General features: G+C 40.0%; 1 protein-coding gene across 7 annotated transcripts; it reads right to left on the bottom strand.

The window, feature by feature from the left end:
* Positions 1 to 38062: 38062 nt before the first annotated feature.
* Positions 38063 to 112841, bottom strand: ntng2b (netrin g2b). Of its 7 annotated transcripts, XM_055019370.1 has the most exons (24): positions 112397 to 112841; positions 110455 to 111206; positions 97298 to 97941; positions 74813 to 74985; positions 72238 to 72267; positions 71081 to 71284; positions 66354 to 66431; positions 64300 to 64578; positions 61397 to 61498; positions 60282 to 60377; positions 59991 to 60104; positions 59769 to 59888; positions 59480 to 59575; positions 59035 to 59136; positions 55677 to 55775; positions 53119 to 55170; positions 52885 to 52959; positions 51791 to 51889; positions 51605 to 51694; positions 50806 to 50919; positions 48687 to 48761; positions 45126 to 45293; positions 40639 to 40773; positions 38063 to 39518 (listed from the first exon to the last, which is right to left on the bottom strand). In XM_055019370.1, the coding sequence occupies exons 2-24, from the start codon at positions 110671 to 110673 to the stop codon at positions 39295 to 39297; spliced, it is 5388 nt and encodes a 1795-aa protein (XP_054875345.1). In that variant the 5' UTR covers positions 110674 to 111206; positions 112397 to 112841; the 3' UTR covers positions 38063 to 39294. The 7 variants fall into 7 exon arrangements, with proteins under 7 accessions (XP_054875345.1, XP_054875342.1, XP_035800929.2 ...); XM_055019367.1 differs by having other exon boundaries at positions 59991 to 60377; XM_035945036.2 differs by lacking the exon at positions 60282 to 60377.
* Between the last annotated feature and the right edge of the window lie 31338 nt (positions 112842 to 144179).

The following is a 144179-nucleotide window of genomic DNA, read 5'->3' as shown; positions in this document are numbered from 1 at the left end:
TATAGTATAGTATTGTAAGTTATTATGATATTTCCTCTAAGGACGATGAGTTTTTATACAAAATTTCAATGCAATCCATGCTATAGAAGTAGAAATATTTCCATAAGTAGTGACAGATAGGCTTTACTACGCAGTGCTTTCCTGCTACAAGCTACTGAATATAGTGTAGCATGATGTCCTTTGTTTGCAACAATTAGCACTACAATGCAAGTGTATATCTCTTCTAAGAGAGATGATAGAAATAGTTTTCTTTTTTAAATATTTGAATATTTTGGCCCATTTGCCAGCAATAGAAGCATTAAATGATGTATATGGAAGCTAATACAGGACTAGAGCAGGAGACAAATGTAACATAACCTTGTGTTCAGTTCAAACAACGAACAAGCTCTTTGTCTTGTTAAAGAGCTTCATGTACTCCTCTCCCTGCACTGTATTCCCCGATGTGACTGCTGCACGCTGCTTGAGAAAATACTTGAGGCCTATCCTTCTAACTCGCACGGCACAAAGGAAACGTCTGCCCTATATAAACGACCCATTCCATTTTTGATTCACTTTTCAGGTCTTACCTGAGGCTATCCCCAAAAACCCGCCGGGAACGGGCATAGCCTAGATAGAAATTATCAAGTTCTCAATCTATTTCTGTTTCTTTAAGCTGTTTGCTCTGACCTGAACTGTTTGGATGAACACTGTTCATTCCTGTGTGTAAGTGGTTCAGAATAGAAGATCATTTTCCCTTCACATATGTCAGATGTTTAATCCTGCTCTGCTATAGTAAGAAGGTTAAGGCCATCATCTACACATTTACTAAATGACACACTTTGATTCAGAGCTGCCCTGGGCTCACAGAAATGTAAAACAAAGGAGGACTGACATCCACTGGATAAAGTCTGTTATTGCAATGTTGGGATTGAGAAAGCTGGACCAGTCTTAAAATAAGTGTGACAATACTTTGGTTTGTTAAACTCTTTAATACGTTTCTGTATGCTTTTCTCAAATAATGTCGAATATTGAAGAAGAAAGCAGTGATTGTAGAGGTAGATGGAGACATAAATTAATGCTTCACATTCAATGTTCAGCATAGTTTTGGCTAAACCTGTGCTTAAGTCTGGACTAAATTTGCTGTGATGCGTGCGCCATTAGCATTAAGTCTAAGTAAAGGGTTGGCGGTCTAGTCAGAGGAAGCGATTAGATTTTTCTCTACTGTGGCAGTTAGTTTGTGCTATAAAATCACACATGGTAACACTGTACAGTCATTCATGGTGTAGTGGTTTACTTTCTTAGGTGCTGTAACAGTTTCGCTATTTTGTGATAAATCTCAAGGCCTATATTTCAGAGAGAATTTTGTATTTTTTTTTTTATCCTGTTAGATTTGTCAGAAGCTTTTGCAGTCACAAGCTACTTGAGAGTGTCTAAAACCTCTGATAAACTCATTATTATGTGGAACTATTGTATTTTAAATGACCACTTTGTTGACCTTGTTGTTTATTAATAAATAGGTCAGATGGTATTTGTAGCATTAAAATGCAGGCTATACATTATTGTACCAGTAGCATAAAGGCACAATACAAAATGTACATAAGGGTAGTTCGACCCACCAACAACAAATGAATTGAGACATTATAGGGTACCAGTAAGTCCTAAATAGGTTCTTTAGTACGTGGAATAAAAGTAGACACTGTTTGTTATAGTTATTAAAGGAAAACTTTGGAATTTTGTGACTTACTTTCTAACCCACAGGATGCCTATGTGCTGCATTTTCCTCCAAGTATTGGGCAGTATACAACTGGTAAACTTCTGACACTATGACAAATGTATGTATTTTAGATGTAAATACATACATTTTATTTCTTTGTGAGTTCAATGAGTAACAATCTGTTTAAAGTGTTTTAGTCAAGATTATTTGATTTAGCTGGACTGTTTTCTATAACGTCATTATAATAACTTTATTTATGTAGCACTAAAAACTGATTTTTACAAAGTGCTTTGCCGCACAAAGCAAAGGTAGACTATCTACAACAGGAGGACCAAGCAAAGCAGGGCTTTAAAAAATGGAAACTGTGGAAAAGTCATTAAACCAGCATATGTTATTCTAGAGCTTTTCACTTACAAGTGTCTTGTATTTGCTTAGAAGTCACGTCTCTTCTAAGACTTAGAAGATAACCAGACAGGCTGTTTCATAATGTTCAGCTGGGTTGAGATATGATGACTGTGACTATCCAAATATATGATTACCAAACATCATTTGTTAGTCATCAGGTCATTCAATGACCCTTATCATCCTGTTAGAAACCAGTGCCATCAGGACAGAAATGTTCTTGGACCAAAATCAGGTTTAGTTCTTCCTACTCAGAATTACAGAGAATAATGGTACGCCACTCATACTGAATGAAAGCATGTACATTTGTAACAATGTGTTTTGCCTCATTTAGTCGGGTTTTGTTTGTTGAATATTAAAAACTAGTTTTAAGGAACCTTAAAGGATTAGGCTGCTGATATTCTAATTCTTTTTTATTGTCAACAATTCCTTTGACAAGACCAAAATCAACAGTGAAAATGTTATGTGCGTAGCCAGAGTCTGAAAAAGTCTTTGTGCCATAGAGCTCCAAAACCAAACTTAACCACACTGTTTGATTGGTTAGAAGGTTTGTTCATTACCCTGATCATAGTTTATTTTGAGTCCATCCCACATACTCCGTCCTGCTGCTACAACCCCAAAAATGTATCAATCCACAATTGCAAATAGTTCCCAGCAAATGCACTGCTTGCTCCTTTTTAACTGCTAAAAACTACAACTCCCAACATATTCAGCAGTACCAGGGCATCGGTAGTTGCCAGCCTTTCCTCATTTGAAATGAATGCTGTTCACCGACTGACGTTCACTTTAATTAGTTCCCAGGGGAACAAATTAAATCGCTAATCAAACACCAGCCCCAGTTTGATTAACAAGCAGCTGTGCAATTCAACTCCTCCACAGTGGACTTGTTTGTCGGTATCCTGTGCGCCATGTTAATCGCTTAATGCTTGGCTGAGATATATAAATGATACAGACCAAGCTTTCTGTTAAGTGCACATTTTATCATGCCAGGTGTGCATTTTGCTTTCTAATGACAGCTAATGACAAATGTGCGTCTTGGTATCCCAGGGCTCTGTGCTTCAAATTTAAGATTTAAGATAAAGCAAAAAAGGCTATAAACATACAAAACGATTTTGATTTTCTTTCAAACTCCTAATTATTGTGGAAATTATGTCGTTGTTATAATGGCAGTTTAAATGGTGTTGAATGGAGCTCAGATGTGTAAAATTATGTTGCTGGTACTATCTGAACACAATATTAAATGTGAGTACACATATCAAGTAAATGGTCTAAATTGGATTTCTTAGATGACCTGTGATTTGCATGTGTTGAGTCCCAAACCTACTTCTTGGGAATCAAGTCCTCTAAGTGGGTTTTTCAAGGCACTACCGCAACATTTATTACCACAAACATCGAATTTGTCCTTCTAATTTGGAGTTTTTGTAGGATTTTACGGACAGGAAAGTTGCTTTTCTGCCAGCAGACACTGGCAAAAATTTCAGAGTATAATCTCGTAGGACATTGGCAGTGATTTTGAGTGTGTTCAGTCTTAGAAATGGAGGCTGTTCAGAATCTCTGCACAGATCTGAGGAAATTCTGATGCTTGGAAATCCCTATTTTTCTTTTACTGTACTTATATGCGAGTGGTACCACACACAGATCCAACAGTGGCTCCAAAATGTATTTCGACACTCAGCAAATTTCCATGAGGTTTATATGGTTATGTCATAAAATGTTTGATGAACTAGTATTCATTGACAACCACATTCAGCACTACCAAAAGCAAAAATGTTCCTCCACAATAAATAAATCAGGTTGTCATTTAAGACAGCATGAACATACCTCATTAAATTGCATCAAAATAGCATTTGGATAAGTTGTGATTGTCATATTTAGTGGAAAATGTCCCTCATTAATGTAATGAACTACACCTGTAATTACTCTGCAAATGACTTCATACGCTTGCTACACAACAATCAGCCTCAGCAGTAAAACCACCGACTGCTGAAGTGAATAACATTGATTATTTCAATACAATGGACCCCGTGAAGTGATGCAATATATAAGGCAACAAGTGAGCAGTCACTTCTGGAGGCAGGAAACATGAGCAGTGTACGGATCTGTGTGATTTTGACAAAGACCAAGCTGTGGTGTCTAGAGGGCTGGGTCAGAGCAAGTCCAGAACAGCAAGTCTTGTGGGGAGTTTCCAGTATGTAGTGTTTAGTACCTATGCTCTCCAAGGAGGGACAACTGGTAAAGTGGGTAACAGGGTCATTGTCACCCAAGTCTCAATATATCCCATAGAAGAGCTACTGTAGCATGAATTGCTAAAAACCTTAATGCTGCTATGAAAGAAAGCTTGTTCTGTGAGGGTCAGAGTGTCCATGCTGACCACTGAAGGCACCATCAGAACTGGACCATGGAGCAATGGAATGAGGTCTGATGAATCACATCATCCTCTACATGATGTGGAGGACCAGGTGCATGTGTGTCTTTTACTTGGGAACAAGACAGTAGCAGGTTGCACAATGGGAAGACGGAAAGTCATGCAGACAAAGGGAAACCTTGGGTTCTGGCATTTATGTGGGGGTTGTCTCAACAAGTATCAACTATGTCAACATTGTTACAGGACATATACACCCCTTGATTGCAATGATATTTCCTTTTGACAAAAAAGAAGTTCAAGGTGTTGACTTGGCCTTCAAATTCCCCAGATTTCAGTCCAGTCAAGCGTCTGCTGGATGTGCTGGAAGTCCAATCCATGGAGGGCCCACCTCACAACTTCAAGGACTTAAAGAAACTGCTGCTAATGTCTTTGTGCCAGATACCACACAAGTTAGTGATTCTATTTGTCAGGTCAGCAAAACTCAATCCTCCATCTGGTACAGTTGGGTCTTTACTTTACCTTTATCATCATATGGTTAAAAATATGGAGGACTTGTGACTGAGAACAAGTGTCAGAAAGACCACAGCAGACTTGACCATATAATAGTGAGTAAAATAAGAAAAAGGACAGAAATAGGAGTAAAGATAGCTTCAGAGATCACCGAGAATTACCTGATACAACTCAACCCTCTGACCATTTGAAACAGGATCAGCAAATACAAATACAGAGGGAGAGTGATGCACTGGAAACCATTCACAAGCTCAAAGATAACACAGCTTGGACTAAATTTACATGAGATCATGCACAGAAAGACAGCAGCTTTTGGAGACTTTATTTTTGGACGAGTCCAAATTCATCCCACATGGATCCGATGGCAGAAAGTTTGTGCGGAGAAAGCCAGGGGAAGAATTCCAACCAGACCGCACTTATCATGGAGGTGGGAAAGTCTGGAGCTGTTTTTCTTGGAGGGGAGTAGATGAAGTTGCGTTTATTGATGGAATCATAATCTCTCAAGTGCACAGAGGAATTTTGGTTGCAAAGAAAATCAGCCAAAAAAGACAGAAGTGACAGAAGTGGATCTTTCAGGAGGATAATGATCCCAAACATATAAGCTGCCTGTTCAGAGGATATTTTGCACAGGAGAAAGTCAAAGTCTTAGAATAACCCCCCCAGAGCTCTGACCTAAATCCCATAGTGCACCTATCTGGCCATCGCAGTCATGGTAGTGCACCTGTCAGGATGTCAGCGCTCTGGTGTGGATGAAGTGAAGGCTTCACTGGCTGAGACATGGCAGAAATTTTCACCACGAAAACTGGTTGATTCCATGCCAAGATGTTGTCAGGCAGTCCTGCAAGCAAAAGGATGGCAGAATAAAAGATTTTCTCTGCAGTGAAACCAGATACTTTGTGTTTATTTTGAAATGCACACCATTAAAAACCCAACAAACTTCTTTTTTTTCTGGAACATTTCCGCATTACAACTGAGCTTTTGCTGTTCCTTCAAAATAAATGTCAGTTGTTTTTGACACTGACTAGATACAGTTGCTGTATGAACAATGCAAATATCATAAGAGTAACTGAGTAATGACCATTAAGAATATCGGAATTAAAATTTTTCCACAGTAAAGTAATATGTGCTCTAACTATTAATAAATACTGAACTTCTACAGATTAATAAACACGTTAACAGACAGTCCAAACAAATGTAACACTGTAAAGGTGCGTATATTTTACAGTCAGTGAATCTACTATTAAACTGGTACCACTAGATGGCACCCAACTTACATCTGCAGTAATGCCTGAACTGAGATTAACACAGATTTGTTTAATAATTGTCACACGCTAATACAGTACAGACTTACTGTAATTCATAGCACCAAGCAAAACACATGAATATCATCAAACTGCATGCAAATCTCTGTGGGCTACATTAAACTGCTTTTGATTGTCCTCTCAATTAATCGCTTGGAGCACATTTTTAAAAATAAGTTGTACTTAAACTGACCACATCGTCTCTTGCCTAATGAATAGAAGAACAGATTTTTATCAAAATTGACAAAGTAATAAGTAAAAGTTTAAACTGAACAGAGTTATAATAGTTTTTTATATAACATGCCTAACCTTTTACAGCTGAAATCTTCCATTATTTCACATCACACTTGTTTAAATGACATATTGGACCCGAGTTGGCTTCCAAATAACTTGTGATATTACAAAACCCTGCTTGCAGATAGATGTCTTAAACTCTTGAAGCTCTTAAAAGTTAACATGAGCTCAGAGAGTTTTGCAGTGTCAAATGTCATCTCTCACTCTGCACAGTGAACTACGACCAACCAATGTGCAAAAAAGAAGAAAAAAAAGAAAGTGATTATGTTGTCTTGTATTTCAATTGCAATATGAGTCATGACTTTAGTGGCAATGATCATTTCTGCATTTTTTTCCACTGAAAAATTGTTCAAATTGATGATGAGGTCTGTATCAAACAAGCATGTCCCTTAAGTCCAGATTATACGACTTATATACCGATGCATCTCTGTAGCAGCTCAGTGCTTCACTAGAAATGATTGGTTTTAACCCATTTACCTTTTATCAAAAAATTGCAACTACTGGGATTTGGATATTTTATTCTTGTTGTGATTTTGATAATCTTTCACTTGACTGCTCAGCCCTACCATGAAGGTCAAACCTCCAAATGAAGCAACAGTAAGAAAAACATTTTTTTTTCTTTTCAAATTGAAGGATATTTTAAAATATCAAAAAGTATAATTTATGCATAAATCCACCGTTTGGGATTAAACTAAACGCCAGGAGAATCAAGACAAGTATGTTTCTGGATCAGTGGAAGTGGGTTTAATGAAGACATTCATTTTGTCCCTCTGCCAACATATCTTGAAGAATCTGTGATAATTAGTGGGTGAAGATCCACCGTCTCTGCTGCCGAAATATGTAAACAAAGCGTTTGTACAAATTGTACTACTGCTTCAGCAAATGTACGAGCAGTGACATGAGATGCATGCAAACTGCCGCCCTCAGATTTTCTTTTTTTGTCTCTTGGAAGGACAACATGTATACCACCAATAACAACCTGCCTTATCTTGAATGTAATTACAACTGTGTTTTCAAAACTATTTTAGCTATGGTGGCACGCTTATTCATCTCCTTGCTCTCTGATTTCTCCTTCCTCCTTCTCTTTTTTTTGATAGATTTGTGGACAAAGTGTTTAATATTTTTGGACTGCATGGACAATTTACTGAAATTTATGAGAACTCTGAAAGGAAATGTGAAAAAATATCTTTATTTCACCCTTACATTGATTTGTATTTTGACATTGAATTTGCATATCAGTAGCTCAGAGGTGTCCCAGCAGGAGGAATCTTTCTTTCCAGTCTGTGGCCCCCTACATAGATGTCTATATCAAGTTATACTTTTTGAAGGAAAGCTTTTGGACATAATTCCTGCTGTACTCAACAGATTCAGGAGCTGCTGGCTTGCAGGCTGATGGAGCAGATGATATAAACAAGCAAAAACAAAATGGCCTATTTTAGGTTATTTTGATTGAGAAAAGCCAGTTTGATGATATCAAATCACATAAAGTGTCCTCTACCATTACAGGCAAGCAGGAATTTACTCAAGCTGGGTTTTTATTTCATATCCTATTTAGCAAAAGCCTTTATCAAGAGAACAGTCTATCAAGTGACAGTGTGAAAGGGTGCTTGTAGCTTTAAACCAAAGTTCAGTTCATTGTTTAGTTGTTGATCCCGCAACTTTGCTGTTTAGTTTTACTCTCTCTGCTCCCACGGCGTCATTTTCAGCTTGGAATTGCATTATATATCGTCTTAACATGAACAGATTTTGGTGTCAACCGTACTCCTGTCTATTATCAAGGCTCATGAGAAATGTCATAATCAATTTCTGTCCATTTCACCTGAGCAAGCATATCTGATTCTCACTGCCACAATTGCTTTCCTTGGATCCCCTTTCCTGCATGCATCACATGTTAAGTGTGATTTATGTGACAGTGCCGGAGTTAAACGAGCTGTAAACATCTTCGTTTCGTGAAAGGCTTTATGTTGACTACGTCTTACTCACATTTCCACTGTAAATCATTTAATAAACTGTGCACTTTATGTAGAACGCGTTGAGGGAGTTCGTGTTACTTATGAGAAAATGCAAGCAAATTTCCTCTCACTTCACAGGTATATTGCAGGTCAGTTATGTTTATCCTTTGTTTATACTGTACAGACGTTGCCTTAGCCTAGAAATGTGGTGGGGGGAAAAAGCAACATGAATGGAAACCAAAGTGGAAACAGAACAGAGCAGAATATTAACTCCTAGTTCCACATAATATCATACTTCATGAATGGAAATGTTAGTCTTTTGTTTATTCGTCACATCTTTCTGCAAAACTGAATTTCATATAAATTCTTGCTCTTACTGTTTTGATTTCACAGCAGCTGTTGATATTATCAGTTTTACAAAGATGCCAGAAAACTGCTGCAAAACATTACACCTGAAATTGGCAATGTAACTGATAGATGTATTAATTATTCTTACAAATGGTGACTGGAAATTAGAATGTCAGTGGGTCTATAGTTTCACCCAGTTCATTTCACATTATATAGTTACCCAAGCCGGATAGAAGTTTACAGATTGTTACTTAAGTAAAAGTAACAAAGCTACAAAAATGATGCAAGTAAAAGTCCTGCATTCGAAACTTGATTTTCAGTAAACGTACAGATGTATAGAGTTTTAGTGTTACAAATGAAAGTATTGTAGGATGCCCCATTTTATAGATTTATACATGAATATATTATCATTATTAGTGCTATTAATACATAGTTGTTTAGGTAGTTTGCTGCCATTGTAGCTGATTGAGGTGGAGTTAATTTTAACTTTTTGTGCAGTTTAGTCTCTAACTGTGGCAATGCCCTCATTTAATAAAGAATAGTCTACCTTCTTGTATAATTGACTTTTAGAGAGTAGATTAGATTTTCTTAAAACGAGTCAAATCTGTTACTATCCACTGAGAGCATTTTCTGTTTTTAGTTAAAGAATTGTCTGTATGATAAACTAGATGGACCATGATCAATGAAGAATTAAATTTGTTTTTGATCTCGGAAAATACTTAAAACAAACTAATCTGCAAGGAAAACTGTTTTCTTTTTTTTTATAGTACTGGTGGATATTTTTACATGTACTACGAATATGAGATTTTAGAGCTTGTTTATAGACAAACAAACTTCTTTAGAATGTGATTAAATGTTTGTTTTGCATGAATAATCAGTGAAGTAAGTAGTAGTTGAAGTTCTTTTAATAAAGGAAGAAGAGCAAATAGAGTAAATATTAGCTATTCATCCTTAGATGCACAAAAGTAATCGGATAACGTAAGAAACATTCAAGTTCTTAAGCACTTGAGTAAATATGCTTAATTTCCACAACTGAAAGTACCAAAAGAAAGTATCACATTTAACAAACTGAAGACTTACAGATGTGATTATATTCACTTTAACTGGTAGATGTCTTTAATATCTCGTTTCTTTGTCTTTTCACAGTTTTTCCACTTGGGGGCAACACACACTGACCTGTAGCAGAAGGTAACATGGGCTGGTTCAAGGACAAAACTGCTATTTAAAGGTCAAAATTCTGTGGGAGCCAAAATGTGATCATATTTTTTATTTGTATGTGTATTTATTTTGTGGTACTAGCTAGTTCCTGCATATTTTCCTGCTATTTTTTTAAAGGCTCTTTTCTTACACTTGTATTATGTTGAGTTTAAAACTAATTATATTATTGTGTAATCATATTCACTGCTGTACTCCAAATCAGGCACATGGCTGATACACTTCTCCTAAAATTGTGATTTTAAAAGCTTTGATTATTGGGATTTTTTTTAGTGCTGTCCTCTCACCTCCAGTAGTTTTAGTCTTTATTTAGACATAGACAGAACAGTGAGTGAAACAGAAGAGAGCTCTGTCAGGTCCTGATCCTGGACCAGCTGGTGAACATGTGGTTCTATTTTTACAGAATATGGAGCTCATGTTGCACTAATTTTAATATTGCAGACAATAGAACAAACAGAGCCCCGATACAGTTCTCAAGCTGTGGCCTGCTACTATTTATACCAAATACTGTGTGTGAACTGCAACATCTGCTTCCCTGCACCTGCCTTTGTAAAATCCCTGTTGTACAGCATCAGAGTGGATCTAATTGCCACAAGTTGTGCACTAATTTATGAGTCACTTTCACGTCTCTGAATGTCATCCCAGAGACCAGTTGGAATCTCAAGCTGTAGATGAAATCTGCATTGCAGCACATGGTTGAAACAATATTGGACTCTTCCTGAGCTCAGTCTCTATGGAAGAAAATATCTGCAATATCATGAATCTTTCAAGAAACACTATTTGTATTTGTTAAATAGACTGAAAACTTTTGATGTGATAAAAACTTTTTGTTAAGCGTAACTACGTGTGACTCCATCATTGACACGTCACTTTTTAAAGCTGACATGGTAAACTTGTGAGCAAACAGTTGCTTTCTTACATAGTAGTTATGTGACAACATCATCATTCCTTTAGAGTCATGTTTCTGGACAGCTGATGAATATAAGCCCATTTTCACATTTTCGTAGATCTGTTTTAGACAGCTGCCAGCAGGTAGAACCGCTGTGTTGTCTATGCTTTCATGCAGTAAAACAGCGATTGAAATTTTGCTGCGTCACATTGGTCTGTGCAGCTGCACTTGGATGCCTCTTACTGAGGTAGTACAAATATATTCTAGGCTGTTTTCTTATAATCAAGATATCATTAGGCTATACATGGCTAATCTAAAATGGTTGGGCAACAACACCGGCAGCAGCACAGCCTCCACACCTGCAGAGACCTGGCAGATCATGGAGACAACAGCAATGGTACTAGCAGAAAAGTCATGACAAAGAGTCCAGCAAAGTTAGTCTTGCATTCTCCACTTTAGCACCTACTACAGCAATCGGCCCGTCTCGCCCCACCACTCGGCTTGCAACAAGTGCCAGATGACCTCGGTAAGAAAGAGCCTGTGCAGGAGGCCTAATATACCAAACACAAATGAACACTGGAAACAAACAGGACTATATTGCTTATGATCAGTGGATATTGTTCCCAAGTATGCTATGAACTGCAAATGCTTCTTTGGGTTTGATTATTAAAAGTAGTATTCAAGTTTCACACACTTTTCCTATCATCGCAGATATACATGAGTTTATATGTACTGGCACATTATGACCAGATAAAAGCAGCTGTAGACATTTATAGACTGAGCAACCATCACTTTATGACATTTGACATCACATTTAGGTGTCCTCACTAGTGCACTCCTACTAATATACACTAAGTCCTTTTGTTGTGGAACAGTGCATGTCTACCAGTTTCTGGGGGAAATATCTGCCTCTATAAACCCTCAACTATGTTTACGGATTAGCTGCTACCAGTATCTGCTTGCTGTTTGGTGCTTAGCATGTAGAACAAACTGGACTGTTTTGATGGGAATAGCGGCCGAAAGCAAAGCTACGAGAAGCAAAACAGTAAAGTTGTGGGTCAGACAGCAAAAATATGAGCTGAAATGCACCATAAAACTGCATAAATGGGAGTGGAGCTGTACATTTTCATGTTAATTTTTTGCACATTTGTCATTTTTGCTGTTTTACTCTTTACTAAGAAATATGACTGAATTTATAGCTTTAATACTGACTGAATTTATGTGGTTTGAAATTTTTTCAAACACAGCCGATGCTTGGGTAATTCTAAGTTAACTTTGGTGTATTTTATTGTCTTAATTTCACCAATTCAATTTAACATGCTGATATGTTGACTTTTAAGCAGCTGGATAGCTCAGTGACTAACACCCATAGACTATCCAGTCGATGCTAACACCCTTGACTTTAGTACGGGAGATCAGCGGTTCAAATCCTGGTCAGGGTTTAGCTGATCCTTAGACAAGGGCCTTAGTCCTATGTTGGGTTGTATCTACTCCCAGATGTTTGTCACTTTGCATAAAAGTGTCTAAATGAAATTGTAAATAACACAGATTTATGTTGAAACTGAAATTTTGAGCCTGGTTTTTGTTCTTACTGTTTTCCCCACTTTTTCCTCTGATACTGCGTCCATCTCTTGTTCTTCTTCAGGTTTTTGCCTCCGTGTCCTCTCCCTGCCCCCTCCCCTCCCCCTCCACTACCCTTCTCACCCTTCTCACCTGTTTTCTTTAACCACACATTTGCCTCCTTTGCAGCCCTGGGCCGTGACTTTTCCTCACCTATAGCCTTTTATTTTTTCACAGTTCTTCGTGTGTCCCTCTCCCCTCTTCCCATTGATGCCTTTCGATTTCAAGACCAAACCTTTTGTCTGCCGCTTTCTCTGCTGCCCTGAACTGTCCCCCTGGTTACCACAGCAGCCAGTAACTGTTTCAGGTGATGGCCATTTTCCTGTAAGGAGGCTTTTGCTTACTTACAGGGAATAAATAAGGTGTTAACAGCTGTGCACAAAATGTCTCGACTGAAATAGTATATTGCATCCCTTTAAGGGCCAGACATTTACACGTTAAAAGACAGATTGTAAAAAGCATATGACCTATATGTTATTAAATGCATGCTTGACATAAGGATAAAATGATGACGATAGAATGAAAGATGATACTGGCTCATACTGCTAAAACTGCATTTCTCTGCTTTTTCTTGTGCTGCTTATGTTTCTTTGGATCGTGTTCATAAATGGAAAGATAATAACATCCACCCTCCCATTTCCTGCAGCAGCTACTCCTTATCAATTTTCTATCAGGTCAAGGATCACATTTGCAGAATTATTACATTCAATCTCCAAAAGAATCGAAATCCCACCATAAATATAAATACAGACTTAAGACCTGACTGCTGTGATGAACAAAGCAGGCTGAATGCTCCCACATACAAACACATTAATGCACATATTTTTAGCCAGGATAGCATGTGGCTCAGTGGATGGCAGTGTTTGGTCCATTGTGAAAGAGTTTAATAATTAATCGACCTTAAAAACGTAGGTGATCCCCTGATTTTTCATTTGGCATCACCGACACATAGGAAGCTTTATATATCAGTCCATACCAAGGATTGACATTAAGGACATTTTGCTATAGTAGGTTCCCCAGTGGATGAATCCAGTTTTCCCACAGTGCCACCTGCACTGTAACTCTGTTTTTAATGCACATTTTGAAGTGTTGCATTATAGATAATGTTAATGGAAATTGTTGACACGAAAGAATATTTACAACCTCTGTGATTAAAAAAACAATTTCTAAACACTTGTATCCAGTTTTCTACTGTAGTTGGCCAAAGTTTAGCTTGTTTCTTCTTCCAGATTTTTAGGCAGTTGGCAGTTGGTTTTCTGCTTCTTGTAATTCCATTTATTGTAGCCAACTTTTAATGACACTATGCAACCTAGTTTATACACTCCATCACAGTTAATGGAAATAATTCCCAGCTTGTTTGTTTTTTAATGACATTTCAAAACTTGACTTCAAATTTCCAATCATAAGGAAACACTGCTGACACTTCAGTTATTTCACTGAAATGTGCTGACAACTATTGAATGAACTTCCATGAAATTCACTTCAGACTTTGAATTAAAATAATGTAAATTAACTTTTATTCAGGTTGACATTTGAATTTGTCCACTATTTTGGTTTATGACCAAATATCTAGAAAGCTGTGCTCAGCTGTGCTTTGTGTTTAACTCGAATTAGTAAATATTACCGTGCTAACAGGCTAAACTAAAATGTTGACTATGGCAAACACCAGTAGACATTAGCATATTAGCAGTGCTATTGTAATATATTGCCATGATGACATTAGCATTTAGCTCAAAGTACTGTAGTGTACAATGTAGCTACTGTGTGTGTGTTGTTTGCTTGCTAATATTCTAAGCTAAAATTGTGACAATAGTAAACATTATACAAAGTAAATTTTAGCATTTCAGCATTGCCATTGTCACATTAGCATGCTGCTATTAGGATTTAGCTTAGAGGCCTCCACACAGAATTATTGCTTTGTTTTTTGAAAGACATTCTAGTCTTGCCTAACCCTTTTTCATACTTTGAATGTACATATTTTAAATTTGAACTTTTGTTCTATTTTTGAGCCTGTTGGTTGCATGTTTTCTTTGAGCTAGCGGCAAAAGTCAACTCGACTAAACTCCTTGTTCTCTAGCATGTTGCTGCCAGGGACTCCTTCCTCCCTGAATCAGGAGGACATCAGGCTCAGGATTACAGCGAGGATCTGCTGGTGTTCCTCAGCCTCCCTCAGCCCTATAATCCTCACAGCCTCAATGAGTAGCATGTGAGCCTCCTTAATGTTTTTTGTGTGTTGTCACCTGTTCATGCTTCTGTTATGTCTTAACAGGGATGTTGGTGCCTCCCACATAGCTTCTGATTATTGTACCAAAGGAGAGCTTCTGCAGTTGTCAGGTTCTGATGCAGAAGCAATCTTCTTCTTGGGAGTGTAAAAATAAAAATAAATGGACAGGCAGACTCTTCTGTCACCTCGCTACTCCTCAGATTTGTCCAGTAACCCCATATGGGAATCCTGCCCTGCAGCTTATCAACCACTGTAGGTGGCTCTGAGGTATAAAGGAATGGTGCCCAAACAATGTATACCAGTTTATTTACTCAGATCTATCTACTTAGTATGTTTTCCTTTGTTTACACGGATCCTTCAGACAGCCTGTGTTATTTCAAAGTGATTGAACATCCCAATCAACCAGACATGGTTGGGAAGACAAAATGGGCCACTTTTGAGTATTGTAGAAAATGCTTTGCGGTGAAGTGATCACTGATGATAATCTATAGGTGCGCATCATCATTGATCTTGACAAGATGGTGAACAAACATGGTTCAAATGATATATAAAGAGTCCCAAGCATCTGTGGAGTCCATCACCTGCATTTTGACGTGTGCAGACTAAATGACTTGATCAGTCGCTTTGCATTTATTTGCTTATTTGTTGCAGTATGTGTTAAAGCAGTTCTTATCACAGTATTCGAAACTCTTCAGCTGACTGATGCATTCTGTTCTATGCTTTATGAAAGGAAAGCAGATAATACGGTTCAACAGTTCCTTGCGAAAGCACAACCATGTCAACATTTCGAGGTGTTTACTGAGTTGTGTGATTGTTCTTAAGCTTATAATCCGATCAAAATCAGCATATTAACAATAACACAGAAGTCTGCCTTTCCAGCAAAAGGCATGTGAGATGCTTAAAGCCAGATTTTTAATTCAACATGGCTGAAACTTAATAATTATATGTACAGTAGCAAAATTGTAAGCCTAACACGTTATGCCTATTTTACACAAATTTAACAATTACTTTCCAACAATTATACTAAATGGGATTCATGATGAGTGGAGAGTGAGTTTGAGCAAAAAATCTCAATGTGATAGCTACGTTGTTTCACTTTTGTGACTCAGCTTTTTTTCTTTTTAATATTTAAATTCCAACCTTGGTAGTGAAGTAACAGTTTTCACTGGGTTGCCAACATTTTTCAGCATGTAGAAAGACACTTTGGTGAAGTTAAGATATGCTTTTATTAGTCCATCTTTAGACCGTGTTGTTTCACCACAGCAAACAAACATCAACAATATTTGCTGTTTGCAGTACAAACACAGTAATTCTCTTGTTTTGTCCTTCGACATTATCCTTCATAAAATCACCTCATGACATTTTCTATTGAGGACATGGAAGTGTGTAATTTTTTGGCTATTTAACCAGAGCACAAACGCAACCCACTGAGGCTAGCTTTTTGTGAGAACTTGGCCAATATTTTTGCTTCTTTCTTGGTCTCCAACATCCTTTGCAAGTTAACCAGTTCCCACTACTGAAAAGGACGATGCCACCTTAATGCGTCACTTCAGGAGTGATGCTGCGATGGTCTAAGAATACACCAAAAAATATCAGTTTGCATTTGCAAGTCTTCAGCGTTCATTTTATCAGACCACAGTCTTTTGCGTCATGCTCTTAGAATCTTTCACTGCCTTTTTGCAAACTCCAGGCTGCTGTCTCTTGCCATCTGGCCACTCTCCCACACAGTCCAGATTTGTGAAGTGCAGCACTGACTGTTGTCTTTCCAGAAAAATCTCTTGTAGCAGCCAAGGAATGCTATAGTTCAGTCAGACAGGTCCTCGGATCTCTGTCACCTCCGCAACAAGGGTCCATTCTTGCCTGTCGCTTGATTTGTAGTCGGATGTCCAGTTTTGGGAATGAAGCTGAACTCTGGCCCTCCCCAAATTCCCCTTGTTCTCATAAATCAACAGCACGTCTCCAAGTGTTAACTTTTCAATTCAGCAAAGTATCATGACAAAAATATAGTACTGCACAATACAGACAGCATGTACCTTGTGCTGTACACTGAGAATATGTAACTGGCGGCACAGTTTTCTGTCATTCCGTGCAGTACTTCTGAATACTGCACCGAGGTAAACAGTAAGTTATTCCTGAGCAGCTCCTTGTCATGCTTTGTGTTTAACTGATGGAACGTGTCACAAAGTGTGCGGTGATGGACAGCAGTGATCCATCTGAGAGCTGCGGGGAGCTTAGTCCACATGCTTTTCTGATTTCCTGAGCTTTCTGACAGCATCATGAATATTTGCCCAAACCGACACCCTTCACTACTGCGACATTTTTTTTTCTTCCATTTTTGAATGTTTTCTGACATTGCTGTAACTCCACAGGGTGTGTTCCTTTTAACCAAGATGTGTTACCAACAGTAGGACAGCAATTAATTATTTCCAGACAGTATTCAGGACAGCAGTTCATCCTCATGGTCTCATCTCTGTTCATCAAATCATCTGTTGTACCAGCACATGAGATTCCACAGTGTGAGGTTTACAGCAGGATTCAATGCAAACTGCGAGTGCTTGACAGAAATAGATTGTCTGAAGCACCTGGAAAAACATAAATATGGTAGTTCATTTTGTTGCAAAAACTTTGTGAAATGTTTCTCTGTTATAGCACTGCCTTTACTCAACTATCCCAAATTATACATCTAAAAAACTTCATATAATAAAGCTGGAAAAATATTTGCTGTAATAGTGCACCTTTCTCACAGACGCTAGAGAAGCACAGGTGGAACAAATAACATTAAATCCGTAGTGCATAAACACTGACACAAACACTATTGTGGCATGCTTATGACAAAATTATAATAGCCACATGGCCTATTCTAAATATTTTCCAAATGCCAACCGGTCTAAAAGCAGTAAGGTGACATCTGTGTCTGGTCCCAGGTCTGTCTTTCCTTTCACTGCTCTTCTTTTTTCATAGTAACTTAAAAATGTTAAAGTCTGGAACACAAAAATACACAGAAATTTATTTGGATTTGACGGGCTTAATCAGTATTGTGCTTGAATATAACAGACATTCATTTATATGCAAAAGTCGCTGCAGTCCAGCTTTAGCAATGGCTCTGTTCCATTTAGGTCTGTGAGTGAGTAAGAACTGGCACAGCTAAACTAAATGCAACCATTAAATGCACAACTAAAGGATGATTGGTCTCATCGATGTCTTACAAGTCACTTTATACAATGTAAAAACATTATACTATGATTTAACACAATTCAGCAGCACTTTTATGGAACATAAATGCAATTGCACAACCATACACACACCCCCACTTCCCTTTCTCTGGGAAATGCTGCAGGGATCCAGTAATGTGGGGGAGTAATTTTGGGGTTCAGCACCTTTAAAACCATTTTAGTGTCTAACACACGCATCTAAACAATGGTACACTTGTATACAAGTTTAGATATCAGTGTTTCTTGCAGTGGCTCAGATGACGTCTTTATTTCCTTGTTGTGTTGCCTTTGTCAGAGTGAGCCATTAAGAGGATGGATGCAAAAGACTTGGCAAGTCTGCAAGGTCCACTGTGTGGCCTGTACATGCTGAGCTGTGCAGTTAATGTCAAGATTTTTGAAGTATTTTTTGAAGCAAAGCCATGACCTGAGCTTGAGATAAAATCCAAACCAAAATGACTGTAAAACTGGCCTGCATTACACACAGAGAAAAAATATTTAAATATTATTAAACCATGAGAAGATTGACAAATGTTTAATATCAGCACTGTCAATTTGGAGATGTACTTTGTTTTAAATAAAATCTGCCATCAAGTAGGGTCTGTTAGCTTTATTCCGTATAACTTCTGTCCATAACAAGCTGAACTATGTAAAGAAAGAAAAACAAATGACGTTGCTTCCTGTTGGCTCCTATCTGCTGCGCTCTGGCAGCGAAAAACATAAGTCATGTGCTCCACCATGTCCTCATCATCAGTGGCAGTGGTACAGGGTATGATGGCATGGCAGACCTGGTCACAGATGGTACACTTAGGCACCCCAGAGGCTGCCTGCTGGCAGGACACACACATTACACAAGAAACACTGTTATCCTCTGCTTCCGCTTTAGACACGCTGACCAAACACCTCCATCAGGTCCTGGCCTGTAGAAATATTACTGATACGCTTTTTGGGTATCTGGCAGACATGTTTGAATTTTTTATTTTTTATTTTTTTTACTCAACAAATGAGCTGTGAATGAAACTTTACAGCAGTTATAAAAAGAAGTAAACCAGCATTGTTTTGTATGTGATGATGTCAGATTTGCAAAGCCCTGGATAGAACATATGCCGAAGCATTTGCTCACTGACAAAAGAGAACAAGACATCTTAAATAGTGGCAAAAGAAGGAATTCTTTAGTTTTTCTTTATTTGCTGGAGACCAAAAACCCTTACGTAGATTTCTGAACTGTATTTGTTTTCATCCACATTATAACCACTGACAATTCTAACGAATGAACGTGTTACAGTGCAATGTTATGTTGGCATTCATGTTAATGGTACTCTGATATGTACTACCTACCTGAACCTTTCCAGACCACGAGTACCTCATGAGGGCAATGAAGGCAGTAGCCTCTATGAACAGTAAAATGCTGCTGAAACACTACAAAAACTGCTCAGGAGTGGCCCAGCCTCCAAACTTCCACGCCCAAACTAGATCAAGCATCTGTGGGATGTTTCAGAACAAGCCCAATCCAAAAAGACCCCACCTGGAAACATCCAGGACACAACAAACCAACAGAAACCCCCAGAGTTCATGTGTCCACGTCGCAACAGATCTGTTTTGGTGACACAAAATGGACCTACACAATGTTAGACATAGTTTTAATGTTTTGGTTGATCGTTGTACATACAATAAAGAAAACCAGATTTGTGTGAAATCTAAAGATGTCGATAACCTTTAGCGCGACAGATAATTGCACTCTGGTGTTAGTTCTGAGTTCCTGTTCGGGGGTCTGCAGGGAAATACTGAACTGACTCACTTTCTTGCTCTTTCCAAATTGACCTTATTGACTCAATCTCTATCTCTTTCTTGTGATAAAGTGCTTTTGGCAGATCTCATTAAAGCTAGACATTACATCTAAAAGAGGCTTATAGCAGATCTCCCCAAGGGCTTGCATCTCTTTAGCAACATCGGAAAGTTCTTGAATCAATCAGAAATTTTAAAGCCCCCGCTGTTCCATGCCCTGACAGTCTGAGGGCGTCTTCAGTCTTGATATTTGGAGAGTACAAAGATGATATGAGCTCCAAGGAGTCAACTATAAAACTGTAAGTGAAAAAATAAATCCGACTGAGCACTGAAATATAACTCATTAGCACAGGAAAATTATATTTTTTAAATTTTTGGATTGGCTCTATGAATCGTAATAGCTGTTATTCAGTTCACCACTTTGGTTTAGACTGAGGAATGTGAACTAAAAAGCTTTGGTGATCCTCTGACTTGTGCCACCATGAAGCTAACCTTTGTAGTATTGAGCAAAGTGTTTGGAGAACTACTGAAAACACTGCAGTGACGTCTGGTACAGATATCAATGTCCCTGTCAGAAAGGATCGTGGTAACTTTACTTTGATGTCTAATTTGAATGCAAATCATAGGTCTTCCTGGGTAGTGGAAAGGACTTTGATAGCTGTCAACTACTGTTTCCTTCTTTCAGAGAACTGCTTCTTTTCTTCCATGAGTATACAGTAAATACACAACTGACGCTTTCATTTGAACGTTTAGACGTGTGACAGTAGCTGACACACTGCTCTGCCATCCATGAAGAAACTGCAGGATGACTGCGAGAGGAGTGTTTGAGAGAGGCAAGAGCAGAGACCGCAGAAGAGATGGAAATACACTTCTTCACAGAGTGTACAAAAGCAAAACAACTTGGGCAGGTTTTTCAAAGCTATAACAACTAAATAAATAAATAAAATCACTAGATTTTGAAGTTATCACGAAGAGAAAATTTTTTAATCATTTCTAAGAGAAATGCTGCCAAATATAGTACTTACCCCAATAATGGAAACTTAGAGAAACAGCAAGGGAACTTTTAAATTTAAATTTTACTGGCTTTTTGTATCTCTTCCCCCCCAAAAAAGAGGGCTGCTTCTCAGTTGGTGCTGTCAGTTTCTTTTGACGAGCATGTTGAGACTGAGCTGAACCATCTTCTAAGCAAAACTCTCCGTCTTCAGGTGACTTAAACTACAGGTATGCCACTGCTGGAGACGGTGTTTACTCTTCAGAGTCACGTCTGTACTTCTTTCTCGGTGAACCAGACTCCCCTCCCTTGTGTCACTTAGCTGCCAGGTGTTCTTTTGTGTCTAAAATGATTTATAGAATATTTCCTGCTCCAATTTGCCTTGACCTCCATAGTGGTGTGTTTCTCTCAGATCTCATTTTTAATCGGCTCAGTCGGACAGGCTGAAATCAGAGAAGTGGATTTGTGAATTCCCTCCTACTGCTTGAATTGAATAACTGTCTGTGTTTACCCAAATGCCCATTTATAAGCTCCCATGTAAACTCAGGCAAATTTGTGTACTAACTACAGAATATTTACTATTTATTGAGGCTCTTTTTTAATAAAATCTTCATCCTCTTCTCCAACAGAAAACTGTTTTCTTTCCGTCTCTCTGTGACAGTCAGTACTTTACAGTCAAATTTGTTTTTAGGCAAAGCCATCTGGAGGTCCGAGGACTCTGCTGTTTTCTATGACTGTGAAGAATGACCATCAGGTCCCTGGTGTCCTTAATGGCTAAAGTTCCTTCACATGAATAAAAGTGTCCAGACTGCAGATGGATACTCCTAGCACCTGCGGTTTTGGCATATCATTGCCAAAAAACACACCAGATGTATCAATGTTAAGAATGCAAAAATATTCATGCCCAACTTTTCATGTAGAGATGAATATCACACAGTAGAGGTCCAAACAACATCCTCCTTTCTTTCCATTCATTACAATTTTAGGCATTCATACTGATTAACAAATTCATTTAGATTTGGGTTACTTGTATTAATCATTAGGCTATAAAACTTTAAGAAAAGAGGTCTGTTTTGTGATTTTCCTTTTCCAATTTTGTGGTTTAAGATTGTCCCAGGTTTTCTTTTTGTACACTTTGTACATTTTCATTGGTCCAGCTTAGAAACCATGAAAAATAAACTTCTTTAATGAAGTTACACTTCTGAGTGAAATAAACAGCTCATTACTCAGTAGCAAAATATCTTCAAAAGACGCCATGAAACCAACTGACTGATATGAACACAATACATTAGAGACATTCCAGTGGAAGAAAAAAAAAACATGATATGAATGGAAATACAGTACATAAGAGAGGATTATTGACATTGTATCCTGCTCTCTCTGGCTCGCCGACCACTTGTTACTAAGAAATGAACAGTTCGATGTCTAGGGCCCTAGAGGCTAATGAAAAGGAGCTTGGCCAATATCTTAATTGGGAGTCCGGTGCATTTGAAAGTAACAAGAAGAACAAGGATCTGTCCAGGCACACAGCTGGTAAGGGTATATACCTACTTGATTTGTTAGTGGCGACTGCTTCAAAACAGCTCATCCATTGTAGTCAGTGGTCTTTGACATCAATCTGTTTGATGTTCAGACGTGGCCACTGAGGCTTTGGCAACAACCCTGGACCCGCTTGTTAACCTGATGAGATTCAGTGACATTTCCTCTTAAGAAATAAGGCAAGACTGGACTCATCTCACTAATCAAAGGACTTCATTGTCATATTAATAAAATGATCTCAAAATTGTCTTTACAATACAACAGACCAGGGTACAGGGTGAGCAGGAAGGAGGCTCTGGATTTAACCTGTTGTTCGACTGAGGGCTTTTTGAGTGGAGCTTGAAAGTTCTCCTGTGTCTGCATGGCTTTTTTCCAGCTGTTTTGTCTTTTTTCTGTGATCCAGACGCCTACTTGTTCGGGCGATTGCTTATTATAAATTGGTTGTAGGTGTGAATGTGAGCCTGAATGGTTGAAAGGACTGATGAACTGCTCAGTGTGTATCTCAGCTCTCACTCTCAGTGCCAGCTACGTCAGCAATCAGTCCTTCAGTGGACTTCTTTTAGTCCAGTGTGTCCTTGGTCCCCTACCTGTCCAGGGTTGTTTCAAATTTCTTCAAAGTCACAATTATTAACCCCTTGCAGACATGCAGTCCTCTTCGTTAATCCGTCAGATCTGGTAACATTTAGGTATCAGTTTCAAGTGGCACAAGTCTGAACTTCAGTTAGTCACGTTACTGGGCAGGCACGCACAATAATATGACATACTGATGCAGGTGACACGACTGAGCACCGCTGAGAAATCTTGCATGTATGGCGTGTATCAATCCTGTCGCCTCAAAATTATGTTCCTATACAGCTAACCTACATTCTCAGTTACATTTTGAAGTGGACATTTTGAACCCAAGAAAAAGTCACGACATACCATCTGATTATATGTTGTTTATCAGGGAGAAGACCCACTATTATTCATTCACATCCATTTGAAACATAACGGAAATGAAACTGCATTTCAAACTGTTCAGGATCCCCTGAACAAAAACAATTTTACAGAAGAAATGCACGCTTTTCTTCCAGTGAAGATCTCCTTTATTCTGCTTCAAGAAATCTGTGCTATAAACTGGAAGCCACAATTTCATGTGCAGTAGTTTATTTTTTTGTCCACTTTTTCTGTAGCTTATAACTAAGCCAAACAATGAGAAAATATTCTTTAGTGTTACTTGTAAAAAAACAACGAAAAAAACAAAGAAGCAAACAAACAAAACACTAATTGTGTTCTGATTAAAGAGGACTATTCCCAGAATGTCTCACATTTAATTTGTTTTTCAAACCACCAAAACAAGTTACGTCCAACATAATGCCAGTCTTGACAGCAAATTTCCAGGCTGCGCTTTGTTGCCAATCTTTTCCTGCTCCTGAAGATTACAAAGAGTTCCTTGGACTTCATGGCTCATTATTTTTGATATATCTGATCACAAGCTTAAGTAAATACTTTAATAAATCAAACTTTTTTGTTGTTGATTTTTATTAAATCACAAAAAAACATGTTTCAGTTTATCATTAAGGGGTATTAAGTGTAGATTGATGGGTAAAATTCCAGTTTTATCCATTCAAATGGGATCTGCAAGTATTCAAGAAGTGAAAAGTCTCAATAGCCTTTACAAACCTCTCCTGATTGGAAGTAAATTGCGCAGTGGGCGGGATCTTGGCTCTGATTGGTCAATGTCGTATCAGTCAAAATTTTGACACTGCGGGCGCATGGACTTTATTAACGCCCAGCCAGGTGAAGTTAATTATGTTTGATTAAAGAGCCGCCATTATGTAAAGAGACCACGGACAGAGTGGGTTTCATCTCCAGCAGACAACTCTAAAATTATACTGACAACCAGTGATAAAAAAAAAAAAACCCCAGCACAATTTCAAATTAAACGGCAACGTTTTCTGTGTTTTAAGTTACCTGCTGCGGTGTTTATATTAGGTAGCTGCGTGAACAACTCTCATGGAACAACTGCAACAAACAAAATGGATAATATAAGGACCGCTTCATCTCCACACACAAGCCCGGACTTCTTCAAAAAGTGAGTCAAAGACACCCTCTGTTTCCTTTACTTTCCTTCTTAGTGGTTAAACGTCCTACCATGGCTGTGTATTTTAAAGTAGCTGGTGTAGAGTTATATTATGAAGCTATCCACACACACAATAACATAGAAAGAGGCGACTGAGGCTTTGGATAAATTGGAAATACCTTAAAGTTATAGTCAGTGGCCTCTCAGTCACCTGTTTACCCTTTGTGATGATTTGTACTTTGATATGTGTGTTTGAGTTATATTTTCTATATGTATATATGCAATGTATTGGATGTATGTGTTGATGCTTTTCTGGATCCAGTGTTTTGGCTTGTTTTTTTTGGGTGCATAGCAGTAAACCCTGACAGGCTTGAAATTTAAAGAAGGATAAAAGATTGTCAGAAAGCAAGTGTGGCACGTCGAATTACCAGTAAGTGCTACAACACAAATAAGAGGCAATAAGAGGAACTTTGTAGTTTGTGTGTGTTTTTAGAGACCCATTTAGTATTCAAAACCTTTATTAGTGAAGCTTTGTGGTATGATAAGAAGAGGCATAATAAATTACTAGTCATGCGTTTATATGTGCACTGTTTGCTTTTGATGTGAGCATAATTGGAGTTGAATAACTTTGGTAAAAATGAGACATTGTCCTACTTCATTTACATAACTAGTCTGACTTCTGGAACACTGGCAAAAATTAGTTTCCTGTTTGGCCCCTTTCTAGCTCCCCTCAGCTATTCAAAGACGCCAGGCATTATGACCTCTCTTATAATGAATTCTGTAATATAAGGCAGCTAGTCTGCCAACATGAAGGACTCGGATAAAAAAAAAGTCTGAAGTCTGCATCATACTAAAAAAAATGTTGACTGTTACCCAACTGCAGTGTAACCTGGTAAGTGGCCTGGCCAGTATGAGCAATATTTTTGTTGCAAAGTGAAACCTAAAATTCTTCTGCTAGTCTTACAGTCATGGCAAGGAAAGATAAATTGCAACCATTAGTTTGAAAAATCCTGTCTGGATGTATGATGAACAGCTTTGCCTTGTTTTGTTATCTGAAAAGCCTTCAAACTAATTAATCTGTTACTCAGATTGGACTTCTGTATTGTAGAAGGTGAATGTGCCTCAAGTAAAGAACACAACCCCGTTGTGTTAACGCAGAGCTGTTTATACACTGTGTGCACAATTAGGCAACTGATTACTCTGACCTTGTCATTATTTCTACGTACATTTTCCAGCTCCAAACCATGCAAAATTGAATGGTTATTGGATTTGTTTAGGATTTACCTAAAATGACTTACTCCTTATATCAAAGAGTGCATGGTTATTCGGCAGCTTCACTATCTCAGGTAAAATGGGCCAAAACAGAGATTTCAGGTAGATGTGACACTCTTCAAATAGCTGCATGACTGTGACGTGATGACCGGACAATCAAAAATTTAGTTTCACTTCATCAACAGGGTTGCAAATGAAAGAATAAAGGTGCAATTTAACTGCAAAAGATGTGAGAAAAATTAAATGTGTTGCTACCAAGAAGCCATGACCCTCCAGTACCAGGCTGAGACATGACCAGCACTGAGTAAGATTGATTAAATCAAAACGTAAAATTTGAGCCAATAATTACCAGAAGGCTGGTTTTCAAAGGTTTTATGGACAGAAGACATGAGATGGATCACTGATGGACGCAGGGCACCGTTTAGAGTCAGGAACCTGCAGGGTACTGGTATGGACTGCTGTCATTAAGGATTCGTGAATGGGATCTTTTCATATTGAAGGTGGACCAAAAACATGCTACTGCTGGCTTCTGGAAGATAGTCCACAAAAGGCCATGATCTTGATGCAGGACAATGCTCCATTAGATACGTCCAAGTGCGTCATAGCACAGCTTATAGCCAGCATTCGCCTCAGACATGACCCAACAGTGACCTTAAATTCATTAAGAACTTGAGGGCCCTTTTCAAACTTGAGATTTACAGTGAGGGAAGAAAGCACAATTCTTTGAAGAGCAGATCGGAGGCTGTGGTTGCTGCTTGAGCACAAGTTGATCATGAACGGATAAAGATTCCATAGATGGCAGGCTCATGGCAGTAACTGAAAAGAGCATTTACATGGTCACAGAATATTTCTGCAAGGTCCACAATGTTATTCGTGATTTCTATCCTCTGGCCTTCATGAGTTCTGTTTGTCTGACTAATGTACATTTATACTGCCTGTTTGTGTTCTTTTCTGTATGACTTTATAGTTTGTCACTAGTCATGTTTGTTACTCACGTTTGTTATTGTATTGCTGTTTTTGATTGTTCTTGACCTGCCATGGCAGAACAAATGCAAATTAGCTTGAACCTATAATCTGGTATGGTAATACTGTTTGACTTTACATGGTCCTTAAATAAATCTCATATTCAATTTATTTGTTAGAATTGAGAATTTGAATAAAAGTCTTTTTAATATAGTTAATAAATAATCCTGCACTTAATAATGGTGCACACTTACATATTCCCCGGAGAAAGACAAAACTCGCTATTCCTTTGTTAATCATTCAAGTTTGATCTTCAGGAACATTTTAAAGAGCACTAGGTTGTTCAGTAATAAAATTCATCCTCATGAAAGTAATATACCTAATTGTTGACATACTGTAGCAAGGATGGGAAAGACTATCCTAATTTAACCTCTTCCATTTAAGTTCAGGACGCTGAGTCTGAATCATAGCCCACTTCACTCATTTTCTAACCTGGATACTTGGTTTCTGTAAATGTGGGAAGGTTATAGATCTTAAAGAAAAAAAATACAAATATCACATCATCAGTTTCAATAGTAACAACATAATTTTGTGCTCATGAATGGGCATCTTTGCTCATCTTAATAGCACATGGGGCTTATCAGAAATCATCCCCAGAATTTATTTACATTCACAGTTTGACACTAATGAAACCTCTCATTCGATGAAACTTTGATCAGGCCAGCCGTTCCAGACTGTCCTGCCAAATGACTGTGGAAGGAAGTGCTGCTGTGCATTTACTCAAGATCCCAAAAAAGAGCCTTCAGCGGTGTAAATACTCTGCTGTCATATTAAAATGCATAAATACAATCATTTCTAATATAGAGTCGTGCTGCTGTCTTTATATCCACTCATCTCTGGGAAGCTTGGTCTGTTGAAATTTTCAGACAGATTAGATGGCGGAGGTAGTACTCCAAAACAAACTTAATTTGCCACCTGAGAGCATTCTGACATCCCTAAAAGCACAGCAGAATTTACCAAAACACAAGTAAGACAGAAACAGCATCCTTCTCACGACACACCAACTATGTTTGTGACAGTAGCCTTTAAAAATGCAAAGAAATATGAGTGAGACTCCAAGTGTATCACAGAAAATTCCATTAAAATCATTGCAGATGTTTCAAACAAATGTTTACACATTAATTGAAGTGGCATGCACAAGCTCCACAGTCATCCTCCTTCTGCACACTGCTTTATGTGTGCAGGAGCAGCAGAGAGGGCAGACATCCCAGACCTTAAGTTTTACAGCTGGCATTTGGAGCTCTGATGTCAGCCCCCCTGCTACACTGAGCCTGACAGCTTAGTGAATTGACAAAGATTTCATTTTCTTGCCTGAAGCACAGGCATTTTGAGGGTTACATACTGCACAGTGGCAACCGTTTCTCAAACATATGCCAACATGTTTGAAAAATGGGACACTGACGCTTCAGAAGTGTATGTAAAGGACAGTGTGAGAAACAAGGCAAAGGCAGTGGATGATAGCCAAACGAAGTCCCATTGTAAGCACTTCCCACTTGCTTATTCATCGAACAACCTACAAACATTGCAAAACTGTCACCTTGAATGCTCCAGCAAGGTGTGACAACAAGGTGGAACAGTGCGTATTATATGTTCCAAGCATTGTAGAGCAAATACAGTCTGTGGCTTCAAATGTAGCACAGTGTAATGTGTCATTTAGTGGCTACCCATGAATATTTATCCAGATTTATTCTCTTCTGCGAATTTGCATCTTTTGTAGATGTTAACTCTTGCATAAATAAATTCTGAGAGGTTCAGGGTTACATTCAGAGTTTGTTGAACCTGCCTTGTGAAATGGACCCCTGGAGTTTCAGCTCTAGAGCAAACAGTGAGAGCAGCAGTGAAGGCCAATTGGCCAATAAGAGTAAGAGATGCTACTGAAAGGATGCAGGATATAAGCTACATCATGAAAGTTATGCGATTTCCTTTCTCATGTCTGCTTTTGGTAATTTTCATTTCTCATCTGAATAGCTATTTATTAACATCAGCACTTAAAGAAGGACAGTGTTTTAATAGAGACTGTATTTTCTTGTGAACTGCGTTGATCTCCAACATGAGGCAGAGTGGGCGGAGCGCTCCACCTCCAATTCCTTGCAAGCATAGTTGGTGGGCCAATTGTTTTATTCTTTTATCACAAATATGGTGCAGTTTTCATGGTGATAAGATGGGGAGAATAGCTGGCCAGGTCTGAGAGTCCAGAGATTGTCCATAAAATAGATACACAATGCCAGCTATTGAATAATACTTAACCTGTGTCTAAAAGATATTTTACCTACACAGACTGAGTGAACCAACACGTCCATCTTAGCAATGTGTTTCACTGACAGACATGCTGATTTGTTCCAAGGACTGAAAGAGTCATAAGTTGGGGAATGTAATAACTTAATTACAACAGGTCCTCACATAATTAACATGCATACATTTATGTTAAACAAGGGATTTATTTTGTGACAACCAAACTTTTTTTTTTTTTACCACCTAAGCTGGATATGGCAGTGATAAGTGTTTTATCATTTTAGCTAACCTACTAATGTGGCAAGCATCTCTATATTTATATGCAACATTCATGATGGTAGTGTTAACTCAACAGTAGTATGTAGATCAAAAACATAATTTATAAATGATCAAATTAATTCCCACAGAGTGAAAGTGGGTGATAAAAATGAGCTCAAAAGTTCACACTTTTCTCTGCAAGGATTTATCCTTTTATAAGCAGCAGTGTGACGTGTAAAGGTGGAGAGATGTGAACGTGTAAATAGCTGATCAAAATGAATTCCTCCACCTCTAGCTGGATATGAAAATGTACAGACGCTATGTGCTACAGGGATTCAATCCCATTGTTTTATTGCTTCTTTTTACACCTTCCACTACCTTGCATTGGCATTATTGAAATATTTTCTGTATTTCGTTTTAAGTTCTGTTGTATATTGACACATTACTTTTTATGGTTTATTTATTTTTTTTGCTGTTCTATTATTTCACCATCAGTATATTTAGGCGAGTGTCATATTGAGGTCAGAATTTTGGTATTGTGACAACACTACATGTAAGGCCTTTCCACAGATGACGCGTTGAATCACTGCCCTCTCAGCAGCACTGTTGAACTCTGCAGTCTGCTTTTTCTGTGTGAAACTCTGGATATTTGTTTCTTTAGCCCAATTTTTTTTTTACTGAGTTTATGTTGGTAAAACTACCATGGTGATGCAATTTTTTGGCAATATTCTTTTTGTGGAACCTTTTCCACAAAGCTGTGGAATATAAATATAGCTAGATTGGTTTTCTCAACCTGGCTTTTAGCAATCATGACTGTCTATACCCACATTTCCTATGGATTCAAATTTGTTCTTTAGGGAAATGCAACACAGCTCTTCTTTAAGGCTAGCAATGCTTCTAGGTGTTTTTACGGATTTTCTTAGCTCACCCTCTGGCTAGATGTCTCAGGTATGCGCCTCATCAAGGTGAGTGACAGAAACTCGATCACCGAACAGGGAGGAGAGTAGAGCTAAAATTCCTTAATGTGTCATTAAATTGATCAAAATATGAATTCAGTTTCCATTTGTAAATGCTTTTTATTGCGGGTGTGAGTCCTTGGGAGAAGCACCTCTGTATCATGTGTTGAGAATCCTGGCTAAGGAAAATGTGACGTGCACTGTACACCAATCAGTGTCAAACCTTTAATGCCACCTGTTGCTTTTGAATACAAGATAGTGGTCTTGAGAGACACAGGTTATTAATGTAGTTTCACTAGCAGATTGTCATGGGTTCATCATTCCCACTGTACCATGTAGTGGTAGTCAGCGTAGTTTTTGAAGTTAACAGTTTCAGTTCTTTAAGTCATACAAACTTCACTTATCATACCTTTGCATCTAATTTGCTTCTTCCTGATTACAATTTGCATACCAATGAATATTTCAGATAATGGTAATGAGAAGCATTGCATGATGTGTTAAATTAAGTTATGTAGAAAACAGTGCCAAGATACTGATTATGAAGTATATAAACAAGGAGTAGACAAGAGAGAAAACATCCACTCAGCCCAAATGCAGATTTTGACATGTCAAATGTCGAGGGTTGTCGTGAAGCACTTTAAAAATATAGTGCGTTATTGGTGGACCTTTAATCTTTCCATTATTTTTAGGTAGCTAAAAGATTGTTTTTAAAAGAAATCTGCAATTGATCTTATAAAAAGCCTTCAACATTTTTTATTAATGCATATTTAGTTAATTTGATGTCTGACAAGATGTTAAATATTTTGATCTACACACACAATCGTCTATTTTGCCTCCACTGTTTCTTTGTTTTGCTTTTAATGACTTTTTCAAAGGGCAGCGAAATTAAACTGCAGTCAGGTGTCAGTGGATCAGGAGCACATCAGTGGCATGCAGCCTTTTAACAGCACAGTAGACACAGTAATATTCTGCCTAACCAGCCGGTGTCGAGTGTTTTTCAGACCCTTGAGCCACGGGAGACTAGATTTAAGACTCAAATTAAATATTTACATTGTCACTGCACATGGTGTTGCGTTGGTTTAGCTGCGCGCTGTATGGATGTATTGAGGTTCTAAACACAGACAGTCATTTTATTGCCTCAAAAACATTTCTAATTCATCAGTAATGTTGTTTATACTCGTTGGCAGTGATGCTGGCTCTGGAGTGGAGGTTTGAAGTGGTACAGTGCAGGAGGGACAGCATCATTATGTCTTGTGTCTAAGAGGGAGGTAGTGAATGAGGTGTATGGAGGTCAGCTGTAAACAAAAACCTGCTTGTCTGTAATTAATGTAAAACACTGTCAATTTAAATAGAAATGTGAGTCAACACATTTCCCACAGACTCATTTAGTCGGAGACAAAACCTGTCTAATGTAACACAAATAAGCTTAGAGAGTTTAACCCTTGATGTAGAGTAGGACGGTGCAATATATACCAATGAGCCACAACATGAAAACAGCTTGCCTACTGCTCTACATTCCAAGGTGGATTATGTTTTCATATTCTGTGTGGCAGGTGTTGCTTTTGGGTGGGAAGAGGGTCCCACACTTAAGTTTGTATGTATATGAAGGTAGTCTGTTTTTGATTGCAGTAGGAAGTTGTAGTAGGGAATTTACTGGACAATTCTTGTTGAGGAGGGGGAAAAGATGGAGAGAGTAATTGTTTGGTCATGTCATGTAGATATCCAGTAGCTGTAACATCCACATTGGGTTTCCCACCAATATTAGACAGCCTTTTATTTATTTATTATTTTTCTGTGGTTCAACTTATTCTGAGACCTGACTGCAAGGTGATATTACCGCTCAAAGCAGTGAAGCTACATGCAAGTTTTCAACAATTATTGTAGATTCCTCTTGTAGCAGCTTTGACTCAGCAGGCCATGGACATCACACCTCTGATGATATTCTGTGCTCTTTCGGTCCTTGTAAGGTTGAGTCTTCTTGATTTGGGCTTGTTCCAGTGTGTCCTGCGGATGCCCTATGACATTGTGATTTGGTAAATTTAGAGGCCAGGTCAACGTCATAGGTCTTGGTCTCGCGCCTGCAATGGCTCCTCAGCAGTTTCTGTGCTGTGACAGGACATATTGTCTTGCTGGGTGAGGCCACTGATGTTGGGGAGTGCCATTCACATGTGCAGGGTGTGCAGCAATGTTTATGTTGGTGGTGCATGTCAAAGTAGTCTCATGAGTGCTACTATCTAAGGTTTCCTAGCAGACCGTTGCATTTTAATGGAATGATCACTGCTATACATTCCACCTGTCAATGGTTTTAATGTGTCTGATCTGTGTATGTGCTCCAAAACTGACACTGAGTGGATCAAGTAGCAGCCAAGCCTGACAATCCAATGGAATGCATACATATTTTCTGTTTGACTGCGTTAATGTGCTCAGCTGCTGTAACTTATGAATTCCTGTATTTTCTTCACAAAAAAAACCCCTTTTTAATATGGTTGTTCTTTACTGTAAAACTGGGAGTTGCTTTATGTTAGCCAGTTTATCTGGCTGAGATGCTAAGCTAAAATGACAGCGGCTAACCATAGCCTTGTAGCCGACCACATGTTTGAAAGAGCGACGAGTGACAAACCTGTTCGTGACACTGAAGTGAATGAAAGTAAAGTGAAAATAGAAACTGACTCTGTGACTGAAAGAAATGAGATCTGAGCATTCTAATCCCTATCTCAATGAAGAGGAGCTAGCTAAAGTGAGGCAAGGAGTGACTGAAATGCCACAAGAACCTGCTCAGTCCCTGTTGTCAAGCACAAACTCCTTCATAGCTGTTACTGAGAACAGTTACTGCTTTCCAAGTGGTGAGAACAGCATACAAAGCCAAGACCCACATTTTCATGAGCATAACCACCAGGCTGCTCCTCAGCCATTAACGTTGCATGATGTGGTTATGCCACCAGTTGCTCCCATTGTAACATACCCTCTAAACCCCTTTGTCTCTGCCCACCAGTGGAGAACAAAACCAGGAGTTCTCTCCTGCCTAAAAATGTAGATATGCTCATCTTCCCGGCACAAAACATGAAGAGAGTGTAGGTAGGCTACTGAAATGTCTGTTCTTGTAAATATATGCCACTGTTTCATAGAAATTTTGCTGTAAATATATTTTTTTTTCTTCTAGAAGAAAATATTTATATCTATGCACTGTGTGCATTGTGTGCTGCTCTCTTTTTTTATTCAAACTGTTCTATTTGCTGCTGTTACAATGTAAATTTCCCCACTGTGGGATCAATAAAGGTTTAATCCATCCATCCATCCTAATTAATTGTACAGTGACCAAGGCCAGGACTTGATCACCGTTTCAGAAAATGTGCATGCTGTTTGGTATCGAGAAGACACGCACCACACCCTTCTGATGTCAGTCTGGTGGGCAGGTCAAAAGGTTTAATTCTGCTCTGGAAAAGATTCTGGCTACAACAACTGAGCATTGCCACTGGCACTGGGACTTCATGATCCGGTATGCTGTTATGGCGTACCGAGTTACAAAGCATAGGATCACTGGTTTCACTCCCAACTTCATGATGTTTGGACAGGAAAGAAGTGAGCTTCTGGATCTGGTAGCTGGTTTACCCCTGGATCGTGACCTGGCCCTTCAGATCCTGAATATATTCAAACCCTATACGAAAGGCTGCAGCTGGCACACCAAATCACCAGTAATTCCCTTGGTGAGTCTGTAAAATGTGCAGAGACAATACAACAAGAACTGCTGCCACACACAGTAACAGACTGGTGAGACTGTGGTTCCTCACCAAAGGCACCCGGAAAGTCAAAGACAAGGTCCAAAACTTTCTCCCATCATACAAGGAACCATACTTCATCCTTGGACAGCTGGATAATCTGGTGTATCGCATCCAGAAAGGCCCCAGGGCCAAAGTGAAAGTGGTTCACCATGTTCAACTGAAGCCCTGAAGTTAGAAACTGCTTCAGCCCAAGAGAGAACAGTTCTCCCAGCTACTGGACCATGGTCCAGAGGATAAAGCAGGAAAAGGATAACATTGGGTAAGGAGAGCTGTCTGAAAATGAGGACTAATGTTATTGTATGCGTCTTGTTATGTAATCAACATTTTTCCAACTAAAGCAAGAAAAGCTTAAGAAGGAGCTATGTTAAAGGCTTTTTAGCATGCATGGAGGAATCGGTTGGTTGGAACTGGTTGAAAAGCTGCAGCAGTGTGTAATGAAGCTGGACTCATTGCACTGTTGGCTCACTTTAACATGGCTCAGTGCTATTTGCAAGTGCAATATCAGTTATCCTATCGCACAAACTTGTCACTTGTACTAGATGAGATGACCTGTGTCTGCTTAGTTTATCCATTATAATTAACAGGAATTGTCTACAATAATATGATTAAGTGCATGTGAACATTTCCACTTGTAGTTTTCTGGTATGCAGTTAAACAGGGTTGTGCAGGTTTTAAATTTGGAGGAGAAATAAGTGCTGATATTGGATGGATACTTAGTATACTGAGTTTAGGTATTAGAATATGTATTGAAAAGAAAAAGTTTAATCTGTGCATTACTCATTTTATATTCAGGCATCAGTCAGGAGCTGAGTTTGCCTAATTCTAGTTGATTTAGTAATTAATATGGGAGGTGTTGCTGTACAAACAGTGCAGAACTTGACATGTGAAACACACAGCATGGTGCTCCACAGATCAAGTCCATGCTCATCTCTTAGAAAACAGGAGGTGCTCTGTCAGGCTTCTTCCAGAGGGATTGTCTAGCAAAGGTTTGCTGTACCACTAACCCTACATGTTTTTGCAAAAGATGATGAAACATGAGATCAGCTCCAGTAAAACCCCAGAGAAACACATGACCCAAGAAGAGAAATCAGGTCATGTACAAGAGATGGTAAGCTGTACAAGGATGACTGGCAGAGACTTCTGGGCACAACATGGGGAAGGTAACTGGCATGTGTATGCTCATAACAAAGGATATCTGGAAAAGGAAATTTTAGGGCTATCAGATGTAGAGGCCTCAAGGAAACTGTGTGAAAGCTGAAAATAATCTAAACAGGAGGCGGTGGTGCAGCTGGGAAAACAGTACAGAGATGACATGTACAAATAGAGACATTTTCACTAAACTCTGAGTGACATTCAGGAGACGGCAGGAGGACAAAGACAAACTTCAGCTGCTGTTTTCCTACATCTCTAATCTCACTCACGCTTTCTCTCGGTCTCTCACTATCTCTCACTTGCTCTGTCACTCAATCTCTCTTACTCTCACTCTCTCTGTCTCCCTCACTCACTCTGTCACTCACTCACTCTCTCTCACTCTGTCACCCACTCTGTCTCTCACACTCACTCTCTTCCTCACTCACTCTCTCTACCTCTCATTCACACATACTCACTCTGTCACTCACTCTCTCACTCTGTCACTCACTCACTCATTTCTGTACATGCCTTACTAAAGCATACATATGAACTGAAAGATGATTTAGTTTCTTGTACTCTATTTTTTCAGCTCTTCAGAGGTGAAATAAGAAGAGAAGCTGTCTGCTGATTACTGTTTACTCATTGATTTTTTTTTTTTATATATCTCCGGGTTCATCTCAATGCGACAAAACATAGTGTTGCTCCATTTAATTGGGGAGGCTGATCTGAATATTCATTAATTACTATAATAAACCCTAATGATAAAACTCTTCAGTTTTCCCTTGAAAACTGAAGAGTAATTTGGCAGTTTCAATCTCATTTGTCAGTTTCCATTCACATAAAATAGGAATAAATGCATTGTTTCATCTTGATTAACAATGTATTAATAGAAAGAGCAATTTGCTGAATGCCAGTGCAGTTGCATGAAGCCACTAAATGGATGAGTGACTGTCCTACCCTCTTGTAAATTGTATTACAACAGTAGTTTCCTGGAATTTCTATTTTTAAACATAAAAAATTGTAGAGCAGCTGTGAGAGCTCATTGCACTGCGATATACGAAACTGATCCCAATAGAGAAAACACAAGCAACTGATGTATGGTAAACTTTATGAAAAGGGTATGCAGAGAGTCATGGGGACTGAAGGTGGCCAATCAATTGCAGGGCTCACACAGACAGACAATGTTGCACGCTGACACTCACACCTACAGCTAACCAATTTAGAATCACCAATTAACCTGCCACGCATGTGTCTGGACTGTAAGAAAAAGTTGGACAAAACTCGTGCAGGTAGAGAAGATGCAATCTCTACACAGAAACCTCCTAGCTGACCGTCAGTTTCAAACCCTGAATCTTTTTGCTGTGAGACAACACTGCTAACCACTGTGTAGTCCTAAGCCTCAAGGAAACCTCCTCCTGACTGTTTTATTATTATATTTACCATGTCGGGGAGCTATCAGTGTTCTTGTCAGTGTAACAACAAGAAAGCAAACAAGTGCATTTCCAAAAATGTGAAATAATTTTTGAAGACCCCCTCCAATGAAAATCTTGTTTTTGATCCAGTTAACATGTCCATATGGTGTTTTTTTTAATGCTGAAAGTCACAGCATGAGCTCTCTAAGTAGAAAACACAATGTCTGATGGACCCCACCTTGAATTTTCAGTATACTGTCGATCTCAAAAACACGGATTCAGACTTCTGGTGTTTTGCACATAACTAGGGCTTTCCACTGTTCTCCATTGTTAAGTGGTCGTCCGGTTTGAACATACATGTTTGAATTTCTCCACTACTATAACTTGTGGATTGTGGAGCATAGCATAGTTTTACAATGTGTAAACAAAACTGTGTTTGAGCTGCAGAGGGCTGGGTGGGACTTCACATACCTGCGCATTTCTAATTCTGACAGATGAGTTTTTTTGGGGTGTAAGAAATGTTGAACTCTCGACCATAGTAAACTTAATAATGATCTTAATATTACTTTAGTAATTTATATTTTCAGAACACAGAACATCGTCTGAATGAAGTAGCTTACTTCAGGCCATGTGCTACTTTGACTTGTCACATGATTGATCTTCTATTCATCCAAACTTAATCACGTTCCCCTTGTTCACAAGTGTCATATTTGCACCGTCTTTAAGCATCAGTCTACAATCAGTCAATAATGTATTTTTTCCTGGCTACAAGTATTACCTGCTCTTTGATCCACAATGGAAATGTGTTCCTTTACAACATTTCTCAGTGTTCGACATTCATAAACTATTCCTTCCCAAGTCTCAGTGCTTGACACCACTCAGGCTCAGAGGGGATGAGGCCTACACACAGAATAGCTAATACAACTACCACCAGCTCAGAAATGGAGTAATACCACAATCCCTGTCTTGTCATTTCTCGCAGGCTTAGTCTCGCTTTTATCCTTGATGTACACTGTATCCTGATGTAATGCAGCATTCATGTCTCTTTATCCACCGTGTGCCTCGGCTGACTCGGCAATAGAACTTTTCTCAATGGAATTATGTTCCCGAAAAATCTTGAAGGACATTTTAGCTAAACACAACATGTCTGGACTAGCCTTTCAAGCAGTGATCGGCAATCTCTAGAAGAGTGAAAGATGAGAAAATGTGGCTTCAGGGTCGGTCGCTCCATCTCTGAGGGTCATCATCTCAATTGTTTATATTGTGCAAAATATTTTTAAATAGCCTACTATTTGTGCTGCAAGTGACATTTCCAAATATAAAAGCTCGTTGCAACTTTTATAGGAATAAAATTATTTATATTCTCTTGACAGGAAAGCAGTTCTTTGTGATTGTCAGACAGTCTGTTAGATTTTAAAATGGAATTATCCGTTTGCAATAACAGGCATCCAATACCATGTCCATAATGAATGAAATGGATCAAATTAATGACTTGGTGCGATGACTCTTCTTGACAAACTTGTTTTCTCTCTCTGAAAATATGGAGATTAGCATGTAGTTGTGGCCACTTGATTAAATGGAAAAAAATACAAGCAAGAAGGCAAATAACAGTCATATTTACTGCAAGGTTTACACTCAGTGTAATAAAATGCTCATCTGGAATAGTTGTAAATGTCATTTTTTATAATTTATTGTAACTCCAAACAAAAATAATTTCTACAAAAAATATTCAAATAATGTCATATAATATTGATACGTGGTTCATATCTTTTCTCTCTTTTTAGACTTTTGATTAGTTAGATTCTGTTAAATTCTGCTTCCTGAATACTGTGTGAAGATTAAATCTCGCTAAGTGTGGCAACAATCACTCATTCCTATAACAACCATAATAGTGACTATTTTTTTTAAATAATTCATAACCCCCTGGATATTATATAATATGTATAATCTCAGCAACTGCTAGTGGGCACATTAGATACAATGACTGAAGATATAATTTTTAAAAAAAAAAATGCAGCAGAAATAGAATAAATGTAAAATCAAGTCTCATCTTTTGAGAAGAAATGAAACCTGGTTAATATACTATGTAGGCCTCAGCAGCAGGATCAAATGAGCATCTCGCCTCCCGACCCGTCCGTCGTGTCCACATGTCTTGTCCTCGCATAGAGTCTGACCACAAATGTGTTGGACATCAGTCTAACGGAGGTGAGATCCCCAACTCAACCAAGAAAAAATAAGAGAAAAGAAAAAGTCCTTGTGGTTAAAACAGCCATTCCCTTTGAAGTGAAACAGTGGTGATTTAAGTGTTTATGCTTTTTTGGTTTGATGCACATTGCTCCAGCTCAGGAATAAAGGGAACAGTGGTTGGTATGATTATTTTTTTCCCCTTTTGACTGCATCTCTTTTCTCTGAGGTTGCTCCCCTTTTTTACTCTGTTTGTCCTTCTTGCACCTGAGCACACACTCACAATCACAATAGTCCTGTGAGGTGGGTGTGTGTGTGTGTGTGTGTGTGTGTGTGTGTGTGTGTGTGTGTGTGTGTGTGTGTGTGTGTGTGTGTGTGTGTGTGTGTGTGTGTGTGTGTGTGTGTGTGTGTGTGTGTGTGTGTGTGTGTGTGTGTGTGTGTGTGTGTGTGTGTGTGTGTGTGTGTATATGTGTTTGAAAGGAGAATGGGGTTAGGTAGTGTTCTGTGGGTGTGTGCGCTTTTAAGAGTGCTGCAGTGTGCGTTTGCCAGGTCCATGACTGCCACGGCCCTCCCGCTCTGGGTCACCCTTTGCCTCACGTAGACACACATATACACACACTCCTTGGTCTGAGGGGTTCTTCTCGTGTCTCAGTGGGGTGTTAACGTGGCCTGTAGGTAGGTTAGCAGAGTGCAGAGCAGCAGGGTGGCCGTGGAAAGTTGCGGCAAAGAAGCGCTGTTGCAGTCCTTGCCCGCCTCGCAGCGGGAGTGTTGGCACAGTACTCCCTTGAACTCTGGAGGACAGATGCACTTCTGGTTCTGGTAACACGTTCCTCCGTTCTGGCACAGGAGCATCTCCTCGTCGCAAACGTTAGCTGTGAGTAGAGACAAAAGCAAGACGGAAAGAGCAGCCGAGGGAGAAAGAATGGAGAGTGAAGGAATTGCAGAGGTAAGGAGAACGAGAGAGGAGTTGGGAATAAAGACGGTGCAGCAAAGTGACAGAATGACAGGTGGTTAAAGGATAGTGGGGGAGTAAAGAGCACAAAGACAAAGGAAAGATGTATGGCAAAGAGGAAGATGGGGAGGAAGATAAGGAGGGGCAACGTTAGAAAAAACATGATAGGAAACAGATACGGGCGAATGAGAAGAATTCAGGACAGAAAGAACAAAGTAGAAAAGAAAGCAGAAGGAAGGAAAGAGGCAAGATAAATTCTCCAGTCTTTGCCTCAGGGACTACAACGGGTAACACCTGCCTTTTTTTGTTTTTGCAGCCATTTTTCTGTCTGTTTTTCGTGAGCCTGCACTTTCTCAGGGTCAAGTCAAAATCATTGTATCAAACCCAGCAGAAAATACACTGCACGTGTGATATTTGTTAAGTAATGATTGGAAGAGCGAGAAGCATCATTAAAATGCCATAAAAGGCATTAGGAAGAGCACAGAGGTAGTTGCGCAGCACAAGGTACTTGACCTAAAAATGTTCTGAGAGATAACAGAGAATCAGGTTTCCATGACAAGGAATAATTACATGTGCTAACATTTTTTATTACACCAAAGATAATTAGCTCTGTTGCACTGGAGTATTTAGAATAAGATGTCAAAAATAAAACAAACTGTACTGCAATTTATTACAGTATGTCCCATATCGTTAAAAAAAAAAAAAAAAAACCTACAGTCAAGATGCATACCTGCCTTCTTTTTTTTTTTTAATGTGTGTAGGTGGGGAGGGTCTATCTGAGACTGAGGCCCCTGACTAGATGGTAGAGGAAGGCGATTCCCTGTAATGGGGTTAAGGTGTGACAGGGTCATCAATTAAAGGAGCAGCTGATGCTGCTAATGAGCTACATGATCTATTCCCCTGTGAGTAAAGAGAGCATCAGAAGCTACACAAGCTAAGTGGATGTTGCACTCACAAGGTGCTGTGAAAGCCTGCAACATTTCGTTAACACTCAAATCTTTAGACCTAAACCAACAACAAATCGGTGTCCCTATACTCACAGTAACAGCCTTGTTTCCAGTAGTATCCTGGCAGACAGTCATCACATTTGGCCCCCGTGGCGCCGTCTTTGCACTGACAAAAGCCTGTGCCGTTACACCGGTCATGAACAGAGCCCATCTGGTTGCAGTTGCACTCTAAAGAAGGGAATGGTGGAGAAAAAAAGAGGAGACATTTAGAAATCCCTGCCTCCTGTAAATTTTGTGAATTTAATCTAGAGTTGAATTGAGTTCAGCCAAAAATGTTCACATTTGTATTCAGACCACACAGTTGTTTGATATTCAATTGCTTCAGAGCTACAATCCTTTGCCTGTGAGGTGGAGCTTCTCCAAAGTACAGAGATGTCCCAAGATGGTGCAGAAATTCAGACCTGAAATTTTGGCTCTTTTCAGCCAGAAATATTTTCGTGCTTTCCCCACCATGCACCACCCTGATGAAATTTCTGATGCAAAAGGCCTGCTTAGAGCTTTTTTTATGTGGCACTTGCAGATAATGTGAAAAATAAGATGTTGTCTGGACTTAAAAGACATTTCACTTTTCATTGTAGATCCCGCAGGTCTAAATTTTTCACTAGAGAGCTACTACACAAACTGTTTGAAGGTCTGCTAGAGGTTATGTCAACAAATTCACTGCCATGGGTTTCCTAAGAACAACACCTCACATACAGCCTTGAAGAGAATGACTTCTCTCCCATCTTACCTTTAAAAATACATTGACAGATGTCATTTATGTCAAAATGATATCTGAGAAACTAATTCCACTAAGTAGAACTTCAAGTTCTTTCAATCACACAATATCTGAATTTAAAGGAAGCTATAATAAGTGTTAGGAATATTTAATGGTTGACTGAGTTGACAAGTCTTTTGTAAACTCTTGCTACGGAGCTTAATTAAACTTAAGTTCAACATGTTGAGATTCAGATTCAAGTGAACTATCAAACACTACAAACAATGCTCTCAGAAAACCCTTGACTTTCCATCTCTACCTACCAGTCATTATAATTGGTTGATGTTGTACTGAGTGGCAGAACTTTTTACATTGGTTGTATTGGTTAATCATGGAGAAACGGCGCAAATGAATATTTTGTACATTTAAATTGTTATTTTTTCATTAGGATGATCTGGATTCTCCTTTTTTGTTTTATTTTAAGAAGCTGCCGAAATGTTGTGAGGACGAGGGTTGCTGTCAAATGCCTGTCCTCATACGGGACAAATTTCTTCCTCTTTAACATTTCAATTTGGAACGTTGACGCACCGACAGGAAAAGCGCTGTCCTAGCCTTGCTTTGGCTGCAGTGATAAATGCAATGTACATTTCATTAGAGCTCAGAGTTTCACACAATTTGGGAATTTACTTGTGTTGGTTGGTGGTGACTGATATGAAGGCAGAGACTCATGCAGTTTTAAGGGGTTGTTTTTTAAAGTTACAGTTTACAGATGTCCTCAAAATGCACACTCTTGGTAGATGTTCTAATTTAACTTCTCAGATGCATAAGAATAAACTAGATAGGTAGCTGTACACAGAGACACTTTTAGTCTCCACTCAATTACTGCAGCAACTTAGACAGGTGTGTGGCTAGAAAATTGTTTGAAAAGGGTGAAAGAAGGCATTCTAATGTAAGATCACCTAAACCGTCTTACTTGATTAACTTAACATGCTGTCCTTAAACACAGACAGACCTGCTTAATGTCATGTGCAAGGGTGTAACAATGAAAATGTTTTAGTCATATTTGACAGATTTTTGGTTGTACTGTGGAGCCCTGCTAAGACCATCAAATCAATCTCTGACAGATTAATCCACTGTGTTCACCTCTACATCACAGAGTAACATTAAATTTAGATTATTTTTTGAAATAAACTGCTCCATGTCTGCCTGTAATTCTTATACCAAATACAAATATTAAGACTCTAGAAACCCCAGTCAACCAGACCCAGCCTGCTCTGAGTGCTTAGAATACTGTGTGGCTCACAAAGAGTTTTTCCTCCCCTCAGGCGGTTTGTGTGCTAAACTAGAATGAGCAGTGACTGAGCCCCCAAATCACCTCAAACACTTGATAGACAATCAGATTCTATTTTACAGTTGTATAGACAGAACAGAGGGGTACAGATCTCCTCATAATACCATTTGTTCATCAGTTTCGTATTACATTTCTTATTTATGATACATTCACTCAGATCTGCACTACTGTACGTATGTACAGTAAACTTCAACTTTTTGCATTATGCTTGTAATTTGCATAAAGGGGTGGCACAGCAGGAAAACAATTTACTGCCTTTGTAATTACCTTTGTGTATGTGATTAATTAAACTGCAACTTGAAACTGATATTCAAATCAGTTGGCAGAAGTTTAGAGATGGTAAAAAAAAACTGCAGAGCTGCATATTTGCACTGCATTTGTCAGTCAGCTGATGCTGAATTAAAGTTTCTCTCATGGTTTGTGTTTTGCCCAAGATCTGCTTAACTAATTTTCATTATAAAATATTCATAAAAGCAAAAAAAAAAAAAAACAAGCCAGATTAAAACCACAGCAATGCGGTTGGTAGTCCTGTGTTTGTGGGTCATTGCAATGATATTGGGATTCTGTGTGAGCCGCTGTGAGACAATGTGTGTGGAGGATGTGAAGCTGTGCAAAATTTGTGTGCAAATGCGTTTGTGTTTGAGAGTGTTTGGTTTCTTGCTGTAGAGATGCTGGTGTGAACTTATTTCTGTTGCCATGCTTGGTGTGCTGGCAGATGAGCTAATGGGGCCTTATTTGTGCTGACTCCAAGGCCTGGCCCTGTGTGTGCCCTGACCATAGCGAGTTTACCCTCCAACCCCCTGCAGTCTACCTACAGATGGATCCAAAGCAACACCAGATTTTATCTCCACAGCATTGCAAACACAGTGACCTCTTATCAGGACATGCCCTTAATGAGTGAGTGTACGAGTAAATACTGTGAAAGCAAACAACCAGAGTTTAGCACTGTACATAAAGATGAACCATGTTTATCACAGTGACTTGTATGTTTCTCATTGTTTTGGTTCTGCACTCTAGCACATCGGTTAGAATATAAGTTTAAAGAGGTGGCTTTAAGCTTTAAGGGTGCCTGAGGGTGTTTGCATCAGTATTGAGTGAACAGTGTAGGCCTTCTTTAATTCATGCTGTTCCACCTCGTTTCAGGACAGCAGAGCAATAGCTGTAAAAACTCGGAAAGTTTTCATGTTCACACAATTAGCAGCTGTTGACTGGCTATGTCGGTCATCTGAGCACTCTGAACCTCAAAACCTACAGTCTGGTTTGGAAAACATGTGTTATCTTTTAACAACAGGAAGAAAAGTTTGATGGTAATCTGTCAGATGTTCCTTGAACTACGCATCCATGCCATGCCATTCCATTGGAAAATTAGTAAAATCTCAGCTTAAAATTTTTAGATTTAATCAAAATCACTTTATTTAATATGCCCTATTAAAAAGATCAAGAAAGATTTTGGAAAAAAATAATTTCTGCAGTAAGAAGCCTTCAGTTACTCATGTGCAAACTGTCATGCCACAAAAATTCATGGAGTTTTTGGCAGAGCTGGACTCAACTGAAGGTTGTGCTTACACAGAGCAGACAGGAGACAAGCATGGGAACAAATTAAACACGTATGTAGTGAAGTATGTACAGAATGGAGAGTATCCACTTTTTCTACCATTAGCACAATTTAGTGCACTTGGTAAAAGACCCAGGTTTTTAAATGTAGTTTTTTTTCTTATTAAAAAAATAAATAAAATATCTAAATTCTACTTTCTTTATTCTTTATGATTTATGGCATTATGACTATGTTATACTACATAAAAGACATTTTTGAGTTACTTCTAGCCATGATTGAGCTGTTTTCTTAGATATACAGGGACTTTATATTGCAATGAGCAAAAACACCCTGAACCACTTGGAGCTTAGAGGGTCAAGAGCTTTGGTAATATAGAATATTATATGGAATATCAATACCAATTAGAGTAGCTTTAAGTTTGTTACTATTACCCAATGACTTTCTGTTCCCAATGGCTTGGAAACCATGTTTAAAAAAGAGCTACCGTTTCCTCCTTGTTCCTCTGACATGGATGTAAACACACTCAGCTTGAATCTGACAGCACTTTAATCTCATAGTCATTGTCTCTTTTCAAATCCTGTGTTCTACAGTACAGAGCCAACACAACAAAAATGTGTTTTTATAAAAGTGTCCAAAAAAACAGCAATATAGTTAAAAAAAATAGATTATGTATCAAAATTTCACCAGTACACTACCTAGATGTGATAATTTTCTGTTTCAAAACACTAAATCTAAGTAGTTATTTGAATTATGAAGCAACTACAGCATCTCATTGTCCATTTCTCTGTCAATCACACACACACACACACACACACACACACACACACACACACACACACACACACACACACACACACACACACACACACACACACTATCCCCCTCCACACACTCTCACTGTCTCCCAGCAGACTGACCGATGCAAACGCTCTCATCATCCAGTTCGGCAGAGGCGTTGCGGAAGTATCCGAGTCTGCAATGTTGGCAGTTCTGGCCCCTGGTGTTGTGCTTGCAGCTGACGCATGTGACGATGTTCAGGTAGTCGATGTAGCTGCAGCGGTTGGAGTGGCCGTAGCACTCACAGTCTAAGCGGAAAGAGATTAAACAGATTTAAAATTTCATTCTTATTTGAGGATAATTACAATTTTATGCTGAATGCAAAATGAACAACTAATGGAAGATGAGAATATTGCTTTCTTTTGGGATTATTAGAAGACAGCAAGAAATGATAAATGATCTGCGACAACAGATATGTCTGAAAGTTTGAGGTGTCAGTTAACAAATGAATGACCCTGTGTGTATTTTATGACTTGCCTTTCTCACTCTATATTGGTTCAATAAAGACAGACCACTCCCTCTCCATTACTACACTCACAGGTTTGCTGAGTCTGCTTCACTGTGCTGCACTGATTACTGATGGGAATTCCACTATCCTTTGTGGTTGTGTGTGTGTACAGTGTATGTGTATACATATTTTCTTGTGTGTATGTGTGCAGGCGCACGAGTACAACCATGATAATTGTGTCTGGGAATTTAATTGTATTACCAGACGAGTAGATTATGAGCTACAGAATCGTAACCAAGGGAGTTTGAGGTGAGCGATACAGTGGGTGTTCCCAGACTGTACCCGGCACTATGGAATCAGTCTGACCCTGGTTAACGTGATAGAAAGCAGCCTCTCTTCTAAAACTGCGGGATCTTGATAGCTGTCATTACAAAATCCAACAATGATGAGAACAAAGTGGTTACTAATTTGCAATAAATGCTTCACTTGTACATTTTGGTCAGCCATGAGCTCTACAATCACCCTACCAGGCTACAGTAATTTGGTTATGTAGCCATAGGATCCATTCTGCTCTGGTTTTATTAGATGACATTGGTCCAGCTGTTCTTGCTGGTTTAGAACATCTGGCCATTAAAGCCAATCCATGTTTTTTTTTTTTTTTTTTATCATGAGAGATGCAGAGTTTGAACGCAAATGGTGGACACACACACTCGTGGTTCTGTTCATACCACAATAGGTATGTGTCAGAGATGTCTGCATTTCCCCCTTTTCAAACATGGAAAAACACACAAGGTTCCCGTAAAGGCTGGCTGTGACTTTGCACTTTATACAAGACATAACAGCTAGTGACAGCCCCATGAGCCTTTTTCTGAGGGGTGCCGAGCCCAGTGGGCAGAAATGGCACGGGATTGCTGGAGAATTTAGAACTTCCCACTGTGTTTGGGCTCTGTCGATGGGAAAACATTTCCAAATCAAGGCACCTCCAAAGTCTGGCAGCACTACCTCAATTACAACACGCTTGATGAATTATAAAGATGTGGATGATGGAGAATCCCTTGATGTGGGCTTTTGCTGCGTGGACAGTGTGTTGGGTTACAAATTTTTATTTGCACAAAGAGGTCTGTGTGGGTCCTCACAGTTTTATGTTGATGCTGAAATTTATGTCACATGCAGATGAGGACAGCATGAATTGGCGTTTCGTGTGTTACCACTAACTTTCACCAATTTTGCAAAGGTTTGTCTGTTACCGGGTAGGAAAAATCCTGTGAAAAGGAAGACTCAATTTATGGCACAGAGAGCAAACACAGTAACTGTAGAAAGTCTACCCAGAAAAAAAAGAAAAGCCCCATTCTTGGAGAAGGGAAAAAAAAAATCGAAGAGGGAGAATGACAGAAAATAAGATAAAACAAGAGTGAACTTCGAGTGGACTTTTACTAGAAGGAGAGACTTGAGACTCTGGGAGTTGAGGAGCTTCAAAACTGATATTCACTTGGCATTATTTCTGTTGGATCAGTAACAAAACCTGACAACTTACCAATACTACGAAAGTGGGCGTTTTACTCTCCCTTTGTCATGGAACTAAAATTGGGGTTTCTGTTTCAAACTGATATTCTTCCAGTTGTTTTATGCTTTTGACAGTAGTCAGGATGTTAGCTATTGTGAGGAGCCAGAAAATTAACCAGAAGCTTCTCTATTCTGTCTTATTTTGTAGGTGTTTATGATTGTTTTGCAGTGTTGTTGTTAGTTGCTAGAGTCTGAGGAGAGCAATCCTGTCTTTGTGGCAGTAAAACCACTGAAGGTAGCTTTTGGAGCTGCCTTGTTAACAAGTTATATTTACATATAGGGTTTTATGCCTAAACAAACTGTGTGAGTCTTTCCAGCTAATTTGTTGAATGCATTTCCTTCTTTAGTGTTGGCATTAAATTTGTATTATCAATCTCGATCAATTAAAATAAAAGGCATCATAACAGTATTTTGTGCACAGCCTTACTCTCTTCTCTTTTCACTGCTGGTTTTTCAGTTCCACAGTTTTAAATTTTCTTTTATAAAGTGCTGCACAATCAGTGCTCTTAATTAAACTTTCTCTTTGTAATTCATGAATTATCTGAGAGGATCTGATTGCAGGTTTTACTCTACACACTTGTGCGCTTGATAAATTAAGACTTGTTCCAAATTTCACACCCTGAAACCAAAACTAAAAAAATGATGGTGTGGAGAAGCCCTCTGTATAATTTTTCCACACAGAAAGAAATAAATCCTGATATCACCTACTGTAGGCTGTGCATTGTGCAGACAGAAGTGGAGAGGTTTTTCTCTACAGTCTCTCCACGATTATCTTGGCTGAGGCTGGTACCTAATTAAGGTTTTATTAAGCGTTAGAAGTTGGCTGCAATAGTGTGCTGCAAGGCACCACTGTCCTCTAAAGAGGCGTTTACCAGGCATGTTTATGCAAATACACATTTAAATGCACATTAAAAAGTTGGAGTTTAGCTGTTTAATCAGCCGTCACATTATTATTTTATTATTGTTTGGTTGATGATGCCAGCTGAAATATTAATGAGCTGTTTTAAAGGAAGCCAGCAGAGGAGCACCATAAAGTGTCTCTCTCAGCACTGAGGGAACCATGCTAGCAGTGGGGGAAGAACTGCCTGATTAAATATAAATGGCCAATTACTCCACAGACTAGAGCGGCAATGAGACATTGTTCCACAAATTAATATTATGAGTCAAGATGCTGCTTTATTGGTATTTATCAATTGTGAACTGTAAAAGACAGTTATATTGAGAGACAGACAGAACTGTCTGGATCAAAGAATCTGAGAGGTTGAAGGAATAATGGCATATTTTGCAAACCTTTTTGAAAAATCAGTAAACACAAATGTCAATGCAGATAATTTTGATGATTTAATATGAATTTAAAATCCAGATACTTACCTTGATCATGCACATAGAGCAAACACAATGACGAGGGAGATGCATAAGGAAAGAATGAGCAAAATGAAAAACATAAAACATGCAATGGAAGGAATTTTTCCACAGGTTTTTGACTTGAACAACACCATCCACAGTTTAGAGAAATGACAGAAAGACTTTAAAACCCACTGATCTGAGCCAAAGGATCTAAAGCATTTCATCAAGCTCGGGTCTCCTATGTGGATCTTCAGACCATGTGCTGCTTTTGTTGGTGTCTTACCTTTGAAATCATCGTATATGATCCCAAACAACTGTTTGGCCTGAGGCTCTCCTGAGCTCAAGAGTTTCAGAAGCCCTTGAGGGATGAAGGGATCTTTGTTTAGGATTCATCTCTGCATCATTTTCTGTGCTACAGTGATCTACAGCACACAGCTGGAGCCAGTACAGCCTAGAGGTCAGTGTCACTACTATAGAGGGGCCTTAGGGATGAGGTAGAGGGGATTCCCACTAGATTGTACCTTGAAGACGGGGGCTGCTTTGACCTATAAAGCTGAAAAGCCTTCACCTACTGTAGTGTTTCTTAACTGGTTGAACAAAAGTGAAAAATCACTCATAAGATGTTATAAGAGTCCGTTTAAGGAAAGAACAGCTGATGTGCTGCACTGAGTCCAGAGTTTTCAAGTAGCATCTGATTTGACTGTTAAAGATTGAACTGTTTGTAACTCGCTCGACTGGTAGCTTGGTGAGCTTGTACTAATCTTCTGAACACTGAGATAATTTTAGGTGTTTTTTTATTTTTATTTTTTTTATATTTGTTCCTGTCACATTTGTACTCTCTTTGGGCTCATTTTTTTTTTTTTTTTTACTGCTGTCCTTGCACCTCTATGCAAACAGCACAATCAGGGCCAGAGGAAGAAAAAAATAAATGTCCTCAGTATTACAGTTATGTCAAAAAATTCATAAAAAAGGAAGAAAAAACGAAGCCTGTAGTTCAGCCCAGTTCAACCGAAAACTATGAATTTTGTCATGTAAATGTTGTTCATAGCTGATTCACTAATGGCTTCTTCATGATTTTAAGCTTAGATTTGTCTAATTGTTCAAACAGAATGGCACATCACACATGATTAGTTCCAGAACCATCAGAACATTGATATTTTAACCGTTATTTCTGTTTTTACGGCTCCTGGCTTTGATAAATAATATAATTTTGATGGAGTTTAAAAGATAACATGTCTTTTGGACCTGCTGATGGGTTTTGGGGTTCAAAGTTAAAGCGTATCCTAATCGCTTAAGATGAATGGATTAAATCGTTTTGAAAAGGTCTATAAAGATTTTTTTTGAAACAGCAGCTGGCAAATCAATCAAGCCACAAATGATGATGTCCCACAATGTTCTTGTTGGAGGGTTTTGTGGTATGATCTGAAGTTCAAGAAGAGCCAAGAGTCTCACTACAGTGGAATCTCTAGTGAGTGTTTTTAAAAACGCCTGTTTCCATGCAGGGTGAGAGCTTTTGCTAATGCTTAGAAAAATGAAATTTAGATCAGTCGTCATGGTTGAGCATTGTGATTGATTGATTGATTGACTGACTGACTGACTGATTGATTGAAAGGATTTTTATATATACGTTATAATTAATATTTCTTGAACATGATGGTTTGAAAAGTTAATGCACATTTTCAGATGTTTTATAAGAAAGTAAGGGCAGTAATTCAGATTAAAAAGTAGACATTTTCACATTGTGGCATATTGTGTGACACTGGGGAGTCATTGCTTTCTGACTGCACTGAGTAATTGTAGGTGGTAGTGAGTAAGAGCAGCTTTGATTTAGAATGTTAGTCTTTTCTTCCAGTTTCACAATTTTGCATCATGGTAAATTATTGTTTGTCTTGACAGGCTGAAATTTTTACAACCTGAACAGAGTTCACACTTTTATAAAGGGAAGCTAGGCTTTTTTCCTCAGTCAATTTTGTGCAAGTGAAGAGTTGACTTGAAAAATGTGATTGTATGCAATAGAGGACTATGTTGTTACAATGGCGTTCCATGTCCAAATGATTATTTATTTTCAGTGTCAAAACTGTTTTTAGATCCTATATGTCTTATTAACTTGACCAGGTTTGGCCACTCTCCCTTTTGTGATGTTATTACCAAGTTCCATTTTTTGAGGAAGGCATACAGACTAATCATACATGGAAGCCAAACAAATGTCATGTGAGGATTCAACTATGAAAATGAGTCAACTAGGTGCTCAGGTGGTTCAGATCAGGTTTAATGGAGCAGCTTTGCAGAGCGGGACAGTTCAGATAAAATGTAGTGCTGTGTCACCTATTAACCTCATTGTGATAAATTTGTGCAACCAGTTATGAATCACTATGTAATTCTATTACATGCTAAAATTCTACCTTTTCTTTTTGTCTTTGCATGCTCCTCTCCGTCTTCATCCTCTCTCCCGAAACTGTATTTTGTGGTCCCATGACCCCCTCTTTCCCACTCAGGTTGTTCGATGACATAGTGCACTACAAATGAGCAGCAACTCAAAAATCAATCTGTATTGATGCAGCACAGATTATCTCAAGCAGTTTTACCAAACTAAATACCACAAAGACTACAGACAAGTCAACAATATCCAAAGGTTTGTGAGAACCCTTTGCTAATATAGATCATTCACATATTCCAATGTAAGATCTTTTCTTTTTCTTCTTTTTTTATCAGACAAGTATCATCAAGCACAAGTTCACACACGATCTATAATCTGCAGATCAGACTAGACGTGGGGGTAGTTAAAATTCCATACAACAATGTCCATGTAATTCTGAACAGAAACAACACAGCTGACTTCAACTTCAGTGTCAAACTTATCTTTCTTTTCTAGTCTACCCAGCTTGCCTCCTTTATGCTCTATTCTTTTTTCTTGCCTTTCAGCATCACTCATTGTCTTAGATAAAAATACGGTGCCAAGTGATTAATATTTAGCCTTGTGGCTCATGTTGACTGACAGGTTATCATGTAGTTGAAGAGATAAATATAGATGCATTTTCCTGTTTCCATATTTCACTGTAAGCTGACAAGCCTAACTCACTGCGAATGTTTACCTCCTCCAGATTTACTGCATCACAAATGATATACTTTTCAAATCTACAAGGACACAGAAACTACTAAATATAAACAAAATACTATTTTCGTTGGTTTTTTTTTTGGTACCTCTTTCTTGATGTTCCTCCCCCTCACCATGCTCCGAGGAGCCTCTGTGGCCATGAGTCTCATGTGCGTGTCCCTCAGAATTGTGTGAGACTGAAATACCACAATCATCAATGACATAACAAGCAAATATGCAGCATAAGGAATATTTTTTGAGATTATTGCCACCTCAGCATTAAAAATAGATACCTGTCCTCTCAGGTTTTCTTTGTGGATGATGATGATGAGATGAGGTTGGGGCTTTGTGGCCATGAATCTCATGTACATGTTCTTCAGAGTTATGGACGACTGACACAACACATGTAAAAACATTATACAGGGGACATTTTTTATGTTCTACTGTCCATTGTCAAAAACAGCCCAACCTCACACTAAAATGTGTAAAAGCTACAATGGTCCACAGCACAAAATATACTATTTTCACAAAGAAAGCTGTAAAGTTGTGAGATGCTTACATTTAATAGGGGCTATTCTTGTAGCTGGATTCGCTCTAGCAAGCTAAAACCCAAACAATGATCTTATGCGAAATATTAGTCTTTGTCGTGCCTCACCTAAACCAAATTATTTTGTAGCCTAAACAAAAGAAAATGCCAACTGAAAATGATGGAAAACAGCTACTGAAAATGCATCAAGCTCTAAAGGTATCTCACAACTTTACAGCCTGTACTGTCAAACTTGCATGTTTTTGTATTGTCGATAAAGGTAGCAACTATGCATTTTTGTGTCAGACTCTGTTGCAGCTATCTAAATAAAAATTTAAAAAACCTCAGTCCTCCTGTCCATTTTCATTACAGTTAAATTACAATCAGTGTCTCAGATAGTGATTTAAACTTTGGTGCTAAATTAAGCTTTTCCTCTACAGTCTAAATTTACTGACTGGGTTTATATGTTGCTGAGCACATACAGACATGCAAATGTAGCTGCAGCTCTGCTGTTTACAGTTTAATACTTTGAGTTGCCAAGTTATGCTCATGAGAAAAGTTTCTGTGCAGGATGTTTCACTATGTAAATCAACCAATCAAATGATGCCACCTCCAGGCAAATGCCATTTCTTTCTGTGTGCCTTTCTTCTCCATGCTCAGAGGAGATTGTTGTTTTATGGCCATGAATTTTGTGTACATGTCCATGAGATTTGTGGGGGTCTGAAATAACCATTATCAGTAAATTATATGCAAACATTTAGATAAGTATCTAGTACAGTGCAGCTAGATTAGATTGTGATGAAAGTTTATCTGCTACACATTTCCATCAGTACTTGTTCTAGGAACATCTCAAAGATATACCTTCTCTTCCTGCATGCTTCTCCCCGTGTTCAGATAAGGTTGTTGCATGGCCATCTACGTGTCCCCCATGGTGAACTGACACAGTAATTGTCAACATTTAGATACATTTCTGCTTTCTCCACTTTGTGCTAGAAGCTGCCTAGTTGAATTTATAGGCAAAACCTGACACTACAGGTACTGTACAGCATGTAAAACTGCTAAAAGCACTGCCAGCAATACATATACAAGAGATACCTTTCCTTTCAGTTCTTTCCTCTCCATGTGCAGATGATGTTTTGTGGCTGTGACTTTCAGATATGTGGCCATGGCTATTAGATGATGATGTGTGTCCATGACTATTCGATATGTGTCCATGGCTTTCAGATTTGTGTCCATGACTATTAGATGATATGTGGCCATGGCTTTCAGATATGTGTCCATGACTATTTGATATGTGTCCATGGCTTTCAGATTTGTGTCCATGACTATTAGATGATATGTAGCCATGAGTTTCAGATGTTGCTTTGTGTCCATGAGCTTCAGATATGTGCCTGTGACTTTCAGATTTGTGTCCATGACTGTCAGATGTGTGTCCATGACTTCCAAATGCTGTTTTGTGGCCATGACTTTCAGATAATATATGGCCATGAGCTGAAGATGCTGCTTTGTGTCCATGACCTTCAGATATGTGTCCGTGATTTTCAGACGTGTGTCCATGACTTTCAGATGTGTGTCCATGACTTTCAGATGCTGTTTTGTGGCCATGACCTTCAGATATGTGTCCATGACTTTCAGATTTGTGTCCATGACTTTCAGAAGTTGTTTTGTGTCCGTGACTTTCAGATGTGTGTCCATGACTTCCAAATGCTGTGTTATGGCCATGGCTTTCAGATATGTGACCTTGACTATTAGATGAAGTTGTGTGTCCATGACTTTGAGACACGGTTTTGTGTCCATGACTTTCAGATACTGTTTTGTGTCCATGACTTTCAGATACTGTTTTGTGTCCATGACTTTCAGATCCTGCTTTGTGTCCATGATTTTCCGATATGTGTCCATGGCTTTCAGATGCTGTTTTGTGGCCATGACTTTCCGATATGTCACCATGAGTTTCAGATGATGATGTGTATCCATGGGTTTCAGATAGTGATGTGTGTCCATGAGTTGCAGATGATGATGTGTGTCCATGAGTTTCAGATAGTGATGTGTGTCCATGAGTTTCCGATGGTGATGTGTGTCCATGAGTTTCAGATGATGTGTGTCCATGAGTTTCCGATGGTGATGTGTGTCCATGAGTTTCAGATGATGTGTGTCCATGAGTTTCAGATGTTGTGTGTCCATGAGTTTCAGATGATGATGTGTGTCCATGACTTTCAGATGATGATGTGTGTCCATGACTTTCAGATGATGATGTGTGTCCATGACTTTCAGATGATGATGTGTGTCCATGAGTTTCAGATGATGATGTGTGTCCATGAGTTTCAGATGATGATGCGTGTCCATGAGTTTCAGATGATATGTGTCCCTGAGTTTCAGATGATGTGTGTCCATGAGTTTCAGATGATGATGCATGTCCATGAGTTTCAGATGATGATGTGTGTCCATGAGTTTCAGATGATGTGTGTCCATGAGTTTCCGATGGTGATGTGTGTCCATGAGTTTCAGATGATGTGTGTCCATGAGTTTCAGATGATGTGTGTCCATGAGTTTCAGATGGTGTTGTGTGTCCATGACTTTCAGATGATGATGTGTGTCCATGAGTTTCAGATGATGATATGTGTACATGAGTTTCAGATGATGATGTGTGTCCATGAGTTTCAGATGATGATGTGTGTCCATGAGTTTCAGATGATGATGTGTGTCCATGAGTTTCAGATGGTGATGTGTGTCCATGAGTTTCAGGTGGTGATGTGTGTCCATGAGTTTCAGATGATGATGTGTGTCCATGAGTTTCAGATGATGATGTGTGTCCATGAGTTTCAGATGATGATGTGTGTCCATGAGTTTCAGATGATGATGTGTGTCCATGAGTTTCAGATGATGATGTGTGTCCATGAGTTTCAGATGGTGATGTGTGTCCATGAGTTTCAGGTGGTGATGTGTGTCCATGAGTTTCAGATGGCGTTGTGTGTCCTTGAATTTCAGATGGTGATGTGTGTCCATGAGTTTCAGATGGTGATGTGTGTCCATGAGTTGCAGATGGTGATGTGAGTCCATGAGTTGCAGATGGCGATGTGTGTCCATGAGTTTCTGATTGTGTTTTGTGGCCGTGAATTTCATGTACATGTTCCTCAGGCTTGTGGTGGCCTGTCAAACCACAGTTGTCATTATCACAAAAAACAAGTAAACAAGCAACAAACAACAATTTAGATATTATACATATTGTGTTTTTGCTTCTTTTAGCTTTTGGGAGCCTATTTTTTGCTGTGAACTTGTAGTGTAAGTTTATCTACTGAATATTTGTGTCGCTAAACCTACACTGCAATGAAATAAATCATTGCTACCATTACATATAGAAATAGATACCTTTCCTATCTTTATATCTGTCTGTATGCTCTCCCCAATTCTCCATTATTAGGGGACTGTGTTTCACTGTGAGTTGCCACATTTAATTAGTGTATAAAACTACAGCAACTTTGCTACCACTCCATATGAAATGGATACCTTTCCTTTCACTTCCTTTCCGGGGAGCATTTTTTGTTGTAAACTGCCAAATTGTGAAAGTTTATCTGCTGTATATTTCTACCACTACAGTATAACTACAGTGTATAAACCTGACAGATCTGTCCCACCACTACATACAAAAGATGTACCTTGACGTGTCTCCTCCTGCCTTTTTTCTCCAAGCTCAGATGAGGTTGTTGTTTTGTGGCCATGAGTCTCATGTGCATGCCCCTCAAACATGTGGGAAACTGTCACACCACAGCCGTCATTGCCATAAGCAAAGCCAGAAACGTATCTTGTTAGTTGCCAAGTTTAACTTGTGGTTAAAGTTAATCTTCTGCATATTTCTACCACTACAGGTAACTACAAGGGATGCACGATATTGGATTTTAATTTTGCTACTCATTTTAGTCAAAACTTGCAGCGCCCACTGTCAGAATCATATCACCACGCACATTCATTCACATTTGTCCACCCACAATAATCCAATAATCCAATCCAATCTTTCCACATAGCCCACGCAGTTTGAAATCAACCTCCAGGAAAACATGGTAATGTACATCTCAGAGACAGCATTGTGTGGGTCAGTGGAGCAAAAGAATGGCCACTTACCTTGGCATCCAATTGAATGTAAAAATCTATGTTTTTGAAGTCATTTGGTATCAAAAGGGCACCTCTTTAGCCATCAGTGTCAGCAGTCTGAATGGATGAGGATTTGACATTAACTTGGAATTTCCCAGTAATTTCCGGCGTCAGTGGAGTCAGGGCCAACATGGCAATCCTGACCTTTTGCTGACAAACTGACTGCCTGGTCCATTCTATCGGGAGTACCCGGTGTAATTACTGTAAATATTATCACTGTTAAGTTGTTGCATTGCACTGAGACGCTATGTGAGTGATTCAATACTATTTTTATTATTTCCAGCTTCAGTTTGGACTGTGCTGAACTGTGTGAGCAACTTAAAACTGACTGGATTGAACTCAGTTACAATTGCAATGCACACATTCATCCGTTCATACTGACTGATGGTTTGTGTTTGTTAATTTACTTGTACATGCTGAATGAATATGTGGTGTAGAGGTCATCCTAGACTGAATACTCTTTCACTGGACCCAAAGTTTAGGGGCGGAGTGCCAAAAATCTCAGCCAGCTACTACAAAAACTACCACTTATTCTTTTTTGGACATGGACTTGTGTGGGGTCTCCGATTTTTCAAAGTTTCTCATTCCACTGAATAACACATCTCAGGATGGAGCAGCTAATCACCAATGCCTACCTCATTCCCACAATCCTGGAGATACTGGATAGTCTTGCAGTTCCTGCTGTCTTCCTCTTGCTTGACTTAAATAGCAGGTGTTGGCAGGTGGAAATGGATCCAGACGTGCAAGAAATTACAGCATTTATCTGTCCTCTGCATCTGTTCCAATTTAAAGTCATGCCATTTGGATTGAAGAAAGCACCTGCTATGTTCCACAGGCTCATGGAGAAGGCACTCGGAGAGCTGAAATGTGTCATCTTTTTTTGTGTATCTGGACAACATAATTTTCTCCCCGTCCTGAGACTAACATTTCTATGATTCCCAAGCTATGCGAACTCCAGTGCTGGCCCATCTGTCAACATGAAAAAAGCAAGTTGTTTCGGACTTCTCTCAAATTTCTTGCCCATGGTGTTTCTTCCACCGGAGCTCATGCTGATCCAAACAAGACCGAAGCTGTATGCAACTTTCCGGTACCCAACAATCTGAAGGCCTTGCAGAAGTTCCTAGGCATGGCAGCGTGGTATCATCAATTTGTCCCCAACTTTTCTCAGATTGCTTAGCCACTCAATGCCTTGAAGAAAAAAGGAGCAAGGCTTCTCTGGTCACCGGCATGCCAAACACCTTTCGATACCCTTAAATAGCATCGGAAAGATTTGATGAGTCTCTTCCCCAAGAGCTCCAAACAAAATGTCTACCTACTGATTTTCGTGGACTACTACTCTTGGTGGGTGGAACTGTTCCCGATACGAAGCGCCCCTGTAAAAACCATCTTTCAAGTTCTAGTCAAAGATATCTGGCCCCAGTGGGGCATACCTGACTTCATCCTCTCTGACCAGGGATCACAGTTTGTCTCATCTGTTTTCCAAACTCTGTGTCGAACCTGGAATGTGGGACACAAGTTAACATCTGAATATCACCCCAAACAATCCTCACAGAGAGTGAATCGTACTCTTAAGTCAGTAATTGCCTCCTATGTTGGAGATCAGCCAAGTTGCAAACCCGGCACCTGTTAATCTTGTATGAATGTACTTCTGAAAAACCAGACACCTTCGGATCAACTACAGCGCCTTACCCATGATCTGCTTCTGCTAAGGGGGGAGGAGTGTAGCGACCCCTGTTAGAATTATATCACTGCCCACATTCATTCACGTTTGTCTCAGTTGCCACCCACAATGATCCAATAATCCAATCTACATTTTCCACATAACCTGCACAGTTTGAAGTCAACCTCCAGGAAAACAGTGCGCATCTCAGACACGGGTGTGTGGGTCAGTGGAGCAAAAGAACGTCAACTTATCTCGGCATCCAATCGTGTGTAAAAGTCTGCGTTTTTGAAGCTGTTTGGTATCAAATGCGATCCTCTTTAGCCGTCAGTGTCAGCAGCCGGGATAGATGAGGATTAAATATTTCCTTGGAGTTTCCCGAGAGTTTCCAGCTTCAGTGGAGCCAAGGCCGATGTGGCAGTCTTTTTACTGATGAACTGACTGACTTAATGGAGTTTTGAACTGAATTTGAGTTGTGTTGAAATTTAATGGATTGGACTGAACTGCTTTTGAAAAACCGAGGCAGAAGGTGCCTGACTGGATTGAACTCGATTTGAATTGCAACACACACACATTCATCCATTCACATTGCTTGTTTTTGGTAATACACTTCTAAATGCTGGTTTGAGTTGTGGCCTGTCTGCTTGTATGAGTACTGCTATTTTGTTTTTTTTTGTGCTTAAATTCATTCACTGTCTGGGTGCTTACTCAATGTTGTATAGTTTAACAATTGACTCTTTTTGTTCTAGTTTTATTTGTCAGACTGGTCTCTGACCGGCACCCCTCGTTAATCAGATCAAACCAGCTACAAGCTGATACAGATTGATGCATATAAATTTTCCACCTAATTCCAGAGAACATCAGGGTTCTTATTCAGAAGCTACTTTAACTTTTATGTGAAACCTGACTTATTTTTCTTTAACATTATAAAACAAAACGGTAAACTTAAAAATAGGCTTGGATGATGCTATTTGACCTATTTAAAGCGCTGCAAAGCAAGTAAAAGTAATCTTAGTCCATGCTCCCGCCCTTCACACCAGGGACACAGCGTTGAGCATTAGTCAGCATAATCTTATCTGCTTGTCGGTGTTCATTTTGGGCTGGTGTCGCTATTTCATTTTAAGGCAATACTGATGATGTGCCGATATTATAGTGCATCCCATGTTGGCTACAAAGCTGCTACTACAGTGCACATAAAACAATACCTTTCTTCTCTTCTTCCTCTGAATGCTCGTTGTGTTCGTGCTCAGAAGAGGTTGTTTTGTGGCCATGGTTCTCGTGTACATGTTCCTCAGACAAGTGGGAAACTGTCACACCACATTTGTCATTTACATATCAAGCAAAAACATCGGAGGGAAATTTCAGATGCTCTTTCAGCAGCTAGTAGCCAACAACCGGCAAATGATACCAATTTTGACCTTTTCTGGCAGCCTCTACTAAATTTGGATTTAGCGGTGTAGTTATGATGTTCATTGACAAGCTATGATGTCACTGAAAACAGAAATTCTGCATTTCTGCTGTTTTGAATATCCACTAGCCAAGTTAACTAAAGGTAAAGGTTTATCAACTACATGTTACACTACACACCAAACTAGCCTCTAAATATAAAACTACTAGAAAATTGCTACTACTATGCACAAATTGGCATACCTTTCCTTTCTGTGTGCTCCTCTCCCCCGTGATGAGATGAGATTGTTGATTTGTGGCCATGAACCTCATGTACATGCTCCTCAGATGTGTGGGAGACTGACACAACAAAAATTTCAGCAACTTAACAAGCAAAAAAATGTAAATACATTCCTGCTGTTTTGTTTGGTGGGATACTTTATTTTCTTTTTCTATTGTGAGTTTGCTAGTTTACTGCATGGTGAATGTTTATTATTATTATCCACTGCATATTTCTGCTACTACAGAGTGACAGAGCATAGAAAGGAGATACCTTCCCTCTCTGCTTGTCTTTCCTCCTGCTCCTTCTCCTCACTTTTTCCTCTGGGCTCTGATGAAGTTGTTGTTTTATGACCATGACTCTCATGTACGTGTCCCTCGGATGCGTGGGGGTCTGACACACCACAATCATTATTAACAAGGGAAAACTTGGATGCATTTCTGCTGTTTCAGGTTTTCAAGGGAATTCTGTCACTACAACATAAAGATGAGATACCTTTCCTATCAACATGTCTTCCATCATGCTCCTCCTCCCCTTTCTCTTCGTGAACAGATGAGGTTGTTCTGTGGCTGTGAGTCTCATGTACGTGTTCTCGAGATGTGTGTGTGTCTGAAAAAACACAATTTGAATTGAAAGAAGGAAAATTTAAGATAGATTTTAGTTGTTTCCAATTCTTCAGGCGAGATGTAAGACATTTTGATCTAAAGCATATCTGCTCAGTAAACAGACTAATGTATAAATATACATATTCTACATGCACTGGATGACTACACATAAAAGAGATACCTTTTTTCTGATGATCTTCCCTTTCTTCCCCATGTTCAGATAAGGTAGTTTTATGGCCATGACTCTCATGTACATGTTCTCCAGTGCCATGGAAGACTTGTACATAGCAATTGTAATTAACATAAGAAACTAAAATTTAGATGTACATCATCTGAAAACAGGTTTTAGGTTTCAGACACATTTTTTTTTTAATCCTCTGAACCCCAGAACCCACCAATGGGTTTGAAAGGCATGGTATTTACATTTTTTTTTTCACAAAAATTACACTTTCAGTCGGAGCTATAAACTGTTCCATTGGGGAAATTTGCCAAATTTAATAGTAAGACTGTGATATTTTGTCAAAAGCACTTGTCTCTACATGTCTCATTAAAAAAACTGCACAAATAAATCCAATTCTGAAAAAGAAAAAAGTTTTAAATTAAAAATTCTGCACTCCTCAGTTGGAGACCTTAAATGACTGAGCTGTGACCAACAGTCATGTGAAAAAAGTCAGGAACTATTCAGATGAACTGCAGGCTATGTTTACACAAAGCCAGGGATCAAGTGTGGGGAAAAAAAAATCAGATTTAGAGAAAAATACTTTACCAAATAAATAAATGCAGCATTGCTCAGAAACGGTATACAATGAAACAAATTATCAGCAAGTTGTGGAAGATAAATTCAGTATGGTGAAATTTATTTGTGTAGAGTAGAATGTAAAATGCCCAGTTTGTAGATGTTGTAAAAATGTCAGAAGTAAAACATCTTTTCCCCTCATTATTTGTATTACTTCTAGGCCAAAAATGGACATTGATTTATGCGTTTATTTTTAATCTTGTAAAATAAATAATTTCATGAGGTCTGGCATTATAATGTTTTATACAGCAACAAACACATTTTTTCCTTAGTTCTCTTTACTTTTTGCCCTTGTTGCGCTGCTTCCATAGAGACACTGTACTTTTTATTGCAGTGAAAATGAGAGTGCAGTGAGTAAAAATGGAGCAAAAAATGCCCAGAAAATGCTAGGGGGTTTAGAGGCTTAAACTGTTACGTTTAAGTGATTCTATTATAAAATGTAAAACACAACAACTAACTACAATTAGTTACAATTACTACAGTACATATGAAAGAGATACCTTTCCTATGCTCATCCTCCTCCCTTTTCTCCCCATGTTCCAGTGAAGTGGTGGATTTGTGGCCATGACTCACGTGTGCATGATCGTCAGACTTGTGGAGGTCTGACGCACCACAATTGCCATTTCCACAAAAAACAAAAACAGAGATGGTAAATTTTACTTTGTCTTTTCTTGGGAAACAAAGCAATAAATAAACAGTGTGACCAGCTTTGCTTCATCCTGCTGTCTGTTTTTCATTCCAAACCCATCAACTTCAGTCATAGTCTCAAATGAATGGATGACGATAGTGCTGGTGCCAAAATTATGATTTAGCTCTAAAGCTTGAGTTGACTGACAGACTATCATGTCGGTGAAGAGATAAATTTAGATAAATTTCTGCTTCACATTTCAGGGTCCTAGTTTTCACTCTGAGCTGTCAAGTTCCACAATAAGTGTTTATCTCCTGCATTTTACTGCGCTACGCTCTGGTATATAAATCTCCAAGAAAAGTGGCACTACTACATTAAAAAGAAATACCTGTCTCCTCAGATATTCTTTCTTTTTCCTCCTCCTCCTCACTTTCCTGCCTGTGCTCAGAGGATGTTGTGTTGTGTCCATCTGTCTCATGTAAAGACTTGTGGGAGACTGATGCACCACAATCATCATTAATATAACAAGAGGAGACATCTTGTGGGGTATTTTACAAGCTATTTTCTAAGTGACCTGAACAATAAGAACTTTATAATTAGGCTGATACTGCAGTGGGTAAAGATTACTGATATCGTCTGCCTTCTTTCCCCTCTTCCTCTGAGACTTGTTTTCCTTTTCTCTTCCTCTCTCTTTCTGTCAGATAGTGGATTGCCCCATCAGGGGCCTCAGCCCTGGGCTTGGGAAAAAGCTGTGAGAGTCAGAGAGGCTTGAGAAACTCCTTCATCACTACATTTTCACTCTGGGTGTGAAAGAAATGACATGCACTTCCTTTTATCTGAATGTCATGAAATTTTCTGACTGCTTGTACTTGTTCTAACTCTCCTATGTGCTTCTTTGTTCCCTTCCATAACAGAGAAAGAGGATTCATCTCTACTCTAACTTTTGTTATTGTATTTAGTCAAATTATAAATATTCAGAGGGCACTAAGACCGTAACATCTCTTCATGAGTGAAGCACTCCATGTTGAGATTTAATGTCAGTGTAATGTCACAGTCAACCAAACATCTCAAACCACTATAGCTACTTGAGACAACTGTGCACCCACATTGCATTTTCCTGCAATTTTAATTGTCTTTGGCTCAAGTTTTTATCTGCCATTCCTTTTTTCTTTATATATTTCATTTTCCCAGAGGGCTTGATACCATCCCCAAGATCCTTTGCTTCAAGTTTTAGGGCTACAGTGAGCACAAGAAAGAGAAGAAAGATGTGAAACTAGTTCAGCTTATAGATCAATCCTCATCTTCATTATACCTTTCCATTAAGTGCAACACAGGCACAATTCACTCAGTATAAACATCACAATCCTCCTCGCTGATAATTCTTATTAAAATGACAGATAAACCATCACATGAAGTGACCACACAGTGCACGTCATTGAGGGACTAATGATTACCAGCCCGCTAGAGAATACTGTCCTGCATGCTTCCATCTGTGTTTCCCCTTGAGGTATTTTTGTGCAGGCATTGCTTCTCCAGTTGTTCTTCTTCAGAGAGGGGCATCCTGCAAGCATCCTGCTCCCCTGCAGTGCATCCCCTCTTCAGGCTATCTCCCGCCCACTCACTCCCCTTCATCCCTCCCTCTCCCTGGGGCTCCGGTGAGACAGGACGCCAGCAGCTGTTCTCACAGCACCCTGGACCATTTCACACAACTGGCATCATGCCATCATTACATCTCATCAAAGTAACCCCTGCCTACCTCTACTCATGTCCGACTCTGGCCTCACTAGACCCACTCTCTCACACATCTGTCACAGCTGCACACGCACACTCACACACGTATACATGCTGGCTGAAAAACTCTCTTATGGGAAAGCAGGATTGTGAATCACAGTTGTTTCAAAGGCTGATGTAGCACAGCAGTGAGCATAAATGCATTTAATCTCCGTAACCCATGCTGCCTTAGGGGTAGAAGTGATTCGAACCATTCTTGGCATTAATCTCAATCAGCTCAGCCCAAACTGCCTGACATCAGACATTGGCAGCCAGAGCATTCGAGGTTCCTGCTTGCTCCATCTACACTGACTGAACCAAGGGTGTGTGTGAGAGAGGGTCTGTTGGCTTTAGTAAACCATGACAGTGATGGAGCTCTTCATCTGCTCCCTCACTGGCAGGTTGACACCATGCTAAAGCCAGCAGAAAATGACCTCGAACTGCACGTGATCGCTTTATTTTTTATCTTGACACTTTGCACATTAATGCTGCTGACTTGGTATTTTGGACTTTTCTGCAGTAGGTTGGGTTTAAGATGGTCTTATTCCTGCTTCTGTGTGTTAGATCTTCATGTCTTGTCATCACTTTGATCCTTTGGCTGATGCTCCAGAATCCTCACAATGTCTCTGAAAGACGGTGTCAACTGAACTTTCACAGACGGTGCCAATACTCTCGTAACTTTGTGTTTCTCTCTCCACCTTTAAAACTGTCTCTCACTCACTCACCCACATTAAATAGATTTCTCTGTCACACTAAATTGAATAAGCATCTCTGACATGTGATATGATGCTGAGCAACATAAAAAATGATGATAGCTTGTGTATAAAAGCACGTTAGTGATTTTCACTCCCTGAAAATTGCCCATTTTTCAGGAGTTCCACACCATAAACACCATCACGCTGGCTGGGAATGAAAATGATTTCCTGATACTAAATTGGATTATTCTATTTTCTAGGAGCCTCTACTCTATATCTACTGTCATCTAGAGCTATGGGTGTGCCTTACCTCCGCTCTCACTATGCCTCGGCTCTGAGTGTTTTTTCTCAGTTTCGATCACGCTTGTATGATGGTTAACTGGAGTCAATGGATGGAGAATGGACTTCTCCATGGTTGTATGGTGGTGATGATGATGATCAACAGCTGAATGATGTGTGGATTCCTCTGGGACTAGGTGAGACAGGTGTGGGTATTCGGGGATTGTTTCTGAAGATGTGAACTCCTCTGGTGTCAGGGAAACTCTGTGCTCCTCTGGTGGAGAGGACGGTGAAGGAGGGAGAACCTCCGCTGTAACAGAAAGTGTGTCAGATTCTCCCATGGGTATCAGTGGAGGCTCAGACAAAGAGCTGGTGGGTAGCACATAGTCTGTTAGTGGGGCTGAGCTCTCTGTAACTCTGGTTCTGGTGGAGCTCTGCTGTCTGTTGCATCGGTTGCACAAGGACAGAGAATGTAAATGCAATGAGGAATGGGCAGGCTAAGAAATTAGCATAAGAGATGCTGCCTCAGATTGTTTATCCAAAGAAAGCCTAGCTTTCCTTTTTTTTCTTCAAATGTGTGCATATACACACACAAGTATGCACATTCATGCACACAGAAGTGAGAACACACAATGAAAGTGTGAGCTCACACTGCTGAGATAGGCTAAACTCAAAAGCTGTTTCACAACCCTTTCAGTGCTGGAGAGTGTTCTTTCTGCAAAACACTGTGACTATTAAAGGTGTGACTATTGTTAATATGGTTGTAAAATGAAATCACACAGTGTTTGTCAAAGTGTATTACTCTTTTTTAACACTTGCGATGTTGTGTATGGATGTGTGCTTGTGTGTTTGCACACACTGAATTGACAGTGAATGATTATCATTCACCATCACAACAGCTGCAAATCAATGACTGATATATAAATACTGCATACTACTGTACAGTGCTATAGTAAACTACAAGGGATATGAATGAATGAGACTGCTGGTATGAGTATCCCTAGTTAAAGTGTTCAGATGTCTAGGCTGATCATCTCACTGTTTTCCATTAATGTGAATCCCTATTCAACAGTTAATGAGAGGAAATAACACAATTGTAATTCTAGACATTCAGCCTTTTAGCTGCAGTGCTGTTCTTTGTGAGGTTTTTCTTCTGCTGTGCACCACAGTGCCTCGCTCCAATAATATATGCTTATTGTACTGTTGGATTTTCCCAGTTTACTCCATTTGCTGTTGCTCATATTAACTGATAACCTAGATGTGTTGTCAGCTACTGTCTGTCTATCCATCTGATTTTGTTTTAATCAACAGTTACTTTCTACATAATCTATAGTGCATTCGATGTTACATGTGTTTCCATCTGAAAAAATTCCAAGTGTAAGCTTAAAATCATGATATTTCACTAGTCCCTTTATTCTACATTTCTCAACTTAAAAAATAAATTATTTATTTTTTTGTTTTGAACAGATTATGTTAAAAAAAAAACCTAAAAATTCTCCATTCCCAGGCACAACCAAGAAACTATTATTAACTCAGCTGTGACAAACCGTCACTTCAAAAAAAATTCTGGGACTTTTTGGCTGAACTGGGCTGAATTGCAGGCTGTGTCAAATATCTAATGTATCTAGAGTGATTCTTTTCTCGTATTTAGTAATGGCTGTGGGAAAAATATTGTGCGTTCTAGTTTTTTCATTTCTTGTAAAATAAATAATGAAACAAATGTAAGTTTTTTTCTTTGGTTTAAAATTTATCACATAATCATTTTGATATGAGGCACAGCAGCCATTTTTGAATTTTCTTTACTTCTAGCCTTGGTTCTGCCATTTCCATTGAAGTGCAGGACTTTATATTGCAGTAAAAATGAGCCCACAGTGAGGAAAAATGGCCACAAACTGCTTGGGGTTCAGAGGGTTAATCTTAGGCTAGTGGGGAGTTTGGGCTCCAAAGATTTTCTAAGAGCTGCATCACTATAAGAAGGCCTTTCCATAATTCTTAACTACAATACTCATAACCATTTATTCTAGTATAATTCTACTCCAACTATACATAAATGACATAGAGCAAGTATCATACTGTAGTTCCTACCTTCATGTCTGTCAACATGATGAGGGTTTAGGGAGCTGGAATGTGATTTTCCAACCCCAGAAACGGAGGCAATGGACTCTGTGTGTGTGAAGGAAGGGGGTAAAATAAAAACATCTTGGTGTCATTTTCAGCCATGCAACAGCGCCATCACTCTCACGAAATGCTTCAACAGTCTAAGCTGATTCATTCCATAATCCTCTATGTGCCCGCCTGCCTGATGGTCTGTCTGGACAAATGGACTCACTAACTGTCCCATGACACACTCTCTGGCACACACACCTACTGTACGCACACTAAAGTGAGCATATAGTGCCTGTTCATGTATTGCCACATTTTTTTTTTTTTTGGCAACTTTCACAGAAATGCATTTGCATATAATGAGATAATTTGTCATTTCTATTACTATACAGAAAGTGTAACAATAATATTTCATGCCACCTGTCAGCCTTAGTATTCTCATCATTTATTACCAGAGTGCTAGACATTGATTTAGCTCCACACTAATGAAGCCATTGTAATTCAGAACCAGTTAACGTTTGCCCGAACACCTAATGGTGGCAAATAGCATGAATGCTATTAATGTGTCACATGATTTTCCAGACATGATCTAATCTCTTTCAGACTGAAGCCTAGTTTAGTCTTCAAAAAAATGCAAGGATTTCAGCACAGCGGTACATCACATCACCACTGCATACACTGGTTTGCATGTGTGTTTGAGTACGTCATTGTGTTTCTTCTTGTAATATATTCAGAGCGTGGGATCTGCTTTTCGATGAAAGATGAAGCAGGTTCATGTGAGGTCATGATGGCTGGATAGGTAGATGTATGACAGGGTTTTAGGATTTGGTTTCTTTGACCTACCCTCCCCCCCCTCGCCAAACGCCCATCTGTCCGACTGACCAATGGGCTGCTGGGTTGGTGGATCAGACTCTCTTGCCAATAGATCGCTAATCCTCATCTGAGCATGCTCACTGACTTAACTGGGACAGAGACATGACAAAGGGTGCAACTACTATGACATGCTGTCCAACCCGTAAGTCCGCTGTCATGTTGCTGAAGATACAACTGTTTGTGCTGCACAGACCACAGTCGAAAACTTATCAGTTTGGTTGTAAAATCACACATTAAATAGCTAAGCTGGGATTTGCACTTTGAAATTCCTGGAAACAGTGCAGAAAAATATGATTTATATAACCACATTTATGTGGATGAAAGAACTGCAAAACAAAATCCCAGGCTGCGCGGTACACAGTTGAAATCAACAATTTCTTTTAAAATAACCAACAGGCTTTGAATGCATCTTCAAACGCAGCTGAGAGTCAAAGAACATAACTGACATTACAGGCTATATTATTCAAGGCAACTAATTGTATAATGTGATCTAGTTATTAAAGTCGCAGGACCTTCAGCCAGACAGTATGATAAAATGTGTGTGTGTTTGTACATGTATGTATCAGTGTGTGCATGTACAAACCGTAGTGGCGGCCGCTCTGTGAGAAACGAACCTAAGACCTCAGATCCCCAGGAGGAAAAGGAAGGGATGAAGATGATTTATGGGTTTTACTGAACTGCACCATATGCCCACCATAAATCTAAACATGCACGCACGCACACACACACACACACACATATAGCAAGGGCTTTCTCACAACAGGGTCAGGTTCAAGCCAAATACACTTCTCTATATCTGAGATTTTTTAAAAAAAGGCAGAAATATAACTGCAAAGGTATGATCTTTCCATTTACTGTCACAGAGGTGTATTTGAGCAGTACTGTTTTTAAAAAATAATAATTTACTAAGCATATTGCATAATAGGTTTTGTACATTAATAATTTAAGAGTACATGATTTGAGTTTTATGGGCTTACTCCAAAATAATAAACAATTTAAACCCGAGTAACACTTTTAAATATGATGTTTTTTTATTAAAGCTGCAAAAGAAAATTAGTCTGCAACTTTGATGATCAAATAATTTGTCATTTTGTAATTGCAAGACTTCAGTTTTAGCCTGAAATGTTTTTTTCTAGTTATTGAATGGTTTGGATTTTGTACATTCATTAAAAAAAAAAAAAAAAAAAATCGCTTAATTACAGTGACAATAGTTGTTAGTTGAAGCCTTTTAAGTAGTGTACTGTATAGTTTCAATTATTTTATCATGGATAAACATGAGCAAAAAGTCTACATGTGATGTTCTGTGAAGTTTGTGTCCTCCACAGCAGACTTTAAAAGGCTTACAAAGGACTAGTTCTGTTTATACAGCGTTAAGGCTTCTGTCAGGCCCACCTAAAGCACCACTAATCAGTGAATTCTTTGAGTTCCCTTTATGTCAGCCAAACAACAAAAGTGCTGTGCTGTTTAAAAAATGCTCTTAATGGATTTCCTTAAAGACAAAAAGAAAAGTGTGACGACATTACAGTGGTGCCGAAATCTCAGCTCCTCCAGCGTTCTAAGTGCTTTTCTGGTGTAACATGAGAGGTCCACTGCCTACAAAAATGGCCAGTTTAATTTTAGTATGAAGGCGAGCTGGGCTTTAAGGACCACTTTACTGTAAAGCGAAGCAGCTGACAGAATCTGTTCACATCCATCTTGGGCTGCTTAGAATCAGTCAGTCAGAACAAATAAAGTCTGAATGTCCATATCGTTTGACGGCCGTGCTCTCAAGACGGGACAACCCATATGTAGCATTAACGTCATATATATACAGTCTCTAGCCACAGTCAATGGGTGTCTTAAGATCTCTAGTAAGTTGCAGGATGAATTATGTACCATGTATATTCAGACACAAACACTCTGCCTGTCGGCGTCTACAAGCACATCCGCAAGCACACACAGTTGAGTGGTCACCAGCTCAGTACAGTGAGTCCATACTACCCTGTTTCTGTGTCATCTGATCGGCTGTGATCAGCAGAGAAGGACATAAATCTGATCTTTTCTTAGATAACAGTAACATTATGGGTCTGTATAAATACACCAGTAACTCCAGAAATGTAAAAAAAATACCTCTTTTATTTTTAAAATGTGATTATTATTCAGTATGACCTGAAATATTTCTGTAAGCAAGTGGACTTCTCTTTCTGGTTCTTAAAGACATTTAACTTCAAGAGCGAAAAAGAGAAGCATAGTCGTCACATACGGAACTGGATTACCATGACCTGGATGAATTTATCCACACATTACTGCATATGTATTCAATCCTAAGCAGTATTTTCTTAGTTGGTCAAGAAGCTAATTCAACTACTTTATGATCATATTATCTTTTACTCTACAAACAAAAACCAGCATCTCCTCCACCTTCTAGTGGACTCAGCAGGTGCATTATCCATTCTGATCATCGATGAACAGAAAGTCACCGTAATAACATAGGCATTCTCCTGTAGTCGTAATGTAAGGTCTCTGGTGGAGTCATCACCGAGGAAATGTACCAAATGAATCTGTGTAACATGGTAAACAGAGCGACAGGGTGTGTTTTAACCTAGACCATGATCCTTTTCTGAACCCAACCAAGCAGTTTTGGTGCCTAAACTCAGCCAACACGGACTGAAATCGCAAATGAACATGGAATGACAAATTGAAGTAAAAGTTCAAACAAAAACAAATGTAATGTTCTGGGACAGGTCAGTGTTAAACCACCATTAAATGGGATGACAACCGCCTACAGAGCATCTTAGAAAGTGGAAGAGGTCCCTACTGGTCCACATGTATGGGAATGACATGCGATTATAACAATTACCAAACTGTATGATAACATCCAAAACTGGTGCCAGACCAGTTAAGTTATTTCAGCCTCTTTCATATTGAAATAAACTTTTGGTAAATGTTCTTATTCACTGTCCTGCAGAACTTAAGTGTAGAATATTTATACCACACACATGACTGTTTGTTAAACCAACTTGACGGCACCTTTTAAAGCTCACTAATAACCACATTACATCTTCCTGGTTGTAGTCCGTAGAAAACCTAAGTGTGCTGCTTCCTGGTTTAAAGAAGGTGTCAAGCAACCTATAAAGAATCCAAGAAGTTGTGCCAAGAAGAAGTCCAGCATATAACAGCCCCAAGAACAACAATGCTCAGTTTCACAATCCAGCTTTCTATAGATTAAACAAGCAAGATTAAAGATGTTAATTATAATTTGAGCTTCAGAAGTGCTGTAGGATTTTTAGACTTGGATAGAGGCCCTGATAGCAGTTTCCTCCTGCTTTCACTCTTTGTACTGAGCTGAACTAAATGGCTGCTGGCTGCAGCATCATATTTGATGTGCAGAAATGAGAGCGGTGTCAATCATCTCTTCAGACTCTCTGCTGTGAAGTGAACAGTGTCCCAAAATGCTATACTATTTCTTCCAGGAATACTGAAGAACTAAGTGTCAAAATGTTGAAAGCAGAACGAATAATGAAAAAATGACCTCATGCACCTTATTCTAGAAAATTCATGAAAACAGTTGGCTTTCATTGGCATGACTTGTGTGCAAAGGTATATCTGTTTTAAGAGAATAAGATTGTTGGGACTCAGTAACAGATAAAGCATGACAAGGTATGATGGAGATTGGTAGAGAAGCAACTAGTCATTATACCTGTAATGGACTAGAAGTACTACATTTCCACTGGAATATAGGGGAGTAAAAGGCTACAGCAGGATCAAAGTGAAATAATAAAATACTTAAAGACACTACAATATTGAGTCAATAATTTCATTCTAAATCCTTCTATTTCTAAGCTACTTTTCCGCACCTTGCTGGGGGGCTCCAAAGTGCTCATGGGTAACAGCGGGGGCTGGTTCAGCTTCAGAGATGGTTGTAGTTCTCTTTGCTTCACCCTCGGGCACACCCTCACCTTCAGCTTCAACTTCAGCTTCACCCTCTGTTTCAACTTCGCTTTCATCTTCAGTTTCACCCTCAGCTTCAACTCTAGTTTCCCCCTCTGCCTCATCTTCATCTGCAGGAGCAGTAAACATTCTAGATGAAGCTGATGTTGTTGCTATTCAGCTACACAGGTGGAAATTTTGATTAACAAGCATAAATGGAACCTGTGGGAGCCTAAAGCTGGACCACTAAACCAATAATCAGCCCATTAGCAAGAATCATTGGTTTGTTTGATAAATCGTACCCACCATTTTTGCAAATAACCACGCGGTTGTGTTTAATTGTCAGAGGAGACCTTTTAAAAGCAGGCTTCTGCAGTGCAGTCCAATTGCTTAGTCTATCCATGCATCAGCCTTTTACTGTTGGTCCATGTGGAGAAAAGCCCAGTGCTGTCAGGGTTGATGTTGCCACTTTGCCGATCGTTTCTGTCTAACAGCTCGGAGGCTGAGAGCCTCTCCACAGAGAGAATCCCTAATCAAATTCCCTTTTATTCCTGCCTCCCCGAGCTCCTCACCCGGAATCACACTGCATTACAACACACTAACATATGCCCGCATCCTTCTCTCCCATTTCTCTCCCTTTCTGCCTCTTTCTCAGCTCCCTTCCACTGCTCCATCCACCAGCCATTCTCGCACAACCCTCTCTCATCCCTCCTTCCTTCAATCTATCAACAGCACTGTCTTTAGTCTAAATTTTAAAAAAAGCAGAACTGTGGAAGAATTCCTCCTGTGCAGGTTAGTGTGATGTGCTGTGATGAAAGGACATGGCGACAGAGAGGCCTATTAATAATGAAGCACACAGGGCCCAAGCTGCAGCACTGAGAGAGGAGATGCAGAGAAAGAGAAATGACTGACTAGAGCAGAACATCACAGGAGAGAAGGGGGAGTTTAGGAGACATACAGATGGCAACGTATGGGGTTAAAACATAAATTTCAAAAGCAATGCAACAGAAGAGAGAGAGACAAGACAGGAAGAGAAAGAGAGTGGAATACCACCTCTTCTGCTTTGCTTTGCATTATTACTTACTAGAACCGGAGGGGGAACCAGCAATTGTACCTGAAAGAGAATAAGAAAAGGAAGAGGAGATGAGAACTTGTTTATTTATACATTCGATTTGCCTAAAGACTTGACTCTGCCTCATTCATCAGACTCAGGTGGCAGAGAGAGCTAAAGACCTGCAAAATAAGGGCTTGTTGTGGACCACCTCTCAGCTTCCTGGAGTAATAACGGGAGTTACACTGCTTCCCCCATCTTCCCTAATTTAACGTGTTACTCCTTCCCAAACTGCTCATATTCACGGGCCCTCATCATATATGTATGTTTTGAGAGAGCGCTACCGCTTCACTGTATGCCTTAATAGAAACTTTTTGCCTTTCTTGCATATTTTTCCACATTGTGCTTACAGTTAACCCAGCATGAAAAATGCAATCTGTGGAGACCAAACTGTTCCGTGAACCATGGCCATTTTGTGTAGCATTTTCAACTGAGCAGGTTGCAAACATTTTAATTTTTAAATTCCACTAATGGGATTCAGGAGTTTGAAAAGGCTGGTGGTGATGGCTGTGATGGTGTGTGTCAGTAGCATTAGAACTGGGTTGGAAACGGCAACATGATTTAAAAAAAAAAAAAAAGCCTGACAATAGAGCCATTCTCTGGAGTGGTGGTACAGGTGTATGTCTCTATCTCTGGTACTGTTTCTCTGTGTGTGTCTCTTGCTGTGCATGTGAATATGTCTGTGTTTGTTTGAAAGGAGAAAACTAGGGAGGGGCTGCCCTAGATTATTATTTTATCATAGCTTGCTACTGTAGCTGGCTACACTCTCCAAGAGGATTTCCTCCCCACACGGTCCCTCGGTTGTCGCACCGCTCTGATCTACTCTCTGCACTGAGGTGGCGACAACTCGGAGAGTTCATTCGTATCATCGTCATCTTTTTGCTTTAAATTTCTTCTCAACTTGTTCGCTTCATCCTGCTGTTGATTCAAGACCTGACAGTCACTGAAACCTATATCTTTATCAGTCAAAAATGGTGGCGTATGCAATTTAAAATAACTCCATGTAGACTGATTTTAAGACAAATGATTCATCACCTCTGATTAGTGGGCTGGATATCATATAAATATTACATAAATAGATGAATATTCAGCTGGGCCACCTACAGATGTATTCATACATAACCAAAATGCATTCTCAGGGAGTGTAATGGTTACACTAGCATTTTTATGATATGAAATTTATGATTTTGAGACGATACCTGCCTAAATTTATTGATAGCAATACTGAAACGATACCACAACAAAAACATCAGGGAAAGTGATGGTATAAGTGATGACAGAACATTAATCTTAAAATTATTATAAATAATAAAAAAAGAAAAACACTTTGACAATGTCATTGCAAAGAATGGGAGGATTTAAGCTCTAAAACAACAAAAATGAATTATTAAACAATATTGTCTTCATACATTTTCATATCCAATTACAACTGGAGGAATATTTCACCTTTTAAAGAGCTGCTTATAAAAGGTTAAATCCTTGCAGAGATGCGTCGGGGCAGCACATTAGGGCACAGTTTAATCGCTGGCTTTCACTCTTTCAGCAGGAATTCAGTTGATCACCTGTTACTGATACTGTTGATCTTGACACCTGAGAACGGCAGATTTTTAGCAGCTTACAGTAATGAGAGTTAACGTTGTGTGTATGATCACTACATGTAGATGTTTGTCACATTAGATAAAGTTAGCTACAAAGATAAAGCCAAATTACAGATATCATTGTCTGTAATTGCCTTTTTAAAGTCAGATGGTGATGGTGTTTGACTTCAGTTTCAGGAGTATGATGTAAGAATGTTATCTATCACATTTGCAAACCTGTCGCTCTTTCAATCCTTTGAACAGGTCGACTGCTTTGCCAGGTTGGACATGTTGGTTCCCTCATTCTGCGTAGGTAAAACACTCTTTACAGGCGGGCTTTCTTGTATCCGTGGGTTCGAAGTGACTGTCGGCTATAAGCAACACAATGCTATATTTTGCTTTGTGCATCTACACACATTGCTAGTGAGGGAACTAAGAAGAAACACAACTTATTTGTCATTGTTTAAGAACTGATACTGCTAATAGAATGTGCTTTATTGTCGTTACACAGTGTACAACGAGATAGGAGAAAGAGAGAGCCGTGAGCCGCTGCGTCAAGGCGTGCCGCCATCTTGACTATCTTGATGGGGTATAGTAATGTTTTAATGCCAGACTATTGCAATACTCCTTTAGCATCCCTATACTGTGCAAGACTCTGTCCCGTACAGGACACAAATCCCAACATCTTGGGCGAAAGTCCTGTTGTGGATTTTGGATTCTACCTCACCTCCAACCTCCTCAGAAACATTTCAGCGTTAACTCAGAGAGAGGAAATGAATTTCTCTCATTGTAAATCGGAATGCAGTCTAACTGTGTAGGAATGTATTTTTGATTATAACACTTCATGAGTTTTAAAATAAATAAGTTTGCGTATATCCATAGCTAAAGTGTTTGAAAGGAGCATTATTATATCTGTGTCAGACTGATAAGTTAGATGAACACAGTAGGAACACACAGAAGCAGGTACGTACAGGTGTTGGGGGTTCCGTTTGGTGCTGGCAGGTAGGAACCTGCTTTCCAGGACTTGGCTTTGAAGCCTTTCTTGCAGCGCTGGCAGTCCTGGCCGGTGGTGTTGTGTTCACACTGGCACTGGAGGTTCCCATCAATCGGCAGGCACTGGGAGGCATGGAGGTTACACTTACACCTTCCAGGGGAAGAGAATAGAGAGTCGACACGTGTGAGATTAAATGTTTGTGTGTGTGTGTGTTCCACTGACTCAACATAAGACAGCAGGAGAAAGTTAATTATATCCAGGTTCGAAGTGTAGTGTCAGTGACACTAGCATAAAAAAATGAAGGTGCAACTGCTGAGTATTGAGGGTCTGGTGCAGAGACAAGACACGTATCTTTTGTGGGTAAATTGCAATAATAAAATAAAACAAGATAAGCAATATTAAGATTGTGCAAAAACTGTGTTGTTGGTAAATTGTTCTCTGAGCATATACTCTAAATTCCACTGTACCTGACAGCAAGGAACGACAATGTAAGATAGAGTCAGCTGTGAAAACCAGCTTTCTCTACGCTTGTACATGGGTGTATATTTGTCCTTATATCCTGTATGTGAGGCCTCATTGGTGTATTCATGCAGTAGGACAGTTAGACAAGCAGAAACAGAGTTAAAAGACAACAATATGAAATACAGTCACTTAGAAATATCACATGCGATGCCCTTGAGAATCATTACTATGTCAGGTTTGTCACTTTTTGGTCTCAAATGTATTCAGTTCTTTCTCAGAACTCACTGGCAGAACTACGGCACCCATTTCTGTTTTGATGTTTGCTAGTACAGTTTGTACACTTGCCAGTCCATCTGATTATGGGTTGTTTGATTTCAGTAGCAGCTGTATTCTTTACACAGTGACCGAGGAAAGGAACAAATATGAATGAAATTGTTATGACAAAGGTCCTGATTGATTGATTCCTGAGCGGAAACGCTTTTTGGATTCATTGCTTTATCACCGTTTACCGTTTTGTTAATCTATTTATCATTTTAGCTGTTTGAAATTCTTTATGTCAAAGTACTCAAATGTGGAGGTTCTTGCTCTTTTTCATTGCCTCTGATGATAAACTGGATGTCTTTGAGTTTTTGGTTATTAATCAGATAAGAAAGAATTTGAAAATGGTCAGCATTGGCTCCTGGAAATTTTACAGGTTATTTTGCACTATTACTGAGAAACTACCAACTGTTGTTGTGATTTCGAGCGTAATCAGCCAAGTTACTTAATCGCAAAACTTTCTTTGCAGCTTTATAACTGAATGTAAATATGCTGCATGATTATGACAATTATAGGCAACACTTAAATAATCTCAGTGTCATTTTTTATATTTTTATTTGAATATTTAGATTAATAAAAAAGGATTTATTTTTCATACAAAAAATACGTCAATTTTGCTTTTTGCTGTTCCTCCTTTCAAATAACTCTTGAGTTTAAAGAAACATACAGCAGGGTGCATGCACACTCAAAAGGTTGCATAATAATGCATTTATCGTCTCTCCATAGAAGACCGCCATTTCAGAGCAAATTATTATGAGGTTCAAGTATCTGTGTGTGTGTGTGTGTGTGTGTGTGTGTGTGTGTGTGTGTGTGTGTTTTTATGGCAGTGCGTACATGCTCGTGTGCACACTTGACCTCAGTGGAGGGCAGGGTCCAGGTGGGCTGATCTAGAGGTTGAAGTTTTGCCAGGAAGGAAATGAGGATCTTAAGGACACTCGGCAGCTACGACTTTAAATTACAGCCTTTTCCAGATGAGCGACTGGACTCCAATCCAGTTTGTTCCACTGGAGTGAACAGCTATCCGTCTGCATCAAATATTCAAAGAATGGCCTCTGTATTCAGGAAAGATGACTACTTCAATCTTCCTTCCCATTGCTAATCTATCGCGCTTTCTCATCAAAATAATTTCTTTTAGTGGGAGGGGGATGATGTTGGCCTGTCAACCAAAACCCCCAGTTTCACAACATTACATATACAGAATAACGAAACTTAGAGTGTCTATCGGTAAATTGCGTCTCATATCACATTGTTGCTTGCAGCCCTATAAATTATCCCCGTTTCTTTCTGATCACTGAACGAGCTGACAGGATGTGCCGGAGAGAATCCATCCCCTGACAAGGCCTTGTTTCCTGCATGCCTTCTGAAGGACACGAGCTGTCCACTTAGCAAAGACGGAAATTGAACATCTCTTTTTCATGGAAAAAATAGTGCCTGCGTGAGAGCAAGAGTGAATGTGTGTCAAGCGAGACAGGTATGCGTGTGTGTGTGTGTGTGTGTGTGATTATGTGTGTGTTCCTGCTTCATGTGATTGTGATGCATTTGTCTGAGAGCGTCGATGACAGACAACAGATCAGAGAAGCAGCGGCACGGTGACTAATGGCTGCATTGAGTGAGTGACAGCGCTGAACAGATCTCTACTTTTCATCTCCTGCAACTTCGGTGATAAATCTCATCTGTCTCATCTTGAAAGTGGAAGTTCCGCTGAGTGCAGGATCTAGAGTTGTAGTTTAAAATCAATACCAAAGAACAGTGATTTTATAGTTACACTGCTGTGCAGCTTGTTTCCTTGCAGGTCTAATAGCTGCCTCATCGTAGAAGAAATGCCCTCTGTTTTGTCAGCTGACATATGCTGATGTTAAAGCATGAATGCATCTTAATGAATTGTCACTGTCTTCCTCATGTTAGTTAGTACCTTTGTTAAGTTGATCAGAATCAGAAAAAGTTACACAGTTGCACAGTTTTGTGGGTTGAAACTTTATGGACACTGTGTCCCCTTGACCTGCTTTTCTGACTTCTGCCATAGTACAGGCCAGGAAGACCAACAGTACTTCTAGCCTTGCACTCCTTCTGCATGAATGATGCGACACTCCGACTTTTCAAGTGCCATGTCTCTTTTGCTCTCGCTCTTTTGGATGACAGCTTGCACTGGGATTTTCCCCGATCCCTCTCTCCAGTCCCTCCATACACAAATAATACATGGGCACAATCATATGTTAATGTGCAAGATGTCTGCCTTCGCTGCAAAGTCATCAAAGTGGGAGTAGCAGCTCTGAGCTGAAGGAAGTTAAGACAGGACAGCTGGATCCATCACAACCCTGTCTATTTACTTAGAGGGGGAGAGAGGGGAATAGTGGGGAGATGAATGAGAGAAGATGAGTGGAGGAGAAGACAGAAAAGGGCAAGAGAGAGAGAGAGCTGAGTGAGACAATGTGTAGGAACAGGAGGAAATAAGGGTTGCAAATTCATTCCAGTCTACATTAGATACCACACACAAGGTGGTGTTTTAATTAGCTGGTGTAATTATGGGTCAGTGTTTCTGTTCATCAGTCTGTTGGCTTTGGTGCCTTAAAGGCGGTTTAGTTTCTGTGGAACTAGTAGCAGTTTTTGGAGAGCAGGCCTCCGTTTTGTTTGACTTTTGCACACATGTGGTACATGTGGATGACAAAATACATATTCCTGCCAACAAATGTACAGGATTCCCTTCACCTACAGGTGGCAATAATGCGACCGTCTACCTAGCAGAGTTACAGAAGCAGAGAAGACTGGTTGGATGGATGTAAACAATAAAAGCAAGAAAAAATGACTTAGCAAAAGCTTAATGAGGAAGGATTTTTGCTAGACCTCAAAGATGTTCTGAGAAACACTAAATTAAAACATAACCTTTGCTTGTTTACAACAAATCTCCACAGGGCAATCAACGAGGTATAATCTTGAGTGGTGAGAATTATAGATTTGGAGAGACCTTTAGTTGCTGGTGCTATGAGCCAGTGCTGCTTAATAATACAGGTGCACACCTTGAGAAGCAAACTGACAGTAAGGCTTATCAAACCGTGGACTGTGCATCACTGTTTTAAATAACTCAAAGCAGTTTCTGAGTGTTTGTTTGCTCCTGTTACATTTTTACTCACAGTTAGCTCATTTTTTACTACAATATGAAGTCCTGCACCTCTATGGAAACAGTGCGACCCTGAAAAGAAGTACAGAGAACTAATGTCTTTCAGGCTTTTAAAATAAAACACAGCGCTGATTCTTTAAAATCCACTGAAGAAATATATATATTTAAAAACCTTAAAAATTTATTAAAAATTACTAGCAGTAGAGGTTTATTTATTGTTTTCATCACCTAAGCCTAACTATGTATTGGTCATGTTACGCAAAACATGAATCCAGATCTCTGATGTCTTGTTTGGCTAACAACCGCCCCAACTAACTGGTTCAACTAAATATTTTCCTGTGAATAATAAGAGTGAAAATCTATGCTGCAATTAAGGTTCTTTCTAAACATAAGGAAAAGCCATTTAGTAGGATCTAAACTTTTTTTTTATTATGAATGTAAGCTCATCTAACATGCATCACCTACATATCTGATTGCTCACACCATGTTCTACATCTAATCGTTGATCTGAAGTCATAGCCTGAAGGCGCCACAATTATTATATCTCTCAATCTATATCTCTCCAGGGTTGTCTGGCTGGGAGTTTCTTTGTCCGTTCTCCTTGTAGCCTGAACTCATGTCGCTCCTATGTATTTAATGATATGAGAACTGCGTGTTTTAGACAGCAGAGACGCAGCAATTAGGGGAATAAATAAGAAGAAAGATAAACAAACATCAAGGGGGAGTCATGTGGTGGCAGAGCCTGAGAAAGCAGCTGGAAGCAGCAGTTAATGGGGCTTTATCTGTCTCTTTACTGTAGTTGACGCGTATTCCTCTATTCCTCTCCGGGGACACAGCTATCACTCCCTCTCTCTCATTTTCTCTTTTGCACTCTCCTCCCACTGTATGTATTGCTTCTGCTCCCAAATTCCATCTACTGTAGCCAACCTCTAGTCTTTCCCTTTGCTCTTTCTCTCTCGTTTCCCAATTTATTTTCCATCTCTTTCTTTTACTCTTCTCTCGGTCTGTGCAGCAGTATCCTTTAAAGCTCTTTTGCAATTGGCCGTTGCACCAGCGTTCACTGACGAGCGCATTGGTTAAATTGGGTTGTGGACATGTGTTTGAGAGGAGTGGGTAGGGGGAGAAAATAGAGGGGATATAGACGATGCGGGTGGCTGAGCAGTCGGTGCAGCAGGGAGTAGGGCAGCTGTGTCAAAGCCCTGACAGTCTGGCTGCCTCTCGACCACGGTGGTGAGAACGGGAGGAGGAGCAGGAGGAGGGTCTACGCTGACGTGCTCTAACCTGTGATGACAGACTGCACTGATGCAGCTCTGACCCAGCAGGAGGTTTCCCTCCTCTTCTGCTCTGTGTTCGATCTGCCGCCGCTGAAAAAGATCACTTGGCACTCACACCAACTCACTCTATCGGAACCCCAAAACACATGACTGGCCATACCGCTGCTGTAGTAATACTGCAGTGCAATAATCGTCGAATGAGGGCCTAATGAGCAGTGAGCGTTAGAGCTTTTGTCAGAGAAAATCTGACTGATTAATGACACAGCGGTCATCTAGAAATTATGTTTATATAGTACTAATGACTTTTTAAAATGGTGCTGTATTAAGCAACTTAATTGCTGCCTGCCTGTTTTCCCTTGAGTGAGGGAATCTCTTATCTCTCGTATCGCAGTACAGTGCTTTTAGGGAGATGTATGGTAGTTGTATAAAGTGGAGAACTCTGACTACAGAGACTCCCACCTGTGGTTACATTTAGTGAGCAAAATTACTTTTCTTAGGGTTAGGGAATCATTGTGGTTACAATTAAATATGAATTAAAATGCTGTATGTTGTGCTTTAAGTCAATATGGACGTAAAAAGTCATTTACATCTGTTCAGTGAACCATGGCTAGAAGTAGAGAGAACTTAAAAATGTATTATGTGCATTATGACACTGTTATGATGCCAGTGTTGAATATTGCAAAACTGTGGAATTAAAATGAGGGGGGCTCTGTGTGCTGTAGATATCTAATTATTTCAAATTTAAAACTTCAACTAACTACGCTACTGTTCAAAAGTTTAGGGTCACTTAGAAATGTCCTTTTTTTTTAAAAGAAAAGCATTTTTTTTCAATGAAAATAACATTAAAGTAATCAGAAATACTGTCTAGACATTATTAATGTGGTAAATGACTATTCTAGCAGGAAACAGCTGATTTTTAATGGAATATCTCCATAGGGGTACAGAGGAACATTTCCAGCAACCATCACTCCTGTGTTCTAATGCTACATTGTGTTAGCTAATGGTGTTGAAAGGCTAATTGATGATTAGAAAACCCTTGTGCAGTTATATTAATACAGGAAAAAAAGTGTAAGTTTTCATGGAAAACATGAAATTGTCTCAGTGACCCCAAACTTTTGAACGGTAGTGTAGGTGTTTTACACACTACTCTGCTCATTAATTATAGAAGATTTCACCATGCTGAATGTATCTCCCAACAACTTGCTGACAACTTGCTCCACTATATAAATGCTACATTTACTTTATTGTTGTTTTATTTTCCTTTTAAACTCTTGTTGTTCTGTGCAAACACAATCTGTAGCACACTTTTTTCTTACATTTTTAATTCATTCATTCATTCATTCATTTTCAGTCAGTCATCACTCCCCATTGGTGCTGAGGACCACAGCATTTGTTTGTTTTGTTTTGTAGAGAACCTGGTGCAAATGAGAATTTGTTCAACCAGGAGTTGCATGTGTCTAGACCGTAAAAAAAAAGTGTAAGAAATACAGTATTGCAGTTGCCGCTATTCAATCTTATTTTGTATTGCAAGGCTGTTTTTTGGCTTAAACAAATGAAACACATGTCAGTGAACATTTGAATGATATATTTATTTAGCAGCTCACCAGATTTCCTCATTATGTTGATTAAAAAGTGCAATCTGGGTGACATTACATAAACATAATATCTATGACAAGGCTGATAAAATGGACAGAAAATTAGATGATAATCCAATCAAATGTAATAGCCCTACAATTTGCATATTATATCAGAGTTGCGATTTACTGAGTAATCAATTTAGTTAATGTGGTAAGTTTTGAGGTTGATGCAGACACTTTGATCTCATTCAGATTCTGTCATTCGTATTTATCTGGTGAAGGGGGAAGTTTCTCTGTGCTCATCTATACTCTGAGATTTTGTTTCGTAACTGCTAGTTTAAAAACCAGTTATGTGTCTGAACATAAACTGTGAATTAGGACACATCTTCAGTCCAGGTAAACTTTCAAAATGAAAAATAAGCTGAAATTCCTAAATGCTGGAGCTTTTAATGAGGACGAGAAGATGTGATTTTACCTTTTTTTCTGGCTAATTAAAATTTCTGTGCAAGAACCATATCAGACATGAATTATTATTCAAAGCAGAGTATTTTTATATTTCTTAAAACATGTCTGGAGGTGATTTTTAAGTATGTCCATAAATTAAAATCTGCTTGGTGGAGGGCAGCCTGCAGAAAAGCAGAGCCCATAACACTGTGTCTCCTGAGCACAGCTGGAAGCAACCAAGCATGGAGTGGGAGTTGCATGAAGCCGAGATCATTGATCAGCAACACGCCTTATTGGCTTCTGCTGAAGTCTTTATCACCACGTCCCCTCCTACTTCCTCCCTCGCCTCGCCTCGTAAATTCAGAGCAGCTAATTGGACATGACTGCGTTTATGTTCCAGCTTCATAAATTTCTTTCTCTGAAGGGAGAGGATCGATTTTCCTCAAGTGCAGCCTTCCGTAGCAGCACGAGCCTCTTCAAACATCCCCTCTCTTCTCCGCCACACCTCACCTTTTTTTCCCTCTCCGCTATCCATCCTCTCACGTGTTCCCCCACTCTCTCTCCAGACTAAACAGGTAATCTATAACTGACCTCCCCAGCAATTGTGTGGTGAGCAGGAATCACAGTGTGCCTCTTCTCACAATCACTACCGCTCTCATTTCTACCTACCCCTCCTACTCTTTTGCATTAATAGCAGTTCTGACGACATTTTCAAACAAATCATTCCTCCCAAGCTCATTATCGGTCATTATGCAATGTGGACAGCAAATACATTTCCTGAATCAATGGTCTTTTCCTGTCTTTCCTTCCACCTCTTTGTAGTTTCTCAGTTGTCAGTCTTTTTTGGGCATGTCCCAAAATCTAAAGGAGAAAACACTTTTTTACCAGAACATCAAAAAAGAACGAGGGAGAAGCCTAAAGAATCATGTGTTTGGGGTCTCGCACACACACACACACACACACACACACACACACACACACACACACACACACACACACACACACACACACACACACACACACACACACACACACACACACACACACACAGTGCATCCACTTGCTAAAAATGTTCACAGTCGAGAGGTCACTGGATGTTTCTGGCCCAGGAGAAAAAAGTGGAGGGAAATGTCCAGCAAAAAGACATCTTAAATTATTCAAAGCGGAAGAATGACCTTGATTGTCTTTGCAATCCACACCCTGTGTGTGTTTGTTGTGTGTCTGCTATGCTGTGTATGGGGATGTGTGACCTCCCTGGTGTGTTTGTGGGATGATTCATAATTTTAGCACACTTTGCTCTTTTAGTTTGTGTTCATGCACTACATTGTGGGATAGAAAGGCAGAGGGAGATTGTGTGGGACTAAGCTTACCAGTAAATTATTTACAAAGGATACAGTAAATGGCTATTGCGTGCTTGCCTTGCTGGCGCTTAGACCTGAGAGCAGCCATCTGATTGGTCAGACTGGGTCATGTAAAGAGCAGCAGGCAAACTCAGCCCCACTTTGAGGTACCCGCTCTGAGAAGTATGCACAGGACCAAATAGCTAAATAATGGAGCCTGGGCACATCCTGTTCTCCAGTCCAGACCTCAGAGGACTGTTTTCCTGAGCGTAGCAGAGACTGCTGAGAGTGAGAGAGTTATATATTGGAACAGTTCAGGTGTGGGTTACGTGCCAGCTGTGTACAATTTACTGTTTTTGCTGGCCTTTCAAACTGCAGGGGTAATTAATGTGCAGCTTTCATAGGATTTTGTCACCCTGGCTGTTCCCTGTGATACTTTATGTGCACGAGGATAAAGAACTCTGCTGCTCTCTTTATCACCGAATGTAAGCACTGTTTTAAGAGGTGACTCAATTATGTTTTATTTGAAGGACAGCATATGTCTCGTTAAAATTTGGGGTCACTTTATTGATTATCAGTAAACAAATCAACTCTGCTGCAACTACGTGGTGAATGTTGATTTTTGTGCCCCTCCTGAGCGAGGCTTTATGTGCATCTTTAGACTAGACGGGTGGTTGATTTCTACCGTGGCAACCTTTTTATGGTGCCTGGTGTGTAATTGCATCATCTTTGTGTTTCTGCATATTATAGCTCCAAAAGTAGAAATGCTTGTGCGATGCATGCAGAAGGCTACACGCTGCATAAAGTCATGCTCAGACCAATTTTAGCATGGCATGAAAAATGCAGCCTGCTCTGCTCCAGTCGGCAAAGATGAACCCGACTCAACTTTTAAATATGTGCCACTGCACATCTTGTCTCATAGAAGTATAAATTGCTATGGAGGGTTCTGGCACCTGATTGAGAAGCATTCACACTCTTTGATCTGATACTTAAAGTTAGAGTGCAGGACTTTTACATTCAAATGAGCGTCCGTTACATTCAAGCTGTTGCCAGACGAGTTCTCACAATACTGAGTAAGCCTTTCAGCCAAACTGCATTTCACAGAGTAGCAGTCCTATATGGTCTTAAATCTGGTGTCTCTGGTGACATTCCTGCCTTTCACTCAACCAGCAATGGTTTGTTTGCCCGAGCTGAAGAGGAGAGCAACCACAGCAACAGAGATGGAGTCCAGTTCTGCAAATAGTGGTATGGCAAAATACAAAAAAACTTAAGAAGAGTGCATCAAAAGTTGGTGATGCTCATAAAACTTTGTGATACATACCTTTTTGGATCCAATAATCTATCTCTTTTATTCTAAGCTTAAATTTGGCGAGACTACTTAATTCATTTAGGGACTGTCAAAACTTTAAAAACAGTTCTGTTTGTTTCATTTTTAAAAATTGTGTAACTGTGTCACTTTTTTTGAAAGAACATGCCTTTTCAACTTGTCGGCAGATCTTGGAGTTCAGAGGGTTAATACAAAATCGCCTTCTTCTATAATGTAGCTGCCATTATTTTTTTTTCATGAACAAGACTTCTATCCACGCAAATTTATCTAAGGTTTTAGTAATCAACTATGTCTTTTTAGTTTACAGGTGAAAATGAGATGATGTGTGAAAGTCCAACATCAGCTATTTCACCTAGTTCTTCTGCTTGTCTCTACATGATACTAATGAAAAGTTATTGTACCCCAGATAACATATGCTAAACGTTATCACCCACGAATAGATGCACCCTCAAAAGTCACTGACCACTGTGATGGGTGACCCTTATTAATTCATCCACACAAGACATATTTTACTGGCATTTGGCACTTGGCGGGTGGTAATTTAAGACCCCGCATGCCAGCACTGTAATATTCATGCAGCATGATGCAGCATGAATGATGCAGAACGGCTGATGCTGTCTTCCTGAAGCAGACATGTTACTGCATCTTAAGGCTCCTTCCACTAAAGAGAGTCCAGCCTCTCTCCATCCAGTCCCAATTGTCCTGAGACCACTGAGTCACTGCGCTGGATATTAGAGTGTAACCTCCCTGCAGAGTCCTTACTGCTGCTGAATGTCTTTTAATGAACACTACAGCAAAGAGTAACACCTGGGGAGAGAGGAAATTGGGTGTGAGTTGGAGGGAGGGGGTTTTATTATACATCCTCCTCTTATTTAAGATATGAACAAGGAAGGAGTAGAAGTGGGAGAAGCGGGGCAATGGGAGGAATGAAAAAGTGATGAAGAGACAGAAACTCGAGGACGACATGAGGTTTGGTGGGAGGTTCTTCCTGTTGTGTGGTCTCCTACTGAGTCCTAAAGCCCCCAAGGGCGATACGACTCTTTGTGGGATCTGAATGTCTGTTGTGTATATCAGAATAAAGAACTTTGGAGTGGAGAACAGAATACACTCAGGATATCTGGCTCTTCTCTCTGATGCCATATGCCCGCCGCACGAACTTTCGAAGCGCACTTTTGAACCTCTAATGTGTGAAGTAATGTTTAGCTTTGTGCAAACACTTTTGCAAACCGGCACCCGCAGGCCTTCAGCCACGTTCAGCTATGCATCTAATTTTTCAAACGATTACACTCTCTGTTATTTAAATAACAACCCATTTGCAAAAGGTCTGCTAAAAGTCACCAAAACTTGCGCACCTAGAGCCACAAACAAATGCTAAAACAGAACTACGGTGTGCATTCTTGTATGAACATGTGTGTGTACTAAAGTCTAATTCCAATGAGACTATGGTGGGGAGGATGCCTGGGGAAGAGGAGCTGAGCTGGGATCATCCAGAGGACAAGGGTTAATATAATTATCCTGCTAAAACCTTGAGACTGAGAGAACATCATTAGTCATAACAAGAGGAGAGCTACCCGAGCCTGCAGGCCAGAGGAGAGGCGAGGAGATGAGGGGAGAGGAACAGAGGGGGGAAGGAGGAAGGAGAGCTTTAAAACCCAGCAGGGCAGTTAGCAAGACAATTAGTACAAGGACTAAAACTTCGGGGTCTTTGGCAAAAAGTAAAAAAAAAAAAAGGACAGTTTAACGGCACTCTGAGCTGCAGCAGAAACTGTTTTGCTTTTGCAGTAATTATGATATTTTGCTTAATTGTCTTACTATAAATAAATTAGTTGTGCTACAGTGGTTTCAAAATTAGACTAATATCTGAACTTCACATATAATGATACTCTTATGTAGCAAGTGCCTTGCATCATTCAGCAATTATCGAAATAACCTTATTTGCACAGATTCAATAGGAAGCTGTAATTACAGGAGGATGGGATATTTTCAATTAATAAAGATAATAAAGTGCAGGCCTTCAAACATGTTATTTAGGGGACTCATTTAGAAACCACAACAGTTGAATTCACTGCACTTTCCTGTTTTCCTTGTAGAGTAGGAAAGCTATATACACTGGTGATGTTTAATGATGTGAACATGAAAAACTAATAGGGCTGCAGAGTCAAAGTGTTTTGAAACTTTCAAATGTTGACAATCAAACTGAAACTAATGCTAATTTTAACTGTCAGTGTATTCAGAAGTTTGTACATAAAAACAATCGCTGCCTGCCTTTAAACTACGTAGATAGAACTCTACAGCATTGTGTTTTCTAGAATATACAGATCCATATCACCCATTCCTGTCCAGAGTGTCCCCTGCCTTCACTCTAAGTCAGCTAGACTCCAGCCCCTCGCAACCCTAACGGGGATTAAGTGGTATGTAGATAATGGAAGGATGAATGGATGTCGCCCCTTATGCTCGAGCTCATTAACTACCCTGCTGATGTCAAGGTGTAATATTGAAATAGTTCAGCCCTACGTGTTTGAGATTGTGATGAAAAATAATGATACAGAAAGCCCCACCCTAGAATCTGACAGGATTGGTTCCTGAGATGTGTTGGGCATGAAATCCTGCAAGTCTGAGTTAGTGTTTCTGAGACATCGGTCTGCTGCAGTTTCAAGGTGGAGATGCTCAGCCATGGTGTTGAACTGCTTATTTCACTCATGATGTCTTTCCCAGCATATAAAAACACCATATAGACATGTTAAGAAGGTAAACCTCCACATTTTCAGAAAGCTTGTTCAATTGACTGATTAAGATCTTCAGATTCATGACTAATTATCTGAGCTCTAAATTTCACTGCCTCGTTTCCAACTGCACTTTAATGTTACATTATATATAGTATAATTCATCTAATGAATTTTGTGCTTTTTTGCTTATGTTTAGTTTCCTGCCACAAACATTCTGCACTGTGTATCACTTCTTTGATATTACCTGCTTTAATTATAGCTCTAATACTAGATTGCTGCTTATTTTAGAAATGCGCAAAACACAAGTTGGCAAAATAAGAAGAAAATCAATGTTACTTATTGGTTATGCAGCTGATTAAGAGTGAATATAATGAATAGTTAAGAAACCTGTCAGCAAGCACATTTACAGAAGCTGTTTATTATACTCTGCTGGTTCATTATCATAGTACAAACTTGCAGTTCGTTCTTGACCTTGAAAACAGCAGTTGACAAAACAATATCTTGTTACAGAGCTTTCGACTGTGCTGGTCTACATCAGCAGATAAAGATGAGTCTTCAGCAGATGAAGCTCAGTTTTTAAGGCAGCATCGGCAAGAAGTCAAAAATGTGCACAGAATAATGGAGAACTCTACAGACAGCGATATAAGCAAAAGCTTCAGAACAAGGGGGTGAAGTAGCCTGATTAATTTCTACAAATTACATATTCTACAATCAACTATAATGCTCTTAATTTTGGGGATCATTAGTTGTTTGTGATTTTTACAAATCTGGATTTTGTCTTTTTTCTAAAGTTTTAATCAGTGTTCGTGAGATCACCTGCTGTCTTGTTCAGCTAGATTGAAAACTCACGGCCCACGATGGGACAATGCTGTGGTAAAAGTGAAAGTCTCTGGTATCAAACACTGACTGATCACAGTGTGAGCCAGTATGTTTCTGATTGACAAAGCCATGGATTTAATATGTCTCTCACATTCAGGCTCCACTTGATGAGTTGTTTATCTGTATCTGTCTACATGCTAGTAATGACAGAGATGGTCCCCCAGTAGCGGCACTGGTGTGCTTTTGAACACGCCATGTCTGTAATAATGCTATGCTAATTAATGTGGCTGACTGAGAACAAACCATCTTTCCAAGGACACCCTCCCTCTACCTCATGTTCTCCCACTTACAATTCCCAGCATGCTTTTCAGCTTTAAAGCACGCTTGCGGTATCAAGAGATTCCCCTCTCACCAGATGCTGGGTAAGGCACGGTACAGGCGCTGGTGGGGAGAATTCTTTATTGTATTTGTGAATTTAAAAGGATATTTATGGGATGAGTAAAGAGGGGAGGATGGGAAGGTGGAAGAAGAAAAGAGAAATCTATTGAAAAGGGCAGGGATGAAAAAAAAATTCATCTGTGAAACAAAAGACGAGGAATGAAAGGAAAACAGGCAAAATCGCTGACTATAACTTTCTTCCCTTCTGAGGGGAAATAAACTGTGATTATCAAATCAGTTACAACCATTGTGTCATAAATCATCGCATATGAGAGGAACAATGACACATTCCTCATTGCAGTCCCTCAGCTTTCTGCATGCCTTTCTTTTCTGGGGAGTGCTCATGAATGATTTAAAAAGCGATCTGTTTCCGAGCCTCGGCTGCCTCCGAGGGAGATAAGTCAGAGAGGAGGAGTCTGACGGGGTGGGTGGGGCCACGCATGAAGGTTTCCTGTCTTGAGCGAGAACACATGAGCCACCGCCTCTGTGTTCTCCTCATCGCACATCAAGCATGGATCGTATATTTCATTCATGAGGGGAAAAAAAAGGTGGCAGTATTCAAGCGCAAAGCGGTTTTCTCATCAAACAGAATAGATGGGGAAGTTTTCAACCGTAGGTGGAAAATATGGAGAATACGCAGCAAGGCTACAGTACTGTTGCAGCGTGGTGGCCGTGTGAACTGGAGAATAATATTTACAGAGCATCACACCTCACATCATTCATCACAAAATCACACACCCCAGCTAGTCCCATGAAACTCGGAGTTAATCCATCATCTGCCTCCCTTTTTTCTCCCTCTCCCTCTGGTCCTGATCCAGGCTTATACCTCCCATCCTCTCACCTTCACTCTGCAAAGGACATGAACGAAAACTCTGGTGTAATTCAAAAATAGTGCGACAGTCTCAAAGTCGAAGTCACCCTATGTAGATAATCAAGACACAAAAAGACTGGAGGCTCCAAAATGGGAGCAGCGGAGAAGCATCTGTTCTTCCTTGTTCTCCTTTAGAGATGATGGACAAGCCCCGAGGCATCAGAGATTCCTCACCATCAGCTCTGTCACCCTCATTCATGCCTCCACTACAACAATAAACCTTCGTAACAATTGGATTAACCGCTGAGAGCCTTTCAGACACTAATTAGTCCTTCCGTTAGGAATCAGTGTGACGGCAAAAGTACAGGTCAGGGTTGTATAAGGTTAGTACTTTTCACCTTCAGATGTGTGTTTTTGACTTACTATCTACATGATCTCTTGTTGTTTTTTAAAATATTTTTTTTATAAAAGCTCAGTGGTGTTTGGCTTTATATTTCAACCGTGGTGCCGGATTTTTTCCTCTTTTCTATTCTATTAAAAACAGTATTTATTGTCAGAATCTCAATAATGTAGCAAAACTAGACCAACTTAACAACAACCTAGGTCTAAGCAGGGTTTCCCATCACAAACAGCTCTGCGTTAAAACAACCAAAGATGCTGCATGAGTAGGAGAGTCTTGTTTAAGGCATCAGTGGGACAATCATGCAACTTCCAGGTAAAAATTACAAGTAAAAGCAGACTTTTTTCACAAAAAACAAAAAAGTGTAATTTCGATGACAAGAATGCTTATTGATACCAGGTGTTAATGTGAAGGCCCTTCCATTATCCAGGTGTACCCAGATGCAGATCACATGTTCATGCCAGGTGCAAATGAAACCTGAAACTCACAATTCCAGACACAGATTGAAATATTTTCCCCAGTTTCTTGCATGTCCTTGCTTTTTTAAAAAATGCACAAACACATCTCATTTCAGATGATATTCATGACTTCAGCTGTATTCTATGAAAAAGCAATATTGGCATTTGATGGAGAGTTACAAAGAACTTCTGCTGAACCAGCTGTCTCGATATAACCAGAAACAAAGAAAGACACCCAGAAAAAAAGACATGAAAGAAGTAATAAAATCTGCTTTGACTGTCCTGGCTCTATTGTCTGCAACATGTTAATGAACACAGGGAAAGTTTTCTGTTCCAGTCTGTTCCAGTGTGTGAGGAGATGGAGAGCTTAAACCTCTCAGCACATTAGCTCTGTCAGCAGGGGGCCAGGATGGCACTGAGAGAAACACACACACACGACGGATAAACGAGTCAAGCAGGCATGAAACAACATGACCATGAAAAAACACTCCGAATATCATTAGCATTCACATTGTTTGTTTCTTGCCAGGTCAGCTCTTAACTAATTTTCACTACTGGATAATAATTAGTCGCTGGTAAGAGATGGTGCTTATAGACAAGACTGGGCCTACCAGCTGTAATTGGGGTCCAGAGAACTAGATCACTGCATTGTTCTGTACTGCTAGTTTCAATGGTACTAGTGGCGCTGACGGGTACAGACGACGTTTATCACGATAAAATGTTTCATTTCAGTAGATCTCGTTAAATATTGATCATTTTCAATCACCTACATGTGGAGAAAAATAGTTTAATTTAAATTTAACCACCTTATTTTGTATATAATCATTTTGGTCTATTTATCAATTCACACAAGTAAGAATTTTAATGTTAATATGTCAAAAAATGATACATTTGGACACATTAATACAAATAAATAAGGAATGTTGTGTTTTTGTCACGTCCTTTCATGGTGGTTTCCATGTGGTATATTTAAGTGAAACTATTAAGCATTTTATGTAGCAAATTTCCATATTATTAATACTCGTATCGCATTTTCAGTCATGTTTGTGGTTGTAGAGATGGCAGTGTCAACCATAGCTTTAGTGCAGACTGAAGTATCTCAGCATCTATTTGATGGATTGGCAGCACATTCTGTTCAGCCGTTCATCGTTTCCAGATGACGAATCTCAGTAACCAGTGGCGACTTGGTAATGCAATGCATTACCAAGTCGCCACTGTGCTGGGACCTCCTCCCAGTTTATCCAGTAAGAAAGGCCACTTAAACATGTCAAACATAAATTAATCCTCTGAACTCCAAAACCTGCCAGCAGATTTCAAAGGCATGTTATCTGTAAAAGAAAAAACATAACCAAAATGACACCATTTATCAGCGCCAGAAACTGTAGGAACAGAAGGAATTTAGACTTTCTAACTGTCTTTGAACCAATCATGTGTGACCTCTGGTTCTCAAATCTAATCTTAAAATTGTGACATTTCTTTAAAGTCACTATTTTCTACAGCACTTTTTTTAAATGAAGAAAATAAATCTTCTAAAGATAAAGATTCCCTCAAAAACAAAACAATTTGCACTTCCCAGCTCAGCCATGAAGCTATTACTAACTCAGCTGTGACCAACAGTCATGTGACAAAGATTACTATTAATATTTAACCTAAACTGTTTTTACACAGAGCAGATAGGAGACAAGTGTGGAAACAAAAAAAAATGAATGTAGTAAAATATTTATGGTATTTCGAGTCACCATTTTTTTCCAGTTTTGGTAACCTCTGTTAGGAAAATGTTGAACATGTTGATGTGAGGTTTGATTACCGGTAAACATATAATCAAAGAAATTAAACTTCTTTTTTTTAAATGATTTGTGGCATTGTGACTTTGTCATACTACACGGAAGACTCTACTTCTACTTGTGGTTGTGCTGTTTCCATTGAGGTACAAGAATTTATTGTGGTTCAACTGAGCCCACAGTAAATAAAAAGGTGACGAGCGCAAAAAAAAATCCAGAAACTACTTGCGTTTTAGAAGGTTCATTATACAATACAAAATCTGTGTGAAATAAGAATTGTTTCCATGAGCTACACCTCAGAGTCATGCCACTGTTTAATAAATAATAGCTTTCAGTCTATATGTGGTTCATATCTGAATACTCCTGTGTTTAGGGTGCTGCAGTGAGTCAGTGTGAAGGTCCTTTTTACTTTTGGCGAGCAGGTGACTCGAGGCTGCTCTATAATTGGTTGCTTCAGATTTTCCACTTGGTGCAGCTCTCTGTCCCCAAATGCTCTCCAAAGTGTTGACTAAATCAAAAATTGAAACATATATTAAAAATTGGTCAATTCTATATAAAATTGCATAATATTTAAATGCACATGGTGTAATTTCTGACACTGGGGCCCTCTCAGTCAAAACAATGACAAAAGATGGATTTTGATGATGTTATGAAGTGGGGGTCGCAAGGGATATAATGGCACCGAAGGCGACTAAATGAAACGCACCGTCATCCTAAATGAAATCATGGGTCCCTTTGAATGTTCAACCTTGTTATAAACATTTAAAATAATCTAAATATATAACGCTGCTACATATTATACCTAATGTATCATCCCATACTGTACCTACTATAATATACTATACTATATCTTGTACATTTTTCCTCCTCAGCTGCATATTGGGATGGTTAACTTTTTTCCCCTAATGGAAAATTGATCAGTGCCGCATTGTTGTGCATATGCTGAACTTTTTCCTTCTCTCCTTACTCAGCTGACTGACACACAGGAGTAAGAGACACTCAGACTACTTGGCTTCTCTTAAATGTCATCTCCCCCCATCAGCCAATCAAATCAAACTGAGAAGTCAGAACAGAACCTGATGCGCCAGCGATTATGAACAGGGGGAGAGAAACAATGCAGACTTCGTCTATCTTCTCATCCTGCTCCATCTCCTCCCCTCCGTCTTTGCCCTAATCCACTTAGTTGGCTCTTCCTGAGCTTAGAGCCTTTCCTTTATTCCATTATAAAGACCCACTGTATGACCTGCTGCTTATTTCATTAAAAAGGCCCAATCCATGACCCCACGTCTAATCCATAATGGAGACTACAGGCCAGTCATGGCCTGCTATAATCCACGCCACAGTCCAGCAGCGTGGCTGACTGATGGGACAGCGGGAACAGGGATGGAGAGATGGAGGTCCAATGAATGAGGGAGAATTTGAGAGCTGCGCTTATGACCGAAGCTTCCCGGTGAATATGATTTCACTGATGTAAATGATGACAGAGTTGAGGCTTTGCTACTTTATCTTTGATGGTAGGAGATAGCTTTCACATGGCCCATCAGTGATATGGAAATGGCCACATCTAAGGTTTGAATATAACCTGTAAAATGAACATAAAGCCCAGAGCTTTTAAAACCCAAAACACCTTGGCATAGAGTTTATATTGTACTCAGTACTGCAGCTCATTATAGTTAACCTTGGGAGAACTTTGCAACACTGAGTGAGTGATGCTGAATCATATAATAACATTCTGTTGACGATATCCAATATGACTTTGCCTGTAGTCCCTCTGGTTGACCTTCCCCTCTCTGTGCCCACTTCACAATCCCTGCTCCACCTCTGGCTGCCCTTTATCCTGAATGCCTCTCACAACTTGCTCAAGATCCAGTTTGCTGAGTGTTTTCACTGCGTCCACAAATCTAAATTTACAACCTCCCTCCCATCAAACCCAGCTTGCCTGCGTTTGCACTTAATGGCCTATCAGGTTACGTATTTATTGATAAAGCAGCACTATTTAGCCCTGAGTACCTGACTTCCCGCATACCTGCGCCAGCTTTTTAGAGCCCAGCCAGTCACTCTGACAATGCAGCGTCCGATAAAGAGACACGTCCCATAGAGGTAACACCTTACATTGGTTGATTGGAAAAGCTTGTTTTGCTGTCTCTGTCTAAGCTCAATTCAGGTCATTATTGAACAGTTAACTAATAATAATTACTTTTAACTGGGTTCAGTCAGAGAGCCACAGCGAGAGGCCTGCAGGGACATACAATACGGTCAGGAAGTGACTACAACCCGCTCTCCATCGATAACACCAGCATATCTCATTACTTTGGCGACCTGCGGTACACTGCCACTCGGTCTTGATCATATAAAACCCATTTCAGTGTGCTGTCCCCGCTGGAGCACCGGCGGAGTGGAATATTCATTATTCAAATTTTAAGCATTGGAAATCCCAATATGTTACTAAGGCCAGATGAGATGAGATGAAATAGCTTAGCCTTTTGTCCAGGGAACATTGACTAATCGTCTCGCTCCGCAAAATCAATTTCCCAGCCGTAAGCATCAGACACTCCTGATTGTACTGTACTGTTGAGGACCCCCCACCACTATCACCTAATACTCCCCTTGGCTGCCCAGAATAACTTATTGATTAGTGATTATGTTACGGGAGGTGTGGGTGGCCGGGGCGGAAGACGGACTGGCCTCAGTCATCTCCACAGGGCTAAATTTGGGTCCTCTGTTACCAGATCCAACACCATACTGACACTATCGCCAGCTGCCACCAGCCCACCTCTCTGGAAGGGGAGAGAAAATAAGAATGCTTTCTGGATGTGTACTTGCGCAGTGAAATTTCTGAAAAGCTTACAGTGTTGGGGCTTTTTTGAGCAAAGTGGCACAGCAGGGATTTCAAGTCGGATAATAAATTCTTAGATGTTGTACACTTGTGGACTACTAAATAAAGAAGCATGCACAAATATTTCAAAACAAGACTGGTTGAGTATAAAATTTGCTGGATCTGGTGGAGGTTGTGGTGTGGTGATGGACTGTTTCACCTGCGGGGTATTAGGCTGATCTCTGCCTCACTCTCTGATTCTGTGCTGAGCCTGAAAAGTGGCTGTGATCAATACCTGCAGGCCCTTTCCACACTGCCAGAGGGCTGTTTGTGTGTGTGTGTGTGTGTGTTTGTATGTGTGTGTGTGTGTGTGTGTGCTGTGTCAGCATCCACTCAGGACTTCATCAAACACCCCCCCTCCCCATACCTTGACTCCACACACACACAGAGACGCCCACATCGGTCAACGCCCCACTCAAACAGCTGCACATTTTCACTTTTCCTTTTCGCACACACACAAATTCACGGCTTCTTCCTCCCGTTCCACGCCGTCCCAACGAGGGTGTTAAATACCATACAAATGTCAGCCTGCCGTATTGATTGGAATAATAATTCTGAAAGGTAGGAAAGATGGCTTGTTGATGCTAAGCAGGTGCGTGACGGCCCGAGCATCATTCACTGTCACAAAGTTGCCATGTAAGGGTTCCCGCAACGTGGATGGTGGTTTACGTTAGACCACCGAGGCCGTGTGTTTCTGCCATTAATCATTGTCCTCACAGGCCAGTGACAGGCGGACCAGGATTCATGCTGAGAGAGAGAGGGGGTCATTTTAAATGCCCTCAGATCACACTGGCTGCGTGTGAATGTGTGTGCATGAATGTCAGACCAGAGGGTATGTTCGTCTCCTCCGTATCTGTCATGTCTGTGTGCAGAAAAAGACAGAAGTAATATCCAACTACATGCTCAAAATATGACGTATGGTTCCATTTTGGATCCACTTCCCAGTCCCCAAATTCATTAAGTGCTAATGCTAACTTATCAAACCCTTTACCTCTACATATTATTTTTATTAGCAAAGACAAATGTGGAAGACATGCAATTATAGCCAGCAATTTGTCATTTATAGCCAGCACTACCTCTGGTTTCTTTTTCATTTCCATTTGCTTTCTCCGGTTAAAATGCCAGTTTAATGATCTAGCTGATTATGATTTCCAGCGTGTAAAATATAGGAGATCCCATGTAAAGCTTTCATGCATCGTATCAGTCTCTTGTGCTCACTAATTTCCCACTTCTTTATCAAGGCCTTCATAATATGGACTCAGAAGCATCAGTATGTATGTAAAAGTCACTATATAGCATCTGTTAATGTCAACCAGTCAGAGCAATCAATATCAAACAGCAATCAGCATTTTCTGTCTTTGGTGGCTGCAGCTAACTTAATTAGTGCTAACTGATTTAGCAGCTAATAGGAGTTGACTGATGAGCGAATCTGCTATACTACTACAACCTGAAAACATTTTTCTAGCATCAGGTTATTACAGATCTACACTGAATTATTAGTAGTTATTCACAAATTTAGACAGTTACAAATGATAAAAGCTTAATGAGATTTGATAAGCGATTCTGAAGAATTTAAATCTGATAACTACGCTGATACTGGATTTGGATTTAATATAATGCTAAGGAAGATCTAAAAAGCATGATACTGATTTGACTAGTGGTGCCATTTCATTATAGTGTGTAACATTTTAATCAGTTATGCAGTTACACTAAGTTGTACTTAAATCCTGCCAGTTACTCTTTCAAGTCTTTTCTTTGTGCTTAGATTTTTAATTTTAGAGGAGAAATATGTGTGTCAAGAGTAAGTTCAACTAAATTCTTATATAGGACAAATTTTAACCGAACTTTAGCTATATCGAGCCATGCTGATGATTTGTTTTAGCTGTTGGGATGTCAACCTGTGAGATTTCTGTTGCTGTCCGAAAACATGTATCTGTGGTTCTCAAATAGTTCATGTCAAAATCCTTTAACCTGTGTATTAAAAAGGCATTAAAGAGGTTAATATTCCACATTTACTAAGAGGGATGCTTGGTTTGAAGTGATTTATGATTATTATCAAAGGATAATCGTTTATTTGGATGATATAGCTTCCATTACCTAATCCGGTAGTTTTGCCAACACTCCTCTTAGATAAGCTTCTCTGTGTGAACCAAATGTTTTAGTACTTATTTTGAAATGTATCAGATGATTTTGCAATAACGTTTTCTTACATTAAAATTAACTTTTTGGATTATAAAGTGTGAATGCGCGAAGGCAGGAGAAATGTGTGTCCCTTGCTGAGTCAGCAGTGGGCTCACCTGGCAGGTACATCGATGTTGGAGATGGCATAGAAGTACTTGAGCAGGTTGTCTCTCTGGACGTAGGTGCCTCCGAGGGCAGGCCTGAGCAGCCTCAGCCTAAGGTTGGTGAAGGTGAAGAAGTCCCTCAATCCCTTCATACTTTCCATGCGGGTGTACAGGTTGTCCATGTTCTGTAGCCGCGGCCCGGCAAACACAGCAAAGCGTGCCCGCACCTCAAACTTCACATTCTTGTCATTTTTGGAGCCTACCCAGCGCGAATACTGCTCAGTGCAGATGACCCGTGTGATGTTGGCGGGCGAAAGGTCACGCACACGTTTGGGTGGCATGTTGAAGGCATCCAAGCAGTCATCAGCGTAGAACTGGTAAGGCTGCCAGGAGCGTCCGTGATCCATGGACTTATCCATCACCATGATGGTAGGACGGCCATATTCAAAGGTGATCTGGATGTCATCTGTGAGCTCCAGACTCTTGTTCCAGGACATGCTGATGTTGGCCAGCAGGGGCTCTGGGTGACGTCTCCAGGTGACTGTCTGCCAGTAGGTGATTAGGCCGTTGCGTTCACGGTCCTGCATCAGCTGAGGAGGGTGGGCCAAGTCTGGATTAGAGGCATCACACTCGTCACTGCACAGGTATGGATTCTCCTGAAACAGACACGAAGACAGAGAAACAAGATGTCCGTCAGGGTTTGAGATACTGCGGAATCCCTAATCATTTAGGTTTACCCTCATTTGCAAGACTACACCATGGAAAGTACAAATACAGTAGAAATCAACAAATGAAATCAATTAAAACAGTTGCAAGCAGGTTATGGATAATTAAAAGTGCATTCCTAAAGTTTCCAGGAAGTATGAGATTAGTCAGTTTTAGGTCACATTGCTAACGATTCCATGAGTCTGCGGCACTAATATTAAAAGCAGTCCCTCCAAGATCAGTGCTGGCAAGAGTTGCATGAAGAAGCAGCCAATTACTGGAGCGACTTAAAAGTAGACCAGCGCTCCAAAGTGACATAGATGTAATGTTTGATGGTAATTTTCCAAACAGAACTCTATCCTGCTTGCATGTTCAGTCAAAGAAGACCAACCAACTTCATCATAGACAGAATCTAAGCATATCTGTAAACTCCATCTCCATAGTCTAAAACTGGTAGCAAAGTTGATCCAACAACCCTTTTTGTACAAATCAAAGAAAAGCTGGTTTAATTCCTGTATAAAAAGGCAATCCTTTTGGTTATAGTTTTCCAAAAAGCTTCCTAATGTGGTATTTAAATTAAAAAAATGTAAGAAACTTATATTATGTATCCCTTTAAATATTTCAATCATTAACTGTACAGATATACATATTAAAGAGGTCTGGCTTTAAGGATTTGGAAAAAAAACATGACCATATTTTGTATCAGTTTAAGTGTAATAGGAGAATGCTGCAGTGCATGTCGGCAGAGTTGTAGCAGATGGCTGATCATCTGCGTAAGGAGACAATTTCATTGATATGATTAATACACAACAATGCAGTGCATATTCCCAAAAAATGCAGTTTATCAAAGTACTACAAATTAACCGAATACACTGACAATGGCAATTGCCTTTGCTTGGCTCCTTTGGTTATTCATCCTTGCAGAGACTTTGTCAAAATTTATTATAGCTATAAAGACTCAATTGATAAAAAACAAAATGTGTCAGAGCAAAGTTTTTAGCAGTGATCATTAAAGCCCCTATGTTTAGGTAACAAACTACAATTTCTACTTCCAGTATTCCTCTCTGTGATTTATAAGTGCTATTTTTTTCTGATTTAAAAGATATGCACTTATTCCTACAATATCAAAAACATCTGTATTGTTCCCAAAAAAGACAGTGTGAATCTAAACTAGGAGTGCCTCACCAGGCGCTAAGGGACAGAGAGCTTAAAAGTAAACTTGCCAAACAACACAACAGGAAGTGTGAAGGTCAAGAGGATTGTGCATCATCACTGTCTTTGCATAGACAGCAGAGTGCTGCTGCACTTTTAACTCCAGAGAATTGATCCTCCTCTTCTTGTGATGCCAAGACTTTCAAGCCGCTGCCCCTCTACACAACTAAAAGTCAACAGGATTATTCACACAGCTCACCGAGAGAGAAAGCCTCTCTCCACCTGCACTAAGAAATGCCTTTCACTTTGTTAGATCAAACACCTCTCATCTTCCTTTTTTGCCAGAAAGACAAATTTATCCTCCTCTTATTTAGACTTGCAAATTCCGAAAAAAAAAAAAATGTCAGGCCTGCTATTACGCTAATATAGCACTGAATGGTTTCCCCTAATGCATTGTAGTGACAAATGTAGTTGTTAGCTAGATCATGTTCAGAACATACGTTTTATTCAGTGGATGAATCATTCTATTTAACAGGGAGGTGGATGGTAGTTTGAGGCTACAAAATCACTTTGGTTAAGGTTCAGGAAAGACTGTGGTTTCAGTTAAATGTGAATGTGTTCTTGTGTCTCAAATCACTGCGAGCTTTTGCTGTATTAATCCAAACCACAGTCTTTCCTGAGCCTTAACCAAATGCTGTGAGTGCATCAACATAAAAGATGCATGATGCCAAGACCAGTATGTGTGGCTATTGTTCTGCAAGATATTTGCATAAATATTTTTGTGGAAATCAAATGATATGTTGGCAGTGAACATTTTTGTGATGTTAAAACAATGTCCTTATTAAGTTAGTGGAAAGCAATCTAATAGACATTATTTTCCTTTAAAACATATTTGCTGTTGCAGATTAGTTTTATATAAATGCAACCTGTAGGAGAAAGAGTCTGTATTGACTTGAATTTTTATAGCATTACCAAAGTTTCAAATAAGTTTATACATTTCCAGGAATCCTTAATTCTACAGTTGCTGCCTCCTCATATTGAGACATTTGCAGACATCTCACTAAAACTGATGAAGCTGACTGTTGTAAGCCAGTTGTCTGACATCCCCATCACCACAGAAGTGGAAATATTTACACAAAGAAATCCCAGAGATCCTCAGTCGTCTCTCTTGGTGCTTAATTTGCAAAGTTCAGCTCCAGTGCTGTTTGTATTGTATCAGACTCAGCAGGCTCGTCATGCCCCCAGGATGTACTAATTAGACAGATAATGGTTATTATTTTCTCCAGTATTTAGTCACAGTCATTCATTGTATCAAAGGGGTCAATTTTTGTTGTGATTCTGAAAGTATTCACTTTATCAAAGATAGCTGCTGGCTTCTTTCTTACAAAATTCAAGTCCCAATGGTGTAATTTACATTGTGTTACTTATTACTGAATTAATTGATTTGTTACATTAAAAAAAAATACTCTGAATACAGATCATATATTTTTATGTTTAGAATTAGCTGCTGATGCCTGTGAAGTTTCCACTCAACTGTGTTTTCAACCTCTCCTCTCCTGTTTTCTACACTTGTAGCAACTGATAAAATTTTATAGCTGATGTTATCCTTCTTCTTTTATTTATTGGGAATCCAATAGTCTTTCAGAATTTTACTGCATTACACTTAACAAGCTCTTGATGGAGTCAAGAGTATAAATATCCTTCTTTTTTTCCTCCACCTCCTCCCCTCCTCCTTCGTCCCCCGTCTTCTTTGTTTTGTTCTTATTTTTACTTTCAGCAGTAGTACTATCTCCAATTGTAGTGTTTAAGAATGTCACCGGCTCATCTCTGCTGTGTGGTGAAGTTATAGTAATTATGTTTACAACAGCAGCTCCTGGAGAACAGATCTACGTGAATAATTATTTTGTAGATATTTGAATATCATAGAACAAAGAGCAAATGATGAGCTGTAGTGAGAGTAAAAATAGATGATGTAAAGATGCAAATCTAAGCCCTGCTGGTATATTTGGAGTCCTTGAGCATAGAACTAAAACTTTAACATTTCACTTGCACATGGAAACCCTGTAAATAAGAGTTTGTAGTACAATAATACAGAATGTATTTTGACTTTTTTTTTCCTAATCTGTGTGCCATCCAACCTGTAAGAATTACACTAAAGATGGATCTGTAGAGTCAAAAGGTTCTTGGCTGAAATAAAAGAGCAAGACAGTATTGGACCAAATGTGTACTGGAAGCAGAAACAACAAATGAGAGGATTTCAGGATTTACTCTACATCTCCCATATTGTTTAGGCTCTCACTTTAATTAGAATCCAAAAATGTGACGGTGACATGTTTCTCTGCAAAAATATATGATATACAGTTCTGTAGTGGAATTAACGAGCAAAATTAAATCTAGTATTTTTATTATCACAATAGGCAATTGTCTGAAATGGAGACGAAAAGAAAATCAAACTAGATCAGAAAAGTAATTTTGCTGCTGTTAGATGAGGTACATCACAGAGATCATATCATCAAGAAAAAACACATTTATAAATGCAGACAATAAAGATGAATGAAAGCTAAATCAATGGACCTCCCGTGCTCTCTAAAAAGACTTTTTCAAGTTGTAAGAAGTTTGATACACAGGTTTTATCCTGAAAGTCATAAAGTCCCAGACTTCATATTAAGCTGTGTGATAAAGAGAGGTTCTAATTGTGATATACTTGGTTTTTGTGCCTTTTCCTTGAGGAGTACCTAAAGATGACTTATCCCAAGTTAACATTTAACTCACCCAAAATTCACTAAAGACATTTCAGGATGTTGGATGATGAAAATTGTGGCAATATAGAATGAAATGCCTAATGCAAATAAAGTACACACTGTGATCAAATAAGCCTAAACTGCTGCCAATGTAGCTATTTATCAAATTCAGCTTCTGACTAGATATTGAATTTACACTGAGAACATGAATCACCCAAATTGATGGAACACTGATATACAGTAATGTAAGACTGCTACTGCTTTAAGTTCAGCGCGGCAGAGTTTGATTGCCGAATTACTTTTAAGTGATTTCACCCAAAATTTGTTATTTGACTATCAAACACTGTCCCCCTGCAGGCTTTAAAGGGCGGCTGTAAATAGTTTGTAGTTTCATCCTTGATGGAAAATGGCGGCTGAAGTCAGCGGGGTGCTTTAACATGCTCAAAGCAACACGCACGCCTGCTAATGAGCTCGACAGTCTTGTGTGTAAGATGCAAGTTTAGCTGGGAAATATGAACATTTGTAACATACTGAGCATACAGATGGAGACGTGAATTATATTGCAGAAGTTTCTTTGGATGTTTTAATACATTTTTTCCCCATTACAAACATGTTCAAACTTTCCACAATAACCTTCTTAGTCCTGCAGAGGCTGGTTGGTCAATACTCAAAAGATTTTGGGTGGAGTATCACATGAAGCAGCAGTTTCTTCTTTATGATGTAACGCAAAAGCAATACTGCACAATATCGATGTACTGTGCAAGCACAGATCATGTGTCACTGCTTCTTTGCAGACGTTTACTTTTTTTTACATCTGTTGCCAAGAAGCTGCATCTGTTCTCCCCTTTGAAAAAAGTCACTGGACTGTATGACAAGAAAGGGAGCAGTCACTCAAACCCACTCCAGTGATCTGATATCAAAAGCAAAAGTTAGAATCCTGCGAGGCTGAGATTATAAATCATCTGATTTACGGTGACAACGCAGAGTGGGAAAACTCCAAACATAAGCAAACACTGAGCTGGTGCTGAGGGAAGCTGTACGGCAAAGGAAGACGCTATATAGGATCATAACGCATGTGAAGACGCAGCAGTGGATGCGACCGCGTCTTTATACCACCAGCTGCAGATAATATCGCTCTCCTCACTGGTGTAACGTGACAGCATTGTTTTCTATCTGATAACCCAATTATCCCTCTCGCACTGACTCAGATAGAGATCTCCGTCAGCACAAACACGCTTAGGATGTTAATCTACAACGCTCATAAACAACTACAAAAGGTAATTAGAATCAAATGACGAGGGTTACAGTGAACGTTACTCCACGGTGGCCCAGCTGCTTCGCTGCCCTCCACGGATGTATCCCTCGACCTTAGTCCAGACACAACTTTACTCAGAAAGTAAGATTAGTAGCCTGTTGTTCTGGGAATGACCTCTGACCCACAAATCCTATTGGAAATGACCACACTGTCCCAGATACAGCACACAATCCATATAGGTTAGCTCCTGAAGTGTGCTTCTGACAGTGTTTGCAGCCTGTGAAAAAGACAGCAAAAGGGCATGTGAGCAGGTGAATCCCCAAACTAGACAAGAAACAAGGATCAGTACAACAGTTTGTTTTGATTTTTTAAACATCTTGTTACTTTGCTGGGTTCGAGTGACTGGTCGAAAGCTGCATGTTGCTGTTCACTACTCAGCTCTGACCTCACCGAGCCCTTTAGGATTAGCTACAGTGGAGGTGATATGTACAGTAATATAGCCTGGAAGATTTTCATCCCCCATGAGAGACTTACACGAGGTTATGTTTAAGCCCTTTGTGTGCCCTGTCCTCCTTATCCCACTCTGCCTCCTGCCACTGCTCTGGCCCGGCCCTGTGTATCTATGCCAGGATACACACTCTCGCAAACACACTCTCCCACAAACATACACACACAGATCCCAGCCAAATGCTGTGGCAGGTGGCTCGCACTGCTAAGCCCCTCCAGCAATTATCCTCACTGGGATCCTGTCTCCACGACAACAGCCGCCATGATGCCCCTGCGATGAGCGACTTCCTTGTTTTCACTTGCGGGATAACGACGAGCTCATTAATAACTACGGCTCTGAGCACTGCCTCGTCTTTAAGTTATTCCTGTGATTGTGAAACTCTGTCTGACCGGATGAAGAATCAAACGTCAGTTCTAAAGGGAGTTATTGCGATGCTTTTGGACACAACGGGAGTAACAAAACGTCCCTGGTTGCGTCCAGAAATAGCAAGCCGCCACTGTGCATTTACACAGAAACAATGGCGTGAAGAAAATTGTGCTCTGCATGGCATTCCCTCTCCCTTCCTTTGCTTTATGACCATTTCTGTCCCCAAAAAATTGTTTCTGTTCCCCCCCCCTTCTCTCTCCCCTCTCTGTCTACCTCGACTTATAGAAGTTTCTAAGTTATATTGCTAGCGAGGGGAATAAAGGTAGGGACACACACTCGGGGAACACAATTTATTTTGTTTTGGAGAAACATCAAATGAAATGACCCTCCCATTAAAAAGGCCACAGAGGGAAACAGAAAGAGATATTGCTTTTTCACTTACAACGTTAATCTTTTATTTTGTAGGAGGTTTTTCCATCATCTTGGAGATTCGCGTTACCTTCAAGGAAGATGCCGCATCTATATGTGTGTGTGTCACCTGGAAGTGTATATTTGTGTGTGTGTGTTAAAACGAAGCACATGTATAGGATTACGAACCTGACTTTTACTTAAATCACCTGAAAAAGTGATTATCTGCTTGCTGCAAAATGTCTTGCTGAGTGCAAAACAGCAGTTGGCAAGTGTAAATGTGTCTTAGGTGTGTGTTTGCGTGGGCGGGTGTTGTTTATGTCTGTGTGTGTGCGTGCAAGCTAAAGTAAATGTTTACTGTAGGCATGTGTGATTCTGCTGGAGGAGGAGAGAAGAAGAAGGACAGAGCACCAGACACCATGCTGCTCCAAAGCAGCAGCAGAGCTTGTCCTGCTCAAATCTCCACAGTTGGACCAGGAAGAGTTATATTAGGAACTTAACTTAGAATTCTGGTAATACTTAAAAGCAGATGTGCTGCACTGAAAACGCAGCATGTCGGGCAGAGTTACTGTTGTTCTTGAAGTGCACTGATGAGGTGAATTCAGGGAAAAGCTATTATCTTTTATTGATGTCAGTTATTAAATCTAAACCAAAGGAGATGTAGATAAAGAGAGGCAGGAGAGCAGGAAAAATGATTTTAAGCCTCGAGACAACTGAGATGTGGACTGTGCAACAGAGACCTTTATATTATTTTTTGCTCTTTGTGTTTCTTAAGTAGTCATCTTTTACTTCTAACACTGCTGGATTCACATTTATTCTCTTCTTCAACAGAAATCTATGTATTTTCCTTGTATTTCTGATCATTTTCTAAACAAAAAATGCCTATTATGCTTTACCCTGTTTAACAAAACTCGTTTAATTATTTGTTTTATTTCTCTCGGTTCTTATCATTTTGGCGCTGGTGATCTTCCTTTGGCACTGGCTAAAACAAACCTCTTTAGGGGGTGCCAAATATTCCTCTATGCAGGAAAAACCCTGCCACTAGCAATATAGTCAAAGCATCGGTTATAGCAGTAGTAGCTAACGTAGCCTGGAGCTTCTAGCCTCAAGCAGAGATGAGGAGAAGGCCACAGGGGTCTGGTACTTCTTTATAACTCCACACCCCCAGATTTTCAGATTTAGTCTTTGGCCCCAACTGACACTTGAGGCAGTTTATCAGATTTCTCTCAGACACCTCTGAAGCCACACAAGGCTTTATCCAACTTTTTTTTTTCACAAGACCTGTAAACAGACTTCTACTGTATGTGTAAAACCCTTTAACCCTCTGAACACCACGCTGTTTCTGGATGTTTTTTTCTGCTTGTGTCGCATTCTTTCTCACGTTAATACACATTTTTCACTGTAATATTAAGTCTCACACCTCTGTTGGAACAGTACATCCCTGGCAAGTAGAGAGAATTCAAACATGTCCTTTATGCAGTATGGCACTGGTAAAATGCCAGAAACCTGTAGCCATTTGTTGGCCACGCATATTAACAATACAGTTTCCATACTTCTATCTGTTCTTTGTAAACGCAGCCTGCAGTTTAGCTGGAAAAGCTCTGATTTTATTTTTCATGTGGGTTTTGATCATAGCTGAGTCACCAATAGCTGTCTGATTGCTTCCAAGAGTGCAGAGTTCTTAATCTTTCGCAAAATCTAGTTAGTACAAATAGTTGATTTTTGGCTCATTTTAAAATGAGATATGTAGAATAAAGTGACTTTGATGAAATGTTAGGATTCTGAATAGTTCGAGGGCCTTCTGAAAGTTGAAATTCTGATGATTCTTTCTGTTTTGACAGTTTTTTTGGCTCTGATAAATTGTGTAGTTTTCTGGATATAATGTTAGAGATAACACACTTGTCAAACTAACTGTGGGCTTGTGCATGTCACAGGATTTTCTTGTTTTAATTGAGGAGCTTTGTTGCAGAGATATTGATGGAAACTCTTGTTTGTTGGAAAGTATGCACGTGGAAATTCGGGAAAGTATTTCAGATGGTTTCTACTGGATTCTTGGAAAACTGACAGAAATGTGTTTTTACTGACTTGGTCTTTCTAATCACAACCACATGTGAACATTTTGCAATTTTGGACTACAGCGAGAATAGTTTTTATCAGGAAAAGCAACATGAGTCACCTCCATCTTTTGAAATGCATCACATGAACAGGAATCATCTCAAATACTTGTGAACAGGCTGTTATTCCTCGCCTCTGTATTTTCCAAATCTTTGTTGCACAATCATTTAGTAAAATTTGAACAATGGTCACAAGAGCCAGAGAAAAGCAGTTTGATACATTTCTATTTGAATTATCACCCATGTGGCCACTTGATCTCTCCCACACCTACAGACCCACAAATACTTGCCGTATGGCTTCAGTACACTCTCGTGTCCAAACAGCCATCAGTCCTGAGATCCTGATTGGTGAGACAAGGTGGTTTGCTAAGTTCACCTCGGGCTGTCTAAGCCCCTGCGGCCAATCCCTCTTAGTATCACCTCAGTCTGAGATAAATCTCACTTATAACTATCCTCCCGTTCTGCCAACACATCTAAACACTCTCTGATCACTTTCAACTGTGTCCTAATGGGGAAGCAAGCCATGCCATTACATCACTGCACCCTCCCCTACCTCCCTTGTTTGTACAGTCACTGTCTCTGTCGCTCCCTTTAGCTGTCTGTTCCCTTCTCTCTGTTCCCTTCGTTAATTATGCCCTGCACTGTCAAATCTGCTCATGCTGTGCCCAAATTCACCTCCAAGGGTGTATTATTAGGACACTGGCCACCTGGGCTATCTTTTGCCCCAGGGAGGTGCATTACGTATGGCCCACTGCTGGATGTGGGTGGCCCTTTTGCGTGGCCTTGATGGCCCACTGCTGGGCAGGGCAGGGCAGGCCGGCCGGGTCTGGCAGGGCTGCACTGGGCAGGCAGTATGAAGTATGGCCATAGGCCCAGTCTGGGATGCACTGATCCACGCTACCAGCTGCCATCTTCCTCCCCTTCCTGCATGCTCCCCTTCCGCTGCTGCGCGGCTTCTCTCTCTTCTCATGTCTATTTTTAGAGCTGGCAGATTTCTACCTTCTAAAACGGGCAAATGTGTTGTGGAACAGGAAGGTGTGTTTTTTTTTTTTGTCTATTTTCTTAGACATACTACCGTGCACTGTTGGCCAACTCGTGCACATGTTTCACACACCCCTGCTGGTCCCTGTTAACGTCACTGCACACTGTACATTCCATTGCACACGCACACCTTCCCATTTGCATTTGGCTGCTCTCTGTTCCCGGCCCCAAGAGAGATGGTTGATTGAAGGTTTCGGTTCAAAACCAAAAAACAATATAACAAACAACAGAGCGGCGAGACCTTTTTGAATGCAACATTTTTATATCGACACTGTGTGTACTACTGTGGAACTGTGGTCTGATTTTATTCTTCTGCTTAGCTAAGCTTGGATCTTCCTCACCTCTCCCTCATCATTAGCTATCCCCCTCTGCAACATACTGCCTCAAACCTCCTTACTCCTTCACCTTCTACAGCAAGGTACAACTCTATAGTAGCTATCATACAGGGAAACTACAAAGAAAGTACTGAAGCTCCTAACACAGCGCTAGTGACAGTAGCATCTTTGTCAAAGTGCTGGAAGCCCGTCATGTCGAAAGAAGCCAACATGCTGGCCTGTTTGGCTGAGGAGAAAGGATGCTGCATTCCCAGGGAACGAGAGATAAATAGAGTAGAAAAAATGCATCCCTGTGGAGATGGAGGGAGCAAAAAACTACTGTACACCAATGCGAGCAGAGGAGCTACAGTATGCCTCAACATCAAAACCCCAAAAGTGAATTCTCCCGTAATTTTTAGGAACACACTGTAGCACTCATAGGGTGAGCGAAAGGGGAAAAAAATTATTTTGCATCTTCCGCAGTACGTCTCAAGTCTTATTAAGGATGAGCAGCTCTGCGCATTGGGTGATGCAGTCTTTTTTTTTTTTTTTCTCGAGTGCCCTGACTTTCTCTTGACTTGTGGGACTGCTGAATGAGTGAATGTAAATGTACACCAATTAGATAAGAAACTGGCTTTTCTGCAAAGCTGCCAAATCCGGGGGCAAAGAGGGGAAAAAAATGCTGCTTGCCTGAAAATAAATGATCTGTATACCAATATCCCTCAACCAATACCCATTTGGCGTGTCCAAAAGAAAGAAATGGAAAGGATGTAATGGCCTTGATTCCCTACTGAAGTGTGTACTGATAGATTAATCCTCTGTTATGAGGAAATGATATGCAGATGTTCAATGATTCTTAAGCCAACCTGTAAAGATTTCCTATTAGTTAAATGTAAGCTATGGATTGCTACATGTCAGAAAATGCCCTGCAAACTTGTCAAATAATTATCCTGGTGCAGAATTAAACCCAACCTGCTTTCTCATTATGTTGGAATTTGAGTCTGACATCCCTCACTTCTTAAGCAAACTTTCATCTCACAGCTTCTTCACCGTCTAAATCCCCAGCTAGTGCACCAGGGGGCCTGGTTAAATCCCCGTAGCCACTGATGACCTGAGAAGAACCACAACTTTCCACTATAAAGACCCCGTCCGATGTGAAAGTGCTGACTAAGACCAGACTCCTTCCTGTCCCGCCCTCCATCCCTCTCTTTCTTTCTGTCTCATCAGCCAAGCAGCACACTCTGGATCCATGCAATGGAGCGACGCTGGCCAACCCTTGTAAGGAAGCCCATTAAGGAGCCCATCAATATTTCATCATTGCTCACTCAGAAACATAGTTATAGAAGTTTCCAGGCTGGGGCCATTAGGGGGCAGACGTCAATACGTTATGGCAGCGAGCATTTCTCTCCGTCTTCACTTCTCCCCCCTTTTTCCCTTGCGTCTGTCCATCTCCCCTCTCAAGAGAAGTCATCGGAAAGCCTTTTCCCAAGACAGCAGTGGTTTCCGCTGCTAAACAAATCATTAACCATTAGGTATCCAAGGACCACAATATCCTTCCCTACTCCTGTCAAATGACCCCACATACTAGTTATTAGTTTTGCGAGAGGAAGGGAGAGAGACATGGGTGGAGAGATGTTTGCCAAGTCTATCTTAAGGTAACAAATGTCCAGTCAGAGTATAAACACCTAATGAACAGCATGACATGATTTTGTAATGTGATACAGACATGCCAACACTCTGCTGAAACACTTTCTTTTCTTGAGATTTTGACTCATGGCTGTTAAGACGGGTCTGGCAGCTTAGCCAGCCACCTCAGCGAGTGGACGCTCAGTGACAGTGGGCCGATTATCAAGAGGACGAACTTGTCTCGCACACACAGTGACTCAAATCGTGAGTCAAACCTCAAAGATAAAAGTTTTCAGTGAAGAGGCTGGGGGAAGCTTAATTGCAGTCTTATGATTCTGATTTTATAACCCTTATTTCAAATTATTACACCTACATTAGCCGGGACTAGCCTGCAGGCTAAAGTGTGTTAAATATTACTCTAGCAGACATTTTAACGAGTTTTCCTGCAGCTCACCCTTTAGTGTCCTTGGAATTAAAAAAGGTCCTGCTATATGCATTTTACCGGAGGAAATGTGACGTCCTCTGGAAGCCTAAATCAAACCGGATACTGGGCTGCCAAGTCTATAATGTAAACAACACCTTCTCATGTCTCTGAGCCAGGTTCACCCATGCCAAGTCATTGCACTTATTTCATCCCTTTGCAGAGCCCTAAAGTGTGAACACTGCTCTGACCTTCTGTACAAATGCCTGTCATTACTTTTTAAGTTGACACTCCAGCTTAACTGCATAACCCTGTGATCCTGACGATTTCCTGTGTAATAGTTTTCAACTTTATACTCTTGTAACTATAGTTTAATGAAGCTGTCTGTTAGTGTGGAGTGCATGTTTTTGTAGACTGCGCTCTTTACGCGTTCAAATATGCCATAAATATAGCCTCTGATTTAAAAGTTAATAATTAAAGTATAAGAGATGCAATGCAAAGTCCCGACATGAACTCACCAGAGTGCAGAACCTCTCAGGCGGATTTCCACACGTAATTCCGGGCGGATCCACCTTGATCCGCATGTGGTCTTTCATGGACGCGGCTTTTGGCTGGCACGCGTAATGCTCCCACACCGAGCCCTCGTCCGTGCTCACCAGGGACTTGCACAGTTCGTACTGGCCCAGGGTGGAGGCCAGGCAGCGCAGCAGCAGCAGCAACACGGCCTGGAGGAGCATGGCAGGCTGGAGGGGGGGTGTTTGGAGCGGGGTCCGGCACGGGATGAGGGGGCCACGGAGCTCAGAGGAGAGGTGAAGCGCATGGAGCGGTGATCATAAAGAAATAGTGGACATCCCTACCACCATACTGCTGTGCTATGAATGGAGAGGTGCGGGGGAAATGACACAGCTCGCCTCCAGGTTCATAAATCCCCCCCACCCGCCAAATGTAAGGAGCTTTCTCTCAGTGTCGCTGGACAAATATTGACGGCCCCCAGAGAACCGAGAGAGGGACACTTAGTTGTTTTGACGGCTGGTTTCCTGAGGAAGATGGGCGGTGGGTGGAGAGGCGGATAATGTTACAGAGATGAATCTCGGCATACACTTTAACCATAGTGGTGCAGGGAGTTGGGTAGGAGATGTTAACGCGGATCCATATCTCAGATGTCCTGCAGGGAAACAGTGGAACTAGTTGGGGAGGATGAAAGAGAAGTTGCTGCGTCTTCAGGTATATCCATTGGACATTTTCGACTGTCCGAGCTCTTCTGATTGTCCTGAGGCGAAATGGGGACAAATAGAAAAAAAAGAAGTTAATGTAATTAGTTCATTACACCCCTAATCTTACAGTAAACGCTAGAATATATTTTTACAGAGCTCCAACTTGAGATAAAAATTCTCCGCAATAAAACTTTAATGCCAGTGTTTTAAAATATTCATGCGTAATGGGTAGGTTGCGCTCTTATTTTGCGGTGCGAACTCTTTAATTATAATGTAGCTGAATGGCGATGATTTATCTCGCCAAGTGAAGAAACATAACATTTGGAGAAACTTTTAAGTGAACATGTGGCACGGGTAGTCGGTCACAATGAACGCGAGACACGGAACACGAAGAGCTGCACCTTTTTAAAAAGCAAGTGGAGCGCCACATTGTGAGGGTAACCTTGTGCGTAAAAACACGTGCTGCTGCCTGTGCGTGCAGGAGTTGTAGCTGCTCCTCTCCACTGCTGGAGATGCAGGGTGGGCTACAGATGCGTTAATAATTCCACTGCATGAAATACGCATCGAAAAGATCTGTTATTTAATCTGTCCTCTTACAAAATGTGTGGGGAAAAGCGCAGGGAATTATACTATGTTTCAGGAATTTCTTTGAACGAAGTGTCATTTTATGAACTAGAGGCCTTTACATTATTCTCTTACCGCAGCACATCATTTATTTAATAATAAGCTTCAAGAGAAACAAACTACTGGAAGTTCTCTCCAAATTTATTCACTTAATTGAATTATAATTTTAAACTGAATACATGAATAAATGAATACATATGGTGATTATTATTTTTTTGGTTCTTTCTCACTGATTATAGTCCGACTGTCACCTCCACTCTGACAGGAGCCAGGCCCTTGAACAACCTGTCCCATGCAACCCTGTGCACTCTGACTTAGTTCACTTGTCAAGGGGAAGTCGCCAAAGCTATTTCCCGGCACTGACAGTCCTGTAGGGGTGTGTCAGTCCTCTCCAGTAGTGCATCCCACCGAGCAGCATCGCTCACACTGTATATAGGATATCATATATGGTCACAAATGTAATGCATCGATGTGTAAAATAGTGCAAATGACGCTGGAAGTCCCCCTCCCTCAACACTCCGATTATCCCGGAGTGGTCCGGATATTGTGCAGCTTCCCGGTGCAGACTTCAGTGAGCAGAATGCATCGTGTTGCGAACTGTTTTATCAGATGAAACACTTACTTCTAGCATGCATCTGTCAGGCTGGTCAGGACTTTGCGTGCACGTCCCTCCTTCTTTGGCCAATAAAACAAACAAACAAACAAACAAAAAGGTCCCCCCCCCCTCGACCATCCACTGTACTCCGCCGCGGTCCTCTCTGTACTCCCGTCTCTCAGCCTGCCCGGCTCGCTGCTTGTTTCTGCCGTCTGCCGGATACTTTTTATCTCACCGTGGATCGCTGCGCACGGTAGATCCGTGTCCTAGATCTGGAAACGGCTGGGGAAGAGGACTGAAATCCAGCGTCAAGGAGTATCAAAAGTATAAAATATTGAGTTTGAGGAAAGGCTTTGTGCCCGCCCTTCTTGGCCCCTCTCCTCCTCCTCTTCCCACTTTACAAGCTCGGGTTTACCCGGGATGCTCAAGGGCAGAAAGAAAGAGAGAAAAAAGGCTTTATGGAAAATATCTCCCTCCCTCCTCCTTCCCTCCCTCCCCCTCTCTCTCCCTCTCTCTCTCCCTCCCCCTCTCTCTCCCTCTCTCTCTCTCTCGCCCTCCCTCTGTCTCTCTCTCTCTCTCTCTCTCTCTCCCTCTCCCTCTCCCTCTGTCGGTTAATGCCGAGGCTAAATCCTTTTACCATCACTTTCAATCACTATCTGAGCTTTTATCTGCTCCAGCCCTGCTGCCTGAACCGGGGCGGTGCAACTTCTCCTCTCCGCTCCTGCTCCAAACTGTTCCCCAGCAGGTCCGATCTGCACCCCGCTCGGCTTAAAGGACCAGCGGGACCAGGTGTTAGTGGAGCCAACCCTCGACCTTATCTGTCCAGATGCGCAAAATGATAATTAAAAAAAAAAAAAGAATCTCCTGCACGCGCTGTTTACGTGGAGAATGAACTCAGTGGTACCTGCATCCGATACAAATACATTCCTGCAATACTGTGAACGGGACTTCTCATGTGGCTGCGGCGCTGGTGAATGCAGCGACCTTATCCCACCTGAATTATTTATCACTAATCCCACAATTTGGCCTTAAATTTCCCTATTAAATGACATTAAATAACATTTTGTAAAGGTGTTAACTTTTTTGCTGATCCGAGTCTGCAGTAGATTCAATATGTGTATGCATAATGTATTATGAGGGAGCATCAGAGCATCTGAACTTGTAGTTTAAGTGGAATCTGGAGTCCACATTTACAGAGTAGGTGCAGTGCTGTGCAGTGCTTCTCCCCTGCAGCAGTGGTGATGTCCATGGTGCTAATATGGAACACAGCACCTAACTGCATGTCATGCATTGGAAACCACACACTTTACATTCATGTACCAAACATTTAGTCAGTTTTAGCTGCTGTTGTTGCCAGATTTTCTGTGCTTTTGCAAATCTTCACCTGATACAGAGTAATTCAGTTGCTCCCGCTGGCTCCCACTCTCAAGTGCTCACAAGATTATTTTGAGAGGTGATAAAGCACATTACATGTACATTATGTTGTTCTAGAAGTGTACAAAAGCAACTTAGTATTGAACTTTCATAACGCTGAGAAACTCACAAGAGACACATTTTTAAAGAAACTCTCTGGTCATCGATTAACCACTTAAACTCAGATCTGTAAGTATTGACTATACAGTATTGAGATTTTTTTTTAAAACATGAAAATAATCTGTTCATGTCATAGAATGGCTTAAACATAACTCTACACCATTGCTTTTTTTGAGCAGATCTATGAAGTCTGTGCCATAATGCAAAAACTATAGTGTTGTGGGGCTTTGTAACAGTCGAGGTGTTAAGCAAACTTATATTACCCCATGCTTAACAGTCACTGAAATCAACTCTCTGTTCAAAATTCTTTATAAAGTCTAAACAGTCGACATAGTAGCAAACTTAAGTCACTCCTCATGAAAAGCATGCACCTACCTCTGCACCAAAGGCCTAATTTCTGTTTTCACTGCATCATCATACCGAAGTACAATCCTGATTAAAATCATACTCTGTTAGTTAAAGACACTTTAATCCACATCTAATGCCATCTTCACTTATGGTTAGGGGTGTGAAAAGCTGCAGTGTTTTCCTATTTGTTTTCCAAGCCTTACATGAAAGAGAGGAGGTTTTTTTTGTAGTTACAATTTTGAAAGAATTGAAAAAAATATATTCCAAAGTAACGCACACCTACTCGCTGCAGCTTGAGCACACCGGCTTATCTACAACTCTGCTAAAACCTCCAAAAAACTAAATAAAACAAGGAAAAAACACTATATAGCATAACAGCAAGTTGTAATATTGGAGTCTATCACCCGTACCTGCTCGAGCCGGAAAATCCATCCGAAGAAGGATAATGATACAGAAAGTCCCTCCCTGCAAATTGATTGCATCGGTTCGTTAGGTTTGTCCCCCGTAAAACCCTAGAAGTCAGAATCCATGTTTTTTAAGACTGTCATTGGTTCACTGCAGCTTCAAGGTGGAAATGCTCAGCCATGATGTGACTGCTTCTGTCACTCAAGATATGTATTCTAGCACATAGAAAACATGATATTGACATTTTAACGAAGTAAATAAAAGCAACAAAAATGTAGACTTTCACCAGAGGGGGCCGTTAACTTTCAGTATGAGTCCAGCTTCAAAAACTCTGGAACCAACTATTCCCATAATGCAGCTAAACGGTGTTTCATGATGCCTTCCTTGACTGGTAGAAGTCTTTCAAACAGTCCTCCTTGGCACAGCATTGAGTTTTCAACTTCTAGGTTGATGTTTCAAACTCGTTAGCAAACACATTTTTGTTTACACATTAGGCAGCTGTGGTGCAACATTTTTTCTTGGCCACCTGGTAAATGGAATTCAATTTTAACCCTGCTTTAGCTCTGCTTTTTATCACTAGCAACTCTTTTTTTTTTAACAACCCTTATTTTACCAGGAGGCACCACTGAGATCAAAACACTTGAGGGAAATATCAGACTCTTGAGCTATTAATTCTACTCTGTGTTCACCAGCTAATCGATAACTCTGTCAGTCTGCTGAGCGTGGCGAGAGTGAACCAGAACAGAAAAGTTGTACGTGGGGCAGCTAAACACTCAGTTGACTCAGACTTTAGAGACCCACCAGAGCCATAGATGATATTATACATGAACTGACTCTTGTGAAGAATTGTTGGGTGGCTCTTTCATCTTTGCTATTTCTGGATAATGGGATGGAAGCTACCATCCAAGTCTTGAAGAGGCACACATTGCTTCCATTACGCTACATGCTTTTGTTTCAGGTGTTGGTATGCCTTTGCCATGCTGCTACTTTTAGTTTGAACAGCATTTTTTAGAAAGATTTAGGCAGCATAGTGTTCTGTTCGATGCTGAATTTTGCATTCTTAGATGTCACTATAGTCAAATGCTTCCCTCTTTTTTTTGTAGCTGCTGCCACGGTCATTTAAGTTTGATTAACTGACAAAACCCCATGGAAACACCAACAACTTATGTACTATCGAGACTCCGGGGAACTATTTCTCACAGCTAACATTGGTATTGTTTGATAGAACAGGGGGCCCTTATCCCATAATTGTATTAATTGAAATATTCAATATATCGCCCAGCATAATTAATTCTGCAGGGGACCGGCTGCAGCATCTGCGAGAACCCTAAAGGTCCCTGAGGCTAATTTTGGAAACCATTTAAGTAACTAACACCATTGTGCTGCCAACACAGGAACAGATGTGTAATCAGTTCTTCCTGAGCCAAAACACTAATTCACACTTCAGAGGTGAATGACATTTGGGATTACATAATTCACACTTCTGGTCACATTTTAGGGAAACAGAAGAAGGAAGAGGCCAAAAGACACAGGAGGTGAGAGGAAGAAAGAGATATACAACTAAGAGGAAATTATGAACCTTTGTATGAAACGTTGGCAGTACACCCAAGAGAGGATCGATAGTTTGTCCTTGCAGGGCCTTCCCTCTCCTTTCGTATCTTTGAGATGAGCTTTAACCCCTTTTGAGGCGTTTCGGAGGAGAGAACCCCATTTTCCTCACCACTGCGAGCAGCGCCAGACTGAAATACAAACACCCCCCCCTTTCACCCTCCGGGATCAATAGAGCATCGCAAATATGGCATTCACTGCTGTAAGAGCCTATTGATACAGAATAACACAGACCTTTAATCAACATTGCACTGCAGCAGAAGAAAAAAATGGTCTCACTCAATTTGTCAAACAGCCTCTGAGTCAAAGATGAAACACAAACCACGTAGCATTTGTCAGGGGATTGAGAAAAACTATGTAACAGCCTATATTTCACCTTCAGTATTAGACACTTAAAGGTCTTCAGATTTTACTAGTCGGAATCGGAAACCTTGTGCAACAAACCCGCCTGTTTTCATTTCTTCTCCTCACTTGCTTGGCGTGAGTGATTTAAAGGAGAGGTTCATCACTGATTCAGCGACGGTCAGAGAGTGTCAGCTGTGCTTGAAATGTGACTTAGTATGATTAAGCTCTGAACATTTATTTCACAAATGGATACAGATTACATGTGTAGGCAGTGAAGTGCAATTTACTGCTCAAAAATCATGATCACATTTAGTCAACTACACATTTACTACAACTATATTCGATTTTACAGTTTACTAAATTCACTTGAATGGGCATCAATAACCTGATAGAAATGTCAACCCTCAACATGATGAATGAGTGATATTGTATTTTGGAATTCAATTATGTCTACCTAAATAAGAGCATCAATAACAATAGAGCAGCCTGTCCTGGCAAATAGACTACAGTATGTAGCACAACAGTGTATTGCTGCATTAATTTCCTACAACAATGTTAGTAATTTGACCATGCGGTGTTCACAGCGGCAGTGTAAAATTAGATATCATCCCTTTGAAAACCCCACTTAATTCAGTATTTAGTTTGTTTCGGTGAATAGAAATCTGCTCTGTGGATCATTTGGCTTCCCTGAATCTCAAAAGTTGTGTAAAATGCATGTTGTGGCAAAAACTCTCTTCCATTCTTCCGTGTTCTTTTTCGTCACTTTCCAACTTTCTCTATAATCGTTCTCTTTTTCGCTCTCACTCTCTCCGTGTTTGTATTTTGGCAGAGGATAGGACTGTCAGAGTAGCCTAGCTGGCAGACCTTGATAAAAAATATACCCTTCATCGTGGCAGCCTGCAGAGTTTGGACAAGGTTCAGGACAGGCCTCATATCTCTCTTTCTCTCTCTCTAACGCTCTTCCTCTCCCTCTCTCTGTTTTGTTCTCCCTATTTGCTGAAAGGATGACAAAAAAGTCAACTTGTGCGGGAATCACAGTCTCACATAAATCCGTTTGAAACTTTAGGAAGACCCCAAACATGTTGTGCATGATCAGAAATAATTTATCTGTCCATTGTATTCATTGTAAAATGCTTTGACCAGAGGGCCAGACTATAATCTCACACATGCACACTCACTCACATATACATTATAATCCACTCTTTTCTCTTCACTTTTATGTACACACAGGCTGATATCTGTTTGTTTCTCAGTATATTTTTGTCAAAATCTAACTTATGAGTATATTGTCTAAAGCAATTAGCACACAGGGCCGTACAAGATGTGTTTAGAAGATCCGTGGTGGTACCTGCAAAAAGTAAAAAATATACCCGATATAAATTTGGCCACTACTCCCTTTGGAATGGTCTTATGCAGTGATACACTGCTCCCCATGCTCCTGCTACACTTGGAGCATTTTCTGGAAGTCCTGTTGTAGGTATCAATTTGCGATTTCACCATGGACTTTAAACTCCGGCATCAAATTCAGTGTCAAACTGAGCCACCCTTCCTGTTAAAGGTTATTAATGGTGACGAGCATTGGTTCTGTGGTTACTATCCAGCAACCAAACAGCAATTTTCAATGGAAGAGTCTGCTGTCTCTAAGATCAGAGAAGGTGCATCAGGTCAGCATTGTGACCAAGAGCATGATTCAGCATTCACAGGCAACAAGCTATCAACACTGACTTCTGCTGCAATGTTTTGATGTGTTTCAGGGACAACATTTGGCATAAATAACCTGAACTGCTGCAGGTGCTATTGTGCCAACAGACCCCAACTTAAGGTTTTCTTTGCCAAAACAATAATAGCTCGCCACCTGCAATTCTTGTGGAGGAAAATCAGTCGTGTAGCATTGTTGATTCTTGTTGCAGAACTGGACTTCCAAGGGGTGTTCTAAGTGTGGCAGTAGCACTAGGAACAGTGTGTCACTGCACACAATGGCTACCTCGAAAAGGATTGTGATAAAATTTAGGTCAGGTTTTTGTCTTTTACAGGCGCAGTCCGAGAACCTTAAGATTGCACCTCTTAATTTGAACCCTTAATGATGTTAACAATTAAACAACGATTTAAAAAAAAAAAAAAAAAACACCATACCTCTAACAAATATTTTTCAATGTGGCAGCACATAAACTGTCATCATAACGACTGGTTTGTCTCTTGTCCATGATATCCACCCAGACTCTCTTTAGTGTTTCTGCTTTTTGTAGGTGCAGTTTTTCAAAGTTTTTAATCATATTGCAAATAGTAATAAGAAAATGAATATACTTAAAGCAGAACACTGCAGAACTGACAGATCACAGATCAGTCTGTTAATGGGTCTTGAGGAGAACTACTGGATGTGTTAAAGGAAGCTGCATAAAGTCTTTAGTGGCTCTAGGAAAAAAGCTGACCACATACCTGAAAAGATTGGTTGAGGCTTTGGTTGGGAATGAAGAGTACAAGTCTGAAAATTAAAATTAAAAAACAGGGAGTGTGAGTTAGAAAAAACTGAGATTTACTACATCTCATCTCTGTTTGAGGCTAGTGGTTCAAGGCTCCATTCGCTGCTACTTTTGTACTTCTTTCATGCATTTTTTTAAAAAAAGTTTAGATTGACACACTTGATGCCATTTTTTACCAGTGAGCCCCATATGTGCCTTCAGATTACAGAACACCTGTCACTGTGAACATATGATATTCTTTAAACAACCAGATGGGTCCTCCAGACAATATGTACACGCACATAGAGACACACACAAGCATGCACACTCTTGTATACACACGCCAAATGTGGTCTCCTAGCAACTCCTAGTTAGTGGTCCTACCTTGGGAGTGATGCTCTTTTCACTTACATCAGGTGTTTGCCCACCAGGGAAACTAGAAATAACCTTGGAGTGACCCTGAAATTCAGGCCCATTTCACATCATTCCCTCAAACCACATCTAATCCTTTATCTGAGTCACCTCAAAAAGCACAAATACCAAAAGCAGTTTTTCTGCCTCTATGCAGTTTGTCTTTTTCTCCTCCTACTATAAACATTAATAGAGTTTTAGTTTGACCTGTCCAGTGGTTTCTATCTTAAGAAGTCTGATGGGAGGCAGTGGTTTAAAGATCCAAAAGAGGAGTGATAGTGAAAAAGAATAACATTCACAGACTCATCCTTCTGCATTACATATCAGTCACTTCCTAACGAGGGACGACAAGCGGCCGACTCCGAGATTAACAGCATTTGCGGAGGGCCCAGTTGGTGTCCTGTCCCACACTGGGCCGGCGGCAGAATCACTCTGCTGCGGTGTGTGTGTTTGTGTTTGTGTGTGAGAGGGACTGGATGTGAAAAGGAGGCATTGTTTATATTAATTTTGTGTGTATTAGTAGCATTGCGGTGGTGTTGCAGGTGAATCCATGTGTGTGACTGTGTGTGTGTGTGTGTGTGTGTGTGTGTGTGTGTGTGTGTGTGTGTGTGTGTGTGTGTGTGTGTGTGTGTGTGTGTGTGTGTGTGTGTGTGTGTGTGTGTGCAGGTGCTGTACAGTATGTGGCCTCCATTCTGCTCATCAGACGCCGCCTGACTGAACCTCCTCGGTGTCCCCATGTGATCCAGTGATCGATGAAAACCTCTGGAGGTGCCTTTCACACACACCCTTCCCACCACTCTGCAACACTGCAAGTGTCTGTCGCCGCTGAAGGATGTTTGGATCAATCAATTCGTCGTTCACGTCCTCATTCATTTACTTGCTTATCTATCACTTCACTAAATGTAAAGTTTTGCTCGCTATTGCCAGCTGACCTAACTCACATGACCCATGCAGCCACTCATACTGACACTGCACACTTACTCATTCATGCGTCAGGTGAATGAGTGAGCTTGTTGTTCAGTGACTGACTCACTCACTGGTGAGCTTGATCTCTCACTCTCATGACACTCATCAGTGGCGCTGGGATTTCAGGTCTAGTTTATATGTGGATGGAGGGGAACAGTGCCTCCATATGGATTTAGCTGTTACCGGCCATTTGCAGGTGTTCTGTTGTCATGTTTGTGTGTTGATGTGCTGTTGCCTACGAGGGATCTGCTGAAATAGTGGGTGAATGGTGGTGCAGGTGTGGCCTTTTCAAGAAGACCAATATTTTACCGAGTGGAGTTGTTAAGGGGTATTTCACAAAAGATGCAAAATCATCTTTTGCACAACCTCTTGCTCATTTATTTGACCTCCTCAGTAGCTGTTTGCAGTATGGTTTGCAACCATAATATAGACACAAAATACCTCTGCAGTTAGGGGTTGTGTCCACCAAAGAGCTTTTTAGGCCTGAGCACTTTTCACTTGTTTGTAATGATTGCACAGCTTATTTTCACTGCTAAAAATGCAGGTATTAGCAGACAATGTGACAAGGTTCTGACTGCCTATCGTGCACTGAGCGCTGCGAGCTTGGCTTTTTATTCTGGCCTGCTAACTGTTTAAAAAATATTTAACTTTTGGATAAAACGCTGCGCTCGTCACCGTTCCTTTTTATCCAGTCATTCAGTCATGGTAAAGGAGGGATGGGACAAATACCTTCTGTCACATTCAACTTGTACAAGTGCTGAACAGAGAAATAATACTGTTGTTGTGAGTATCCATGTCTGTAACAGATGACATTTCCAGACTATTGCAATATTAATTTGAAAAATAATGCTTTAAGGAACATTTTGTTTGCAGTGGGTCTGCTAGATAAACAACAGTCAGCTTATTAGTACTTTGAAACCAGATGTTACAAGCATGTAGTGGATCTGACTGGAGGACCCGAGGACACTACATACAGTGATAAAGTTATGACCTGTATATTGCAAGATAGCTCCATCCTAAGATATATTCTGCTTTATTGTCTATTTTACTCTAAATATTTTACAAAATGAACACTGTGTTGTAGTCAAAAAGTTGTAGAAGCCATGAAACTTGCAAATGAGACCATAACTTAATCAGGGAAATGTTTTCTCAGATAATAAATCAAGTGAAAGTTAGGGTCATTTTCTCATAGATTTCTGTACCATCTGACTTCTTTTTGCAACCAAAGGAGTTGCCTCCTGCTGGCCGTTACAAAGAATGCAGGTTTCAGGCACTTTCACACTGACTTCACTTTTCAGACCTAGAGGCTACATTCATCTTTTTTTAGAAATGTTTTCCAATACCATTCTTCCATGGATATTATATTGTTTAGCAACCGACTGTCTCAGCTAAAAAAACAAAACACCTACAAAGTGCTTTCAAGCACCCCCAGGAAGACATACTCAGAAGCACACCTGGCAATTCCAGCTAGAAAACTTGGCTTTTGTTAATAGACAGGCCTAGAGTTAATTTGGCTATTGTTACAATGGTCAGGTCACTGAAAGTTACAAGTGGATAGATCTGTCTGAAACCTCACAGACAAGGTGAGCTCTTTAAAGAAAATCTTGTGAAGCAGTAAAGTCAGTGAAGACAGAACAACTTTTAGCCTTTGTTTGAAACACATCAACAAAGTGTTGTTTTAATTGTCTTGTTTTTATTGTCAGTGCAACAAAGATAATTGAAAAGTGTTTTTACATGTAGCAGTTGAGAGACTTGCGAGGGGTAGTCAAAGCAACAGAGACTAACATATCTGGACTTTCAATCCCAGTTATGAGTCATTCTCCAACATCACCTCTGCAAAAGTGGTGCGTTTCCCATAATACAGCCAGTCTGCCTGTTATTTTCTCTTTTTGTCTTTTCAAAGTTCCTGCACAGACACAGATGATTTTATACGACTGACTTCACAGGACGAGTAGTACTTTCTGTTGACTTTGACAAAACGGTGCCCTTTTAAAGCAAAGTTTCTCCTCTTATGACCTTAATCTCTTCATGTACTGACAGGGTCATGGGAATTATCATAGATTGAGATATTTATGTTAACGTCTGATATTTACATCAGGAAAAATAAAGTTGAGTAATCCTGATTTAACATTATGAACTTTTATTGACTCATTCTGTACAGTGGTCGTGTTCATTGATTTATATTAACAGTCACCACATCAGCATGTAATTAAACAATTTTGCTGTAAGGGTGGTTTCTGTTCAGCACGAATGTAACTGTATTGGAAATACTGAATCTTAAAAATGCATGTAACCAAAGATGAGCATGTTATTTTCCATGTGCTCGTGTTGCCACTTATGTGCCATTTCAGATTTATAACTCAGGTTTAGCAGCAAATTTAAGTCAAGTCTAGAGGAGGATAAAAGATTTACAGTCTGTTCACCAGAATGGTCTGTTAACAGTCGCTCAGCCTACTCACGCCATTATATCCTTCATTAAATGAGCTGTAGACGAGAGAATGAGATTTATCCTCGTGCTCTCAGGGCAAACGGGGCACTGTCTCTTCTTCAGACTGACGCTCCGTGTTGACATTGGAGGGATAAATCCAGCAGGATCAATACCAGCTTTTCGTCTCATTGATTTGCTCATACAACCTCGCCCTCGTCCCACCCAGAGGTTCTTCCGCCATGCTGACCCCTCTTGTCACCTGTAAACGCTGTTCATTCATCTATCTACATATAGTGCCTATCCATTTCATCGACAGGAGACAGTGACATTGTATAGTGACAGCAGACCCTAGAGGTCTCATGAGATCATGTTTTAAGACGGGAATCAAAGTACACATGACAGTGGCTGCTTTATTTTGTGTATCTTGTATATGTGATGCAGACAGTGTCGCTAATAGTTGTGTGTGAGCAGTTTTTTCACCAAAACCCAGTCATAACTTATAAGAGAGAGAGAGAGAGAGAGAGAGAGAAAATGCAAAAAGCACAAAGAAGTATTTTCTGATCTCACAACCCTGTTGTCAGGTCAGTGCCTTCCAAAACTATGTCACTGTTTCAAAATGAAACTTTTTTCTCATCTTACACTACTATGAATGAGGTTTGGTTATGTCCTTATAAGCAAATCTCACCACTCGCTGGCCAGTTTCTTAGCACCCCTGGGCAATTATTTTGGGTTAGCAAGACTTGGCTTCCATCTAAATACTTGGGAAAGGAGCCACAAATTAAATTTCATTAGCCACCAGGATATAAAAATTCTATGTAAAGAATTACTAATCAAATCTGGTGTTTAAAGGCTGCTTAAAAGGCACTTTCCCTCACAAGTTAAACCTTCAGGATGCATTCACACACTTAAATGACACTTTTTGTGCAGTGAAACAAGAAGAATAGATTGATGCTTCTCACTTTGGCTGCTATAGTAGAGATAACTGGCTTGCTGGGGGGACAGGAAATATGCAATGCAACTTTTTTCAGTTATTAGTACAGAATTCTCCCATAGATTGCTATCCAGGAAACAGATCAGTGGTTAGTCTCTCCCATCAAATTTCTCTAGTTTAGATTTAAATATATATTCAAGATTTTGAACATTATTATAGCATCAATATTGCGGCAAGCAACTGTTTTCCTAAATCTAGGAATCTAGCAATAGCATCCTCAGCAGAGAATGAAGTTATACTTCCTTTGTGTGCCTTGTGTCCTTCTGTTTTATGATTTGGTTGCTGCTCTGGCAGCATGTGGATGTTGGTGAATGTCAGTGCATATGAGTCCCTTCCCTCGAAACTGATTACCTTCCTCGCATTTATAAAGAGACTAAGAGTGACCTTCCACACCACACTGTAAAAGTAAAAGGGCAATTCTGGTGTCCCATAAAAAACAAAGAATAAAAAGAACACAAAGCATTGTATGTTATTTACTTAATTTAAGCTTACTCCCTAAACGTCCTATAACTGTTTTGCTGGTTACTTCTGCTTCTCTTTCAGTCTTATAATGTACTATGTCTCTGAACTGTCTGTTTCACCATGACAGTCCATGTGTTACCATACTATCGCCGATAAAAGTGAAGTAAAGACAATATTTAGCAAGTTAACAACAACCATTACCGTCATTCACTGCAGTTTACAGCGTTAGCATGGGCTAATGGTTGTAGCTGGATTAATTGTTTTGATCTGAGATCCTGGTGCTTTAGAGACTGTCAGTGGTTCTGATTGTACTATACAGCTCATTAAAGGTTTGGATTAAAATGAATTTATTGTTGTGGTAACCACTGAGGTGAGACTCTGAAATGTCTGTGACTGTAATTGAGTGAACTTTGACTGCTGATAGGAAATCATTGCTGTTCTATGTAAAAGTCAAGTGGTTCACTGACTCTTCATCCACCCCGACCTCCTCCCTCTGTGGTCTCTGTGTTAATAACATCACAAACGTCTTCCTTTTGTCGTAATGGAAGCATTGATATTTTTATGGTCACTAGAGGCCTTTGTAATGAATGGAAACATAAGTCATGAGACTGTGTAATGTTATGTTGTTTGTCTAATTTATTACACCGCAGTGATGCAGCTCATGACACATTATTAGCTGGAACATTTGTAACTGATTGTATTTTGCTAAACTGTCACTGTTAATGGCAGACTGTCTGTAACCAGTCAGTAATTCTCACTGAACAGTCCTGTGTGATATAATTAGGTTTTGTAAATGCTGTTTCGGGGTGACTTTACTTTCATAATTGGGACATTTTCACAGATGAGCATCAATGTGAGTTTTTTAAGACTGAAAGCCAGTGGGCACTGAACAGGATGACGGCCACTGTAACCTTTCACTGCAGCGCCGGTGTTTTGTTTCCATCTCTCAATCAGCAGTGGTCTTTATTTCTGTCCTTCCTCGGGGGTAAATAAGACCCCACTATAGCAGAGAGGAGCCTGGGTAACGAGGCTTGTGTCTTTAGAAGCTCTACATCTAACAGGTCATGGGTCAGCCTCAGAGATACAGGGGAAATGGATATGAGGCTGGAGGAATCTATTTATATTATATTTCTACGCGTGTTTGTGTTTTCCCATTATATCCTGTAATACGATCCGTGCTCATTGCTGTCATTGTGAATGTGCAAAACCGCATTTCAGAAAACGAAACTAAAATAACACCACCAAATGTTAGGAAATAAATTGACAACTGTAAAAGCACAAGAAATCAACAAAAAAATCTACTATATTAGGAAGAGTGAAGGTGAGTTTTTACATGTTTGTGCCAAATGTTTCCTTAATATTTCAGTATAGTTACACACAGGAACTACAGTAAGATGATATAAGAGTCCATTATTTTAGTGACTGCATAACTTTCACCCCAGAAGAATCTGATTAAACAATATATTTATAATATTTTGGTAACAGATACAACCCCAAACAATGTGTCTGACCTCTTGATGTCTTACAGGGGAAATGGGATAAAGAAGAAGAGCAGAAATAAGAAAAATAACAGCAAAGCAAACAAAATCCCTCAAAACAAGATGTAAAAAAACCCTCTTCATCTGACTGCAGCGTTTCTCTCCAAGCAGTTCTTTTAATGTTCTAATTTCAGCAGACACTTTCATAAACAAGTTCAGCTCTAACGGTTTCAGATTCTGCTAATTTTGCTGTAACTTTATCTTGCTATTTTCTTTTTGCCGTTTTCTTCCAGTGTATTGCGAGCATCTGTTAGACACAGTAAATTACCAACATCAGGCCAAATACTAACATGTACATTAGTATTTTTACTTACGTCACTGCTCTGTACTGCACACTGTATTTTTCTTCAGCCTATAACAGAACACGTGTGCACTGTATCATTAGGTAGACCGATAAGAATGTTCTCCTGTGTTGTTTGGATTTGATTGGAGGCCCAGCTAATTAACAGCGGTTCAAATTATTCTATAATATAAAAGGTGTCGCTCATAGTGACAAACTCACAGAAAATGATCACCAAACATAAAGTTTTTCTTTTCTTTAAAGACCCTGCCTGGTGAAAATCCTTTTTTAAAATCTTGTAAATACATGCATATGATGCTTTTTTCTGTACATAAAGAGATATAATGAGCCACGTAAGCATTTTACACACCATGGCTGAGCATTTCCACCTTGACGCTGGAGTGTATCGATGACTTAAAAAACACAGATTCGGAATGCTGGGGTTTCAAATGTAGCAAACCTAAAGAACTAATCCTGTCAGTTTGCTAGGGTGGGCTCTCTGTGTCATTATCCTTCTTTTGAATCCCTTTCATGTTCAAACATGCTGAATTACTTCAAAATTACAAGTTGCCATTGTGTAGCATGGAGCAGTTATCGTTTTTAAGCACATTATTAGGTGAGCTGGTGTGCTCAACCTGCAGCGAGTGCAGGTGTAGGAGTGGACTTCATAGATCAACACATTTAGGGGGATAAATGGTGTTGAGCTACGTCTAAGCCATTTTAAGGACATGGAGAGATTCTTTTCATTGGAAAAATCTTCTAAATATCTAAGTTTAAAAAAAAAAAAATCAGACATAACAGGGGAGGACTAGGGGGGCTCACTGATACATTAGTCACCTACCAACACAACCCTAAAACATACCCTATTACTCTAAATGAGGTCATAACGTACAATATGAACAGCCTGCTGGATTGAAGAAGATTTTAAACTAACAATTAAGACCACAAACTCATTAGAAAATGTGTTCGCTGAGGTAGCAAATCAAGGGAGAAGTGGGGTGATTTTCTCATTGATTTATACACAGTCTGACTTATTTCTGCCCCAAAGAAGATGACCCTGCTGGAATTTGGAAAGTGTGCACTTTTAATGCTCTTCTGCATCTGCTACACTTATCAGATTTTAACTATCTTTTATATCCAGTCTACGTGCCTAGCAAAGTTGAAAACTATCTGGTGAAGACAGTGGAGCATTTAGCAGCTAAAGAGCCAGATATTTCCCTCAGGTGAATGGATATTGGACTGAAGTTTGTCCAAGTGGATGCTCCATGTCTGCTGGATTATAATACAATACATATTTTTTTTTTGTCTTTTCTAATGTATTTAATGCAATGCCATCAAATTAATGCCACAACCACATTTTTCAAGACCATCAAAATCCGTGAGGTCCTTTTTGGTGATGATTTCTTAAGGTGGTACATTTTCTTTTGTATTCTAATCGTTTTGTTGGACGTTGTGTTTTGCGCTGCCTGGTCACTGCACATAAAGCCCCTGACTATGTTAGAATTTTTTTTTTGCTCTTTCTTTTTTCCTCTTCCATCAAAAGGCTTAAAACATCCACGTGAACATAGATCAGCTGCAGCTCATCAAGAGCCAGTGCCATCAGTGACAGTCTCCGATGGAAGTTCTGTTAATTATCACCACATCCAGCACCCTACAGTAGCAGTACACTGCGGGGGTTCAATGTATGACTTCAGTACAGACCCTGGGTTTGCAGGATTCAAAAGCAGTTCGTCTCCCACTCCCTGATATCTTCCTTATTAGACCCAGGCAAAGAACATTGATCTCATGCAGTTATTTTTTCTGGTCCACCACAACTGGATGATTTCTGTCATGCCTTTAAGTCTGTCTGTCGGGGTCATGGCTTGTCAGAGTATGTGCTGTATTTCCCTTTGTGTGAATGAGGATGTGTGGGGGGGCAGCACTTGTCCAAGTTTATGCTTTACACAGAAAATGCACTTTCTCATTAATGTGTATCTGCATTCTTCTTTTTTCACCTCTCCTGCGCTGCGTTCCTATAAGTACATTATGTGCTTGTTTGTGTATACAGTAGCTGTTGATCCTTCTGAAGCGTTTGTGTAGCAGCATTGGAGTATTTTCCCACAGCACGCAGACTAGGGGTGATGGGGTAGAGGTGGTGGGTGTCTGTAGGTGTACCTCTGCTGTCCAGCCAGGATGGGAATGAAGCAGGCAGTGGGTGGAGGTCTGGCCAGAGATTAGCCCTCCTCTGTTTGAGTGATTCCAGGACTGCAGCAAAGGCAGGGCCGGCCTCTCCTCTGCAGCTCCCCACACACCCATTAATGTAAACACGATCAATATGTTTGTTGTGAGACCTGCACAACTAAAAGGAGAGAGTGAAGCCACAGAACCATGAGGTCGGAGTTTAGCCTCATTCTCACTGTCTTACTTTAATCTCCATGTGCCTTCTGATGTATGGAATATTGCAGTGGTTTTCAAAGTGGGGTCCCAGTCCCCCTTAGGGTCTGTGACATCTTGCCATAGGGCCATGGGCATAATTAAAAGAAATGATTAATTGATAAAACTGTGCTGAATACTGAGATAAAGACTAAGCACTGGGCATGTCTGCATTTAGGTCTGCTTGTCAATTACAACTTCAAGAACTGAGAAACTGTGTCTGTCGCAGTTTCAAACTAATTTCAGGTATGCTATGTCATCAGAAATCAAAAGAAAACGTTTAAATTGCGCAATACAAATGGTATAAATTATAGAATTAAAATGTTGCATTTGTGTTTTTTGCCTTACAGTTTGTGAGGGTATGTTTGCAAAGACTAGATCTGAAAGCACAAAGACCAGAATGCTGTGACTCAAAGGTCAATCCTGCCAGTACAGACCAGATTATTTAAGCTTCCAAAACAGGATTTAAATGGAGAAGCTCAATTTCTACATCAAAGACACATTTATTATAATAACGTCTTTATACTAATGTGTGTTTTGTATAACTTGAGTCTGTCTGTTTGACTGGCAGGTGTATTCAGCTACATTAGTCAGTTTGCCTCTCTCAATCTATCATCGTTCACGTCTGATTTTTTTTTTCTGGCTCCAACTGGCTGGAAAGATGGCTGCGGGTGGTTGGTCAAATTCCAGGCTTTAGACAGCTCTCTTCAGAAACCTATACATGCTTTTACAGATGATATGCCCATCTTTTTGCAGTCCTTAATATACTGTCTGTGGTCATTGAACATTTGGTCAGACACTTCTCTGCTGTATTCTGTCATGTCATACGTGTAGGATGTAGTGCCAAAACCGAAACTCTCAACATAGACATATTTATTCTGTTAGATATGTTGTTTTTCTTATCGATCTAAAAAGATAGAAACCCCTGTCCATAAAACAAGTCACTATGTCTTTCTTTCTTGCTCACATTTCCCTTTTGGTATGTAGATTCAATGTTTTTCTTTTCTGGACTTGCATGCAGTTCTAATAACCTCTTACCCAGAAAGACTTTTCTGCATTTTGATGGCATGTTTTTTAGTCGTCAAGGGAGACTGCACTTGATATTTGATAAGCATTTCAATGTTGTCACTTCTGTCGCTCTGCTCAAGTTCACAGGCTTTTTATCCAGAGAAATCTACTTTTGAAGGTTAGGAGCATGTTTGAACCTTTAATTCTCTGCAAGGTTAGGTTATCTATTATTCCCGCAGAGAGCCAGCTTCTGTATGTGAGTAATATTCTTTCTATCCTCAGTGTTAAAAAACTTACAGAATTTTCTCAGAAAATGTTAACTTTTCTGTTTTTGGTGACTTCTGCAAGCTTTTAAGTAGTTTCAGTTTTGTCAAAAGTACATTGGACACAGTTTTAAAAAGTAACAAGCAACTAAATAATGCCACAACAGAAGAAGTTATTGCTCAAGTGTAGTTGGTACTGTAATTATAGTTACCTTAAGTATCTTCCTGTGATTTCTTGTTTTGCATTTTTCTGTCTCCACAATTCCTCACCTGTCCACCAGATGGCCTCAGTGTGGTCCTCTGTCATTCACACCTGTGATTCATCCCAGATCTGCTGTAATCCCAGCTGCTCCTCGTCATCTCCAATTAGTGCTCCAGATATTTCTCCTTTTGCCTCTATCCCAACTAAAATCTGTTTATAAATTATGTCTATCTGTAATTCTGCCTGCCAAGATTTTGTATTTGCATACCTAAATTAGTAGAAACTATTTCTGGTCGGGCTTTTCTGTGTACAATGTGTAAATTAGCCATTTTAGAGAAATTAATGTGTTATCCATTGTACATATTTATGAATATTGGGGCTTGCAGAGTACTGTAATGCTTTAAAATCACTTCTGTTGCCGGGGTCACATTGATGACAACACATGATAGCAACAGTTTTAGTTAAATCTACGTGCTGTATGTATTTTTAGAAAATATCTTTGCTTTCAACACGTTAGATCCAACAATGATTCGTTTATTCAAGGCATTTCATGTTTGTATGTTTTTCTGTATAAGAAGAAGAAGCATTGATTATGAGGCTAATTGCATTTGGTGCTAATCGAGCACAGATTCTTCTTCTTCTTCTTCATATTATTATTATTATTTCTATTATTATTACAGAATAAATCTTTGTTCACATAGGTCACTAATTTTGATGTAAATCTTTAAAAATGTGACACTGTCTTCAGACAGAGAACAAAACCACCCTTTCATTGTCACATTATTTGTGAAAATCTGACCACAGGACCATTTCTGTCTGTGTTCAAACTCCCGGTGTACAGACGCTTGCTGTAACCTATACTGTAGCTCACAACATACTCATCGACTGTGAGTGTGGAAGTGTGCCTGTTTGTGTTTCTGTGACAGCTCGGCCTCTGATCTCAGCACTGAGTTTCAGCACAGCTAGGAGAGTGACAGAGCTGTTCGTAATGATCATAGTTTATACATGCCGTCCTTGTCATTGTTTTAAAAAAGCAAAACCGCTCATGTGGGGTCTTCAATTGGAGAGAAGGATTATGAGTAAGCAGACACAAAGCTTTCAGAAGACCTTTCTCAGACATTTCAAGGTATCAGACAGATGTATTTAATATTCTTGGGTCCTGGTATTCTGATCCTTGCTCACTGAGAAGGTTTACTTTGATAGATGTTTGTCTCCTATATGTGAACTAAAAAAAACCAAAGCGTTATTTATTATCAGTGTTATTTTTTTTTTTTATCGGCACTATCATCCTTGAGAGCTGGAACTGCAGTATCTTTGTCTCGCATTCAGGGACTGATTGACATCCAAGAATTGATATTCAACAGCCAAATTTCTTTTTATAGACCCTTTTCTCTGCAGACATTTTATCTTGTCATAGCAAGACAAGCACAAGTAAGCAGTAACATTAATCACAGCTCCACTTCATTTGATTGTCAGTATAGTGATCATGCGTGAATAATAGCAGGGTGTGGAAACCGAACACCTAAATGCAATACAGCCGTTGTTAATGTTCCTCGTGATCATGTGTGGCTTTTCTGCTACAGCATGTCAACATATGTGTGGAGAAAACAGCTTATCAATTAATGTTAATATCAGAAAATCACAGCAAGAGAGAAACAGGAAGCAAATGTGGATGGTGACGTAAAATAAGATCAAGACAGCTAACACTTAAATCTCAAGAGAGTTTTGGGAATGCACCTATGGGGACACTCTTTAAAGGACTGTGTGGGTGTTTTAACTGTATACATCCACACAGTTCTTCGCAGAGACTGTGTTTTGTTGACATTTCTGTGACTCTCCTGTTAGGTTTCACTTCAGGTAGGACAACTTACTTCTTTACCATTTTAATTGGATGTACTTTGGTAACCTCATATATTTCTCAACATAAATGAGTAGGTGTCTAATCAGCCGTGCTCAGTGAGAACACCTAGAAAGAGTATGCAGAGCCTTTAAACACTATACACAGTGCAGACTATTATGATTAATAACTCACTTTCAAATTAATTTACTCCAATTTGGCTTGAACCTTAATCTTAAGCAGTCTTATAGCAGAGGACTTCACAGGTCCCAAAATTTGTGCCGAAATCCAAAAAGATCCAGACATGTACTACATGGAACCAAACCGGACTGGAACCCAGACCTGAACCCAGAGACATAGACCGGATTGGCACTAATTTTACAGCTGATTGCTAATAACAAGTCAGTTTACAAGGTGTCATAACATTCCAGTTCCTCCTGGGGGATCCCGAGGCCAAATGAAATATATAATCCCTCCAGTGAGTTCTGGATCTAAATTTGTTGCCATGGCTGCTAATGCATTATAATATACTGTCATCTATTGTTACAATGTTGTAAGTTTCAATACACTCACTGATTACAGTTGATGTGTTCTCAGGTCTATTCGTATATTACACATAATGTTAAACTAAGGCTGAGCAACATAGCTGAAAAAATGATCCCAAAATATTACATTTCAGTTGAAATTGATAATAATCTTGAATAACCTACTTTTGATGAAGTCCAGGAGTAAACTAGTTTAATTTTAATTAGTGGTTGGACGTGATTAAATTTTTTTTAATCTAATTAATTACAGATTTTGTAGTTAATTAATCACAATTAATCGCATTTTTATCAAATAGCAATATTTGACACGATAAGTAAAGTTTTTCAATTCAAATAAATTTTGGTTGATAACTGAATCGATGAATAAACATATACGGGAACTGAAACAGCAAAAATGTTTTTGTTTCATTTATATCTGCATTTTTCATCTGTCTACTACATTCACAGTACATTACTCCAAACTCAATGTGCAATTATAGTCATTCAACATTTTCTGACTTTTTGAAAACTGCAGCACATTGAATGTGTTGAAAAGTGGTCTATTGTGGGCTGGCTACAGCGTTTGCCAGTACCAGGACTATAGTAGCTATGGTGCATTGCCCCGGAGCTCATTTGCATAAAGTAGTTTCATTTTTGAGGAGGTCCAACGCATCACGAAACTTTCGTTAAACGTCTAAACTAGCCGTTGTTGAATTGAAATGAGGACAGATTCAGCAGCTTGTTTCATGCCTCAGGTGCTTTCAGAAATAGTTTTTGCTGAACTGTTTTTGTAATAAAAGAAAAAGTTTGCAACCGAGCCGCTATGTTGGTCTAGGCTATTTATTAAGGTATGATCATATTAACATTAACGCAACCATAAAAAACACATAAATAAAAATACATACGAATAAAAGTCTGTCACTTTGATACAGATTAAATAGAGAAAGTCTAACCTAGAGGGGCCACTGTCACTACACCACGCTGAGGTTAAGGTTCAGAGTGGTTGACCTGGACCAGACGGGCACCACATCGGTCTCCGTGTGCCCCCTGAAGTCAAGTCTTTTAGGCCCTGGAGGAGACTGCTGGGAGTGCGACACTTGAAAGATGGAGGTGGTGGGGGACAAAGGGGCGTGGGTGTTTATAGACTGCCAAGCTGCTCTCTTCCAACTGCAGACACCACCAGGGCGGGAGACAGCGAGAGGTCCTGGTGGTTGCAGACTATCATGCCTCGGGAGACCTGTACAGAAGCCCCAGAGAGACTAAAGCAGGGCAGATAGGTTCAGCTAGCAAAGTGTAAGATAGGTTTCAGAGAGGAAGCATGCTTGGGATTTGTTCAGACAATTGGACTTTGCATTTTTGCTATGTGCTTACACGGCAGTTTGCATCCGATGCATTTGAAGTTAAACAGTTGAATATTCTATCAAACTGTTTTCTTATTGTTTTTAATGGAGAGTCTGTCATCAGTACAAAAGCATCATCTTCAAGCACAGGGAAGAAAGCTTCACACTTGCTAATTTACAACATTACAAAAATTTGTTGAAGTTCTATGAAATAGAGGAGATGTCACAGCATTTTCCTTGACATTTTGACGTGTCACAGAAAAGGTGTGATTAATAACTTTAGCAGTGTTGGCCTCGTATTTCGTTTTGTCAGTTTTGAGACTTTTGTATTGAGCATGCTGACTCACTCACCAGGTTTCCACCAAAAATTTACTGCTAATGAAAATGCAAATGAATTTGCATGTCCTTCTACTACATGTTCACGTACACTATGATATATTTGCCAAGTCTGTTTCCAGTACACCTCATCACATTTTTTAGTTTTTATTGATACACCTAATTTTAAGTGAATTTAAACCCTTGTTTAACCTACAAACTGAGACCATACCAACAAAAACAGGTGGATGAGAACACACTTAACACTATGGCTTACTGGTACATTTCAGTGGAACTGAGCCACTGGTGGTGTTAGTAGTTCCACCTGTGCATCGCCTTCTGTGACAGGTTGAAATGTATTTTGTCTGTATATTTCTGCACTCTCTAACTCTGGACTACAGTCAATCTCATCCTCAGTGTGTCCCAACATCCCGCTGCAACCTCTAAGAAAGAGAACACATATTTTCTAAAGGTTGAGCTACTTATTCATGCTCGTTCTCATGCCCTCTTATGGGAATTATGCTCTAACAATAGAAGCTCAGAGGAATCTGATGGAGCTGTGGCATGGTCAGATCTTTGTTATGTGACATGTGGGCCCAGGAACATTTGTTCTCCTTTATCCCTCGATATGTGTGGGATGAACAGATCTTTCCCAAGAGAGTCCAAACTGTTTGCTTGCTTCAACTCTCAATATATCTGCTTCGTTCTTTGTGCCATCTTTTTCTCTCTTTTGCCAACCTTCTTATTTTTCTGTATCTGCTTAATCTCTATAATCTCTCATCTATTTCTACTTTGTTTGATTTTGCTTTTTCCTCTGTTTCCTCACTCTCCTTCCACCTCCTGTTATTACAGTATTGTTTGCCTGTAATGTGAGCAGAGGACATACACAGACACAGAAACACACACACAGAAACACACACACACACACACACACACACACACACAAAAAATATGTACTCACAAGTCACTTCTTTGATGAAATGAGTGTTGATTCAGTATGTGTTATTATGTCTTATTCTGGAAGCATTTTTAGACAGGGTGTCACTAACGGTAGTAATAATTCGTCCATCCAGACTAAAATATTCTTACAACTATTAAATGGATCAACATGAAATTTTGTGCAGATATTCATGGTTCCCAGAGGATAAATCCGTTACTTTAATGGTTTCCTGACTTTACCTGTTGTACCACTGTGATGTTGATATCTATCCATCTACTATACTACTAGATCAATTGCCATGGCTTTTACTACATACATTAGGTTCTCAGAAGATACATTTTAATGACTTGCATGGTTACTTGACTTTTCTCTAATGCTACATTCAGGTCACAGCTGTGACTTTTATAGTGAAAAACCTTTACCTCTGCTTGACAATCATGGTTCCCAGATGATGTATCCAAATTCTGTACTTTCATGAAGCACTGACATTTCGTCTTGCACCACCATAATGTCAACATTTAAATTTGTCCATGTTGAAAAAATTTCACTCTTAGTCCTGCGAAGTTTGCTGTAGTGGGGTGTTTATTGGTATTCGGGCGTACGGTGGACTGACCAACACAGAGCATGAGTCTGTGAAGGTAAGCTGACCCAGAACATATGGAGAGTACCCATTTCATAGGGATGGTCAGAGAGTGGGTCGGAGGGTAGGGAGGGGGCCGTATGTAAATACAAGGTTGAATAGTGGTTCATTTGTGTATGGTTGCTAATCAGTAACAGAGGGTAAAACAAAAAGAACAAGGCTAATTAACTGGATAACTGTGGGAAATGGAATGAAGGGGGTGACACGTGACACTAATAGAAAAAGGTGTGCTATTTTCTTCATCATCCAGCAAAAGCTAATGACATAACATCCTCTTCAGCTGTACTTTGCGTTCTTATTAACAAATGCCATTATTGTAACCTTGGATGTGTTCAGGAAAACCAACTACTCAAAAATGGCACCCACTGAATGAATGAAAGTTGCTTGCCTTGTATATGAGCCAAACATTGTCTAGCTTCTGGGTTTGCTTTTGAGTTGTACATCCCACTGTATGGTAGTTGTTGCGTGGCCCATAGTCAGACCAATCTCCACAGCACTGTGTCAATACTGGATAATTGTCTGATTGCATGCATCATCACTCTGTAGACTGCGATATCGTCATCAAAATGAAAACTCACTTTTCCACGGCTTACAAAAGGGGGTTACAAAGTCTTAATAGGATGAGTAAAAGCCAACAGTTTTACAGATGTGTCTTTTGTAACTGCGATTTCTGGGGAAAATGTGTTTTGGGCTGCAGGGGATTTCTTGATTGCAGTACCATAAGTGACCTTTGGGGAAAATTAGCAGCCAAATTTTCAATTAATTGATTAATTAATTAAATAATAAACATACAGTGTATATTAACTTCTTTACTTGTTAATTTATCACTCAAAATCTAAACTTGCCTACCCTCGACATTTTTATAACATAGTGCAGCAACATTACAAATCCATTTAAAAATGTAATGAAACAAGCAGGTTTCAAGTCCAATGTGTGTCCCCAGTTTCAGTCTAAGACAGAAACACACACACAGACACACAGTTCCCTTCACTAAGCCAGCGACATTCCTCTGTGCAAGGGGTTTCTCTCTAGAGTCACTAGATCACTGTCGGATTAGCCCCCTATTTCCCTACAGGCAATTGGGGGTGCCCCAAGTGTGTCAGTATTTTTCTGTGTGTGTGTGTGTGTGTGTGTGCTTGAGAGTGAAATGGCAGGGAACATGGTGATTAACACTGGATGTGTGGTTGCTCCCGGGGCTGGCACAGTCGTAGGAAAGTGCTGAGCCGTGAAAGCACCTGCTTTATTCGCCCCCAGTCAGACGACAGAATAAAGACATCAAGTGCACCTCTGCACCCACCCATTCTCTTTCTCACAGACGCATAATGCATATGCATAAACACACACACACACACACACTTAAGTCAGTATGTACGCATGAATGGTATGTATTCAGGCTTAATCTCTGCGACTCCACAACACCATATTGGATCTGTGTCTGCCCCGTCTTTCTCAACATGACCCCCAATCCTGGCCAAGTTGTGCTGGAACAGAACTGTCGTACCACCTTAAATGCCCAATTTCTTAGATCTATGGTTCGCGCTGTTCCGGCTCTGTCTTCCACTGGTCCTTGGACCCAACCAAGAGACTTCAGATCACAGTGCCTGAATCTCTGGCTCGTCTTGTCGAGCCTGGGAGTGTGTTTTAAGGAATAAAAGTTTGAATCAAACACAACAAGCTGAGGGGAAAACAGAGAAATCCTGTAGGGATGCTTCATATGGAGTAAAAAGAAAGGTGGAGTAAGAAGAAGGGAAAGCTTAGAGAGAGGAGAGGGGGTGCAGCTGCATGTATTCAGTGCCAATGTTGGTGCTAACCAGCAGCTTTTTATTTCTGCAGGAGGAGCAGTTTGGTAATAAATATATTTTAAAAGCATTTCTAGTCATATTTGTTAGTTTTTTCATATTATACATATGGTCATTGCTTTCTGTGTTCCGGCCTTGTGTTGTAATAATGAAGTGTTTCTTCCCTAATTAGAAATAATGGTGTAGGAGAAAACCAAAACAAATACAGTGATTCCAAGTCCATGTGTGGTTTGCTTAGTGATCAAATAAGCGACACTGAGGTGAATGTGGAACAGTCACGGAGCTTTGACAGAATACAAATCATGACAGTCTGGGATGCCCACTGCAGAGCCCAAACCTTCCAGACAATTGAGGTAGATCCAGCAATTTCCCGCATCCCATTCATTGTCTATGTGATATACACCATGCTGCATGCTGGTCCGATTGCGGTGCGTTTTGAGCTGCGATCCGGTGCATCTCCCTGGAGTGGGCCACAGCTTATTTGCATAAAGTATACTCGACTTCTACTTGATGCAGTTTTGCGATGCATCAGACCTTTGCATGCTGCATCGCGAAACTTTTGTCAAACCTCTCAACTAGCCCTCGTGAACTAAAACGAGGACAGTCAGCTACTGCACAGGCTATTTCAAATGCTTTCAGAAATGCTTTTTGCTGAAGTGTTTTTGTAATAAAACAGCCATGTTGGTCCGGCTTGAAATGCAGGAGCAGACAGCTCTCAAGTCGATGCGTTTGTCCAATCAGGGGCAGGCAGGATAGTTTGAGAAGAAGGTCTGCAGGAGTTGAACACTGGCTGCTGGCCTCAAGTACATGCCCACCAAGTGGGCGATTTTCAGATGCGGTGCATTAACATGCAGGACAAACACATCTAGTGGACATGTAGCATTAGACTTGTTTGTGTAACAATTTTTTTTTTTTTTTTTTAGTTTCCCTGAAGTTGAGCACAAGACAATACTGCTTGGGGAGAATATTAGAAAAAGTACCAATGCAAGAATAGGGGTTCACTGTATACAGGTGAGGACGGCCACTGGACCAGAAGTCTGGGCAACTGGACCCACCTGTGTTTAAGACTGTGTTATATGCAGAAAGTGCCAAATCTACTCACCACAGTAGCAATATGAGACAGTCCTCCTCAACAGCTTAAATGCTTTGCTAAATGCTCCAAAACGACACAAATGTTCAAATGACAAGCCCTCTAATGTTATAGTAATGATAAATGACAGGCGCAAAGGAGGAAGTAAAGTGACATTGACCACCAAAGTCCTCATAGGGAGGAGGTCTGGGTGGACTGAGGGGCCACCAAAACACTAGACCTTAACCATTTGTTTATTGTTATCAGTGAAGCTCCCTTAACCTTAGTTTAGCCATTTAGTCATTTTAACCCAAACCTTGATGTTCCCATAACCTTCCAAAGTACTTGTTTTAATCCAAATCTTTTCCTAAAACTAAGCAAGTTGTTTTTATGCCTACACCAAATCTTAACATCATGAATTAATTATGTTGACTGATAATCAATTATTTTTGTGATTTGTTACAGTTTTGAGAAGCACAAGTGAGTGAGGTCTTGCCGATAGTAAACTAGTAAACTAGTAAACTTTGACTCTGGACAGACTGTTGGCTTGAACAGACTGTAAATAGTGCAGACTAGGGTTGAGGTTCATAAAATAAGTATTTCTGCTGCTGTTTAACAATACAATATTGTCCCATGTTATTTTAACAACACTTTTTTGACCTCTGTCATACATTAGCCAATTTAAAATACTTAACTCTTTTCTGCATCTACATTAGTTCTTTCACTTTTCACTGTTAAATTGAACATCATCATGCTTTTTTGAACTCCAAGTCTTCCAGTCACAAATAAATTATGTTTTCCTTCCTTTCAGTCAGCTTGTGTTTTTGGCCTTTTTGTCTCACAAGGCCAGTGAGGCTGTGGTAGCATCTGGTGCCTGGGCTTCAAAACAGTAACGTATTGTTGAGATTTGTACCTGCAGACACTTTTAAGATTGCTGAATAGAGACACATAAAGGCTAGACATATCTGACATGTAAAATCAAATGGAGGTTTTATTTAAGCCATTGTGTGCATTATATTCACAGTTTATGGACATGCACAACCTCTTTGTAAGAAGAGAGAAAATGCTTCCCATCTATCTATCTATCTATCTATCTATCTATCTATCTATCTATCTATCTATCTATCTATCTATCTATCTATCTATCTATCTATCTATCTATCTATCTATCTATCTATCTATCTATCTATCTATCTATCTATCTATCTATCTATCGCTGCACAAACCAAAATTGGTGAACTGCAGGTTATGCGACATGCTGAGCAGTGCTCTGTGCAGAAGCGCTGACAGTGACAGGGTCTAACGGTGATACTGGGGCACCGGAGGTCTCTCAAGTGTCACCCAGAGCTATAGCCACATAATTTGATATAGCTGCAGTGGTGAGAATGAGGAAAAACACAAACGGCAACCTTTAATTATGCTTCCCTGGCTGCCTCTCACAAACGCCGGTCTTGGGGTCAGTAAATCTCATCATTTTGCATACAAGACCTTCAAGAGTTCATTTATCAGGATAATTCTACGAGGAACTCAAAGCCCAGTTTTTGATCAACTCTCTCCCATGTGCATCCCCTCTCTTTAATCAAACGTAAGATCTGTCTTCACTTCAGATCTTTCTTCGTGACATTTCTTCAAGGGTTAATTTGCCAGAAGCCATCACCAGACTTGTCAGTCTGTAGTCAAATGATCTCCCATGCACGGAAACTGTGCTTAAAATTCACTCCATCTCCCCTGTCAATCACTGATGGCTGCATCAGATCAGAGTTTTGTCTGAGCCGAGACCGAACTTGGTGGAGATCAGTGGTGTCAGAGAATTCCCCTGGCCTCCCTCCATCCCCAGAAGGTCACTTTGCCGCAGGCTGTCTTTTCCTTTCTTTGGCTCTAAGAGTAGCAGGAAAGCTAATGTGCCCGACTAATGAGAGAGAGAGAAAGACGGGTAAAGAGCAAGAAAAAAAGCAGCCTGCAGATTAGCCTCAGATTTTGATTTAATATGTTAATCTGTTGTCTGACGTTAAACTCTGTGTTGTACAATTTGTGGCAGAGTATCCATGATCTTCCTGCGTTACTCAGCAGCAGAACATGCTCTGCCACTCTCACTGTTTGCGAGGAATTTTTTGTGGACCAGCTCTCTCCTGAAAGCTGATCAAAAGCTGTTTATTTGCCTGTGTGTGTGTTGCAGCATCACAGTGCAGATGTCATCTTCATCTCTGTGTGTGTGCTCACTTGTATGTTTGTTTCTGCGTTTGCAAGCACACGCGTTTCTCTCTGTCACCACTGGCTTTAATCATCTGTGGACCGAGGCCATGGGCAAAAGTCAGTGGTGACCCACCCACGCTCATTCAGTGTGTGTGTGTTTGTGTTTGTGTATGTCTCTTTATGCATCGTTCCCCCTTGTGCTGCAGTCCTGCTCAACTGCTAATGACCCAGCAAAGCACCTTAATGACAAGGAAAACATACTCCCTGCTGTTCTGTGAGCCACGACTAATAAGTTGGTCAATCAAACACTGAAAGTATTGTAACCCCTAACAAAAAAAAAAAAAAAATCAATGGGAACACAGAAAAGCATGAGCTGCAAGAAGCCAATAAGATTTCACAGTTCTAGCATTGAGCGAGTGAAGAAAGCTCCCATCACTCAGATCTGCTCAGGTCTTTGATGGGTGGGGGAACAGTGGAGCACTGTAAGATGCGAGTGAATAGTAAAATCTGAGTTTGTTTATTTATCTTTTTCTACTAATTCCTCATTAGAACCAGTCAGACGCAGCAGGAGCTCTTTGATAAGAAGCAGCACACTGTTTGCTTTACTTCTCTAAGCGCTGTCATCTGGTAGGCCCACTGTGTGAGTTGGCTGCAGACACTGGGAGATTGTGTTGATTTACCTTATTTAAAATGTAGCATTTTCATAACTCCTTTATTTTGAGCGTGGCTAACTGTTTACTCATTTGTAATCTGGTGAATCAGACAATTCATCGCCGCTCAGGCTTTGTCTCAAGCGAAGATTTCGTTATAAAACAGCACCCTGTCCGCTTCCATCTCTTACATGAAACACTGATCACATAATTGCTCCGATGCTTGGCGTGTGCATGTGTGTGCGTAGGCTTTGCATGAGCGTGTCTGAGTGTGTGCAGCCTACACTCCAACTCTACATGTGTGTAACAAAGGCTGTAATGTATTTAAAGACAAGGCTGTATTTCATAGGTCATTTCCCACCACTCTTCCGGAGTGCACAACCCGGACTGCGTCCATCTAAAGCCGAGATTGAGTTCAGCTCATTTTTCAACTATGCCTCATGTCCAGGTTTTAATAAAGCCAGTCGAAGGGTTGGGAGAATTACGGGGCGGCTGGATGGAGGGGGAGGAGGAGGAGGAGGAGGAGAGGGTGTGAAAGGCACTAATTCCAGCATCGCTTGGTGCTGGTTTGGGATCTCATTAGTGCCGTGTTGTACTGTCACACATACGCGTCCACTTGCTCAATCATAGCAAGCAAAGACGTGTTTAAATCCAAAATGAGTTTCTGGCTACAAAACCCTCACGTCCACGTATCCAGAGGACACTGATTTATGGGTATCCGAACTCAGAACTATAGGGACCTTCATCTCAGTGCACACATTTTTAATGCTTGGAGGTTATGTTTTCTTTTGTTTTTGTTTGCTTTTTGTTGGTGTCGTAGCTTTTTTGTTACTCTATTACTTTGTACTTCCACTTTGTTCTTCTCCTTTTCAAGATTGATCCTAATTGCTTTCCTCTCCGTCCTCCCACTTTATTTTACAGAAACTTTGAAACACTAACTTGGGTGAGTAAAAGCAGGAGCAAAACCACAAATAAAAAAGAAACAAAAGCAATACCTTATCACTTGTATGTACAATCTAGATCACCTCCCTACTTGTCCAAAGATGCGCCTGTAAGGATCACAAGACAAAAAGATGTTTTTCCTCACCTGTTTTTTTACATGTGAACTAATGATGGTTTCAACTGCTTAAAATATCCTTCATGTGATACATTCTATGGTTTTTTAAGTTCATAACCTGTGATAATAGGTGGACGGGGCTTTATTTTAGTGGTCTCCAGATGGTTTGTTGCACAGAACCACCTGAGAAACTGTCCTTGGAAACTGCTGTGAAAAGGACGAGCCCTTTTCAAAAATACTTCCCAGTTTATTGGATCAACCATCTGTCCATCACTGTCTATCACTGACTAAAACACACCCTCGACTACCAGTAGTACCTCAAAAGAAATTGACTGGTCTGACAAACTGCGGATTGACCACAAGCTCACAGCTTGAAACCCGGCGAGATGGATTTTTGCTGAGATTCCAGCTGCCTTGCATAGTTCGACGTCTCTTACATGGTGGGGTAGTATTCCACAGAGCACATTTCTTTTCTAAGTAGGGATTATTTCTTCAAAAAAGTACAGTAATTCAAAAATGTGCATTAAGCAGTTACCATAACTAAATATTTGGAAAGAGAATTTTTGCAGAACACACTAATGAGTCAGTTGTATTGGGGTGGCAGTAGTGTGGAGCGTGTTCGTTTTTTGAGATAGAAGACAGCTTCTCTCAATTACAGTGGTTTATTGTGAGATGTAAAATAAGGCTTGAATTCAAGGACCATTAGTGATCAGAGGACCACAGTCAGCAAAGTGTTCATCTGTAGTCGTCTTCCCAGGAATGGATAAAGTTCTTTCTGTATTGTTCCCTTCACCAGCAACTGCTGACTTCCCACCACAGTCATAGGATTTTATTACAGCTGCCAGTTTACGCACCGACTGCAGTCATGAGTATTTGATCAGTTCTTAAACACAACAACTTTTGCTCTCACAAGATGCTTTCATGAGTTGGAATGGCCTTCAGTACCAAGTAAATGTGTGTGTGTGTGTGTGTGTGTGTGTGTGTGCGTGCGTGCGTGTGTGTGTCAGTGTGTGTGTGTGTGTGTGTGTGTGTGTGTGTGTGTGCGTGTGCCTGTGTATGTGTGTCAGCAGTGAGTGTTGGTGTGTAATAAGGGGAAACAGCTGCATTTCCTTCTATCTGATCTGGTTAAATCTTGGCCTGGGATAGATGCTTGAGTCACTTTTATTTATTCACAGAGCAGTACAACTCTTTTATTTAGTAGCATGTTTAATAAAAATAAAAGAAACAATAAAACCTAGCAGTTGAAACATTAAAGTTAATGATTGCAAAACCAGAGAAATAAAATCAAAAGACAGAAAATATAGTATTTTCTAACACAGTGGACCTGATTAACTTTAATCCTTTGCTTATTGTTCAGTGTTGAAGTACAGTAGCAGATCACATTATAAACATGTGGTACCTCCTTGCGAAAACTTTAAAAATAGAAAATATTTATGCACCACATACAGCATCTTGAAAACAGAAAGTTGTAATACGCTGTAGACATCCCCCCCCCAAGCTTGTCAAATTTATATTAATAAGATGAGTTGGGTTATTCCTCTCTCACTGCGAACATGATCTGCAGTTCAAACCATGAAAGAGCCTCTCATTTGGCCCTCTCTACTGTAACAGTGTGTACCTACAGTATCTCATTTCCCTGTACACCAGTATCCTCCACACTCTCATTAAGGGGCCTGACTATCCTCTAAATCCACCAGGGTTTGATCATTAGGACGTACGGGAGGAATCAATCCGGTGAGTGAATTCACATCACATACACCTCCAGCTCTCATCAAATGACCTTGACT

Source organism: Amphiprion ocellaris, chromosome 17 (assembly GCF_022539595.1).
Source record: "Amphiprion ocellaris isolate individual 3 ecotype Okinawa chromosome 17, ASM2253959v1, whole genome shotgun sequence".
In the NCBI taxonomy this organism is placed as follows: Eukaryota; Metazoa; Chordata; class Actinopteri; family Pomacentridae; genus Amphiprion; species Amphiprion ocellaris.
This window is presented reverse-complemented; position numbering and strand designations above follow the sequence as displayed.

What these genes read in the sequence shown, in the direction of transcription:
- ntng2b (XM_055019367.1), bottom strand. Translation starts at nt 110,673, where the DNA reads ATGCTCCTCCAGGCCGTGTTGCTGCTGCTGCTGCGCTGCCTGGCCTCC. An exon ending in GCAGGAGGAGACACGTCAAG is followed by an intron (nt 55,171 to 55,676) that starts GTACATCTTTTG and finishes GTGGTTTGACAG; the next exon opens with GCCACCACAAGCCTGAGGAA. An exon ending in GAAGCATGCAGGAAGAGAAG is followed by an intron (nt 51,890 to 52,884) that starts GTATATCTTTGA and finishes GTGTTGTGTCAG; the next exon opens with TCGTCCATAACTCTGAAGAA.